Below are 144,179 nucleotides of genomic sequence, written 5' to 3'. Positions count from 1 at the left end.
CTACAAAACCAGTTGTATTTTTATACCAGAACAAAACCCATTTCTCATTTCAAAGCAGCAACAAGACCATTATGCAATCCACTATAATCTCTACATTGGATTATAGATATATCCTGTATGCTCATGTTGCTGCAACTACTCTTTAACCACTGGACGATTTACCATTTGATTAATTAGTGAAGAGGTTTATCATTGATATACGTTGATATTTGTGTGTGAATACTACTTTGTGTGCTTGAACTGTTTTTGTAAAACACAATTCTCTCTTGTAGAAGAGAGATTTCACTCTCAATGAGACTTTCTTAAATAAATAGAGCTTAACCAACCAACTAAATATGCTCACTGCACTGTCAAATAGTTTCACCAGTTAAGCTTTTCAGGTCTGAGTGACTTGATAAGGTGATTTTTGTTTGGGTCTGTGTGTCTCTCTCCACTTCAGCCTTGTACTCCATCTTTCCTGCATAACAGGACTGTTCCATGACCTCAGCAAAAGTGTGAAAACATCATGAGCCACGCTTTTTGTTTTCTTTATATTTTGTACAAGTCTCATCATGAGTGCTGGTCTAAGCAATAAAAACGGCAGGCTGGTAGCCTGTCCTTGAACTTTACCTCCCCATTACACCAGTTTCCTTACGGTCATATGCATTCCGTTCTTTCAACACTTTCATCAAGCCACACCCGACTGATCAAGCTATTAGTATTTCCTCCTTCCTCCCTTTTTTCTGTTTCTCCCTGCACCCCCGCCTCATCTGACTCCCTACCTCCTTCCCTCCTTTCTTTCTTCCTTCCTAACCATTCCCTCCTCCCTAACCTTCCAGTTCATCTCTCCTTTCCTCGGTCCTTCCCCTGCTCTCCCCTTCACTAGCTGATGCAGGAATGGCCATTTACAAAATAAGTAAGCAAACTAATAGTTTCATTTTGGAATGGCATAACCTAACTTCAGCCTGTTCTACATCTTTTTTTTTTTTTTTTTTTTGTCTCTATTTCTCATCTGATGCCAGTATGCAAAGTTCGCACCAAGGACCAGTGCCACCAGCGGGTCTGCTTTGTGTTCCTATCTTGTTCTCTACTAACATGCACAAAAAGGATGTACAGTACATATTACTTATGCAAGCATGTGAAATTTTTTTTTTTTTTTTTTTTTGCCATCGGCAAGGGTCAGTAATGCAAATGCGTCATTCAATGCAGGCTGTACTATTCTACAGAGCAACAGTTGGTTGCAGCCGCCAACACCACGAAATGCAGCAATGTACCTAGAAAGGTCATCGGTTTGGCTTTGCAAGTGTTTTATTTAAGAAAAACCATAATATTTTTCAGTCAAGGCTACAAGTAATGCATTTCGTTGAGGGGGGGGGATTGAATGTAAACATAGCTGTGAGAGAATCCACAGGGTACAGTTGATGCTGACACCCTAGATGAATTTATAGTTGTGCATTTAATGGGTTACGACATACAGTTACATAGGCCACACACAAAGCTAAACTGTAGGTTATGCTGTGGCTGACGTGCGCATCCTTAAAAAAAATTTAACACGTTGGTTGCTATGAAGATTCCATGTAGATTGTGATCGGTCAGTTGGGGGCTGCTTGTGTTTTCTCCTACATGTTTCTTATGCCAGTGGAGATTATAAAGACAACACTGAGAAGGTTTATAACAGGTACGGTAATTGTCTCCTCTCTGAAAACCATTGTACTCCTCATCACAGTGAATGAAAGGACATAAGCGGAGGGATTGCACGGCAGCAGTCCCCTGCTCAGTAATGAGACGAGGCAAAACAGATTTAACTCAAATATTATAATGAGAGAGTATAAATTTAGTAACTGTGGAAAATCTGCTTGAGCATCTTGTGTGGAAACTGGAAAGACAGGCTTGGAACAACTGAAATCTATCTTGTTTTTGTTATCTTCTCGAGTCCTTCCTCCTCCTTAGCTGAACGGTCATGGTACGAATTCCATTTAACTTTTTTTGATTCTCAAAAATGCTACTTCTACAAAGGCGATTTTTTTTCACCTCCAGTGTTTGCAGGGAATATATTCATTGCTGCGCCGTGGTGGAAGGACACTGTGTTTGAAGGATAGCTGCACGCACGTTTTGTTTCCAGAATGAGCCATACCAGAAACTCTGACTGTTGGTAAGCGTCCTCATACCACGGTGCACCAATGACCGTGCTAGGAAACATGTGAACGGGCTGAACGACAGTGTGATGTAACACTGAAATATTTGTAGAAAGGTCTTTTTGTGTTTAAACAATGGTTCCCACTACCAGGTTTTTGGTGTGAGACCCTCAGGATTAAAAGGACATTCTTTCTAGAGCTGCCATTTTTTTTCACCAACATTCAGTCATACCTAGAAAATTCCCGTGCAGAGAATGTCCCGTAAAATAATAATATCACTGAGACCATTTTAGGAATTTATTTGAGGAGTAAGCAATGCTATTAAGGGATAAAGGTAAGTTAAATGGCCACAGCTGATTCCTCTGTTAGCACCGACGTAACTGATCGTGAGAAATCCTGCTTTAATGTCAACAGAATCAGCTCTTCTAAATGAGCTTCAGTTGAATACTGCTCCTCTTTCACACCTAACTTGCTGGGTGAGGTTCAGACAATCTCCGGTGTGGACCATACACCGCACCTAGACTGCCTGAGTAGAAGGGTCTTGATCCAGTTTCAAGTGGACCTGGTGCGTTGTGTTTTGAAAGTGATTTTAGTGATTTAACCGCTATTAAATCTGTCCGTTGATCATGATGTTTATAAACCAGTCTCCATCTGATAATTACTGAATGGAGACTCAGATCAGTTGGTAACCATGGTAACAAATATGTGCATCTCCACATGATTTTTCCATATAGACTGAAAAATAAAAGGAGTTCAAACAGAGGTACATCTGTCCTGCTCTGGCTATTTTAGCAGTTTCCCAATAAAAAAGTGAGCGAAACGTAAAGTAGGAACCACACGGTAACAATCCAAGGGGAATGATGTCATTATTATTTAGGATTCAGGAGGTCCAGGAGGAGTCACGGCAAATAATGCTGATGGGTCATCCCCTCGAGCTCTTCGTGAAGTCAGAGAGGATAAATATACAGAAAATTACTTCACGACTTGCTGGAATTGGATATCCTCATGTGGGTTCCAGTAGCACTGATGATACAGGATGACAGCCACCGAAGTTGTCCAGCTGTTGCGCTACGTGTCGGTCCGGGTGATTCCACATTTACTTTTCTTGGTTCATTTGTAATAAGTCCACGTGAACACAAACTGCACCAGAACTAAAAGGCAACAATGAATCATTTTTTTTTTTTTTCCCCTTGAACTGAAATACAGTCTTACAAATCTTCTTCTGTAATGCAACAAACATTAGTTTAACCAGAAAGATGTTTTACACTAAACATCTTTCTTATAAGGTGGCTGAAAAATAAACAAACAGTTCATGAGATTTCACATGGAGTCCTCTCTCCCCTTGCTGTAAAGCTACACACACACACACACACACACACACACACACACACACACACACACACCCTCCATCTACTGTGAGAGCTTTTGTGTGCAGCTGCCTCTCTCTGACTGTTCCTCATCTATGTGGAGCTGAAGGCGACGCTCCAGGCCTCAGCCTCTATTTAATGGGACAGTGGGACAGAGAGCCGAGCTGCCTGGATGACTAAAGAGCTTTTACAGTTACAGTTAGATATACTGGTCCTGCCAGTGGCTGCCATCCACTGGGAAAGGGGAAACTTCCAAACATACTCACTGAGTGCTCCAAGGCAAGCTCAAACTGACTGAGTGCAGCATGCAACTCTCATGAATAATAGTGTAATTGTCCCTGGGTTTCCCTTTTGATTAAACTTCAAAGAAGCCGGTGGTTTATTTAGAAGGGTTTATTTGGACTTCGCTTTATTCTCCTGCTCCTTTTTATTTACATGCTTATTTCATAATCAGGTGTCTTAGGTGAGCATATACGGTACTATTTAGGATTAGAAAGGCTACTCAGAAATGCCCCTTTGTCAATTGTGCTATAAATGTTCTTAAAAATGAATTAAAAAAAGAAATGCAATTTTTGAAAATGTGTGGGTTATTTGCCTGGATGTCACCAAGTCAACACACAACAAATATCTAGCCAACTGAGTACAGTACATCTTTAAAAAGTAGAGGCGGTAGAGTAAACATGCAGGTATTGAACACAAACAGAAATATGTTGGAGAAACAGGGTATGGAATTATAATTAATGATCTAATATTAGTCATCATGATGACAGGAAATCTATTGGTAAAATTTTAGAAATATAGCAATCATAACATTATGATTATGTCCTAGAATAGAACTTTTTATGTGTAGTATGTCATACTACACCAAAAACAACTGATTGAATCACCTGGCCGCACCAAACGCTGTATGACTAACATGCCAATGTCCTTAAGTTATTTGGCGTGTTATCATTACAGATGTGTTGCTTTTAGCATGTCAGTTCGTGCTATGTTACTTCTCTACTGACTAACCCCCAACCCTAACCTAAGCAAAGCAAACTGCGAGTGCAACACATTTGCGGGAACTTCTGCAACAGAGCTGGAACGAACATTGTTCAGCTGCTGAATGAGTCAAAAATTTAAATTAAATGTAGGGCTTAAGATTCCATGATTATTTGTTCTATGCTGACACACTGAGACATTTCGCTGGAAATTTCAGTAACAACTGGAGAAATGGAGGCGTCCTAAAACTGTTGACTGCTAGTGTACGTATGGATAAAGGAGAGTGTCAGTCTTTCAGCGACATAAGAAACATGTTGATACGACAATTTATGCCTTTGCACTGTCAAAAAAATATTTGTAATGCTTTTCACTACTTATCTTTCCGGATTCCCACTTGTGGTGAATACTGACCAACGTGACAACTGCTCTCATCGTGTTTTGGTTATACAAACAGAAATTTTAAGTGTCCGTGGAGTCAAAGAGTTGGCTGCGGGCCGCTCGTGCGCCCCGTCACTTTTGCATAAAGTTATTTACACTTTGGAAAATCTGCACCATGACAGGTCGTGCTGCATCAGCCAACAGTTCCTGTTTACTCTGTAACCATGGATGTACAAAACAACTGGGATACTTTTGAAACAGAAAAAAAAAAAGAAAAAAAGTCTGAATTTGATGTTTGTGGGGCAAGAGAAGTTACAAAAACAGTCTTTTTTTTTTTTTTTTTTTTTATCCTCGACTTACTTCGTAACCGGTGGAAAGAGCAGGCTCTGCCATTCTTTCATGCTTTGTATACAGTATACACTGGAAACAGCAGACTACTCATCATGACTGGATTAACTGGTTTTGCAACGCAACATCCATTTTTTTTTTTTTTTTTTTTTTTGTTGAACGTTGCCAATTTCCCATAACACATTAGCAAATAATCAAATTACCAAAAACAAGCTGACACACAGTGAACCTGGGGATTTTTGGGGCCTCAGGGCACCAGGCAGCTGTCTGCTTTGATGGCTTGGTTGCGGCCTTGCTGTTCATTTTAATTAAATTGCCCAGGTAGCACATATGCCAAAAAGATTTCCTGCCAATATTGTTCTGGATTTAAACAAACAACTTTCCAGTCACTAGCTTGCCCGATTAATACTTCAGTTAACTTGGTAATACTATTATTTTGTCGCAGTAAGTGACATTTTTGGTCTTCAAATTGTTCACTGCACATTTTGAAAGGTTCTCTTTTACAACTATGATCACAGACACAAAGCAAAGTGTTCTAATTACTGCAGGATAATCATAAAACATTAACATTGTGCTCTGCCTCTCATCGCATCTGTGTGGCAGCATTATCCAGGCTGTCAGCCCAGAGATCTTGTCTGTCAGGAGTAGTTTGCACTGTCTCCCCGGGCTCCTGTTTCCATGCCAACCATCTGTTAGCTCATATCCCTCAGCTTGCACACTCACACTCCTCCTCTCTGGAAAAAAAAAATCACATTCGATCTGATGGAGATGTCGCTCTCGAGCGAGTCTCCGAGAGCTGCCAGGTTATATAGGCTATTTTGTGACGTTCGGTTCACAATGTCGTGTCCATAAATAACAGCTGACTTATTTGCTCCAGTCGGAAGCTGCTTATGTGGATAAAGCTGATTTTGGACGAGGCAAAAACTGAACGTCCAAATCAAGAAGCAATACATGTTGTTGTTATCATCATCAACAAAAACAATTCAGCCTTGTCAGGTATCCTTTCTTAAAAGGAAAATATCAGTGTTATCAGCGAGCGTGCTGCGTGGGAAATATATGATACAACTCATAGTGAGATATATAAACGTTCAATTTGACCACTGCTGTCATGCGAACGTCACAAGACTGTTCTCCTGTAAAAACAAAAAAGAAAAAAAAGACCCCATAGTTCGCCTGTACAAGCAACATATTGCGTGTTAGGCGACCTCTAGTGGCCGTAGTTATTATGTCGGGGGGTCGTGGGTTCTTTTATCCATGACCGTCCCACCTTAACCACGTGTTTTTTCTTTGTAACCACGACGAAGGCCCTCTAACCTTAAGGAAACAAAACAGCTTCCGTGCCTAAACCTAACCAAACTATTATTCCATAACCTTAACCACGTGTTGATTTATTGTTACCATGGAGGTGACGGTCTGATACACCTGCCGCTGGTACGCTCCTACGGATCCTATCCGAGGGTAGGGACAAGTGACCTATATGGCCGTTCAGGTCGGATTACCCGTTGAACATTACAGTTTGTGTACTTCCTTCTTAAGTGGTAACAGCACCTGCAGAGCCGCAACGCAACGACGTGTTGTACTTAGCCTGATGAACTCCGCCATCAGAATGTGATCAAACATGAGTCTCGCTTTATCGTTTTTTTTTCATTTTTTGAACGACCGCAATTTTTGCACATTGAGCACCTGGCAATGCAATAAGAGGATTAAAATAAACAGCTGCGGTCACCAAACCCAAGGTGTACCAAACGTAACCAAGCCTGCCGTCAGATTCAGGAAACAGCCGGCACGTTATGCATCTCATTGTAAATGCCAAACGCAGAGATGCAGCAGTGAAACTGAAGCCAAGCCAAAAACCTGTTTGAAGATGGAGCAAACCAGGAAGACAACACCGACTGAGAGTATTCTTGGCTTAAAGAGACCAATCACCAACGTTTAGAGCAGCTCAGTCAAAGCAAGTTCTCATTATCAGTATCTTGTCAGGAGTAAACACGATCATTTCCAACAAAAGCTTTAGCATGAATGGGTTTCAGCCTGAAGTGTCAGGGTCACAGGTGAAAGAGTTCAATCGAAAGTTCAAGCAGGAAGGCACATTTTTCGTGTACTGCATGTGCAAGCTCTGTTTATATTAAGCATGTGCTCATCAAATACCACTTCTTGTACCTGTGTATCAAAACAATCCACGGGTACAACATGTTTTTAGGCTTGTGCAACATTCTGAACTTTATATTGTCAACGCTAGTATACTTACATGCTCCTGATGGCGTGCTAACATGCCAATTATTGCACGATAAAGGAGGCGTGCTGGCATAGGAATGGTAATGTTACAGCTGAGCGTCTCACGTTTTCCTCACAGCTTAGATTTACCCAGCTTCATTTATTATGTAATTTTTATTTATCCGCTAGATCCACGGGTAGACCATTTACGTCAGCGGGGATGAGGGTTCATAGCCCACGTGGACTGCCCTGACCAAAACAGCCTAGTGCATCCATGGCGTGATAAAAGCATCCACCAAAGGGCATTCAGAGTGATTATAAATGCTCCTGTAAGAGAGCGAGGAAAAGCTTCCAGGAACACAGACGGGGAAAACATTAGACAACATTACCAGTTAACCGTCCATCAATACCAGGCTGGACATGACGTCTCTCTCACGTTCAATACTGCAACAACAGGAAGAAGGGCGCTGTGTTATCGCTGTTTCTCTGCCTCTACGGTGTGCACTGTACGCTCAAGTGTGCTCTCACTGTGTTAATCCAGCTCACTGTCTGTTTACTTTCTTTCTGTCCGTCAGCATCGTCATAGTATATTCTGTGTGTGTGTGTGTGTGTGTGTGTGTGTGGGTTCGCCTCGTGTTTTTCTCTCTCTCTTTGCTCTCTCTCGGTCTGATACATTAAAAACAAAAAAACGAGGGCTGATGCACTTCTCTCCTTTCAAACGCATCTGGCATTCTCTCTGCATCTGTGTTCATTTATCACTTATCGTCGCTTCCTGTATTTGTGTCCCACCTTCTATAAAGCAAATTATAAAATATGAACGAAAACAAGCTCCAAGCTGCCATCAATGAAGCTGGATCCCTAGAGATTTTTAAAGCTACTCTTCAAGCCGCATCATGAAATATTTTTATGATAACACTGGGTTCAAATTACTGTGTAATTTGCAAGGAGTCAGAGTACTATCACCCAACTCCGCAATTCCCCTCAGCCCTACAAAGCGTTTTAATTTCTTCCAGCTCACTGTTATGTTTTATTTTCTTTACGCCCCTCAACTTTACTGCTCTGTTTACTCTCACATCTCCGACGTGGTCTCCAGTGGCAGCAGACAGCCGCCCGCAGCTAAAAAAAACCAAAACAAACAAGCAAAAACCCCGCAATGCACTACACCTACCCAGCACCAAACGGCAGGCAGGGCTAGCAACTAGCCGGGGAACGTGGTGGAGCAGTCGGCAGCCAGAGAGGCAGATATTTCCTGCATGACTTGGCAGGGACCAAAACAAAGCTAAACGTGAGGGTAAATATTGGACTTAGATTCACCAGAAACTCAACTCCAAACACTACTAATAGTAGAATTGTTCTTATTAGAGCTAAAACACAGTCTCTACGGTGTAGGAAAAATTAAGACATAAAAACCTTGAGGGAGTGAGCTTGATCTAGTCCTCTCCTCCACATACTAGAAAACTACAGCTCATTTTACTCCCTGCCTCAGCATGAAGCCCTACCCCCCCATCTGTGTGTTAAAGTATCATGAATCAAGGTTTAAAAAACAATGTGACCAGGGCTATAAACATAAACGAGTCACAACACTTTACTAAAATTCCTGACGGAGGTGATTAAAATCAGTCTGAGCCTGAGTGAAGAAGTTTACTCTTTCGGTGTTTTTTGTAGACTGTAGACCCTAAACAGATCCAGTCCCAGTTCCTCAAACCTCATCTCAGCATGACTGATTTTTCTGTTTCTCTTCTGTGGCGTTCGCACAACATGTAAATACACTCAGTTGGCAGTTTATTAGGTACGGCTAGCTTAAACTAACACAGTCTAATACAACAGTGCTGCAATAAATCCTCCCTTCAGGACAGTTATAATGTTTAGTTTGTGTTGAAACAGTTTTAGAGATGTGTTGATTCAACTTTATGATCATTTTGGAGGCCTCAGTTTGTGGTGCCGTTGAATTGCATCGCGTTATACGGACAGGTGTTTCTATTATTTTTGTCCTCCCCCCGTTTATATTACACATTACTACCTATGCCCACCGATCTATCTGGAACTAACACTCCATTTTACCTCGTCCACTTGGGGCAACATTGACTTCAAACAACCAGGTCAACCAGATCGACTCAATCAACAAAAGGGACCTGCTTACTGCAGTGTCATGGCCTCTGGCTTGAAGGAGCTGATCTCCGATCAAACTGATACTCACTCGGCTGCAAATGGCCCCCGGAGCACACTGGGGGTCGAGATCTAATGAAGAAACTGGAACTGTACAGTGGCATGAAAAAGTCTGGGTACCCCTGGTCCAGATTTCTGGTACTGTGAATGGTTAAGTGAGCAAAAGGTGACCTCATTTCCGAAAGGCAAATCAAAAGCACGGAATTAAAAGCAGTAATGAAGGATTACAGTGCAGTGTGAAATATAAGAGCAAATACTCCCAAATTCTACTTCATAAGAAGTACTGGCAAACAGAAAAGGGTTTTAAATACACAGTTAAACTTGCAGTGGAGAAAGGTCGTCTCCCCCTTCTGGCAAAGAGAGTAATTATACAAATACCGTTAAATACAGAGAAATTTCCAGAGTTCCAAGACGACAACTCATTATGTAGGCAGAGTAAATGTAGTAGCTGGAGAGTGTGCGAAGAGCACTGCTGTTTAATGAGGGGAAAAACCACACCAATGGAAATCCGCGTTTGTCCTCGCCGTCGATCGCCGCAGCCTCCTCTGTCTCCGTCGCTGAAGTTGCCCCCCCCCCTTAGCGCCGGAGAGCGCACCGGTTGACGAGAAACGCGTCGCCACCGGTGCGCAGCGTGGGAATGTCGTCACAGACACCGGATTTAAAACTCCGGCGTACTGCGAAATCCAGAGAGAGTTACCTGGCGCTGACACGCTCAATCACCAACCCATTTGGAAAGGGCTCGATTGCAATGGACGTTCATTTACGTGTAAAAGTCCTGCATGCGGGCTTGAAGGAAGCAAGCTACGAACAGCAGTTGTTTATTTAGCAAGAGTCTCAAAAACCGTGGAGCAGCACGTAAGCATTGGACAGATGAGAGGTACATAGTGTTGCAGGGTCTGACATTGTGACACTGTGTTTGCCTTGAAACCAGAAACACTGGGATCTATTGTAACCGTGGTGAATCCAAGCTGATCGCAGTTGCAGGCCTCTGCAAAACCAGAAGATCCAAACCTTAAAAGAAAATGAGAGGGAAAAATTTGAAATACTGAAAGGGTTAACATACAGTGATGATTAAGTGCTAACAGCATTATCACATGCTCTCAATACTTTCCAACATGTCAACACAGTGGATAACAAAGTGTTGCTTCCACTTTTGAACTTCAAAGAGGTCAAGATACCCTGCTCCCACCCCTTCAGCAACTCATGACTGAAACTGGGTGGCTTTGGCAGGGACAGATGGGGTTTTTTTTTTTTTTTTTTTCAGGAAAAAATGGAATGAAATCAAAGAAAACAGCACCCCATTAAAAAGAAATGCAAGGCGGCTGATGAAATATAATCCTGCACAGTGATTTATAATGCTGTGACACAGAATTTTACAATTTATTGCAGCTACAACCATTTTATCTTCCATTGCAATTAGCATGGGGTAAACAATAGAGTTATGCCTTTTACTTTCCAAAGTAATCCATCAGGCGTGTGTACTCGCACTAATTTAACCGGCGAACTCAGCGCGTTATCGGAAGGCATCGCATTTTGTTGTGGCGCAATATGGACAAGGCTGAACTTTGTTCGGCCAGAAAGGAGCTTGCTGCCTTTTAACCCAGGGTGAACAAAGTGGTCCCATTGAAATTAGTGTGGGGGGGGAGCTGTTTTTTGATACACGTTGTAAGTCTGAACGTAGCCCAATGGTCAAGAAAGGGGAGAAGCCTGAGTAACGGAAGAAAGAGAAGGGGAGCAGTCAAGCAGAGTGACCCAACGGCCAGGAGGGGAATTGGAGCCACAATCAGGGATAAACACATTCCAGAGGACATGTGTCTATCCCTGAGAGAGAGAGAGAGAGAGAGAGAGGTAAAATGGGGAAGAGAGATTGAGAGAATATCCAGGTGGAAAGAAAACAACATGGGTGACAAGAAAAAAGCGAAGGCGGATTCCTTTTCACAAAAGAGAAAATGAAAGCGAAAAGGAGAGAGACAATAGGGATGCGAATGTTCTATCCATCAGAGAGACCCTGGATTAAGCTGTGGAGCTTTGAAAGAGAGAGGTGTGGTCTGAATCAGAGTGAGACTGTGGGTGCATTTGTTTGGAACGACAGGAAGAGAGAGAGAAAAATGTGCCAGAGAATGTGTTTTTCCCTAAACTAGAGGGAAGAAAAGATTTGAAGTCTGTTTCTAAGGAGAAAAAAATAAGCGACTTAGAGTGTTTAATGAGCGAATAGCAGAACTGAAGCTCAGCCGTCCGGATAATGCTTCGTTAAGGAGACGCTGATTGGCCTGCGGGCTAAATCCCCCACCAGCCACGCAGCAATAATGAGGTCTTTTGTTAAGTTACAAGTGACACAAGACAAATAGAGTGGACACATCTGCAAATAGGACAGAAATTAAGAAGAACGTTGTCATTAAATGACTTCCTTTCAAATCTTGGAGGGTTTTTGTTTCTTTCACTACAACTTGTAAAGACTTACGGGAAAAGTGTCCAAACTGAACATGGACACTTTCCACGGCTGCAGAACACCGGACACACAGGTGAAGAAGGTATGCCATGTTCTGGCTTGTGCACTTAGTAACCGCTGAAGCTGGAGTCAGAATGCAATTAGCTTAACAAGCGACGGACCGCCGGCCGTACAAGAAACGGTTACGGCACGCTCCCCATGAAAACCACAACTTGTCCTTTTTACATTTGTTTCTCTGTGGATTAAGCAAACAAGAAACAGCCCGATAAATACTAATAATTACAGACATTGGTAGGTGTATTTTTTTTTTTTTAACGTAGGAAAGGGCAGGGCTAGGTGTCTCCCCTTGCTTCCAGTCTTTATGCTAAGCTAATCACCTCCTGGCTCCAGCTAAACACTTCTGTGCAAATAAAATTGAGGAATTATGATGAATTTCATTTTTATTTTATTTTTTTAAGAAAAGAAACTTCGTACGCTAAGATCAGAACATTTTCATGATCTGAACACGTTGAGAAAAAAAAAACAAAAAACTAAAGAGTACCGAATCGCACCGGAAATCCCGAAATGCTGCCACATAGTGTCAGCGGCGGCACATTACCCTCACGTGCGTACTGGTAGGTCATAAGACAACACTTTCCATACATCGCCACTGGTGGTCAAAAAACTAAACGTGGTGCCTGAGTACATGAGCAAAAGCTGGCAATAATACGTCCAAATTACCATGAGGTTTCTCACGTTCTAAGTTTCTGGAGTGCAGGAGAAAGTTGAGGTTCCCATAGGAACCTTGGACAAAGTGAATGTCACTCACGGCCCTTTGCAGCCTTTCCTGCACCAGAGGTGATTTCCCCTCGCAGGATATTTGCTTCTGCGTGCTGCTGTAAGTGCTTTGTAATTCCTGCCTCGATACCAAGTTTCCTGACGGGATAATAAAGATGATAATTTAACTGTATTGAGCGGGACATGTCACACACCTCGAAAGATCATGATACATGCCCTCAGCACCTGTCAAGAAAATGAGGAGTGTCTTTATGCATGGACAGAGTAACGGACTCGGGGGAACGCAGCTCCCTCCCAGAATGCTCTGCAAAACGTAGCTCCTGCCATGGTAACGGATCGACTTTCTGTCTCATGCTCTGCAGCGATGATTATTTCCATGGCAACATTATCAAAAGTCGCATGGCAACATTGGTAATCGTGCCAGCCATATCTCAACAGTACTGCCTTTCCTAACCATTTATCATTTTCATTTTGTGCAGAGAGTGTGATGATAATACCAGGGGTTTAACATTATATGTCCCATGTGTTTTTCTCATATACAGTCTTTATTGTTATGGCAAAGGCCTATTTAACTGCGGGCTATAATGAAACTGTAATATAAAAGATTGATTGATCGCGTTTATTTGCATTTGAAGGTGAGCAGAAGAAACCGAATGACATTTGAAACTGAGGCTTTAATGAAGCCATATTTTTGCCTTTTACATTACTGCTTATATCGAAATTATACCCCCCAATGAAATATAAAGATGATGTGGCAACATTAAACAAAAGACCTCACGAGATACATTTACTGCAAATTCAACTCTGCTGTGCAGTGTCGAATTTAGATCATAAAACACAGCACAGCAGCGATATCATGACAGGACATCCTGCCCCCTTTTTTTTGTTTGATCAACCATAAAACAGTGTCTGGCATTGCTGACAACTGCACTTCTCTCCACACTTTCGGTTTAGTTTCCAACAGTTCGCTGTCCTCTACACCAGCTCACACGGCTGTGCCCTGACATTCTTTTTTACTGAATGCTGGAAGCACATTTTGGACTAGAAAAAGTTCATTTTCTCAAGGAGTAGAACTAAACAACTCAAAATTGTACATAGTGCTCCACAGACTGGCCATAACCAAAAATTCTATACGTATCTGGAACCAGCTGTCCTGAAACCCCCCCCCCCCCAAAAAAAACAGAAAATAAAACAAAAAAAACGTTGGGTAACATGTGTATAAGCAAACACATTGTTCCCCTTTCGTATAAGAGCTCTTAATTTGTGTTTTGAGATTTTGGACATATAATGCATTGATATCACAAAAAACAACTTTTAAATGTACATTACAAATGACGTGCTACATGTTTGGGTATTTTGCTATCATTGCTTAGTTCATGGAGGCTCACGCTGTCCAATTACAAACAGTGATAATTTAGACACTTCCATTTTTTTTTTTAATGTTTTTTTTTTTTGTCAGTTGTGACATTATATTCGGTAGCCACCGCAGCATATGAGCAAGGTCCATTTTCAGAACTCCGCTTCACGCAACAAGGACTGACGATCGGATGCCGAAGCACTACGCTGTCATTGTCGGGAAAGAGCCAATGTAAGGTGTAGAACTTCTTTGTAAATTGCTGGTATCAGGAATTCACTAAATAAAGGTGAAACCCATTCAGTGATGGAGGCATCACCAATCTCGAGCAAGCCTCCGCGAGTGTCGCTAAAATCAGTGGAAACTAATGGCTGTTTTTAAAATGGAGAAAATCAATATTTATTGTGCTTTCAAACATGGTTGACAGTTGTGTGAATCAGATATGATTTTTAGTTAAAGAGCTAAAATGTGCACAAACCGGTGGCGGGGTCCTTTAAATAATCCTGATGTCATGACCAGAGGTAGCTGTCTGAATGTTCAAAGCTGCATTAAACCACGCGTGAATGGAGACGGAGAAACAGGCTCACTAATGAGATTGTGTGCTAAGTTGTAGGGAGAGAGAGGTTTAGCTTCAAAGGGGATAAAGGCTCCAACCTTTTGAACAATGTCAAAAGGTTTTCCTAAGTGAAGGCCGGTGCATGAGCAGCACTGCAGCCTGGACTACGGCCCGGACTTTTTGTGGCGATTTGAACGTTACATCATGTAATTTGTAAAATTAGAAATCTGAAATTTATCTAAACCAATAACTAAGTCTTTATCTTAATCTTGGGTTAAGCCATCTGAGCTTGTAGCTTTAATATCATCACTTTAATGTCATCAGCTCTACTTTCATCTCCCCCCTCTGTTGTCATCTGACACATGTATGAAAGTGCAGAAATGGCCTCAGAAATGAACCCGCCCCCTTTGCCTGTGATGCCGGTATTTACTAGCAAGTGGTGCATTTATTTCGGTTTAATCCCCCTCCCTGGCCAGCCTGGGCAGTCAGATGACAGGCGCTAATCTCTGGGATGCCTGCCTGACTGACTGCCTGCTTACTAATGTGGGATTAAAGCCCAGCACGCCTCCGTCACGTAGCAAGCTCTCAACCCAACCAGTGGGGTGAGTGGAGATGATCACGCTGATGAACTGCAACAGCAGATGATGAGAAGTGTCATCTTTTTATTCCCACGTTCCTTCGCTCTTGGCCCTTTTACTGTACCTCAGAATTTACCAAAACAAAGGGGCGGTAGTGTTATTTTGAAGCTGCTACGCTCACCCTTCATTTGCTAATTCAAACAAGGCGCAACAAATTCCCGTAAGAAAATATCCCCGCGTCTGTGACCAACACCCATTTCGTCCATCCATCCATTAGCTATACCCCCTTCTCCTTGCGGGTCATGGGAGGGCTGGATCCTGTTGATGCTACAAGTGTACCTTTACAGTAAATAAACAAAACTCTTTCAACTCATATGTATGTTGTATCGTCACACTAGCGGAAACACACCCATTCCACGCATCGGGGTGGTGCTCGTGCAATTTTGGGAGAAGTGGACTGTTTTTGCCACGCGTAGTATCGCGTCCGTTGGCTGCGAGGCACCGTTTTGGACGCGGCTTGGATTCTTGCGAAAACCTCAGCAATGCTACGGTTATTCAACTGGCATCTCCAACGTCTAAACGTGTACGCACTGCGCTGTTGTGTTTGGCTGTAGCATGGTGTTGCAGCAGCAAGCTGTTTTTTGCATTCCCAGGTTTGTACTTTCATTGATAATTAAAGAATACGGTTCCTCCTCTGTATCCGTTAGAAGCTCGTGCTGCATGTAGAGCAGTTTGTCCTGGTGCAGTTTGATGTCCTTCTCTGCAACATCGCCAACAAGCTCTACCAGGTGATCCACTATCAGAATGCTTGAACGGCAAAACCGTGGTTATTATGTCACCGTCAAACAATGTAGGCACCCGACAACTGGAGAAGCGAGCAGCATGATTTCTTTTATAGTATGGATTTTTATTTGTACTTATTATTACTTATTCATGTACTTTGCATGCAAAATAGCTCTACAAAAAAAAGTTCTACCCGTGGCAACACTTCAAAAGTTGCCCCATTCCGCTAGAAAACCGCACACAAACATGAATCCTCCTTGTTCAAATTCAGAGTTTTGCTATATGAGGACACTGAGGACGTTAGACATTGCAACATTTGGGGGAAACTCCATCTCCTCCTCTCAAACCAAACTATCATGCTGCTTTACACTTTTCTTTCCCACAAACCTTATATTTCAATATGTCTCAATGTGACAGGAAATACTTGACACTGAGGAAGCAAGATGCTCTCTACGGGCAGCTTCATTGGGAGTTGAGCTCCTCTTCCTCTTTCTCACTCTGTTGCTTTCTGTATCGTCTTTCTGTTGTAATCTGCCTCTGTTTTTTCTCTGGAGATACACGCACTTGTTGTTGTTGTTTCTTTCTCCTCTCCTCCCTGTCTGTCCAACTCTTTTTTCTTTTTTTTTTTTTCTTTTTTTTAATTTAGCTAGGAGTCTTTCTGATTTGATTTTGTTTCCCAAATGACTTTACCACAGCGAGAAACAAAAGAACCATTGTGTCGGGGAAACAAAAAGTAAGCATACATTTGGTTTGATGTTCATAACTACAGTGTATATACATGTAGCAACTAAAATGTGACCAGATCCAGCTTTACGTGTATTTTCTAAAGGCAGAAAAAAGAATATATTTTGATGGTATCATCTGTAAAAAAATGACGGCAAACAAATGCAGATGACATTGAGATTGTTTGACATTCAACACAGCCTTGCATTTATTCTTCCTCGCTCTGCCTCTCTCAGGAAGTCTACCATCTAGATGTTTGTCACTTTTCCTGTCACGTGAGCTCTCGTCCAACGACACTTAACAACATCCTTGGTAACAAAACGACACCCCTCATGGTGTTGCAGCCTGTAATCTGCAGAGCGAGTTTTGTCTGGGCTGCAAGCTGGTGTTGGAGAGACTGAAAGAAAGAAAAGACAATAAATAAAGATCTTGTTTTCCAATTTTCTCGTGTGTGCACATCCAATATTATTTGAAAGATTAATGAGGGCTGTTTTTTTTTCTTTGTCTCTGATCATTAAATAGCATAGCTACTGGCTCACTATGTGCACTATGTGCATTTCCACCTGTATTTTAATGCTATTTTTTTAGATATAATCTGTTTTATGATTCCAAAACCCTTCAGAGCTCATGCATGTCCATGGTATTATTGTAAGGATAATACTCTGGAGTTTCATATTGCGGATTTTTCTTACTCCTACTCCTATCACAGTTAGGTTGGTGAGCTTTTAAACAGAAAAAGACAGACGCATTCTGTTTTTCTGACCTTCTACTTTCATATTTCAAATACAGTAAGACAGACATCTCATGGGCAACGAGACTGAAATTCCCACCGTCTGTCCTTCAACATGTTTATGTGCGTCCCAAACTTTGAGTTGATGGACATAAGTGACTCAGAATGGTTTATGAAAAACAGTCCCAGAATGTCTTCAAAAGCTCCCCAGAGGTTACCCCACACTGAAAACGTACCCAAATGTTATGTTGATCATTTAAAATATATGTATATTACATGTTAATTTCATCACACTATCGTTGAATTATGTCTCTAATGGGTCCTTCCAGAACTGATGGACAATTTAGGCGTCAACGCTTTTGAAAAAATGACACTTTACCATTTTCTGTTTATGTATTTAAGAAAAACAATCAATAATCTGATTGGTCCGGCTCAGGCATCGAATATCTGCTTTTTATGAAATGTTTTATTTTTTTGTCAGCTAACAGCCTGGCCTTTAAAATGAATGAGAATAGAATAGTTATGAACTGATCGATATTTGTGCCTTTTCTTCTTCAATGTTTCTACATCTTTCCCTCCACTTTTGTTTCTCTTTTTACTACGATACTACCTACGATCTCCTCCGTTCATCGGCATCCCACCTGGCACGGTAGCGCCTCTGCTTTTCAGCAGCCCCGATTGGTTTGCCAGAACTCTGTAGAAATCATCAATTAAAATTTTTTTACGATGTCTGTTTAAGGTACTGAAAATGATCTGAACATTATTTTACCGCAGTTTAGTTCATTTTTTTAGTTAATAGTCCCATCCAGGTCGTTGTTGCTAACTTAACAATAAAAGAAAAGGGAAAAAAAAGACAATTTATATTCTGGAAAACACGTTATAACATTTAAAACACGTAGATTATGCTAAAATATACATACACGTTTAATTTTACTGTGGACAATAAGTTGTCCTTCCTGAGTACCTGAAGGAGATGCAATCCTGTTACTCCAATTAACAGTAACAGGGTTTGCGAATCAATGGTAATGTTAGCCTCCTCTCAGGAACAGACGCTAGCTTGTTGAATGTAACGTTACTGCCAAGGTCAAGGCAGAACTCAGTTATGTGAGTAAGGAAAGGAAACTTTTGAAATGAATTTGTTTTATCCTCATGAGTAACGGGGTTGCGCTGGTTAGAGCGACACAATCGATCGAGGCTGAAAAGACTGGAAACATATGGAAAATAGACGAGAGGACTTCCCTTTGGTCTAACCATGGTGTTAGCAAATGGCTTGATGGTGTCTTTTCCTCCTTGCGATTCAACTCACTGTTTTTCTCCTCCCACGCCAGGCTTGATAGGTTTCAGGAGCAGGGTTGCGCACATGTCGTGGGACACGACTTCAGTGCATCATTACTATACACGTTGATGATTAATCACAATTTCTTTTTCTTTTTTTTTTGAACAATTACAAGAAACACATATCAACGAAATGCTACCAAAACTGTCGATTTCAAAACTTATTTGAACTGTTACGTTTGATATTCAATCTGGTCATCAAGAAGGTGGGACAAGAGAAAAATGCCATTTAAGGGGGTGTATGAGAACTGATAAGTCAGCCGGTGAGCCACCTTGAGCTCGATGATTAACTGACATAAAAAAAAAAAAAAAAACGTTACATCGAGTTTGGACTTTCTGAAAAACACGGTGCAAAATTCAGTTTCGTCATAGCTCAGTAACATGTCACCACCGAAGAACACACTGGGTGTCCTCCACAAAGTTCTCCTCTGTCACCCTCGTGTCTCTGGGAGGATTAGGATGATGACAGACTCTGAAATGAAGTTACATAAGCTCTAAAATAATATTTGCTTAGAGTAAACATAGAAGGTACAGCATTAGAGCTATTCATACATCTGATAAAAACTTGATACAGATCTCTTTTTGTATCATCTGCACAGTTGCGAATTGAAAAAAAATATTGTTTGATATAAACACACATATTTTTAATGTTTGATATACAGTCATTTGTTTAGTCAATACACACAATCACCCATTCAAGCATAGTGTCTATCAATATTCTGTCATAGTTATAATGGAAAAGTCCTTCCTTGTTTCTCCATCAGATTTTCTGGATGTTACACGTGAAGCCTCAACAACAACTCGTGGTTTATGGCTTGTGATATGCTGAAGTCCCCTATGTAATGATTTTTTTTACCCACCTAAATTTATCTAAACTAATTGAAAGGCTGATCACAGAAAAGACCATCCTTCGGCAGTTAAAGAAAAACAATAACACATTACAACTTGGATTTTAGTCTCGTATTGGCCAGTGGTTCAGTTATGGTAACGAATGACAAACTGACTGCTGAGATGTCAGATTGTGGCATCATCAAACAAGAGAGAGGTTCAACCGTTGAGCACCCGTAATGATGCTAACAATCCTTCATAGCACAGAGAGCTCGCCAGCGCGCACAATTACGGCAAGTGCAAGTCAGTCTGTAAACTGCGATGGATGTTTTCGACAAACAATTGCGGTTATCGCTTTTTTAACTTTTCACCTTTGTTTACAACCCCGACAATCATCTGCTCATGTTTCTTTCCCCGTCCGACCTACTTTTAGCAATGTAGCTGCGTCAGCATTGCTCTGGCCGGGACAATGTTCTTATCACTGATTATCAGCACTTTAAAAATAATAAAGCCCAAGTTGTAATTAACTGTGGGCCCTGGTCACTTCTGACTCCTCAGCTGCAACTTGCCATCAGACTTATGTCCAGCAACAATCAAATCTGTAACAGTATCCACATTTTAAATGGCTAGAATATAAATAGAGAAATTAAATTGATACATTTAATAGCATTATGTGTTATAATCTGTTTAAACCTTCAATTCATTGTTAAAAGCACAATAAATAAATCAAGCATAAAACTGTCCATTGTCACTTCAATCTGTCACCAAGAGGAATGTTGACTCCAGTTGCGGGTCTTTCTCCTCTGATTTTTTTTTTTTTTTTTTAAGTGTCTCCTCCGAAACAAACAAAAAACACGTTTGCCCGAACGTGACGGTATCTTGATTTGCATAAAAGCAAAGAGTAAACATTGCGCAGCCTCCACTGCACCATAGCAGTTTGCATCCAAGAAAGCGACCAGACAATCATCAACCGTAATTTGCATGCAAGCGCGTGTTTGGTCAAGCACTCACTGTACACCTGAAATCTGAGTGGCCACAGGTTAATGAGCGATGGCCCGAGGCTGCAGTCTACGGTGCAGAAAAAAAATGTACCCTCCTGTTGCAAACGCGACTCACAGGTGGCATCTGGGACAAGGGGCAGGGGACGCACGGACAATTTACAGTTAGTGAAATGATGTCATATTAACTCCAACGTTGAAGGGAATGGATTTCTCCCATTTCATTGTTAGCAATTAACAACTAGCTTGTGTCAGTGTTAGAAATCATGAATAAAAAAGTCAGTGATTATGCATATTCGTTGATATTGCCCGACTTGTACAAAGAGGAAAACATGCTTTGCATAAGGTGTTGCTATGGCTAAAGAATAAGAAACCTTCAACTGGTATGGACTAGTAATATCAAAAATTCCCCGAAATGTAGCTGTGCTCGGGGTGTTTACTGTATATTTTAATGTTATGTTTAATATTTATCATCAGAGCCTCCATACAGAACCAGATGTTTGCAGCAGAAAACATAGCAATAAAGAACGTTACAACCTTTTCTGTGCCACAATAAAATGCGAGGGCAAGGTTCAAGGTTACTGCGGAGCTTTATGACTAACGTAAGGTTTTAATTTAGTTACATTTTCATGCAGTATGCCTGCACAAAAAATAACTTTTGGACATATTGAGGCTGTCTTCACTGCTGTTTTTCAGCTGCGGTGGCTAGTCCAGGATGATCGTGAACATGTTCCCGTTAGAAAGTGCTGAACTTACCGACTTTCCTCTGCTAAGCTGCATGTGATAGTACTTTTCAGAAATGTTTGCCCTGCTGTCAAACAAGGAAGTAAAAAGGTGAATGGAAAGTTTCACAGACTAGACATGAACCAGAAAGGAGCCTGTAATCGAGATTTAGAGAACTTCTCCCGTGAGAGGACGTTACTGATTAAACTAAAATGGTTGTAAAACTTGCTTTAGTTTCCTTTTCACAAACGGTGCCCAACTCACCTGGGTCTCCCAGAAAGCTCTTCACAATGACTTGACATGACAAACCACGTCTTGTGCTAGAGAGAAAGTACTTAAGTAAATTTGTCATTGAATCTCTGTGGTCTGGGACTGAGGTTCAATCCTACATTCCTGTTATTACTTTAACGCAACAGATATCAGCCCCCCTGTTTACTGATGACTCCGCTTACAGTCGTGATGGAGCTGTATTAGGACTGCGTTGATTAACCGCTGGTGCAAACTGAACATTTTCTGCTCCTGCTGCTTCACCTTAAAAGCTTTCTACCGGTGAACCAGTGGGAGGCTTTCATCACGAACCAGCCATGCAAAATTCAGCGTATTTCTCACAGAGTTAGCAGCTTTTTAAAAATGTATCTACACAATACAATGCGGACATATTCGACGCTAGGTTCCCAGCGGCTCAGTTCTAAATATTAAAGGGATGAATTGTACCAGACGAACCAACCACGGTGAGCTGGTTGGATGAAGAACTGTGGACGACGGGCTCTACAGTGGTCTGTGCGAAACACAATGCCTCGGACATGTCGTCAAGGTTTACCCTTCTGTACTGTCCAGCGGAAAAGCTTGAATGGTCACAGTTGCTCGTAACTCTGCCTGGATTTGCCATGCTGTCGGAAGATGCCACACAGATAAACTTGCCTTGCCTTGGCAACAGCAACCCCCATCCTTATCAAGTAAGGGCATTTGCGCATCTCCTCCGCTCACTTACAATCCGCATTGTTTCATTTCATCACGGTGCGGGTACATAACACTACTGCTTCAGCGGGTCTCCTTTTCAGCACCCGAGGGAAAGGTCAACACGTGTAACTGCATCGCAGCACAACACTCAAATCAAGGAGTGCTACTTTATCATCCGGACCAGACCACTTCATTTGATAGGAAAGTAAGCAGGATGTTTGCTTCCCTGAACATCACACTGAGTCATTTGGATGATGCAAAGTTGCCTTTAGGAACAAGTGTGTGTGCGTGCTTGTCACACGTATTTGAGTGAAGCTATTTTTTTTTTTTTTCAGTGTGTAAAAGTCAGTGTGGGTATGTTTGTGCATTTGCAACAACAAATCTGGCCCCGTGTGCTTATATAACAGGCATAGAAACAATACCGAGGAATGGGAATTGCTCCACAGCCGCCTGCCAGTCTGTGTGTGTGTGTGTGTGTGTGTGTGTGTGTGTGTGTGTGTGTGTGTGTGTGTGTGTGTGTGTTAGCCTCACCATCTTCTGGCAGTTAAGTTAAAGCTCTTGAAAGCGATTTCTTAGCCAAAAAGTGAGTAGGAGCATTTGAGGCAAATTGGTGATATGTGATTTTGAGCTACACAAATAAGATCGACTCGACTTAACACAAAAAGCCCAAAGACAGAACGGCAATGATCCAATTACATGAACTGACACCCGTGGTTACCAGGGGTTACAGCAAGTGTTCAAATAAAACAGATCTCATTCAACCACTGGAAACTGTGAGCAGCCACTCTCTCAGAAATGCAACAGAAGAGGAGAAACTCATGTATTTGTTTACAGAATAGCCAAACAAACCTTTGAGAGGATGCTCCGTGGCTGCCAGAAATGAGCCGCTCCCATTCCAACCGGTGCGCCCATGTCCACTGGATGCATAAAACGAGCATGTCTGATTCCTTCTCTGCTCCACTACAGTATCTTTAAACACTGACGTGTAAAATTCAATTTTTAATGTATAAAAATTTCTATGTATATTGACAATTGCCAGAATTGTAAAATTTAATGATGTTCATTGGTTGTTGACTCTGCCTTTATACAAATAAAGCAAAACTCAAATTCAGGAAATATAGATGTGACCATGATGGATCAGACAGCTCGCTGTGGTAAAGGAATTAAAACCAGAACAGCACGGCCACAGGTGTTACATACACCATGGTAATGGTGGACTCCCTTGTGAAGTGGATTTTACTGAATCTGAATCTCAGTGATTATAACCTGAAGGTGCATTCAGAGAGAACACTACGTGAATCCTGAAGTTGTGTTTCTACAGTCCATTTTTATCAGCCACAAACACTCAATTCACTTGATAGTAAGCGTGTTTGCCTTAGCCATAGCTGTGTGTGTTTGTGAGTGCTTGTGTGCGTCTGTGTGTATGTTACAGCTCAGACTCATGCTGATTTCAAAACTTACCTGGAACCTCAGACGCGCACACATAAACACACATGGACACGGTGGCCCTATTTTAAAAGAGTGCCAAACAAGTGTCGTAGTGCATCCGAATCTGCATCCAAGCCTCTCCAAGGTTTTGAGATGAGTCCAAGTCAGTGTGACTCCTCGCTCTTTGCAAAAACTGCAACATTCCCAATTATTCCATTACTTACTATCATATAGAACATGTGAACTCACTGCAAAAAGGTGTCATTGTCCTCGGTGCCAAAGTGTAAACTGTCACATGATAAAAACCTAACACGTATCGGGTTCAGCTGTTGTTTTCGTTCGTCTGTTACCAGGTTGTTCAGTACTCGAATAGAAGATAATAGGGAAGAGGAGACAGGCTCAGGAAATCTGTTGAGACAGTTACTGAAGTAAACAGAAAGTGGGTGCAGGATGGACAGAGATGACTGCATACGGTACCTCAAAGGTGAGCACGCACACACACACACATGCATGAACGCAAGCATGGATGCCTGAGCACATGAACCACTTCATTTCATGGTGCATTCACTGGCAGCCGGAGGTTGGGTGCAAAAGAACCCCATGGGATTTTTTTTTTTCTGTTTCCGATGTGCAGATATTGGCTGAACACACCGAGGCTGACACAGAGAGTTGCTTAACATCATACTTTTGCAACAGGAGCAGCAGCATATTTGCTTTTTTATGCATCAGTTAGTCGGATAAGTCACACTTGTAAAAGTACAGAAGAAATTTAAAAAGGCAGCGTCTCTTGTGGTTTTATTGAAATATAACAAATCAAATTTTACTCGGAAGTGTCATACACTTACATCACATCAAAAATCTAAGACCTGAGACATTAAACTAAAATATGCACTGATTTGTCATGATGATGATATTTGGGGAGTAAAAATTCACTTGTTCTGAAAAGAATTTCTCTTTATAACACAATACATGTTTTATTGATGAAAGGCACAGGACAGATCTAATAAAAATGGCTTTACATAAAAAGACACCATGAAAGCCTCCAACACACCACAAAACTCTGTTGCCATTAGTTATCCTTTTATTCTTTTAGCCAGTTGCTGACTGGCCAGTTAACCTCATCTATTACAACTGATATGTTCATATCAGAGGTTGGTGTACAGTAGCAGCAGCTCCAACTTTCTGCATCAACAAAACCTCTTTCACAACTGCCTGGTTTCTGCGCAAGAAAATTCTGTTTAGCAACTGGCTAAAAGACCAGGACTGATGGGTAAACAACATAAAATTATACCTCAGGAATGTCTTTAAATAATTTTTAGTTGAAATATTTTTTGAATGTTGCAGCACTTGACCAGTAAAAACAAGTATTCAGTCACAGTATAAACCATTTCTGCATCTTTTTAAGAAACAGAGTACTCACATTAAGCTGACATGGTTTAGTATGTATTGAACATTGTTGTGGAGTTAGTTGCATTTGGGAATCAATAAAATCTCAACAATCAAATGGCGCTACTCATGCAATGAAAGGGTTTGTAGTTTTTTGTTGGGTTTTGTGTGTGTGTGTGTGTGTGTGTGTGTGTGTGTGTGAGAGACTACTTCAGAGGCTCTATCATCTGAACATCGGCTGTCTAAAGATTGATGAGCTCATGCTCACATTGTCTTTCTCAAACTAAGTGCACCACCAGACTCACCTGCAGCCAGGCGACAGCAACAAGAACATGTGGTCAAAGGTCACAGAGTTTCACCGAGATTCAAATCACAACACTTCTCTCTGCCGCAAACACATCACCATACTCGGTGGTTGTCATGTATTGTTACGGAATACAAGTTAAGCACTAGTTGCTACACATCACATCTCCCTTCGTTCGAGCAGAACATCAGAATATATAACCCATGCAAATATATTAAAGTAGATTAGATGAGATTAGATTAGATGAGATTAGATCTTCTTGATGTTGGGGGCCGGGTTGTTATCGCCGCACCATGCTGCCAGGTGCTGGACCACCCCCCTGTAGGTTGACTCGTCGTTGTCGCTGATCAGGCCAGTCACCATTGTGTCACCTGCAAACTTGATAATGGTATTGGAGCCGCGTACAGGTGTGTAGTCGTAGGTGAAGAGGAAGTGGAGAAGAGGGCTCAGCACACACCCCTGTGGGATGTCCGTGTTCAGGGTGAGGGTTGAGGAGGTGTGGTTGTCTAAACTAACAGATTGAGGTCTGTTGTTTAGAAAGATCAGACTGGAGTTGATGATGGTGTTGAATGCTGAAGTTGATCAACAGCAGTCTCACATAGGTGTTATTGTTGTCCAGGTGGGAAAGGGCAGAGTGCAGCGCTGTGGAGATGGCGTCCTCTGTACTCCCGTTCGAATTGCAGGGGGTCCAGTGTGGGTGGTAGGCAGGTTTTGAGATGAGCAAGGACCAGCCTCTCGAAGCATTTCATGATGGTGGGGGTGAGTGCAAGATGGCAGAAGTTGTTAAGGATTGCTGCAGTGCGGTGATTAGGCACTGGCATGATGGAGGTGGTTTTTAAGCACGCTGGGACAGGTGCTTGGGCCAGTGACAGGTTGTTGGTCAGGACCTCGGTCAGCTGTCCAGCACACACCCTGGGCACACATCCAGTGATGCCATCAGGGCCAGCAGCCTTACTTGCATTAGTCCTACTTAGTGCAGCACACACGTCAGTGGGGAAAAATTTGAGGGGCTGGTGGTCTGCAGGGAGCACAGCCTTGATGGCTGCCCCCGTCTTGTCCGTGTCAAAGCGTGCATATAAGCTGTTAAGATCTTTTTGAAAGGATGCATCACTGGTTGTTGGGGTGGTGTTGGTGGGTTTTTAAGCAACAAGCTCTGTAGGCCTCAGCCATGTTGGTGTAAGCAATGCCCAAGGGGGACAGGAGACATGTTGATGGAGTACAAAGTTTAGGTCGGATTGGTTGAGGTCAATTATAACAATAAAGGATGCTTCTAGACGTAAAGTTCTTTGTTTGTTAATGGCAGCATGCAGTTCTTTCATAGCAAGTTAAGCATTAGCATCCCGGTGGATATACACCAATCTGCCACAACATTAAAACCAGTTACTGATTTTAAGTGGTTACCCTAATTGGGCCTTTGTCAAAATCACAAAAAGATACAGAGCAGACAGAGAGGAAAAGAGCAATGAATGGAACAACGCTGTCATTCCTTACGTTGCGGGAGTATCTGAAAAACTCAGGTGGGTCTTTAACAAACACCGCAACCCTGTGCACTTCAAGGCCAGTAATACTCTGATGCAGAAGCTTGTCCGCCCTAAGGACAAAACACAACAGAAATAAGTGGAGCAATCTAGTGTACGCAGTTCAATGCAGCAAAGGAACACACAGACATGTACATTGGGGAAACAAAACCATCTGTCTGGGACTCCCCACCAGTCAGTTAGAACTAGAGAAGCCTTTCAGATGAGAGGTGAAATATCTTCAAGAACCTCAAACAAGTCCAGTTGCCTTCATATAACACTTAGGAATCCAGGTGTTACCATGTCTTTCACAGGGGAAGGAACAGGTGCTGGCATCACCAAGGTGGTGTCTGCTGGTTCACTAGTAGACGCTCAATGAAGTCTTCCTGATTTGTACTGTTTTGTACAGTTCTGGAAAACTGTCAACTCTGCTCTATAGCAGGTGTCATCTGTTTCTCCAAAATGTACTCTTTTTAGGTGTTTTGGGTCACAAAAGACCATGGCTAAAATTAGCTCACAGTAGCAAGCTGCAATGTATTGCCTACTCTGAAACTAACTGTCTCTGCCTCCTGTGGTTTAGGCAGGTCTCTCGCTCCAAGATCAAAATAATGATTTTTTTTCAACTGTCTTGATGTCTTGTCTTCATTTGTTCGTTCACTTTCCTTTACAGTTGAAGCTCTAACAGCTGAGCAGTTGCTGGCAATTTTGTTTTCAGTCATGGGCCCGTCAAAAGTTGGGCTGGAGACAATTTCACATGATCCAAAGGTGCATTCCTGTATTCAAAAAGACCACGACATGGGTCTTCTCTGCTCTCTTGTGCCTTCTTGAGCAGTTTTTTATGTAGTCTGGATTGCTCATTTGCTCATTTGCTTTGACTGTTGGATTGTGGGAATTCTGGGTTTAATATTGGGTGCTTAAATTCCCACTTTTCAGAGAATTGTCTGAAAAAATATCCAAAACAGTACATCTGTTGCTCTTTCTTTGCATTTGATGATCTGTAGATGGGCTTCCTGAATTTTCTGAAGCATTTCTTCTCTCAGGCTTTGAGGGACAAGAAGTGTGGCGTTCTTAAAAACAAGTCTATCTGACCAACTCAGTTCTTCTCTGAACGTCCAGTATTTCTTAATTTTTTGCCGGAACTTGGCTATCCTGCACTGACTACTCTGACTGAACCATTCCCATCACCAATTGCAGTTCACCGTCCTCTGCTGTTGCAGTTTTGAACTGACTCAGTTTTGATTCTGAGATTGGAAGGTGTGCTGACAGAAGATTAATTTTTAATTCCTGCTCTAGTGATACTGCTGAATTTTTCTGACCTATTTGTTTAAATCATTAAAAACTGAGCACTGGGGCATTGTTTACCAGTTTCTTCAAACATCAACAAAGCTGTATTGCTGCTATGCTTCCCAATGCTACACAACATCCCATTTCAAAAGATTTCTGATTGGTGCACTCCTATCAGACCTGTTTGGAATGAAGTTGGAGAGGTACTGCACCACGCCTAAGAACCTCATCAGTGCAATTTTGTCATGTGGTTGTGGCATGTCTATTAGTGCTCTGACCTTTTCTTGGTCTGGCTTCAGGTCCTCTGCACTAAGAATGTGTCTTGAGATTGATGTCAAGATTATTCTGTCAAAAAGCTGTCTCAGCCTTTTGTCATGTTGTTCCTTGTCTGCACCCCACACGAACATCATCCATAACATTCACAATTCCTTCCAAGTCCTCCAGTCTCTGGTGTCTCATCTTCTCCAGAAGATGAGACACCAAAGGGAAGCCATTTGAATCAGTACCTACGGAATGGTGTGTTAAGGTTAACTTAGAATTGTTCTCATCTAGGTGTATTTGCCAGAACCCATGGTTTGCATCCAGTAATGAAAAGAACTTTGTATTTGGCATATCTGCCAGAACTTCCTCTACTGTCCGCAAGGGTTAGGGTTCCCTTTTTATGGCTTTGTTTAGGTCTTGGGGGTCAATGCAGATTCTTATTTTTTTTTTTTTTTTTACCTTGTTTGGCTTTTGGTAAGTGACCATGCTGTTAACCCTGTCATTGTGTTCTGTCTGTTTTTATTCCCTAATAATATTGCCTAAAGGAAGCATATATAAGGTGAATAGAATTGGTCCAAGCACAGAACCTTGTGGAACTCCATGACTAAGTTTTGAGCATATGGACGATTTATCGTTAATATGTACACACTGAAATCAATCTGATAAATAGGTGTTAAACCAGCTTACAGTTGTTCCTTTAATGCCGATTAAATGTTGCAGACTCCGTAACAGGATTTGATGGTCAATGGTATCAAACGCAGCACTAAGATCTAACAGGACAAGAACAAGTACAGAGCAAGTCTTTTGTCTGATGCAATTAGAAGCTAATTTGCAACTTTCACCAGTACTGTCTCTGTGCTATGATGCACTCTAAATCCTGACTGAAAATCATCAAATAAGCTATTGTTATGTAGAAAGCCATGCAACTGGTTGGCGACAATTTTCTCAAGGATCTTAGAGAAAAGCTGAAGGTTAGATGTAGTTCTATAGTTGGCTAAAACACCTGGATCAAGAGGAGGCATTTTAAGACAGATTGACCATATCTAGCTAAGAGTTGCTAGCGAAAGGTACATTTTCCTTAAATAGCCTAGTTCTGATGGGGTCTAAGAGACAAGTTGATGGTTTAGATGGAGACATTGTTGAAGTTAGTAGGTGAACATTGAAGGGAGAGTCTAAAAATAAATTAAGTTTTACAGCTGTTTCTAAGATTTCTATGTTTGAAGATAAATCGGTGCCGGTTGAGGGCAGGAGGTGGTGAATTTTTTCTCTAATAGTTAGAATTTATCATTAAAGAAGGTCATGGAGTCATCATAACTGAGAGCTGTAAGAATCCAGGGGTCAAGAGAGCTATGACTCTCTGTCAGCCTGGCAACAGTGCTGAAAAGAAACCTAGGGTTGTTTTTATTTCCTTCTTTTAAAGATGAGTAATAAGCTGCTCTGGCATTACAGAGAGCCTTCCTATATGTTTAAGACTATCATGCCAGGCTAAGCTGGATTCTTTCAGCTTGGCACAATGCCATATCCCTTCAGGCTTTTGAATTGTTTTCTTTAATATGCAGGCTTGGGAGTTAAACCATGGAGCTAACCTGTTTTGTTTCATCATCTTCTTTTTTAGAGGAGCAATAGAGTTGAGTGTCATTCGCATTGAGCCTGCAGTACTATGAACAAGACGCCCAATTATGAATGGAATAAAGTTAGCATAGGAGTCCTCTTTTATATTTAGACAAGGCACTGAATGAAGTGCTGATGGCATTAATTCCTTAAATCTAGCTACAGCCCTATCAGAAAGAAATCTAGTAAAGACATTTTTGCCTAATGGTGTGTAGTCCTGTGACAGGAATTCAAATGTTACTAAATAATGGCCCGATAAAAGAGGATTCTGTGGAAAGACTACTAAATGTTCAATTTCAGTGCCATAAATCAGAACAGGGTCGAGGCTGTGGTTACAACAATAAGTGGGTTTATTTACACTCTGAGCGAAGCCAATTGAGTCTAATAATGAGATAAAGGCAGTGCTAAGGATATCATTATCAATGTCCAGAGGAATATTAAAATCACCTACTATGATTACTTTACCTGTACTAAGGACTGAACTTGATAAAAACTCTGAAATTTCAGATGAAAAATTCAGAGTACGGGCCAGGAGCGCAGTACACTATGACAAAGAGAATAGGATTTCATTTTTTCCCGGTTGGATATGAGAGACTAAGAACCAGGCTTTCAAATTAGTTTTTATTTTAGAGTTAGGTTAGGTTTTAGAGTTTAGGTTCAGAGTTGGTAAATAGGCTTGTGTCAAAAATGGCTGCAACTCCACCTTCTCAGCCGATGCCTCGAAGAATATGAGTATTAATATAACTGAGGGGGAGTGGATTAATTTAAGCTAACGTACTTATCATGACACATCCAGGTTTCAGTAAGACAAAATAAATCAATATGATGATCTGATATTCGAATGTTACTTTTAAACATTAGATCACTCCTATCTAAAGCTGTATGAGTCCTCATTTAATTCTCCTATTTTGCAGTACTTTTGCAGTGATTGTCTTGATTATTATATTTGTTTTTATGTACAACTTCTCTTCTGTTTATTTTTGAGTAAAATAAACAGAAGAGGAGCTGGTCGGGGGGCAGACAAAGTCTCTATGGGGGTTTGGGTGGGTGACTGCCCTAATGGAAGCGCAAAGAAGCGTGTTAGACTGCAACTCTTCCTCCTGGTCTCAACTCTGGGTTGTAATGATTTTGGTCTACTAATAAACTCAGTCAGATTTCTAGATATGAGAGCAGCTCCATCCAACGTGGGATGTTTGCTGACTCTCCTAATCAGACCAGGTCTTCCCCAGAAGGTCTGCCAATTATCTACAAAGCCCGCGCTGTTTGCTGGACACCACCTCAAAAGCTGGCAAATTGAATGATGACATGCGGCTATACATGTCATCACTGGTCAGATTAGGTGGGGGCCCAGAGAAAACTATGTATGTATGTACACATTGGCATAATCGATTGTCGTTACCACCGACATGAATAGCGTCTCACTATATTTACGTTTATCCTTAGCCAGCAGTTTTGAATACAATTCAACGTCACCTGCTCTGGCCCCAGGATTATATTTGACCATGGTCGCTAGTGACGCTAACTACGCTTTTCTAAAGATAGAGCTGCCAATAACCAGAGTCGGTTTCTCAGCGGGTGTGTTGCTGAGTGGGGAGTATCTGTTTGAAACATTAACCGGATGGTGGTGAACCATGGGCCTCTGCTTAGGGCTACGCTTCTTGTTACAGAAAGTCGTCCAGCTGCCCTGGCTCCCCAGCTGCTTGGGATCTGCCGAGGGAGGAGTAGGAGCTAAGCTGGGTTGGCTTGCACCAGCTACTGGGGGCTGGCTAACTACGGCAGCTAACGATTTTGTCTCCATGGTGCGGAGCAGTGCTTCCAGTTGTAACTAAACATAAGACACAACGAGCAAGACAGAGCATGAGAGTGAGAGGGGGAGAGAGAGGCCATTGCTAACTGCTAAGCTAAAGTAACTAGCAGATCTGAATAGCATGTAAACAACTATGAAGTATTGAGAAGGAGAGCGCTAAAAGTGCCTGAGAAGAACTAGTGTACGTTTAAAAATAAAAGTAAAGCAGGGATCTAGCCACTGTATAAAGAAAATAGCAAAATTAACTGGGATAGAGGTGCCAAATGGCACCGATTTGTGGCAGGAATAGGTCACCAACTCGGAGCCGGACTCCAGTAACGACGCATCCTTTAGAGTCACTTTTCAAAAGGTTGTGAGAGGTAACGCGTTGCAATCCCCTGTGGATACCACTCGCCACAAGGTATAGCTTGAACTTCTGAAACCAGGAACACCAGTTTTTTCTGCCAGGTTTCCTTTCAGGCACAAATTGTTTGTTGCTCCATTGCTTTAGTTGCTCCATTGTTTACTTCTGACACCATGTCTTGTATTGTTACCGCATAATGACGAGTGTTCGTTAACTCAAAAGGACAAACACACACTCGCGCTGTGTGTTTCAGCTTGACTGTTTACTTCAAAGAAAACCTCTTTTGGGCTGGCTGTGGTTGTCAGTCAACAGCTGGTGAAAGGTCAGGCCACTCTGTTGAAAAACCATGAAAGAACTGAGACATTGTGGGAGAATCAGGTGCAGGTGGTTCACAACAAAACAAGTTTTATGTGTTTTCCTACATCAGAGCACCTGGTGGAGTAAGGTTTACTCAGTGTTGGTCCAAACATTACATATTGAGCAAACCAGTTCACTGATAAATTTGCTGTACTACTAAATGTTGTTATATAAACTGTATATACAATGTTTTCCATTATTCTTAAATATGGAAATTATATGGCAAAATTAGCCCTCATTTATGTCAGAGCATGACCATCACAAAAATTTTACTAATATTTCGTGTTTGATACTGCTTATGTCTCTCTTGTTTGTAGATACAGGTTTTGAAGATAGCTGATCATAAACTGGTGTAAGAGTGACATAGTAGGTGAGGACACAACAAATGTCCCCATGTACACCTTCACTGATTTCATGACCAATGCTTGTTGTTTGCTTGTATGTTTAGCCAGAATTCCATCTTAAATCTGTAGCATTGCAAACACCGACCATCCTGGGTGTGACTGACCTCTTAGCAAATAAAAGCTCCTAACACTCATCAAGAGAGTTTGAATGTATGTGATGGTGGAACATTGATCCAAATTTAAACATGTGCGGTGTTGGATCCCTTCCAGTTCTCCCCCATTGTCCGCATCAACTGTATCCTGCCCCATACTTACTTTTCAACCTGAGCCTGAAGCTGGGGAGAGGGCAACAGCTGTGGAAAACATCCCGCGTGGTACCAGTGCCAAAGTCTCTGCACCCTAAGGGGGCTGGTGGCACTGGAATCGCACCTGATGAAGACCCTGGAGAGGATGGTCCTTGTCCATCTCTTCCCCCTGGGGAGTCCATCAATGGACCTGCTACAGTTCACCTATCAACCTGGCATTGGGGTGGATGACGCTGTCACCACAACTCAGCCAACTGCCGCCTGCAAAAGTTCTCTGACGACTCCACCATCATCGGCCTCATCACAGATGGGGACGATGGGGAGTACAGAGAACTGACCCAGGGCTTTGTGGATTGATGCCCAGCGGAACCCCCTCCAGATCAATGCGGGGGAAAAAAAGAGCTGGTGGCAGACTCCTACAGGTGCAACCACTCCACTATCCCAGTGAACTTCCAGGGAAAGGACATTTACACGGTGAAATCTAGCAAGTACTTGGGTGTTCACGTGAATAATAAACTGGACTGGTCTCATCCCCGATGGATGTCCCGTCCCATGCAGGACAATCTGACAGCACTGCGCAGCTCCCTCAGTGACAGGCTGCTTCGCCCAAGGTGTGTGAAGGAGAAATACCACAGGTCCTTCCTTCCTGCTGCTGTCAGACTTTACAATCAACACTGCTACCCATAGATCCAGCCCCAAATGACAAATCCACTCGTGCAATATCAATATTTCCTATATGCAATAATGTGACTTGAACTGTTGACTCTGTTTACTCACTTAATTTTACTTTAATTTACTTATTTTGTATTTATTTTACTTTCGTATTGATTTTACTTATTTAATTAATTACTTTACTGATGCCACTGCTATCGCGATATCCCCTTTGCTGCTGTAACACTGCAAATATCCCCGCTGTGGGATTAATAAAGCATTATCTTATCTTATCTAAACCACTTTATTCTGAGGTAAAAACCAAAACTGGTTAACAGAAATGGTGATAATAATCCCCCATGGAATGGAAGAACTCTCAACGCCTGAGACAATCTGTCTAACTGTTCATGTTTTACACTGTTGGCCTTTTTTTTTTCTTTTTTAAATAGCAATGTCACCACCTTCCAAAACTTGGTGACTACAATGTTGTTTTTGCTGATAAGAATAATGGCAAAAATGACAAAGTATGTTTTAATTAACTAGAATTATTCATTATCTACATGTTGTGATAAAGCATACAGCAATTATCCTTTTAGAAAAACTAAGTTTGGACATGTCTTGGTGGGAGAATTGTGCACTGTCACCGGATGGTGGCGGATCAAGAGGGCTATGGTTAACACTATGGTTAACGTTTGGTTTAGTCTAGGCACAAAAACGATGTGGTTGTTTCACAGGATATTCATACAGTATCATACAGCGTCATGTTTTTTTTTTTTCTGATATTGTATGTAAAAATAAAAAAAGATAAAATTCAAACAGGGTGTATTTTTCCAGCAAGTGAAACCATAACTAAAACTTTACCTTTATTTTAATTTAATTTATTTTTTAACGGGGACAATACAAATTGACCAGCATCACTGTAAATGTTCCAGTGTTAGCCAAAAGGCTCATTTTCAGATGTTAAATTAGACATTAAAACGACTATTAAAAGACAATATGCAAAATCCTAGCAGGAGGAAGCAGGGGGAATCTTGCAGCAGCTGAAAATAGAACATGCAGGAGCATGGCAAGCGAACATGCAGAGCAGGAAATGTACGATGCAAGTAGTCCATACAAAAAATGTTAAGCAGACAATCATTGTACAACACGACCACATACTGTATAATCACATTTTAGTGCGGAAGACAGAGGTTAAACCGGAAGCAGCACAATCTGACAAATAGACAGAAAGACAAGCAAATGAGGAGAGACAAGGTGAGCACTCAGTGAGTGTGTATGATGGAAGGTCTGGTTGTTTTTGAACCAACTTTTTAGATGATATGCAAAGGAACAGTAAGAGTCACTGTGTCATATATTTAAAGAAGGGCAGTTGCAAAATCTTGCAGCTCTCACTGTAAATGCTGCCTGACCAAAAGATATTTCACCTTTTTTGGAGAATTTTGAATGTGATAAATGGGACAGATGCTTTCACATCAATTCCATCTCAACCGTAATGTTTTGAAACATGATAAAATACATAACAATATAAAATCAAATCAAGTGCTCCGTCGATCTTTTTCTGGTACTCCATAATTGTGTTTAAAATTTATTCACAGACTGTGTAAGGTCAATGGTTACATCATCACATCGTGGATATTAAATGTCCCTGCCCACCGAGTGACTTAAATGTACTGCCATCCAATGACAGAGCCGGGTGCAGGAAGTTGCAGTGTATCATGTATTCGTCACATGATTTCCACAAACTACACTTCATTTCAGTAAAAACCACTTTCGTTACACTATGAGCCCGTTTCGTTTCTCTGTTTTTTCCTGCAGTCATGTTTGTTACATTTTCACGAGGCAGAAGAGAAAAAAAAAAAGAGACCATCTTTATCTTCACCCCGCTGCTTTGACCTGTGAGAGGCATCGTGCCAGTTTCCTAGTTAACTTTAGCAACACATGGACATTCCCCATTTGCTCTGAGTAGATAAAGCTCCATTGTGGGTGCACGTGGGTGTCGTGGCGCAGAGTCCATGTCGTGCCCCGTGGCATGAACTGGCAGTGGTAACAAACACTGACAGCAAAAAAACATTTATTTCAAAATCCTTATCGAGAATTTATCTTCCTAAAGTAATTCAATTTTGACAGAGAGAAACTTGCCTTTTCATTGGAATTACAGCTTCACTCATGATTTGAATATTCTTTTTATTTACAGTATTAGAGTGGATATATATTTCACATGTATTTTCATCTTCAGCAACAAATAAACAAATTTGATATCTTTTTAAACTGAATCTTGAATAGACCAAATGATTTTGTTTAACCGAATCCTGCCAAGTTGAATGGATATTTTTATCTTCACATCAGCTGAGACTGACAGGTAGTTACAGATGTACAAACTTACTTTTGGTCGTTCAAGTACTTTTTGAAATTCTTTTTTCGTGCATTTTAAAGAGTTAGACTCCTGTTTAATGTCTCTCAACTTCAGGCCTCTAAAAAGTATCCCTGGTTTTATTCAAGAATTGATATGCCTCACACCTCCAGGTCTGCTTCATCTCCTAATACTACTGTTTAGTTTGTTTTACACTGTATATTCCCTTGAAACTTTTTTTTTTTCTTCCTCAGTCTGGTACAGGTCCCGAAATCACAACACACACTACGCTGGTTACTCTCAGTCATTACATAAAGCCAGTGTAAATACAGTAGTAAGATAGTGTTTGAAAAACAGCGGAGGGGCGACATTCACTCCCCGTCCAGGGCTGCAGATAAGACGTGGAGATAAGAGGGGTTTTCGGACAGAGGTTAACGCTAGCTTTCAACACAGTGCCCCCGGAGACATAAATGGAAAGGACTGGTCACTCCATTTGTATCTATATCCATTTATTATCCATTATGGCCTCGGGGAAAATGCTTCTCAGGGCTGCCCAAACGTAAATAAGAAGAGAAATTTAGTGAAAGCCAAGAGGCGGGAAGGCGGAGCTGAATGAACCCTATGTTGCACCTGAAAAAGTGAACATACCCAAAATGTCCACACCCGTGACAGAGGTAGACCAGCTGAGCCGGGGTCTACTTGTGCACACAGAGATGGACAGCTGGCCGTTTGGGTAATCATTTTTATGCGCCTGATTGGTTATTTGAATCTAGTGTCAGATATGTAAAAGCGGCCTCTGTAATTGTGGCGCGCTCTTTTCCTCATCAGACGTTTTTACAACGTCTGTCTATGTATTCAAATCGGTCTCCTTCTCTCTTCCCCACAGGTTGCACTGAAAACGCTCAGCCAAAGCCAAAGGTGGAAGAGATTCACGCTTTTCAGCCAAAAGACGTTTGGGGGGGGGGGGGTTTACAGCCCGGTCGGCCCGGGTGCTCTTCGATGCACAGACTGTCGAGCTGAGCTCAGACTGCCTCACATTGTCACGTGTAGCGCCCTTAAGTCGCTATCGCCGTAGAGTTTCTCCAGACTTCTCACTCGCAGCCGCGAAAAAACACTGTGGCCATTCAAAGGACGCCCGAACAACAAGCCTCACTGTAGAGACCTCCTGCCGAAGTGACAGGGGGTAAAAACACCAACAGAGCAGGCCATTGAGTGTTTTCTTCGTGATAAAATAAACCAGGGTTATTCAAGCATGTGTCAGGAGACTGTGGGGGATACTGGATGAAAAAGAGCTTGAGTTTTTAGAGGGAGTCAGCTCGCTGCTGTTACTGTGCATGGGGAATCTCCCGGCGCGTGCACAGCAGCGCCTGCTCCCGGCCGCGCGCGTTGTGGGGTGACTGGAGGGGGGTATCCGGGAGCGCGCCTTTGATTCTGAGCGTGTGCCCGCGAGAGCCCGTTTAGATATCAACCAACTCGTGAAGTGGGTGGGGTGAACTGCCACTTTAATGCTCCTTAATGCGACGTTCACTTGCCGCTCGTAAAGTTGCACCTCTCAGTTTGAAAAACACTAGGAGCGGTTGTGGTTGGAGATTGACGATAACATGAGGCCCGGAGCAGAGCTACTTCGGGGAAGAATGATGAGGGGAAAAGCTGAAGAAGACACGTTTATATTTTAAGTCCTATAAATCCATTGGGTTTGGATAATTCACACAGATGGACTGATCATCTTGTTTAGTTCAACAAAAGAGTTCATCGTAGTGGTCTCATTTTTTCTGTTCCATTTCGTTGCCTTTTAACTTTTGTTTAAAATGTGAAAACGAAATAATACAACAAAAAAAAAAAAAAAACAGCTTATACAACAACAGCAGGTCCTATTGAAAAAGAAGACGAAAGCCTCACGCCTTCAAAAAGTTAGTTGCCCAGAAACTAGAAGAAAAATAAAAGTGAACACCGATGAATTCTGGGGTTCAGCCAGTGGATTTTTGAGGGACAGATCGCAACAGTCTGTGTCAACCCGCGGGGGCAGAGCCCTCGATCCGGAGCCGAAACACGGCAACAAAATATAGCCGCGCGCGAAATAATTCCGATGTTGTCGGCGGGCCCTGAAGGCGTCAGACGCACGGTTCTCCTGTTGCTTTGAGAGGAGGCAGGCCGGTGATTTTCCACTGCCGCTGATGTCTCCGGTCCCCCCGATTTAAGAGACAAATGTCAGAAAGAGAGGCTTATAAATAGGCTAAAATATAGGGTACCGACGCGTCCAGCCCTCAGTCGCTCCCACGGACACAGGAGGAAACGGACAAGACGACACGGACAAGGGACCGCGCTCAGAGGACATTAAAAGGACAAAATCCAATACAAAATAACATCAACAGAGCAGGTAACGGGGAAAAAAACGACACCCTCGTTGCACACCTATCAAGCAAGGCGGGGAGGGGGGTGCTGCGCTGCCCTTTGGGGATTTTTTTGGGTCAGAATCGTGATTTTAACGCCTTTATTTGTATGTTTGTGTTTGAATGAGATCAGCTTCTTTCCAAAGCCAGAACATCAATTAACAAGAGTTTATGTGCAATTTGTGGGAAGAGGGGGGGAGAAAAAAAATCCACTTTTTTCTGGCGTTTAGTTGCATTTTTCTGGGGGGGGGGGTTTGCTTGTGCCGCTGCTGGCGTGAATGCAGGGATGTGCTTCCTGGTGAAGCTTTTGTGAGGAAGCTGCGATGTGGATTTCGGACAAACGCCGTGCTCCCCTCCTGAGCGCGGATTCGTGCGCTCTCGGCACGAGGGGGGGGGGACACTGGTGGCGGACCTGTAATTCCTCGCTGCCTTCAAAATGCAGCACGAGCGGGGTCGAACCTGCGATATGTGCTTTTATTTGTCCTCGACGTGCTCGTCTGCCGGGGGCAGCTTGGCCGCTCTTCCCGTGTGGTGCGCGTGTCGGGAGCGGGCTGCTTTCCACATGTGTGCGTCAAACGCTTGAACGGGATCTTTAATGTTAGATTTTCTCCACATCTGTGATGGTCCGGTCTTGTTTAGGATGTGGAGCGGTCCACTTTGAAGACTTTCGGGTCTTCAGTGGCTATTTTCCTTTTCTTCCACATACACTCATCCAGCCTTTGTCTTTCTTTTCTTTTTCTTTTTTCTCTTTGCACATCTGTCCAGATCGGTAGGCTTTTCGAACGAACGGAACCGGTGCTCCCCCATTTTTGCCCAGTTTTTACTGACTTTATTTCATTTGATACGGTTCTCGAGCTCTGCCCCAGAAAAGGGAAGTGAGGCGCTCGTAGCGGTGGGGAGGCGGGGATGCTCGTCAGGCTCACGTTTGCACATCGTGCACTGCCTCTGCTAACCACGAGCCCTCTCTCTCTCTCTCTCTCTGGTTCTGCTGCTATATATCCCTGCCTCCCTCTCTCTCCCTTTCTCATAGTCTCTCTACCTTTGTCTCGCTTCCTCTTTCCCCCCTCTCTTTAATTTGGTCTATTTTTTTTCTGGGCAACAGCCTCGCTGATTTACCACTTGTTGTGACAGTGCAGATGAGATTTTGGTCTCATTTTTTTTTTTTGTAGAGCTAACGTTTCAATATGCACAAAATGACTGCGGTTATGTGCACTTTGCGCGGCGAGCAGGCGACAAATGGACCATGTGTCGTTGACTCTTTATGGAAAGCCAATATAGCGAGTTTCCAGCATCTAGTAAACCTGTACTTCAAATGTCCAACGCATGTGGAACTGCATCATTTTTTTTCTGGAACACGTCTCTGCATGCGGTTTCTCTACCGCTACGGTCTTATCTTTTATAATGGTTGATGTACTGGGTTTTCATTGATGGGTCTTTTTAGTGTCCTTAGATTCAAACGTGGCTCCCACATGCCTTGTAATGACTAAAAGAAAAGAAAAAACCCCCCAAAAAAGGTTTAGCGAGAGCTGCAAACTGTCTTGGTTGGACTGCGATAGCAGGTAGCTGGTTACATTTCTGGATCCCATTCAGCACTGGAAAATCACCCAGGGTTGTCAACGCTCTGAGTCTAACAAACATCTACAGGAATTTTTTTTTTTTTTTTTTTTGTGGTGAAGGGTATTACCAAAAAATATGCAGTCTATACTTTCAACGCTTCGAACGGCCGATTCTGAATTTTAGTTCTTCCATATAAAGTCGTTTCTACCATTCAGATTTAAAATCAGTGAAAGTTAAACCTGAGTAGATTGAATGAGCTGTTTTTAAAAAAAAAAAAATGGATTCAGAGTTGACGCCGTGCTCTCCAGCCCCAACCCTACGTAGTTTTGAGGATGACCATCTTGCAGCACATATGCAACAAGGTTTGACCAATATATGGGTTTTGAAGGGTGAACGCACGAAATGCATCTCTTCCTGTGTGCCAGTCGGTGTTTCAAGGGAAACGGTTTCAGCCTCAGATTTTCAGTTTTCATGGACCGGATAGATTTAATACCCGAACCCTAACTCTTGTGTTGCACCAAGTCGACGTTTAATTTATTGAAAATGTGCTGGAATTTTGTAGTTTATGAGCACTGAACCGGCACTGAAAGCCGCTACAGGCTTGTTTGCTGTTAAATAATTTATTAAGTCAGTGCCCTGAGGTTGGTGGAATGTGTGTGTGTGTGTGTGTGTGTGTGTGTGAGTGAGTGTTGGTGGAATCTCAGCCGCAGGCATGGCAGCACTCCCAGAGTAGCTTCTCCAGATGAAAACTCAGAGAGCGAGCCTACAGTGACACCGTTGAGAAAAAAAGAAAAACGGCACCCAGTTACGCTGCAGCGGCTGCAGCCAAACTTTAATCACCATGTGTCCTTAACTTCAGCTGTGGCAGGTCCTTCGCTGCTACTGTACATACTAACCAAGCATGAACCACTGACCCACGTACACACACACACACACACACACACACACACACCCTTCATCTAGTACACGCTAGTAAAACAGCGTCTTCAGTGTCATTACAACTGCCACTTGTATTATTGTGTTGTAGTTGGAACGGCTTGTAGTCGTGGCTGCCATCTTTTGAAATGTTGAATTTGACTTGGCAGCTGATGGGGAAAGTAACAAGTAAGTTGATTTACAGCTGGCACCCATGGCATCGGTTAGGCATAATTTTCTTGAGAGACTTCAGTTATTTTTGTCGCCCTGATACCAAGTGCACATCTTCATACGCTGTCGGGGTGATGGGAGTCGATCATTCCGATCCAGGGTCAACGCCCCCTTGAGGCTGTTGGAGCTGTTTACCAAGGATAGGTTGGATTTTCCCAACCCTTGCATCAAAAATGGATCATCAGAACAATCAGAAATGGGAGGGGGTGGCAAGCATAAGCAACTGTTAAATGAAAGACTTCATGGAAAGTTTGTTCATCTGCAGTTTAATGACAACTGGGCAAACTCGGCTGCTGATGAGGGTCACGTAATATAGCCCGAAAATTTCCAGAACAAGCCAATGGGTTGGACCTTTGGTTGAGATGCGGCTGCTGGATCCGTTAACCAGCAGACTTTGGACGTACCGGTTTTTTTTTTCTTTTTAGAAAAAACACTATCAAAAATTCATGAATCTTCAAAGCAACCAGAAGAAGGAAGTAGCAACTTTCAAATGAGACATTTTAATGAAAACATCTATAATTCCATGTCAAGTGAGCAAACTCAGTCTGCTGATGACGACTGTACGAAACAGCCGAAAAGCTGCAGAACAAGCAGGTGGATGGACCTCGGGGTGAGACTGTTTTGTCGGCTGCCAACTTCAAGAATTAACTGTCAAACTCAGCTGCAAGTCAACATGGATGAGAAATATCCCAGAGGTGCCCAGAATCACGGAGTTTGAACATCTACAGCTTCATGATAACTGAGCAAATTCAGTCTGCCAGAGCAAACAAGTGGGTGGCCCTTGGGCGGGGGTTGTTTTATCAGAACTATTTCTACTTTGTTTAGACTAAAAAAATTCCAATTATACTAAATGAGTATGATTAATTTCATTCCTCTGGTATTTAGGAGCCAGTTATGCCGCAACAAATGCCAGTTTTTGGCCAATAAGTCAGTGAGGAGGCTCTGTAGCTCCGTTCCAGGGGGCAGGGATCGTGTCACGAAATAAACTCCAGTGAAACACATGGGAGATGTTCACGCTGTGTAATATTGATAAAAAATATGCAGGCCCAAAAATAAGTTACTGTGTGACGAATTTTTGTCTGAGTATCACAGCTTGCAAATTATACCAATGTCATGCACTCGTAGCAAAATACAGAAAAATCCGGGTGAAACTAGCTGCCGTCTTCACCGGGGATCGTCGCTGTTTTCCACGCCGCCACCAGATGGCAGCATGTGAGAGTGTAGGATATATCATGAAAATTTGTGCTCACAGTATCATTGACTTTCATAATCTGCATGGTAAAAGGCTAGAACGCCCCACCGGCTGCGTCCCTGCTTCGGAACAGTCAAACTAAAAGCGCCGTGTAGCAGCAGAAATTGACCAGAAATTCTGATTTTGCATGGCTCTCAATCGATGCTATTTAATTTTGCATGTATTGCAGTTTACGTGCCATCTGTTCACCAAATTAGAGCGTTTCCTCTTTGTTTCTTAAGAAGCTCGTGACTCGGACTTACTGGCAGCTGAGAATTCTCTGATTTGGTCATCTGATTCTACACTGTTCATGTGAATTTTCCAAGTTAACTACTTACCTCCCATAAAGTGTATGTGATATGGCATGAACGCAGGGCTAAATTGATGAAAGCTGGCGTATTCACGTAGCAAGTGCGAAATTGATGATAAGCGTAGCAGCGTATCAGGGATCTCTGTCGGGGGGGGAAACCTCTTCCGAACAACCAAAATGAGCCTGGGTTTTTGTAAAATCTCGATCTTAGAGTGATACTGATGCTACACATGCTAATGAGTTGGTTGCAGGTAATTTCGTGAAAACAGGCTTAGTCATATTCCGGACAGTCTGTGTACAGATCTTAGTGAGCCCCAGAGATGAGGGATAATGTGATGGATGTTGGGACTATGTGTAAAGAGGACTTCAGTCCATTGACCTGATGTAGCCTGTTGTACTAGAATGCAAAAAACAAAAACTTACCAAGAATCAACCGCGACTGTTGACTCTAGTCAGATAAGACTGGAAGGAATGCACCTTTCTGTTTCTCTTTAACCATTCAGGTTTGCTGTTATCTCTGTTGCACTGTTGTATCTCTTGTCTCTCACATGCCCTCTCATTCTGTTGTGATACTCTTTGGTACACTTGAGGTTTCTGCTAGTCATTCTGTGCTGTCTCTGACCTTGCTTTGCTTTATCTGTTGCATGTATTTTTGTCTTTATGTAAGTGAAACTCTTTCTTTCTTTCCGGCTCCCGCGTTCTCTCACTTTCCGTGACACGTTTAATTTTCAGTAACTACTGTCTATATCTGTATGTCCCCCCTTTTTCATTTTGTCTCTACTTTACTTCCCTCACCCTTTCACTTTCTTTCCAAGTTAACCTTTAACAGCTCTCTCTTTCGACCTCTTTTACTCTCTCCCTGTTTCACCACCCCCTTAACTCTACTTGTCTCCCTCTATTTACCTCTCTTCATTTTCCATGTCTTTTCTCTCTTTCTCACACAATTATACGCACAATAACTTCTGTCTTTTTCTGCCTGTTTTTCTAAAATGAATGTAAAGGCAAAGGTGTCGAAAGGGTTTGACGATAAAATGAGGCTTAGGCAGTGGGTAGGACGAAAAGGAAGATGCAAAGGGAGGAAGGAAGATGTAAATGAACGAGAAGAGGAGATAGAGAAAAGGAAGCACCACTTCTTTTTGTTTCTGTGTTTCCCCGCATACCTTTATGGCTGGTTTGGAAGATTCCCGTGAAATTACTCAGGAGATAAAATATCCAATCAGACCTTCAGTCAGCTGCAAAATGATCATATCTGTCATTCTTAAGACTAGAATCCAACGATTCCAGACTTTGATAGCCCATTTGCAACAATGAAACAGGTACCACTGACATGTGATTAAAACAAAATAAAAGGAGGAGAGGGAAAGAAGGAGGTTAGAGAAGGACGGGTGGAGGATGAGGAGAAGGAGTGAAACAAATATGAAGCAGAGAAGGTGGAAGATGAGGAGGGGGGAGAAGAGTAGATTTAATAGGCGGTCAGCCCAGTGGAAATGTAGATGGTCTTAAAATAGGAGAGTGTGTTATGTAAGTGGTTAGGGAGTGAAGTAAGTGTGTGTGTGTGTGTGTGTGTGTATGTGGTGCTGGCTGCTTTCTGAAGTCACTGTATGCAAGTCCAGAATCTGCGTCCAGTGATCACATACACCCTCACACACACACACACACACAGCACCAGACAATGAGTCTCTATGTTTTACACCGAGCTTTTGGCCAGAGCTTTAAATCGTCCCACATTTCATTGCGGTTCCCACGGCCGGTCCCGCTCTCTGGAGGTTGTTTTTTAGGCAATTGTGCAACAACATTTCCTGCTAATAAATCTCCGCTGTCATCTAAGAATTTGACAGTAATTCTAATGACTTTCACTGCCTTCATAACTTACAGAAGACAGATCTCTTCACTTGAAACTGGAATCTGCAAATTCCTCATCTGATAGTCAAACCTCAGAACAGTACAGTGACATCTTCTTTGAGTTTTCTCAAGGTGGTGCTCTTTCCTTTGGCCGATCAGCCGCGGCAGGTACCGCTCATTATGCTCAACACTCCAATCCGTCCATTTTCCACCGCTTATCCGGGTCTGGGCTGTGGTGGTAGCAAACTAAGCAAGGAACTCCGTATGTCCCTCTCCCTAACCGCACCATCCAGCTCTGTTTAGGGAATCCTGAAGCCATCAACAGGCAGATGTGATGAGCAATCCCTCCAGCGAGTTCTGGTTCCGCTCAGGGGTTCCCACACAGCTGGACATGTCTGGAGCACATCCATAGAGATGTGTTCCCTTTTCGTTTATGCACACAACACAGAACTTGATGGTGCGAGGTCCACTAGTTTGCACAAGACTCAGTTGAACCCAACAGAATCGTCCTATGTATTGACAGCAGTAGGTATTCTGGCCTTGCAGGTTGGCACCGTTTTCTACACGGTGTAGGTGTTTCAAATTCAAGGCCTGCCATGAATATTTTTCAGCAATGTAAAATAAGTCTTTGCTGATACAAGAAACATAGTAGCCCTATGTCTAACTTGCTATATTGCAAACAAGACATTACAGTATGCAATATATATATATACACACACATCATCATAAGGATTACCCTTTAGCACCCATGATGGCATTACAAGTACTGAGAGGGACGGAGGTTCTGCGTGTGTTACTCAGAAGAACTTCAGTAGCATTTTCCAAAAGAATCTCTAATACAGAACACAACACTTCCCATACAACAGAGGATTTGAATCCTGCGAAGCACTACCAGAGACTAATTAGTAACACAAGTGTAAAAGCCTTTGTGCATCCGATAAAGGTCGAAGGAGGATGCAGAGACATAAAGGAGCAAAACAAGCATCTATTTTTATTAAATGGCACAGATTGCTTCCTTAATAACGGATATTAATATGCATCAGCATTGATTGAGGATCTTTTCATTGATCTTCTACAGTGTATCTTGTTAACTTAGTCTTTATCATTAACTTTCATCCTCCTTATCTCTGTCTCCCTTTTCTTCTTCTTCTTGTTCAGCACAGTCACTGTTAAATTTTGTAGACGGCAGATTATCGGGAGTTATTTCCAATCCTATGGCAAGGAGGAGCTCAATGCGAAGTTACGGCTCTAGGCCGAAGGGATAAACCCATTAAAATGCAAACTATTGTTTAGTGTTCTGGCATTTCCAGCTTTATTTGATGCTGTCCTTGTAGCAATAGAGAAACTTGAGATGAGAGAGTTTATGGTCACGTCGTATTGTGCCCCGTGTAACCAAGCCCGTGAAAGCCCCATTTGATACATCTTACCTATAATTTTAGTGGTAGCTGTCACGCAGATGTAGCATTACCAAAACCTTCCACGGAGTGCCACAAGGCTCAGTTGCGGTGCTTTCCGTGTGTGTGTGTTAGCCCCTCCCCACGTACAGGGAGCGGAGCGAAGGAGGGACAGTTTGACAACTCGTTACGTTACGTGCAATAAAAGGTTTCCAACAAGTGTTATAAGTGCCTCTGAAACCAAAGATGGACAGTGGAAGACCCCGAACGTCTAAAAGTCAGGCCAAAATATAAGCGGTTTTTAAACACGCACAATCTGGCGACAGTGGCGAGGATGCTAGCAGCTGTGCTGCTGATGGCAGGCAAGCTATTCCTGGCCAGAGCACCAGCAGCTCGCCTGCTGTTAGGTAGAGGAGGAATAACAGTTATTAATCACAAAATGTTCAATTTTCATCTGTACGGAGCCACACAATGAAAAAAAAAAAAAAAAAGAGAGAGAGAGAGCGAGAAGCTGATAGCCAAATAACTATACCCTCCGAAGCAGTCAACCAAGGGGAAACAGTGATATTACTTCCAGTACAGAAGTGCACTATCATTCATGGCCTTTATTATCTACCGATCTTAACAGTTTGTCACAGACATAATGGAGTCCACTGTCTCTCACAGCAGGAAATACTTACACACGCACTCTTACATGCATACACACAATCAAAGCAAGTGCATTCAGTTTCCTCTTAATTTTATTAATTAACTGTGTAGGAACTTAGTCATGCAGAACAATGTGTGTATGTCTGTTCTTGTGAAATCAATAACTTGTTTGAGGGAGCCTTAGACACAGAATGAGATAGATGGCAGATATACCACACACACACACACACACGCACGCACACACACATTCACAAATGTATACCTACCTTATCTGTATTGCAATGCCTCCTCCCCGTTTTTCTTTGTGCAGATCCGTTAAAAGCACATTTTAGTTGAAATATTTTCTCACTTAAAAAAGCAGGTAACACCAGTAATGTAATTCGTCTCTTTGTCTTTTCATTATTTTTTTTTTGTCGTGTTTTTTTTTTGGGGGGGGGTTTACTCTAATGGTCAGGTAAATGTAACTCCTGTGTAAAGAAATGAATGTGCATCTGTCAGCAGCAACAGAAGAAAACTCTAGGGGGTTTATCCAAAATGTAGTCTTGTCTTCGGTCCTGCCCTGTGTAAATATCTTGCAGAAAGCCAGATAGAGAGTGAATGAATGAGTGCGACAAAGAGAGAGAAGTCAAGGGCACAGCAGCCTGGCAGAGGGAAAGAGATAAAGACATGACATTTTCCACAGTGACAGACATCTGCTGACTTCTAACTATGTCTGTCTCTCCTCTCATGGCCATTGCTGTGTGGAAATTTACAGCTCTTGTTGTGTCATTGTGGCCCCGGTTGCTTTTTTGCTGCTTAGACGTCCGACCAATCACAGAGTCACATCTAAAGATTTTAATGAGGAAGGGAGGGAGAAAGAAGAGGAGGGTTAGCATAGAGTTGAGGTTTTCCTGCCCCGTCTCTCTATTTGAATTTTCTCTCACACATATACAAATACAAGACTGAAGAGCCCTGACTTAAAGCATTAACTGAACATTCGATGAAGCTCCCATTTAGAGCGGGTGCATTAAAAAAAAAAAGAAAGTAATTTTAGCTCACCTTTCCACTACTTAAACACTGAGCCTACTGAGTGATGCTGAATGACTTGATAATGTATTTTGGTTGGCCTGAGGAAGTGATCAGAACAGTCATTTGGAGAAGGGGCAGCACTTATCATAGCAGCAATTCACATTAAACTGCAAAATCGAAGGGTTAATGCATGGAGGAATGGATTAGCATGTTTTGTACTTTCCTCTTTGCTAATAAAGAGAATATTTGAGAAGAGCTTTGTTAGACAAAAGTCCAACCAAGTAAACTTTTCTTGAACATAACCTGCAAAGTCAGAAGTAACATTTTAAGCTTGGACAAACAGTTTTCATGAATAAGGGAAGCCTCATTTATCCAAGATTCCAAGCCACAAGACACAGCTTGAACCCAGAATCCTCCGGGTTAGATTGCAATTAATGATTTATAGGAAAGGGCAGGATGTAGCATGTTATGAAATAATCCAACAAGATATTGTTATTGAAAACTATCTTAAATCCATTCAGAATCCAGGCAATAAAAGTACAGTTAAATAGTGTGCTGAGGGAATAAGTTATCCTTGAACTGTAGGAGCAGACCTCCGACAAAGGTTTGGAAGATATAGAGAGGTATTAATATTGATTTTTAAACAACCCCATTGGTCCAAATGCAGCAGAAAACAAACTCTTTTTAGGTTCTTGGAAGTTTGGTGGAAAGTCAAGATTGTTTTTTAATTGCTCTAAGACTATACGGCACATATTGCATATGAACACTTAATTTCTAAAATGTCCTTCCTGATTTCTATCTAACTAAAGCACATTTAGACCATTCGGCCACAACATATAACCGCTAACTGGTTTTAATGTTGTGGCTGATCGGTGTATAACAGTTTGGAATACCACCTGGATGTTCCTCTATTCTTTCAGCACATCTTTTAAAGGTTTCAGTCCCAGTTGATTTCTGTTGATTAACCTGGACCGAGAAACTGCTGGCTCCAGCCAAAAATCTGGAGCTGGGCAATCTTGGGTTGTGGCAGCAGAACTGCTCAAGGTTTATGTGAAACGCTGAAACACGCACAAAAAAAACAAAACAAAACTTTTCAGACTAATTCTGACTGGATCGATTCTCTATCCCCTTTTTTCTACAGAATGGCTCAGAAAGAGAAACTTCAGTGCCTGAAGGATTTCCATAAGGACACTCTGAAGCCATCTCCCGGTAAGAGCCCTGGTACCCGGCCTGAAGACGAGGCAGAGGGCAAACACCCCCAGCGGGAGAAATGGGCCAGCAAGTTGGACTTTGTTCTGTCTGTGGCTGGCGGCTTTGTAGGTTTAGGGAATGTCTGGCGTTTCCCATACCTCTGCTATAAGAATGGTGGAGGTAAGGCTCAAAAATACTACATTGTTTATTTACATAGGGAAAATTTGCTTATCAAGCAAGCTCTGTTTTTTTCCTGTTGTTCTGATTTGAATTCATGCTAATCATTTTTCCCTCCTGTCTTTTTTCTGGACCCCCCCCCCATTCTTCATCTTTCATTTCTTCCCTCCATGTTGCCTTCAACTGTTCCTGAATGCCATCTTTCCTCTCTGTTTATCTTTTCTGGTGTCGTTCCCTTGTTCCTTCCCTCCATCCAGGTGCATTTCTCATCCCTTACTTCATTTTCCTGTTTGGCGGTGGTCTGCCGGTCTTCTTCTTGGAGGTCGCCCTGGGTCAGTTCACCTCCGAGGGTGGCATCACCTGCTGGGAGAAGCTCTGCCCCATCTTTACTGGTAAGTAACCCCTCACAAAACTATCTGCGCTGAACAGATGACCTTAGGGGAAGCTTTACATTTTGGCTAATCATAATGTCAGTCATAACATGAATGGTTGTATAGACATCTGACAATACTTGGAGCTTTGTAGTGATTCACAGCCGAGTGTTTGGCTGTCCGGACAACAACTTTACTGTTTTGGTTCGCTCTCACCGCTCTCATAGCATCGTTTACGGCCACAGCATGCAGCTGTTTTCAGAGAAAAGCCACTGTCCACTACCTGCTCAGAACCAAATACCAACACACACGACCAGCTGGAGAACATAGGGGATCATTTGGCCACTAAAGAGTCATATATTTGCCTCAGAAATTGGTGGAGACCAAAAACAGAGCTAAAAGAGAGGGAATATTGGACTTAGCTCTTGCCAGAAACACATATATATATATATATATATATATATATATATATATATATATATAATATTACATTTTTATTCTTTGTGCCGGATAAAAAACATTCTTGTGGGCAGGGTTTGTGTACCTGTGCATGCATGTAATAGTTATTTCATCTAAAGCCTGCTTACATGATACACATTATATAACAAATTACTATAAGTAGATATGGAAATTACACCTTTACAGTTCACACGTCAGTGCAAATACAACAGTGGATTGAACCAGTTGTCGTCTGCTGTTGTCAGCTCCAAGGGTATCTCTGACCATAGCTCCGCCCTCTGCCTGCCCTTGCGCTATCTTACTGATTTGAATGGTGAGCACAGAGCTCAGTGTCGCCAGCCCTTGCTACTCTAACTAAAGGGTTTAAATTTTTCCAGACCTCTGCTGTTTTTCACAGAGGAATGGCTGTGCAACATAAGGCTGAGTCACACCGGACTCACCTCCAATCAGACTGCTGAGACTTTACCCTGCAACCGTTACCAGGCAACCGGGCCTGCACTGGTACACCAACACACCGTGGCCTCTATTCTGACTTAACCTTTTCTAGCTTTCACCTCCTCTCCTGTGAAAACCTTCTGTCTTTTAGGAATGCACATTCAGAGTTCTCAGATGTCTTCCCTGATATTACTTCTGTTATCCGATTGAGACATATTTTTTGTCCTACTCATCCCCACTCCCCTGTCTTCAGTCTAATCTCCACTCTGTCCCCTGTTCCTCCACTCCCTCCATCAGTATTTTCTTCCCTTCCTTCCTTCCTTCTCGTCCCTCCTAAGCTTCACCACTTCTCTTTCTCGATTTCCATCAACCGTTCTTCTCACCTCCCCCTCTCCTCCTGTTCGCCACCAGCTGAATAAGGTTAATGTATTCATCACCGTCGATTCAGTTCTGAGTGGGTGTTTTTTTATTTTATTTTTTTTCGGTGTCAACTTGTCTCTAATTCTACCTCGCGTTTATAACGCTTAGTCCAGTATCTTCGTTGTTGTGTCATTATCTTGATCTAATTATTTACTTGTGCTGCTGTTCCAACTTTCAAACATACACACGTTCCTTCTTCCTTTCAGACGAATTATCCCCCCGCCGTCTGACACACAGACATACACACGAGACAGTGTACAGAGTGTCCTGAATCACACGTTGCTACGGCAACAGTGCTGCAACACATCAGAGAGACGGCGAGAGAGAGAGAGGGAGAGAGAGAGAAAAGACACAGAAGGTAGAAGAAAGAGAGCTCCTTCTATCTTTTTATTTACATTGTCAAAAATGTGTAGATTTTTCAGGCTAAAATAGCATTATGGATTTGAACTGAACTGAGAGAGAGAGAGCGCAGAGAAAGCGATCATGTGACTACCCTGGCTTCAGACGTCTGAATCGCTGCCCGCATCTCTGATTTTTCAGGGATTTGAAAATGGTCTCATGTTGCGCTTATTGAAAAAACAACCGAGCCAATCGGAGCTGAGCGGGCGGGGTTGAGAGAGGGAACCAATCCATTTCCAAAAGAGAAAAAAAAAAAAGCAGGACAGCAGGGGTCGATGAGATCAGTGAAGCTGTACAGGTTGTTCTAAGACGACCAACGGTAACAACAGCTCTTAAATTTTTTTTTTTTTTGTCTTTTTTTGACTGATGCTATCTGCTCCTAACAACCGCCACAGCTAAGTGCTTCCGTGCAGACTGAAATCGATGTAGACAGCACCGATACCGTAAGTCAGTCATTGCTGATTGGCCGGGGCAACATAACCCCGTCCCCGAACTGAAAATGGGCTAACACACCACGAGCACCATGTCGGACTGAATGATGAAGAGAGGTAAAGTCCACGTGATTAGCCTAATCTCCTAAAGCTAGGTCGTCTTGTCCCAAAATGGAAACGGCCATTCATCAAAAAACTGTTTGTGTAGCTCCTTTACGCTGCAGTCCACACTGAAATCGGAGAAGATAGTCCTCATCCTTGAATCCTTTTTCTTTTGTAAGAGTGAAATATAAAATACCGACAACAAATAATGTAAATTCCAGAAATTTTTTCTAGCATGTCCAAGTGTGTTTTCAAGTGGAGCTAATTCTTCAGTCTGTTATCAGTCACATAGTCCTGTCCGGCTCTTGAAGCAGCCGGGATGATGTTTTCCAGCTGCTATCACTTTCAATCATTATGACATTCTGTGACACCGCTAAGCCTCAGCTGCTTGACAGATGTTTCGGTCTGTTTTCTGCAATAAAAATATTGAAACGCTTTCAAGTTGTAATCAGATGTCAGGAATTTATTTCCCCCCTGGCGACAGAACGTCTTACATGAACCTCCTGAGTTCAGAAAACTCCTTTAGGTTAAACTGGGTTCTCTTGGTGCGGTGTAACGCGGGGATCAGTACTCGTTCAACCTGAACAGAATTTTTGCTTTTGTGAATACGTAAAGCATTGCACAACTCCCACTTTTTCAAGCAAAATTTATTAGAGGAAAATATCGTCTAATATTCGGATAAGCACAGTGATTGCAGTGAGGGACAGAGAGAGAATGGCGCAATGGGCGTATGGATTTATTCCCCGACAGTTGACACAAACCACCAAGTGCCGAGTGCTTTTCGCATGTGGGAATGTTGGGTCCGTGTGAAGAGTGTGGTCCGGACCTGCTCTGTACGAAAAGTGCCCTGAGAGATCATCATCTGCCATGAGCTGGCGCTATAGGAATAAAATTGGCTTGACTTGACTTGAGTCCGTCCAACTTGGCTCGACCTGTCATCGCATCCAAATCGCATTTATAACCTGCTAAAAAGCTACAGGGTGTGTCCTCGTCATGGCTTAATTGGGCTTCTTAAATTTGATCAAAATGTAGCACGACGATCAGTTCTTGTTGTAAGTTTTCCATTTAAGTTCAGTGAGATTTAGATCAATGACATTTATTGGCAGATATAAATCATTGTCTCTAAAAAGGCCAATAGCAGCTAATGATATCACCCTGACACAGAATATTACAGATGCTCCTTTCTTCATTCAATCCTCCAAATAGACTTTACTTTTCAAAGGATTTCACCACACGTGAAGTGAAAAAAAAAAAAAAAAAAAATCAATTTTCACGTTTGTCATGCGTGTTTGAAAGGATCAATTGCAAAAGTAAACAGACTGAGCGAGGTCAGCCAAGGTCAGCAGATGAGCGCAAGAAATTACATCATGGAGGGGAATGCATCTGTTTGTTTGATCAGCACTGTTCCATGTGATCCAAGCAAGTGCTTGTGTGTGTGTGTGTGTGTGTGTGTGTGTGTGTGTGTGTGTGTGTGTGTGTGTGTGTGTGTAAGTGAGTTTAGAGATGTAGATGCCTGGCAGATGCTAATTAGCAGAGTGATTAAAAGGACATGATGTGATGGTGAAGTAGTTCACACATTCATGTACCTACTCATATACAGACACACACACACACACACACACACACACACACACACACACACACACACACACACAGATGGCCAATGACGTTGAAGGACATTAATTTGGATGAATGGCCTCTGTCGGCTGTGTGTACTGACTGATAGCACACACACACACACACACACACACTCGCAAGCTCTTCTAATACACTTATGAGGACCTTCAGCGACCACAATCATTACTTAACCTTTAACATAAAACCTAATCCACGTTCCAATCCTGACCCAAATCCTAACTCCTACACCTGTTCTTATTTTGTTGGATTTTCTTATCTTTGTAACCTTGTATGGTAGAAACATAAGAACACACGAACGAACACACACACACACACACACACACACACACACACACACACACAAACACACATAGCCTTGATCTTGTGTTTACCACCAGCTCCATCTCAAGGCCGGTATTGACGCAGCTGATCACTCTCCTAAACGTGTCAAACAAAATTTAAGTGCAGGGCAACACAAGTGAAGGTTAAAAAACATTAAAACTCGATTGCTGTAGACCTTGAACAGAAAAATGTACCGGGGGTATTCGTGAACGGAGGCTAATGTGAATGTCAGTAGTGACCAGAATTTTTTAACGATGAAGCAGCAGTCATTTGGATTTACAGCCGGATCGTAGTGTGAATCAAATAGTGTTTTACCGTGCAAATGAGGCGCACAAAAGTGTTTCCTGAACAAAACAGAAAAAGAGAAATCACCCGAAAAACAGGAAGTGTCGCTTTTAACAGTGAAATATATCTGTGCAAAGTCAGGATGTGAAGGTTGGTTGGTAGAAAGCATTTATCTTTTGTCTTTGATGTCCCAGATTCGATTCACACATCCTGTCTTGGAGGAGATACGTTTTTACTTTTCTTGTCCAGCTTCTTAAACCTCTTTTTATTGCTGCACCATTAAAGCAATAGGAGGTATTCCAAATGTCTTTTACATCACTGTATACACACATCACATCAGTGACACATCAGACGCTGCAGTGACTTTCATAAGTCGAAAACTGCAGATCTTTTGAGGGAAGTTGATAAAAGTCATTGATTGGTCACATGGCAAAGGTCACAAAGTTGAAAACCCAAGATGATGCTTATTTTTATTTAAAAATTGTTACACATTATTTTAAAGAGGATTCAGTTTCGGTCGTAGAATTGTAAACAACTAGAATTATTTACTTTTAACGAATATGTCTTAGTATTCTAAAGTTTGATCGCATTATGACCTTCAGTGGCTTCTGGCCATTTCCTTTGACTGTTGACGTCTTGGTGTATCATCAGCTTGACCTTTTTCCTGTCTCCAGGTATTGGTTATGCCTCCATTGTGATCGTTTCCCTGCTGAATATCTACTACATCGTCATCCTGGCCTGGGGCCTCTACTACCTGTTCCAGGTAAGTAACTCTGAGGGCAATAAAAGAAGTCCCCAGTCTTTAATTTGTTCTTCTGTCACTTCTGTCACGCGTGACTTATATTGTAGAAACACAAAGATATTTATCAGGGCAACGTGACTTCCAATTCGCGCGCGTGTGTGTGTCTGTGTGTGTGCGCATCAGGACAAAAATTTTGATCTGGCATTTATCCAGTCTACGGAAGAATGCCATTTCAACATTGCGTAAATATAACATAACTGTGAATTGTGAAACTAGAACAATTTAGGACAGTTCAAGAACAACCATAGTTTTTTTTGTTTTTTTTTTTTTTTTACAGTTACAAAATCGGAAGCAAAGGACAGCAACAGCCTAGTGAGAGGCTTTGTTGTTAGAATAAATGTTCCTATTAATGTCCCATGCTAACAATAGAATCTGTCCGTCATCTGTTTTACAGCTTTCTCGATGTCTTTGAAAACTGGTTTAAGGCTGATCCAATAACTTACAAAGCCCTTTGATGGCGCCCCTTAAACCCAAACAGGTGCCTTATGAGGCCTGACAGACTACACTGAGGAAGGCTAAAATTTTTTGGTACAAAAGGACAGAAGGTCTTGAATCCTCATGGTAGACTCGGCTGCTAATTTGGTACAAAAATAATAAAATGTATTAGTTGCTTGTAGAGAGTTTCAAGCATCTTGGTTCTTTCATGACAGCCGTCCTTAGTCAGTGATTTTGAACACTGATTAAGCAGTTGACTGGAGCTGTGAGGACAAAGCTAAGTACTGTAATGTAAATTCAGCTTGTTTTGCATTTCAGTGTTTTCAGCCGGAGCTGCCCTGGGCCAAGTGCAAACAGCCCTGGAACACCGATCGCTGCATCGAGGACACCTACCGCAAGAACAAAACCCTTTGGCTGGCTGCCAACGCCTCCAACTTCACCTCCCCCGTCACCGAGTTCTGGGAGTGAGTTACATAATCGCACACACTTTCTACGTCGATTTACATGTGAAAAGTTCGGTTCGGTAAAGGTACGACTTTGATAAATGTTCTGCAATTAAGATGGAAGGCAGACACTAAAGAACTTGTTTGATATATGGGCCTCATTTCACTTTGATTTGATTGGCTCATTTTGGAGGGTCTAGACATATTTGCAAAGCAGGCGAATACCAAAGACCGCAGGGTTTTTGGGTTAAATATTCTCAAATATTTAGTGGGCCGGGTTGGTTGGTGATCCCCGTCAAAGACAACTTCTTAAACCGTCTTTGGCCCTGTACATACCTGGCACTATCACAAGTGGACAGCTCTAAGTACGTCAATTCACACCTGGCATTAGAAAATGTCTCCACGTGCGTCTCGAGTGACCACTTGTGATCGGATCGCACCTCCCTGCTCTATGTGCGAATAAACACGTACATCGGTTCCGTTTGCTAAGACCAGCAATAAATTTCCCATGCCTGGTCTGCCGGAACCTGAAGAAGAAGAAGAAGAAGAAGAAGAAGAAATCAAAACAATACAGACTGGGTCTGTTCCCTGGGGTGTTCCAGGCAAACAAAATCGCCCAAAATATTTGACACATTCCTATCTCTTTGGGCGTCGTGGACATAGCAGCTTACGCGATTTATACGACTTGTATTTGTTTGCGAATGATTCATTTTAAATTGTCTCAAGCTCTTTCGTCACAATGTCATGAAGTGCTCTGACTGAGTTGCACAGATAAACACATATGCTTAAGGAGCTCGTTCCTTTTATTTTACAGACATAATGTGCTGGGTATCACCAGTGGTATAGAGAATATCGGTCCTGTTAAATGGGACCTGGCTCTGTGTTTACTGCTCGTCTGGGTCATCTGCTTCTTCTGCATCTGGAAGGGAGTCAAGTCCACTGGCAAGGTAAATCTATTTACTGTCTGTTATACTGTAAACTCTCCAGTTATTACTGGTTGTGTGTTGTACTGTTGTTCCAGAAGAAGATTTGCTCCTCTTGAACTTGCTGAACTTAAAAAGTACAAGTACCGACTTGTCAACGAAACCATGACAGAGTTACGCTCATATAATTTTTTTTCCTTTTTTTTTTTTTTTCTGTGTGGTCTCACCGAGAGAACAATAAAGTGCTGTGTCCAAGCTGAGTGCAGGAAAATGCAATTTCTAAATCCACATTTAGGAGTCATTGCTACATTTTTATTTATTTATTTGGGTAAGAATTTTTTTTATGTGGGCAGTGGCTCACAGAAGAGATGCGATTGTTAGGGGAACATCTGGTTCCACTGCACTATGTGGACCGTCCATTTGTGCTTCCCAACATTATTTCCTCAAAGCAATATATCACCTGATAAGTGTCTACGACTTCTAGACCATTAGCAAGGGTTTGATGATGTATGATGTGAGCTATACAGTAGCTCGCTAACTTAGCCTAAAGAGGTTTATTAAGCTTCCTATGAAAAAGAAAATGTTTAGAAACAGTGGGCCCATGTAGAAACTGGGAAATGTGACTATGTTTCTTAGTTTGCTGAAAAATATTTTTTGTTGAACATAAACCAATGACGTATCTTTTTATTGTTCTTAGTTTGTGCATTCTTGTATGCACAAATTTCGAACTTGTCGTGACTGTCACAACATAATCTCTGTAAAGCCAGCGATACATTTGGGGAGTAAGTTGACTAAAGGGAAAACTCTAACTTGACTTAAAGACAAGCAAAGAGGAAACTTGTCAAAATGTAAATACAAATAAAAATGGACAGAACTGCTTTCATGATTTAAAAGCAAGTTAATATTTACGTCGTTGAAACAAGAGGGCTAACTAGTTAAGTAGTTAATTAGCTTACCAAGGCAACTAATGCCAGATTTTAAGTTTGAAAGTAAGCTAGGCCAACTAGCTTATCTGAACAATAATTAGCTATTAGCAAGTGTTCTAGTAAGTAGGTCTGACCAATATACTTTAGAGGTCAATACGGATATGTTTTAGATTTGAAAAAAATGATATGATTAAATGTAGGCCGAGATTGTCTTCAAACATAAATACGTAACACAACAAACAGCTTCGATAAGGAACCTAAAAATACGGCTAAAGAATTACAGCCAAGATGTATGCTGAGCAGGAAATTTCGAAATTGAAATCGAAATTGGCTTTACTGCGTTGTGGATGCAAATGAATGAAAACGACAGCGACAGTGTATTAAATTTCAGCCTCTTCAATAGTCAAGGCAGATGTCCCGTAGTCTTGCTTTTTTATTGTTAGGATTTAATTCTAAGCATCTAAATTTCAAAGAGATTGGCTGATGATTTGAGGATCACAATTCTGTAATACAGTATTCATACGTCTCTGTTTAACTGCAACATTCAAGAAACAAAAATCTATGGAGGGGAATTTCTGCACTGGCTACCTTTTTGTACAATATTACAGGATGGATATAGCTTTGGCTAGATACGTAAAGGGAACATTTCCGACCTTGTTCAGTTTCTGCTACAGCAACAACATAAACAATTCACCATGAGACCAGAGGCAGCTCAGTCAATCCCGGACTACTCTGTTTATAGCCTCGACACTCTTTATTGATTGCTCCGGCCTGATTTATGCTTTCTGGCTGCTTCATGTTGTAACTCTGGTAATAAAGACTCCTACAAGGCCAAGTGTGGTCACCACTTTCCAAATAACAGGTACTGATATACTGTTATTGATTTAAGGGACAGCCTGTGGTCCGTTCTTGTCATAATCCACTTAACACATCTATCAAGCATAATTCTCTGTAATGACAATAAAGATATCAGCTAATTGGCCAAATAACCAATTAACATCCTTGTCATTGGTAAGGCGGACCATTTTTTTATACTCAAGCTTAAGATTAACAGACTTCCCTAGTAGAACAATACAAACTACAGAATGTAAGGTGTTTCCATAATGTCTGACCTTGCTTCTCCACATTTGTTATTTCCCTCAGGTGGTCTACATCACAGCCACGTTCCCATTTGTCATGCTCATCGTGCTGTTGATTCGTGGTGTGACACTGCCAGGTGCTGCTGAGGGTATCAAGTTCTACCTGTACCCTGACCTCGCTCGCCTGAAGGACCCAGAGGTAGGTGCCCCTGTGCTGCCTGAGCGAGAGAGCCCCATCACTGGGCTCCAGTTGTAGCCATTCCTAAACCCCCATAGTCTAGCCAAACATCACTTTACATTGCCGCTCCCTGTTGGAAACTCAAATGTCTGTTTGGCCGCTTATAAAATATCTATCTATCGATAGAATACAAAAAAAAAATGCCACTTTGAGAGACAGTACATTCAGTAATTTCAGGTATAGTTTAGTCACAACACTGCACCGGGTCTTTTACATTTTGCCCCCTTTACATTTTGAAGGTACACGAAGTTATATAGTCCCATATTCCGCAAGGCATTCTTGAAAGATAAGATTGGGCATGTAAAAAAACCTTAGGTCTGCTCAGACTTAATTTTAGTGGTGGTGCGATTGCAGATACGAGTGGCTATGAACAGACACATATTTTCCCTTGAGGGCGTGAAGAAGCACCACATTTGAGCCTAACCCAAGGCTTATGATTCTAATTCCTTAGCTTATGGTGATAGGAAGTAGAAAAGAGGAGTTTGTTATCTTAAAAAGAAGTGGAGTTCCTGGTAAGTTTTAAGATCAGTCAGACACTGAGCTGTCATGCAAATACAGCAGGCACACTTGGCTCATTTTAACTAGCTACAGCTAGCAACCGTACAGTAGGTTCATTGAGTGTTTGGGACAAATGAACACAGAGCCAAGAATGCAAGGCAAAAATTAATTTTGTTTTCAATCTGAACCACCCTTTAAACAGTTTACTGTATCTGGTGCTTTCCAAACCAAACTTTTAGTGACATATCTTTAGCTAAATTCTGATAAACTACTGCAGCTGCTTCCCTAGTTCATCTTGGCTTTACCCAGGACTTGAATTCCCCCCAGCTTGTCTACACATTACTCACTTCCCCTCATCAGCAGGCCTCAGCCTTTCTGTCACCACTCTCTCCCCCTACTTCGCAGGTGTGGATTGACGCCGGCACCCAGATCTTCTTCTCTTATGCCATCTGTTTGGGTGCCATGACGTCCCTGGGGAGCTACAACAAGTACAAATACAACTGCTACAGGTGAGGTGTCAGTTTCAGTTAGGGGGTTAGCTGTGGGGGAGAGAGGGGGGTGAAGGGATCCTTGTGTGTTCATTAACAAATCCTCCTCATGACATATGTGTGACATAGGGACTGTTTGCTGCTGGGAGCCCTCAACAGTGGTACCAGTTTTGTGTCTGGCTTCGCAATATTTTCCGTCCTGGGCTTCATGGCACAAGAGCAAGGGGTGGACATTGCTGATGTGGCAGAGTCAGGTACGAGGGTTCTGTAAAGGCGGCAGTGATGGTGGGCGCTGCTTCCTGGTTAACAAATTAAACAACAGTAAATATAAAGAAAAACAGCAACGAAACCCAAAAGAGAATTAGCCAATACGTTTAATTTTGAATTGAATTGTAATTTGGAACCAAACGGATTCCCTGATTAATTACAAATGACGGCATCGGAATATGGAAGTTTCCGCAATCAAACACTCCTTGACAAATCAGAATGTGAGAAACTATGGACATGTTTGGTCGGTCTGTTAGCGCATCACCCAAATAAAGCAAGCTGGATGGATTAGTGCCGAGCAAGAGATGTTGGAAATGTCACTTTGTTTTTCGAAGGGCAAAAGTTAGAGACATTAGAGTCAAAAAAAAAAAAGCTAGAATGTACACTTAGAAGTACAGTAGCTGTGTGACGATATACAGTGCGTCTTGTGCCAGTGTGCTAGCTTAGAACATGCGATCAGAGTTTTAGTTTTAAGATGTTTCCTTCTCTACACAAGCCAAAGTGACATGACCATTGTTGTGACCTATTTGAGTGGCATATTGGCATATGGTGTTATTAGTTGTTTTTACCAGGTTTTTTTTTTTTTTTTTTTTTCAATTCTAGTACGTAGAACTGTATCTTTTTGTAATGTCTGTTAGTGTCCTCAGCCATCAAATATACTTAATCTCAAAAATCCATGGAAAACATGAACTACTCAACGTTTTACCAAAGGAAGAGAAGTCTGTCCCTCAGTCCTGTTTGTATTTATATTGTATTATAAAACATTTGTATTTATTGCCACACGGAGACTGAGGTGTTGTGGAAAAGCTTTAAAGCACCTGTAAGTGCCATCATCTTTTCCATGGACTTATAGTATATTTACAGTTTACAGTATTGCTGGAGCCTTATGACAGTGCAACTTTGTTTTCTGTGAGGAAAAATTGTTAGTCCAGTTTACTCTGGACTATGCATGGTTTTCCAATAGAATCACACAAGAAATGATTTATGCTCATTTGTCAAATCCCAAGGCAGATAAAAGATGACTGTTGACTGAATCTCTAAAAGTACAAGTTACACTCCAAGTGTAAACATGCCAACAGAGACAGCTGATTTTCTAGAACTACCTTTGGAGCTCGTTTGGAAAGTTGGATTCTCCTCTTTTTCTGTGATATGTTATACATACTTCCGTTACTTGCTTAAAACATAAGGCATCTTGTTGGACATCAGATGAGAAACAAACTTGAAACTTGTAATTTATGCTAATAACAGAACAAAGATGTTGTCAGCGTCAAGTGCTTTTGTGAAAACCCAGGCTTCATCTAATGTCCCAAGATCAGCCAGTCTGACAAAAGCAAATTTAGCTTAGCGCAGTGTGCTAACTTCAAACACTGTCAATGCTGCCAGCCCAGTCGATACAAATATTGGACAGTTCTGTCTCCAGCGCCAAATTAACGGCGGGGTTTGCAGAATTGTCCAATATCAATGTTATGTTTGGCGAGTGGGTTGAGGCTCCACAGGCAGTCAAAGAATAGCGGTGGAGATCAGTGGTATGTTAGGTGGAACTAGACAGAGCCTGGCACTCCTGGATAGTCCTTGGCACATGGGCAACATGGAACTCGGTTACTAATAAAGTCGTAATTTTCCAGCCTGAGAAAATGTGTCCATGTGCTGTGAGTCAGAGAACAGGGCAGATCAAGTAGAAAGAATTCGGCAGAAATACAGTAAGCATTCATACTCAGGCTAGGTCATCAGGCTTTGACAGGTCAAAGCCCCGCCAGGCAAGCGAGTTATCAAAGGTTTAGGGACCTCACAAGTAAGTCTGCCTTAACTGCGACTGCTTGATTCTGACGTATCTGACAGAGGAATGAATGTTATCTGCATGAGAGAAAATGCTGACTGAATGCACACACAGGATACAGCGTGGTTTTCACAGTGCAATGTAAGCACCCACGCAACGGCATTCTGTTGACTCAAGAATGTACGAAAAAAGAAATAGCTATATGACATTTGAAGTTTAAGATATTGTAGTTTTTGTTTAGTACAGTCAAGTAATCACACCGTTGGATGTGGATCCCAATTCATGAGTTACAATACAATAGGTCTCTGCCCGCATTTCCCCTCTCAGGGAATGGAAGTTGGCACTATTTTTGGAGTCAACGTGGTGTTTGGTTGGATGCCCTGTCATAATTCTCAACAAAAACAGAACATATTTACATATCTTGCTAACAGCTGCAATGCTGTTTTGCTGTTACGGCTGCTTTCTTGTTTTCTTGACTTCTGTGTTACAGTTCACAATGTAGCATCAATGCCAAATTAGACCTCCAAAAAAAAAAAAAAAAAAAAAAAGGCTGTGCTTTTTATTTTACATCAGTTTGTAACTGCTGCCCTGTTGTAAAAGTCACTTTGCATTCCTCAAAGAAAGGATCATGCTTAATTGAGCCAGACATGCAAAGTGGCTTGAGTGAAGTAGGTGTTGCCGTACTTGAATTATTTGAGAAACCGAGATGCACTTGGGTCACTTTTTCCAGCAGTCGATTGTCTCCACGTTGAAGACACGCGGCTGCCCGGAAAAGTGAGTCGAGCATATCTCAATCTGGTTAAATATTTCATACAATTGCTGCATTTTTTCTGAAGTGGTCTACAGTCTTTTTTGGTAACATAAAGCCACACAACACATACACCTACACTAGTTAGAATCCACTACGTGCTGTACACACATCCATTTCTATGCTCCACGATTTCTCTTATGACCTACTTTATCAGAGAAGCAGTCACAAGAAAATGACATGACTTACTATATTCAAAATGTTCTTTATTATTGTTATGTTTTTCTTGTTATCGTTTGGTTTTCCTTTATTATGATGTTCTAAGTTTTCCTCGTTATGTGTTATTATAAATGGTGTGAAATGGTGTAATGTGTCAAGTGCATAAAGTCAGTAATGTCATAAGTAATGTGTTACAGAGGAGGTAACGGGTAAGTAAAGATGTGTCAGATCAGACGTACTTAGTACATGACAACACCTTTCTTCATACAAATAAATAACACCGCGCACACACACACACACACACACACACACACTCACACAAACAAACATCTATTTGAAGTATCGTAGCTTGATATGAATTCATATCTGGTTCTGCGTCTCGATTTTGTTTGGGGCCTTTTCTTCCCACAGGGATGCAGATCAGATGAGCTTATCATATGATACTAATGTTGCCTCTCCCCACACCCCTCTTTCTTCTCTCACCCCCCCTCCCCATTCCTCTGCAGGTCCAGGCCTGGCGTTCATTGCCTACCCCAAGGCTGTAACCATGATGCCTTTTCCTACACTCTGGGCAATTCTCTTCTTCATTATGCTGCTGCTGCTTGGCCTCGACAGTCAGGTGAGCAGACACACAAGCTGTCACACACGGACAGCTGTTAGAGCGGCGGGAGGTTAGACGGGGTGAAAGTGGTGATAACGCGCTTGAAACACCCGCAACTGTCGACTGTTACTGAGGGTGCCCACTAGCACAGCACTTAACTAATCCTTGGTCATTAGTAGAGGTACGAATGTGTGTGAAGAAGCCTGTGCTCAAACTCTAAGGGTGTTTAAAAAGCCTCTTGTACCATAGTTTGGCTTTTTAAGCAAACAAAATGCAGCTGATCGAAGCTGATGATCCTTTTTTTAGCAATAAACCAAAGGCCTATTGATTTGAAGAAACCAACATGTCTGCAAATTTGCGGATGTAGGTTTCCTCAACTGTGATGCTGAATCAAAGCAGCACTTGAAAACCTATCATTTAGTAAGGTGGTATATCTAATATGTGATATTAGCCGACAAAAGGAAACTTAGAGATGTCTCCATGTGCAGAAAAGAAACAACGAAATTAAAAAAAACAAACTAATTTATATATTTCTGCTTCGTTAAAACATTCGAACACAGTTGACAGAAGCCATTGAGCTACACACTGTTAAAAAAGCTGAGGAGATTTTATACAATAATACTAAAATTTTATACGTTGCGCCTTATCGGCACAAGTCTACCCGTGATCCAGGACTACGGTCTACACGCGCACTCGTTAAAATGGGTGCTGACCCTCACGTGCCTGCGTGTGAAAGGAAAAAAGCACACAGATCCTGAAAATGGGGATGTGTGCGCAGTCGACCTTCCCAGGATAAATGATTTTCCTTAAAGCTCCTTCAGCCAAATGCACACATCAGTGGCTCCAACCAACAGCAAGAGAAGTTAGACTTCAATGCCTAGAAGTTCTGTAACATGACAGCGGTAAAACATGCACGCGTTTAACAACACACTAGGTTCCTGATGCTTTTTCCTACCGCCACGAGAATCTAAATTTTTGTGTCTGTGTCCCCCCCGCAGTTTGTGGAGGTGGAAGGGCAGATCACATCACTGGTGGATCTGTATCCGTCCTTCCTACGGAAGGGTTACCGCAGAGAGGTCTTCATCGCTATCATCTGCTGCATCAGCTACCTGCTTGGACTCACCATGGTCACCAAGGTAACGACGCCGTGAAAAGCGACCAGAAAAAAACTGAAACATGAAGGAAACAGCCCCTGTAATCATGAGCAGAGCGCACGTAGGAACCGCGCAAATAACGGCTTTGGTGCTACGAACCACTGTGAACCACAAAAAAACCAGTATTAGTACGTTTTCACGGTTGAGGAAATGCCAACATTCGGAACGACTGCCCGTCAGAATTACAGTATTCATCCAGCGTAGATGCGTACAGAATGTACTGATAATCATACGGATGTACTGTGGCTGAAGACCTCATTTAAGGCCCCGGCCCACAGCTCCATGTACCAGAAACAACAGTATTCAGTCAGCTATTAGTGTTGGTCCCTGGGGAGATGACAGGGGGCTATTTATACTGTCAACTCATGAGAACTTCCCTTCTCTCCTCCAGTATTAATAGATGCAGTAGACCCGACTTAGCTTTTCCAAGTCCCCCTCTCTTCTTCCTCCTCCTTCTCTCCTATTTCATGTTTTTCCCATCATTTCTAACTCCTTTCCTTCCCGTCTTCTTCTCCGAACTCTTTTTATTTCGCATACCTTCCTCCTGATGATTCTCTCTTCTTACACCTTCTTTGTCAGACAGCCCGAATAATACGGACACATCATTGTGACTTATCGTCCTGCCAAAACCTGCCCTGTATCAACTGACCCTTTTCACTGGTGTGGCTCAGCAGGGCATCTGTTTTATTAGTTACAGCTGAGCTTTTCGTGATGCGACAGGTCATAAGCACAGCAAAGTCTGCTGTAGGAAAGCTCTACTGGGGCTTCCCAAAGTTTGGGATCTGGACCGGTGCTCGGTCCATTCAGGTTCTCGCCAAAATTGGATCAGCGACTCCGCATTTGAGTTGACCCTGATTTCATGGTCAGGCTTCTGTAAAGAAGCCTCCGTAGAGACACAGAGACGTCCAACGTTTTGTCCCACCTGTCGCGTCTGTGGTTAGGCCCTGTGGAAAGCCGCACCAACGCTATTTTTGTGTTGTTTTCTATGCCCTCCTAATCTTCTCTTTAAGACTTATAACAGCCTTAAGGTTTGAAGAGCTGGATACGGGACAAATATGAATAGACAAATGACAGCTTGAACCATTAAGCCCAAACGAAATGACTGCAATTAGCACACAGTGTCACGGCTCACGATCGTTGCTCTGGATTTCTGAAAGTCGAGTGTTGTTCTTTGTTTGGACGTGGTTAATGCCACTGCTCTCGTCTGCCCAGCTCCTCTATTTATGTCAAACAAAACATAACGTATCTAATTTGCCCTGCGCTACAGGCTTTTCTTCCCAGCTAGAACCTACTTTAAGACAGGAGGCACTTGTAGGTTGTATCATTTATGATTTAAAAAAAAAAAAAAGCAAATGAGACCTTTAATCAATGTTTATTTAGCTACTGGTGGTGAAAAGCGTTCTTGTTCGTCCAGTGTCTCCAACATCCCTACCTGATCTCACACGCACCCTTCTCCTTCTGTCTCCGAGACGATTACAATCACCCTTTTCTTCATCCATCCTCATCCTCCCAGCCTCTATTTCTGTTCTCACGCAACATTTCAACCTTCTCGCTGTCATTCTATTTTCTGCCCCGCCTCCCCGCCTCGCTCCCTCTTTCTCTCCCTCCGTCGTTCCCATGACAACATCTTTTTATGGCTGCGGTGGCCTGGTTCAAGTTTAGGATTCCCATGATTGTTTCCCGGTTTTCACGCCGGACACGCACACGTGAGCGCACAGAGGCAGTAGCTCTCTCACGTGTGGTCATTCGGTCACGTTCAGTCGTAATATATCGTTGTCTCCACACTATATTTTTGAATGATCATATGATCTGTAAAGAATTACATGTGCAATTAGTAGTCCAGTAAGTATTCCCGTAGCTCAGTGCATTGAGGAAGGCAGAACCACCTTCCTGTACTGCAGTGAAAGGTCCAAGAAAACAGATCCTGCACAGGTTTTTCTGTTTAAAGTGTGATTAAAAAGGAAAAACAGTGATTTTTATACCCGTCTGTCTGTCTTTCCATTTGTCTCTCTCTGCAGGGTGGCATGTATGTTTTCCAGCTGTTTGATTACTATGCAGCTAGCGGTGTGTGCCTTCTGTGGGTGGCATTCTTTGAATGTATAGCTGTTGCCTGGGTATATGGTGAGTACCATTCCTTCAAAAACTACTATGCACTTGAAGTATCCTCGATGACTTACTACCTGAGTTTAGTGCGCAGGAACTTACCGCTTCCAATGTGCTGTCTTGTAACGTCTCGCGCAGCGACGTCACAAGACAATGTGACCGTTGTTTGTCCACTGTCTCAAAGAGCATTTACTGTAGGATAAATGGCCAAGATAGTTAACTGTATCCCAGCAAAGGCGGTTTAGAATCGAATCGAGCTCAATCAGACCAGAAAAGCCTCGACATATGGCAGTTTTGCATGTGTGTTGGAAATCGTGTCCATTTGTGCATAATAGTACGTCACAGAACATGGGATAGTGTTGATTTATTGTGGCCCTGCAAAAAATACATACACGAATTTTACGAATTTTACACTGAAACTGCTGAAGAAAAAGAAAAAGTACATCAAAGACTTGGAAAATCATCCAGGCACAGGGCGTCCTAGATTGTGATAAATCTGAATTAATCATAACTACCTGTGCCTTCATTAAATTGAATTTCTGCACTTGTATTCTCTCTGTTAAATTGGGGGCTAAATTAGTGCACTGAAATGTCCTTCCTTGCGTCTGCAGTTTTAATTTTGAATTCTGTGTCCTCTTCATTGTGTCTTCTCTATGCCCTCATGGCCTGTGTGTTCGAAAGGTGCCTCACAAATAATCCCGCCTTGCGCGTTAACCGCCGTAAAGTAACTAGTCCTCCTGCGTTTCTGCTACGGACTGAGCTTTTCTTTGCAGAAGATAATCCAAAAATATTGTACTTTCTTCACAGGCGTTGATAATTTCTACGATGCACTCGAGGACATGATTGGCTATAGACCAAATCCTTGGATGAAATGGAGCTGGACTGTTATCACTCCTTTACTGTGCATGGTAAGGGCTTTCTTTTACTGCACATACCCACCCAACCATGACCATCTGTTAACTTTGGTCTGCAGGTGATGACTGATGAGTTTGACTTCTCCTTCCTTCTTCTGCTTCCTGAAACTTGTTCTAGTGTCAACACGACCTTTCATCTTTGCTTTATTGCTTTTCACACATTTTCCTTAAAGGGAAACGTCACCATTTTGAAGTGGTGTGTTTACTTAAAAAAACCTTGAAACTTAAATAACTGCTATACTAAAATGTTTATTTTTTTTTTTTTTAAACTTAAAACATGTGAAAACAAAATGTGATTTCCAACAAGTATATCTGATGTCAATTAAATTTAGATTCATGATGAAGCCAAATGACCAGACCACAAAAGGTTTCAGAATGTGAAACTATTCTTTTACAGGCTGAGGGGAACATTGCATTCACACATTTCCTCCTCTTCCTCCCCAGGGCTGCTTTATTTTCTCCTTGGTCAAATACAAGCCATTGACGTACAACAAGGTCTACAAGTATCCTGACTGGGCTGTTGGAATAGGTTGGACTCTGGCCTTGGCCTCCATGATCTGCATCCCCATGGTGGTTGTCATCAAGATCATTCAGTCCGATGGGCCGCTCATTGAGGTGGGTTGTGTAGCCGTATGTTAGTTGGCTATGTGGCTGTCAGATCGTTTAGTTATGTTTTTAAAGCTGGTTCAGGTCAGAGATTAAATTTATGCTCACTGACTGATTTATGCTAAAGAAAATACAAACCATCTTTTAAATCACCTCTTCAGATGCAGATTTTGTACATTTTGCTTATATATAGTTGTTTTAGTCCAGTTTTTAAGATTACATCTTGGTCTAACCCGCTTTTATTTCTCTTGTCATGTTCTCTATCCCATCTCCGCCGTCTTTAATTGTCTTCCCACTGCAATGTTGCTTTTTCGGTTCCTCTCTTTCCTTTAACTTCTCTCAACCAATACTCCTGTCACTTGCCACCTCTCTTTCCTTTCCCTCTTCCCTCTCATCTCCCCTCTCCTTCTCTCCGCTGTTCCCACCTCTCCCTCAACCCTCACACTTCTCCAATCCTTTCGTTCTTCCTCTCCTACTTTCTCCATCCCTCCTTCCTTCCTTCCTGCAGAGGATTAAGGCGGTGGCAGCCCCAGTTCGTGGCGGGGCCAGCTCCCGTCCTGCAGACCACCGTGGCCCCAAGGAGCTCTCCTACCCGCTGGACCCCAATGGGAACAAGGGCCTGCTGATGAAGGCCCCCACCCACACCATCGTAGAAACCATGATGTAAAGGAATGAGGTGGAGGCTCTCCATGAGATCGCTCTCCTCTCCACTCCTGTCCTCTGAAATGCTTCTGAAGCTAGCTAGCTTTCTGTCTATCTGTCTATCTGTCTGTCTGGTGGACTGATAAGGGTTTTAAGGAAAAAAAAAAATTTCCCGTTTCAAATCTTCTAGGAGTACTTTGGAAGTAGTTTGCTGTTGGTGGTTTTCTTGAGGGTAGCGATCACATTTCAAATCTATTTCTGAAATACTCACAAGCTGTTTTTTGGTTTTTATATATTTTTTTATTTTTAATATTCATGTGACTACACATGTCCCACTATTGTCTTGTTTAAAGGCAGACTGGCAAATTAGCACCAGCCTCTGGCCATATGCTGGTAGATTTCTGTTTGTTCCACCAGCTACGTTTGCCGAAGAAAAGCTGTTGTTCTAAAAAAGGAAGAAAGTGGTTATTGAGTATGGGAATCAAACAGGCTTTTGTAGCCACAATATGAAAAAGGTGTCCTACGCTGATGATAGACCACCAAAAAATTGATTTTATGGGCTGTTCTTTGCTTGTGATACTATGAACAGGGTGCACTTATCTGAGGGCATGTGCCATAGGGTTCATATTTGGCTTATTCTGTTCCACTGTGTTCAGTTGAGACCCAGTTGAGATGAGGCAGAAGGTCGAAGCACTACAGGTACAGCATTATTAACTAAAAAAAAAAACACGTTTTTTTACCCCTTCAGTAATCAGAAATTCTGAAGAGCGTCTCGATGTTGTTTCAGCTGCAATAGGCCAGATTTTTATTGAGAATTATGACCAAACTGTCCGACCTAAATCTCAAAATGAGGTCGTCACAAGGAAAGTGTCCCCAATCCAACAAATATTACATCCTGTAGACTGATTTATTTAAGTCTGGTATCAAAAATGGATACTACCAAAAAAACTTGACAAATCAAAACTTAAGAGCAAAAATCCAAAGCTGCAGCCACCAAAGTTAAATTCTTTCCCTTCGCCGCCTCTTTTTTTTCCCTCCCTATAATCACAGACCAGCTGGATTGGTAACCATGAGCAATGCTGAAAATTTGCCACTACTTTGGGCTGTTAATACACTAAATTGCCTGGTGCAGCTAAAAAAAAAAAAAAAAAAACTGCAAAAAGAGAAATCAGAATCAAATACACAGCCATCATAGCCAACGGCCCTTATCAAACCAGGTTCCTGGTTCTTAAATGCACCTTAGCACAAATATCCCCATCTTCCATAGCCATAAACTATGGGTCAAAGAGAAAATTAGCACTGAGACTGTGTCGGGGAAACCCGCTCCTGCACAAAGAGAGAGGTATCTGAAAGGATTTGAAGTGTGGAGGTTGAACCCTTGAGTTTGTTGTCTGTGGTGTACTGTACAGTAGTAGCTAATCAGTCTATCTATATCTATCTATCTCTCTATCTATCTTTCTCTGTCCTAGACCAGTTTACAGTACATTAGTGACTGCACTAGGCACTCTTGGCTTACAATTTTGGATTGGATTTGTTTTATTTTCTACAGAGGAAGTTACATTATTATTAGTTTTTCCTCTGTCAGTGTTTAGATTTTTTTTATTAAGACTATAATGTTATTGGTATTTACTATTGATGATAATTGCTGTACTTTTACATAGAAGAAGGAGAACTTCTTTCATCTGGTGAAAATACTAAGCTGTTATACAAATCATACATTTACAGTGGCAGCCATTGTAGTATAGTCCTCATCATGCATTTCTCCAGTGTTGGTCCAGCCAACGACTCCATCTTCAGTATCACACAAAACGAAGAGTGAAACTGATTTTTCCCATAATATTTTCATATATTTTATTGTGCGTGTGTGTGTGTGGGGGGGGTGTGGTTCAAACATTTAACGAGCAGTTCAATGTACAGTAAAGAAAAATGGGAATTCTACAATGGCTCCATCTGTAAGTTTGTAGGTGTTGGGGGTTTATAGCTTTTCCTCCTCTGTAAATACCAGGTGACAGTATTTAATTTGGATGAATTCAGCCAGACAGGGCGCTGTGGCCAATGGTTAAACATCATGTCACCAGCTCAGTGACTCAAGGCAACCATTGGTTGGATGACACTCCCAACAGATCAGCCAGTGTCAGACTGTCCACTCGTCTCAGTGTCAAACTCCTTTCCAGACACTGTGAAATGTGGCAGCTGGCTGCAGAGAAATCGTAGCCAGTGACTGACAGAGTTTGGTCAGGTTTTTCCCTGGTCGCCGTGTTGCATCCACCTTACCCAAAATGAGAGCTGGAGAGGTTCAATTCACACAGGGAACCCTGGGCACTTCGGAAAAGCAATTAAACGGTCAAAAAAAAGAATCATTGACAGCGCAGGTTTTAGAATAGCAGCTCAAATTTCCTGCACATTAGTGGGAATTGGGTAACCCGCTACATCCAAACTCTGTTGATCATTGGTATGGTGAGAACATGTGCCCTGTGATACGTTGACACTCTCTGTTTCTTCAATTCTGGCTGATTTTGTTTTTTTTTTTTTTTTTACAAATACGAAAATAAATCTATATTACATTCTTCACAATAACAAGGGGCCATAATATTGACGATGTGAACCATTAACAACTAAAAGCAGACTATGTGAGAGGTATTACAAATACAACTGTTGCATTCATTTTAATATGTCTGTGTAATAAGGGGTTTCCCATGTGTATGTGTCACCAGCGACCATCCACTCAGGACCTTTTCTGTAGTGCTTTTATCTACTGTATAGCTGCATGAACCCAGCGTCCAAAAATTTTGACTTCAAACTGTGGTTGTCAAAGAGCTGAGATTTAATGGTAGCAGTCAAGATTCATGTTTTCGTCAAGCTTGATCGGCCATTAGATCAGTTCTTTGCCACGCAAAATTGAAAATCACACCCTAACTGCCTGTTTTATCCACAGTCAAAGGCAAAAATACAGTGAAAGTGAGTCAGAGTGAGTTTTTACTGCACCTTATTTGTATAATTTGGACTTCATATCAAATAATGGGGGCAAAAAAAAATAAAACAACACTGCCATCTTTTTATTCAGGGTTCTCATTGGCCTCCTTAGTAAAAATATCTAAATACTGTCAAAACACTTAAGGTTTTACCTTTAAGTGCATCTGTTCTCCAAAAAGCAGACATATTAAAATAGACATTAAAACATTAAGAAACCATTCGTGCACATCAGATATACAGTTATACAGTACACACACATTGCAGGAATTTGACCAACAACGTCACATCAGAAGTGATCGTGTGACCAGGGCTTCATTTCGTGTTTCATCTTAGCTTTGATCATTTTTTTGTCAGTTTATTTCATTTCTTCATATAGAATAATGTAGTTCATATCATTAAAAGGGATTTGTGAAGCCAAATCCACAGCACACATCTATTTTCATACAGTAACAAACTTTTCCTATGTAAGTCGTCTTTGTACAGCTAAGCTCCCATTGCAGACCTCCCATTTTAATACAAATACAAAGCTTCATTTTATTCTTAAACTTTTGTACAGATCTGGTTCTCAATTCCCCTGAAGGATCTTAGCACTGAGGTTAAAAAAAAAACCAAAAAAAACCCAAAAAAAAAACTTTGATTGCATTAATGGCGACAGGAAAGATCTATCAACAGCATCAGAAACTTAAATAATTTATACAAAATTATTTACGGCATTTTGAAAAAACTTGCACAGAGCACCTATGAATAGTTAAAGAATCTGTCTTACCTTTTAATTACATCTATGAAATTTCCAAATTTTCGGGTTACACAGATCGATGGCTTAACACTGTGGAGACTTCAAGAAATAGGTACCAGTCACAGACCCAAAAATAGGGCAGAATCATGTAAATAAAGCTAAACTTGTCCCATACTCGCACAGCTAAAAGAAAACCTCCCCCTAGTGCTGAGATCCTTCTTTTGGGTGGGGAAACGTGGACCAGAAATAATAGCTAATGCAGTCATTTATCGGTTTATTCCGCCTCTCTGTGTATATTTACAGTATGTACCAGTCCCTCTGCCTTTTTACACTCCCCGTCAGTTAGCCTGTGTAAACCTTCTGTTAACCTAAGCTAACCGATTTTTCTCAGAGATAATGAATTTGCAAGAGAATCGAAGCATTAGCGATGCACAAGTTTTTACCGCCGAATGCTGAAATGTGAAAGTCACCTGCGGGTGAATGTAAAAGTTTCTGAAGATTTATTTTTTAGGTTGAAAAAAAAAAAAAAAAAATTAGTTTCTTTTTATTTTCATTGATCTTGTTTTATTGAATTGAGCAGTTTCTTGTTTGATTGTGTGTCTGTCACATTTGCCTTTTGTATTCCAAATACAGTGTATTTGAACTTCTGTCATTGGAGTAACATGTCGACTATCAATCGAAAACAAACAAAAAAAAAAAGAAAAAAAGCTATGATTTGTTACGTGCAATACTTTGTAGAATGCTTTTATTTTTCAAGCTGTTTTTCCAAAAGGTGGTAATAACCTTTGATGTAAGACGATAGCCTGTGAATTCTTGAGGAAGAAAATTTGAATCTTCAGGGTCCATTGAAATTAAAGCCCTCCACAAAATGCTCTGCAGTGTGGAACTAAACCAAACTAAACCACTATTCCATCAAAGATCGCGTGGTTTGAAATGCACTGAGAATAAAAGGATTATTAAATTTTGTCACATCAAACTGAATTTCTTAGCAAAATGCAATTTTTTTTTTTTTTTTTTTGTGACAGACTACGTAGTGAGTTTGTTTGGGGTCTGAAACTCAGTAACACTGCCACTAAGCCCACCGTCTTTCTACCTGCCTCCTATCTCAATACTGCTGTTTTGCTAAAAAAAAATCAGGCAGCTGTCCAAAAGCACGCCGCCACCAAAGTTCACCCTTCTAATCTACAGCACATCAGCAAGATCTGCTGGATCTCACCCGTACCTTGGAAGGCTTGTCTTTCTAGTTTGTTTGTGATGGAACAAATACCTTGGAGTGAGTTTGGCTGCTATTGGAAGCCTGTCCCTAGGCAACCAAAGCAGGAAATCCACAAAAAAACAAAAACAAACAAAAACAGATTGCGCTATATCAAATGTGGGCCTTGTATGCAAATTTTACATTCTGCCTATTCAGACATTTCTACTGAAATCTGTCTCCATTCCAACGAACCCTGAAACGTCGGGGCTTTATCAAAGGAAACTGAAAAATCTAAGTACATCTGCACAGGGACAGAGAGCCTGATTTTTAAATTCCATGTTGCCTACATTATGTTCATTACTTGTATGAAAACACCACCACTTCCCCAGGACTCAGAATCCGGTTGTCTGTTTCTGTGATATAGATGCAACGTTAAACCATACAGATGTGACCTTTGTGACCTACCTAGAGGCGACACAACATCTGTCCTATCACTGAAGTCACTCTTTGGTGCGGTTGCAAAGGTAGACAAACGGGGCTCCATTTCCCGACAACATCCCTGATGCAAAGATCATCCGATCAAAGATCGGAACCATAGTTACGGTGAATCCTAATTAGATATTTGGCATTTTTAGCTTCGATTCAAGGTTTGACGTGTGAGGACAAGATTCAAACAATGAAACAAAAGGCTGTAAAAACATGTTTGCTCCTTTTACTTGCTTAAATGACAGCGATCTCCGCACAAAGGCCTCTGGGAAATGGAGTCCTGCTCATCGTCCCCGTCCTCTCTGTCGTCAGACTCATTCTGAGCATGGTCTCCAATGACAACGCCTCTGTCTTTCCTGCATTATACCGAATACCAGCCCTTCCTTTTTGAGAATGTACATGGGAAAATGTTTTTTTAATTCTTGGTGAAGAAAAAAACATTTTTAAAAGAATTTGAAAGGTTTGATTTTTTATTTCTATGGCCAACCTGTAAGCTAGAAAAAAAACGAAAAAAAAAATATGTGTTTGAACAGGTTTTACAAAGGTGTAAAACTTTTTTTATTTCTTAATAAAAAATTTGTCTTCAGAAAAGGAGGTCTGAGTTTTTTTTTTGTCTGGATGATTGTTCAGTACCTTCACACGCATACACACACACAGATCATTCCATACAACTCTAATTTCCCAACTCGTGGGACTTGCACTTAAATCCCCTCGACAACATCATTAACTCTAATCCTACAAAGCCTATAATACAAGATTGAAGGTATGTCAGGCCAATGCAGGGGGCTGCATTCCAGCACATCCACTGCTGAAAACTGCTCTATGACCATTACAATAACAGGACAACTGTAACCTCTCCGTAATTAAGATAAATGCCGTCTGGCAATTGACTATATTACTGTTGCTGTGTGTTATCATAACTCAAAAGTCTTGAAAGCCTTAGAAGCTAGAAGTGTTGGCTGGTTCAGAGTCGGGACTAAAACTGAGTGTATTGCTATTCCGAGTAAGCGACAATCTGGAACTGCAGGTCAGCGATGTCTAAAACCGGCCAGTAACTATATGATGACAAACTGTAATTGAATACTGCTGAAACAACAGTTACTTACATGAAACTTACAACCAAATTAACCCTCAGAAGCTGAAACGACATCTTTTCTCTCGTGTCAGACATCGAGACCTCTTTTGACCTGCTAATCCCAAAATCGGCGCTTTACTGGAGTTTTGTCCCCACGCGTGTAAACGTCGTCGGACGAGGATTAGAACCACTTTTCAACACATGCTCTGGACCGCATTACAGTACCGGAGCTGCTTCTGTGGTTGCTGCACTGGTGAAAGACTCGGTTCACTTTTGGACAGGTTGCCCGAAACAGTACTGCGATATGTTAGTTTTACCATCGTACTGAAGATGACACTTTAACGTCGCTCTTGATGGTTTCTTTCCAACATCTCTCTCTCTGTCCAGTGCACCAAGCATTTTGTCTTTTTCAGAAAGTGTGAACTATACCACTGACAATGTTCTTGTCCTTGCACCTAGAGAACAGTTGATATACTTTTATACGCCATGGTATGTTTGGTGGATCTCTCTCTGTCTCTCTCTCTCTCTCCTTTTTTTTGATGTGGACCTGTTGCTGTTGTGTGTCTAACTGGCTGCAGGTGAGCTATGATGGTTGGTTGGTTTGAATGATTGCCCATGTGCTTCCTGGTCGGTGATTGGTTCCTTCATGGCATGGTCTGAGGATAACAGGCCAACTGCCAGCAGCCTTGCCTTCTTCAGTAGGTCCACACCTTTTTTCAGTATATCCAAGTTGTATTTGCTATTAAACAATTAGGTGCCAAAACCTTTTCAGTGCTGGGAACTATTGGGGGGGGGGTAATTTTTCTCTACCCTTTGAAGAATGTATTTCTCTAAAGGCTTGTGTTGGCTCATTTGGGAAGTGCAAGCCACAGAGACTGAGCTAAAGCAATCCCGTCTATGCTTACCTAAGTGAACAGAAATACACCCAAACAGAAATCACTTACCTAAGCTCCTAACTCCTGAAAACAAGAGGAAAAACAGCACAAACAAACCCCAAACCCCTCTGTAATTAAGCAGCATGATCTGAAATAATGTCAGTAAGCAGCTCTTTGAAACTGCTGGAAGCCGCTTCAGTTTATGGAATATTTTGACCCAAACATCCGTTTCACAACAGGGAAGTAAAGGTTCAGACACGCTGGTGATTAATAGAAGCTGGGTACTCAACACAGCTAATTTTCCCAGACTGTAATTTTCCCTCAATATCTGCAGTTACATGAACTATTTTTTTTTTTTTTTGGTTAAATCAAATCAACTGATGATTCCCATGAAAGTATTTACACGACTAACACTAAATACTAATTTAAAATGTGCTGTTTATGCTTCACAGTAAGTAATCAGAGAAGACAGAAAGCCCTTTCAGACCTAGTAGGAATCCAGCTGTAAATCCTTGTTCATTACTTTCTCTTGATTTAGAATTCTGACCAGAACAGTAGTATACAAATACAACCATGATTATTGTGCTTACAGTTCCCATGTGACCCAACAACAGCCCCTTGGATTTAGCAGGAGCACAGAGGATGTTGATGGTTTGAACCTGCTGGTGAATAATATGAATATTGCTGTTGTGTTGCTGCGGTCTGAGCTTTAAATAACTGGCACTCCAGAAAAAGAAACGGACTGCTGACATTTCCATTCTCCGCCTGCCAGCTCCGAGAATAGACTTAGCTGCTGAGAATTTTTTTTCGTTCCATCTCATCTTGGAGACAGTTTTTTGGCGTTCACACAGAGCAAAAGGAAAAACAAATCTGTGTTTTTGTGATAAGTGTTTCCTGGTACTTTTTGACTTTTGTTCTAGTCAATAAAAAGGCAGGAAATGAAAGGGGAGAGCAAGAAGGATGATGTGAAAATCAAATGTGGCCAGTTTGGATCCCAGGATGTTTTGGTTACTTGGTGCGGGCCTCAGGGACACTGTGTATGCACGTTTTTCCATTTGTTTTGCAGCTTTTCTCCCCGTTTACTCCCATCGGGCATGTCCAACTCCCACTACACTGTAGACCAGTCACTGCTAACTACTGCTGTCCTCTGGGAGGCTGCAGACATTCACCTGGGTATCATGCATGGGAGGTTTGCACTTTGCCATCCCAATTCCACCCCACAACGTACAGGTACCCCAACCAACCGGTAGGATTCACTGGTCGTATTTGTACCACCTGAGCCGAAGACTGTTTCCAGCTCGCAGTTGCACCTCTTCTGTGACAGTGGTTCATTATTTTTATGCCGTGGAGCAACAGAAATTGGTCAAATTTGGTTTATCTTGTATGGGCCAATAAACTGTCTTCATTATTTTAGTTAGTTCTCGGTATATTAATCTTGTCTGGCAGTCTGGGCTGTTGAGATCCCCATGGGACGATACAGTGCCGTGGACCATGGACTCTGGATTCCCTCCTTGATGAAGGAGATGGGAGAGCCACCGTTGGAAACTTATCATCCCTCTACCCTGAGGAAGAAGCTGAGCCTTTCTTCAGCTTCCTTACTTGATGACACCATTGCGTTAGGATCCGGAAACTATAAAGGTCAGTTAAAGATGGTGGAAAGAAACGTATATTTCCTTCTGTAATGTTGCAGAGCACAAGTATAACACGCAAATACTCAAGTATAAAGTAAGAGTACCTCAAAGCTGTTCTTCTGTTTTTCCCTTTTGGGTTGGTACAGAAACACACAATGGCTTGTGCTGGCCTGTTGCTTAGTGACACAACTCTAATCCTCCTTTACCTTTTTTGCCCACTGTGTCGTCTCCGTATTGACTCAGTCATTCAGTACGTGCTTCGTTCTGACTGCCAAGAATAAAAAGAAAATCTGCAGCTGTTGGCGGAAGTCAGTCGTTACGTGTGTTTGTCCAAGTCTTTGAGGGGTTCCATCTAGTCCTCGGGTCTGTACCGACCTTTAGTCGTTTTCCAACATTGCTGTTGGAAGTGGAAAATCATGAAAAAGACCTGAGATATAGTCCTGATACAGAATTTCTTGTTTTACAGTTGGCTTGTTTGTGTGAATGTCAGAAATACTAGGTGGGCGTGTGCATACTTCTGTGTGTGTGTGTGTGTGTGTGTGTGTGTGTGTGTGTGTGTGTGTGTGAGAGAGAGTTCATGCGTGTAAATGAGCATATCGCGAGCACTGGGTGTTAAAGTACTTTCCCATGTGTTTTTGCTGTGCGTGTGTGCTGGACCTGTTATGTAACAGTAAACTCTTGGGGGTAATAAAGTCAGCAGAAGCAGAGTGTACAATACAGTATACACACAAAATGAACCACGTTATTTAGAAAGCTGGAAGGAGAAAACTCACGTGTAAAACGCAATTTACACACAGGCAGGAAAATACAAAGAGGCCCCATTCAGACACACCCAAATATAAAAGTCTTAAATAAGATACACATACTACAGCACTGTACGTGTAATTATGGATATGCTGCTCCTCACACCAACACACCTCCCTCCGTGCACACAGCTTTTCCACCCAAATATTCAGGAACCAGAACACTGGAACTATAAAGTTCAACAACAGATCCTTGAGAATGTTTGCAAGTGGGAAAACCATTAATATTATATGAAGTGTAGGTGTAAGTGGCAGAGACATTTAAAAGGTTTCAAAACTTATGGTCTCATACCCTGGCACTTTGTGCCCCTCTAAGAACTATTTCCATTGCAGGGACATTTTGCTGTACTATGAGAGGGAACAAAAATTTAAAGCAGGCTCCTAAAGCAGTCTTTTTTACAAGTTCCTGTAATCTCGATGGAAAACTACTGCATATAGTGTGCATGCAAGAAAAGATGCAATTTAAACAGTATATCCTGCCCTTACTTAATCGGTTGCGCACGTGAACGTGCAGTAGTGGCACAGATTCAAAAAGTATTTGGGTTGCATTAAAGTTTGGAAAGACGCACCACAATAACGACAGACCCCCAATGTAAAAGTAGACATTTTTATTTTTCTCATTTTTGATCTTTTCTCATGTTCTTCTCGAAAAGAGAAGTATAGCAGTACACTTTGTTTCATAGAAAATGAAAAAAACAAAACGACAACGACGACAAAGTTATACATTTTATTTTCCCTTTTATAATTTTTGTTTTGTATTTTCTTCCTATATTTCGGAAGAGTAATATTGTCATAGAAAAATACTATATTACATAGAATAGAACTTTACACAATCTGAAAAAAATACACAATATCAACGCATACATTATTAGTGGCCCAATCCGGAATCGTAATATGGTTTGATGCCACTTGTCAACACATCTTTTAAAATGATTTAAGGATAAAACAAAGTCAGAAAAACAATTACAAATGTAACAGGCCTTTACGCCAAAAGTTCTCGTGTGATTATCAGAAATGTGAAGCAAAGATCGGAGAAACTCTGACACATCAGTTTACAGTAATGGCAACAGACTGGTAAGGTCAGTGTGGTTAGCTAGTTAACTGTAGTCATCTGGAGAATAAGTTAGTTAAATGATTGGTGAGCTGGTCACAGAATTCATTTATATGGGAAATTTGCTAATGTTTAACAAACCATCTAATGTGGCAATAAGTAAGCTAATAATTAGCCGACCAGACGCAATGAAAAGCAAGTTAACTGCGCTTTTTCTGAGCAGTAAGTTAATGGCTAGCTGACCCCATACTGTGGTTAGCTGACTGCGGTTTTATGGGCCTTAGGCTAGTTGCTAAATTAAAAAATACTAGAGTAATGATTGGCCAGTTAATTACAACCATTATTTCTTTTAATAAGCTAAAGTTAGCAAACCAGGTACTACGGCTCAAAATGTAACTGTAGTTTTCTGGGCAGAAAGCAATGATTAGCCCACTGACCGGCACAGTCAGTTGGCTAACTGTGTCTTGGTTGTGAATTAAGCTATTAGTCTGCTGACACGACACTCTAGTTAGTCAGTTAACCGTTATCTGGGAAGTAGGCTAATACTGAGCTAACCGTAATCAAATGGTACCTTTAGTTTTCTGGGTGGTAGGCTGGCATGTTCGCCTACTAACTAACTAACTAGTGAACTGCAGTTAATTGACCAGAAGCTGTGGTTTTTCTAGCAAACACGCAAAGTTTTATCAAATCATCTGACTGTCACACACAGAAGCAATGTTTAAATTTGAAGCCACTTTACACCGTCGGCTTTTGCAACTGCTAGGTAGCAACTGAGATCAACAAATACGGCCTCTGCAGGGTTTAAAAAAAACAAAACAAAAAAACCTGAAAGCCTCCGTATCTCAAACAGAACAAACAGAAAGATGTGACTTGACAAAAAAACAGTAAGCGATGGTCTTTTTTCCCAGTTTGCCTCCAAATAAGAGCAATGAATGAATGACTGGCTTACAGTGCACAACAACAATTCATGCAGTAGAAACCCCGACACGTGCTCCATCCCCAACAGGAACGTGTTATAGAAACACACAGTAATGACCTGCTGTCACGTAGAGAGAAGAGGAATGCAACTCAGTCCCTTTCTCAGGCCTGGTTTTCCTTAGTGGTCGGGAGATTTGAATGAGCACCCTCTTGGTCACAAACTGGGTTCTTTTTTTCTTTTTTTTTAAGCTTTAGGTCAAGGTGAACCGTAAAAAACACAATATATTTTGTGAGAATGTGTGTTTTGAAGGGGGCGGGCGGGAATGTCAGGGATGTGAAAGCGCCTTAATGCAGCCGATGATGTAATAAATGCCAGATTATGTAATAACTTGTTAAACGTAACGACATGTGTTGACGGGCTCGGGGTAATGACAGTCTGTCTGACTGACTGACTGACTGACACTGCATTTCTCCCCCCAAATTCAGTTCATCCGTAACTCGATCATTTTTGCAATAATATCAGTTTAAAGTATCGGCCCCGCACTTCCGCAGTAATTGAATGTTTTTTCACGTTTACACTTTCAACCACTTGGCTGTAAATATTAAAATTTGTTACATTTATTACATTAAACACCTGGGATGATTTTTATTTTCTGAGACACTTCACTTATCCGTGGGACTTTTGATACGGTTCCGGATTGGGCTTTAAACTGACCTTTGACCCAGAAATGCATAGGGAGTATGGATGACCACACATACGTATGTAGGTACGTACGTACGAACGTACATACATACATACATAAAAACCAACAGAACAGTTTGGAAGGCTTTTATTAGCAATTTCTCTTTTTTTTGTTGCTTTACAAAACACTTCCTTTTTTTTTTTTTTTTTGGCCACTTGATATTTGCGTAAAAAAACACTCAGACAAGTTTGTTCTGTTGTACATGAAAATACTTACAGTGCATGGTATTCAACAGTGTGCTTCTTTTTTTGTAGTAAGTGCTTGGAGAGAGACGTTAGTCCCCCCTTTTTTTTTTTTTTTTTTTTTTTTTTGGTTATTTATGAAAAAGTTGTCTTTCTCCGGCTTGCTCACAAAAACTGAGTTATACTGTTTTCATTCTCATCAGGGTTTCAGAAGGGAAGGTGAACAGCCCTGAAAAATATCACCACTGTACAATGAAATGTACACCACCTAACTCTCTCTGTCACACACACACACACACACACACACACACACACACACACACACACACACACACACAAACAGTCATGCTCAAAAGCTCAGTCATGCTCATACATGCTCAAAAGGGGGGCAAAAAAAACAAACAGACGCCAATAGATACGTACATGTAGTACACACGTACTCTATATAGTACGCACAGAAACCTCTACACACATAGATGCACACATAATGATACGGTGGAGTCACATACATGCATGCTCCCTCATTCACACACACACACACACACACACACACAGAACAACACACTAACACACGCGGGTGTTCTCACAGGGTGCAGCTGGATTCTAACTGTATTATGTAACAAGAAACAAAGTGAGAGAGAGAGAGTGAGAGAACAGAGGTTGTGATTGTTGCTGTCAGTTTCCCAGTCCCACAGAGGACAAAGGCTTTTCTGTCCTCTCTTTAACACACACATTCTCACATGTATTATTCCTGTGTGTTGCATGAGCCGTCCTTTCTGTCACACATTTTTGCACACTCGCACCATAATATTTGTTCTCTCCATTGTCACACAGGAACGTACACATAAAAAATGTCACCTTCCGACCCGTATTCAATATTTCAACGTTTGTCGCACATACGCTTAACTCTGCCAGCTGTAGTGGGAAAGGAGTGGCGGCCAGTCACACTTCTGTTAATCCACAGATAATTGGGGCGATGAGAGTTTTTGGAAGGAATAAGAGAAAATCATGAAAAAAAAAAAAAAGGGAGTGGAAAGAATCTCTGCTGTTACCAAACAGACCAAAATAGGAGGAGAGGAGAGGTAGGAGAGCGGAGGGTAGTCAGAAAAGGACCAGTCTGTTTGATTTATCGGGATCTATTGGCAGAAATGGAATATAATAGTCATGAATTCGTTTTCATTAGTGTATAATCACCTGAAACTAAGAATCGTTGTTTTCGTCAGCTTAGAATGAGCCCTTCCTATCTACATAGGGAGGGGGTCCTCTTCCACGGAGCCCACCACGTTCAGTATCCCTGAACGGACAAACCAAACACTGGCTCCAGAGGAGGCCTTTCGCGTTTTTTACGTCGCGTGAAGGCCACCGTAGGTTCTCCTACGTGCTTGGAAAGGGAGGGGTGAGGGGAGGGGTATTCGGCTGGTTGCAATCTGCAGCCTCACTGCTAGATGCCACTAAATCCTACGCACCGGTCCTTTTAAATGACAGGTTCAGATTTCTCTAGGTTTGTCTTACTACAATACCCACGTGCTATAGAGTTGCAAAGTGGAAGGAGCTATTTGGTCCACCTTACATTGTCTCCATAGACGTGGGTGGGCATGAAATTCTCCTGGTTGGATTGTCCATGCAAAGGATTAGCAAATGTGTTGAAAAACATGAGTTTCTTTCGATTAAAAAGTCAAAAGGTACAATCCTGTCCACATAAAAAAAAAAAAGTTTAAAAAAAAAATACATGAGGTGAAAAGATGACTATGACTCCCAAAGTGCATTTCGTTAGAAAATGTCCCATAGTGGAGATTATAATTCTGTTCTCAACTGCAATGACCAAGCATTTTGAATTTAATACAGCTTTAACTGGCTCCTCTTTCTGGCTTTGCCTCCAAAGCAACAGCAGCCAAGGCTCATGGGTATTGTAGTATAAGAACCATCTGCCATGCCAACCTGACGGACAAAAATATGATTTTCTCAGACATGATTGAAAGAGATGGGCATAACATACACCTTTTTAGGAGATTTTTCAGGATAGTGCCATGATTACAAGTTAAGTAACATTGAGGATATCATTGAAAGAAAATCTGAAATTGGAATACAGAATGTTTAGTGTACATTTATTTCTATCTTTGTGGGTGTGTTAGAAAGGGTACAATAATACATTCAGTTACCCACTCAACTTGGCTAGCTGTATGCATACTGGTCCTCTTCCGTAAGATTTTTTTTTGTGTGTGTGTGTGACTTGCTCCTAGTGTGAACAGCCTGGTACTTCGGATCAGAAGCCTGACAAAGTCAATCTTAATGTTTGCAGATGATACCATTAACTTTGTTCAGGACTTCTGTGCTGCTAAAGGGCCAGTCTTCCCTACAAAGCCAAACAGCAGTGCCACTAAGTGTTCTTGGTTGAGCCGTAGACATCATTTGAGGGTGCTGTGTATAGCATTTTTAAACATCAGTTGAAAAATTAGTTGTCATAGCTTGTTATGAGACTGTGGTTGGAAATGATTGGTACCATCTGTTCCACAAACGTTGCGCTGTTATTGCTTGGAGAACTTTTTTTTTTCTTTCTTCTCTCCAATTCAGACTTGATTGCCCATGATCCTTGTTGCTTCCTTGTTGCAAAGAATTTGCTACTTGTTATTGACTTTGCCTGTTGTTCACAATGCTGCAAGCACAGGTGGGACAAGGCGCCTATCTTTGTATCTAGTCATAGTCATAAGGTACACTCAATACCAATAATGGTAAACTTGCTTAGTTATGCTTGTAAACTGTACAACTGTGCTTATTTAAGCAGAAATATGTGGTGTAACCCTAAATTATATTAGCAGTGTAAACCATTAATACTAAATCGCATCTTTCAGAAAATTCTGAAAATCTAAATTGTCTGATAGCGTTGCTGCCGCTAAGTAATGTAACTTTCGCTAAGAGACTATCTTTGCTATTACCTGTGGCTCTTTAGTTTTGTTGAGTCAGCACTGATCCTAAGTGTTGACAGGTGAATGTTGGTGTGTGCCAGTGGGTATTACAAATGGACCTTTTATAACATGTTTCTTTGTTTACTGTAAAGATTAACTGTGCCGGATATACATGTTCCCAGCAGCTTTTCATTTCCTCTATCCGCTGTTTTCACCAGAGACTCACAAGCTTTAGTTTTGTTTTTGAGGAACACTACTTTATTCCTGTTTTGTGTCATAAAGCAAATATGCTCTAGACCTGACCCTGTAGCTCACAGTGTAATTTCCAGTTTTTCAAGCTGCTAGACAGACTACTTGACCTTGTTTGTTTACAGTGACTGTACTAATTTCTAAAAAAAATAATTGGGTACTGAATTTCCCCCAAATTGCTACACACAGCACCTTTTCAATGGCATAAATAGGTGTTTATTTGCGATCACGTTGAACCTCAACCCCAGTCATAATATCTATTTAAAATACAAATATAGTAGCTACTGCTCTTTGACTTTGTATGCCAGCAGTGAGCTGAGGTGAGATGAGCCCAGTGCTCTCAGACAACTGTAGTGACAGATTGGGTGAGGAGAAACAAAAAACAAAACCAAATAGGGTCAAAAAAACATCTCTCAATGTTGAAGGAAAATGTTCTTCTATTTGCAACACAGTTTTCTGCGAGGCATCTCCAAGAACACAGCTGCCCAGTTGTGCTGCAGCAAAAGTTGCCTTTTGTTAGTAACTTCCATTTAAGGTGCCATTTTTCATTAGGAGAGGAAAGCAATCCCTTCCCTTCAGTGATTCCTTTGAACGGAAATGTTTGGCAGTTGTGATGACATCATTGTCTTGACCATGTAAGGATGGCACAAATTGGGTTTTTTTTTTAATTTTCTTTTTTTTTTTTAATATCCCCGTGCTGACCTTATGATGTGCAGTGGTATCTAATATAGAAGTACGGCTTCGTGCGACAGCTGGAAAAAGAGCTAAAGTTGACCTTTCCGGAAAATTACTCTTGGGAATTGCATTGGAGCAGCAGTATTTGAGCAGACTCTTAGCAGCAATATGGACTTCTACAATGGCTACATCTGTATAGACCACAGTCAGACACAATATAAAAAACAATTCCTTTATAAACAGTTGGTTAGATCTTCTGTCGAGTCTCATTAACCTTAAAACAAATAAAATCTGAAAACTGAGCAAGGCAATTTTCTCTTTATCAATTCAGTTTCACTTGAAATTTCCTAAAATCGCAACCAATGTTGTGTAATAAGGCAGATCCCACTGGAAATTTCTATAAACCTGTAGCCTGGCATTAATAACAGCTGGAATGACCTCACTCAAATTTCAGGTTTTTTTTTTTTCATTTGTTTTAAGTAAAAACAAGATTTGAAGAGTCAGAATCAGTTAGAATGGCTGGTTAAAGTGCCAAGTTAGTGGTTGTTTATGTTGGACCAACACGGAGGACTCCAAGCCAGTCGTCAGGAGAGCCTCTGGTGGTTTTTCTGCACTCTGGCAGTGCTTCCGTAGAGAAATATGCTGTGTGACAGCAGTTCAAGCCAGTGTGAATGGGAGGCGGCGACTGTGTGAGCATGCAAATGTTTGTGTGTGTGTGTGTGTGTGTGTGTGTGTTCCTGCAGGAGTCTTTGTGTTGGAGTAGAATTATTGCAAGCCGGTGGTGTGTTGTGTGTCTGTTTGTGTGTTTGTTTGTTTGTTTATTTGTGTTTGTGTGTGTGTGTGTGTGTCTGTGCCTTTCAGTCAGTTCCAGTAGATATAAGTTTATATTTCAACACCAGTTATAGTATGTCTCCTGCCTGAGTGTGACAGAGTGATCGCATGTGTGTGTATGTCTAGAGATTCATGTGTCTTTGTGTGTGTGTGTGTGTGTATGTGTGTGTCTGTTACAGGTCTAGTGGGTGGTCCAAAGTGTTGTTATTGTCCTCTGGGTCGTCATTGGCCAGTGGGTTGCGGCTGATGACCAGCTCCAGTCTGTCTCCAGCCTCTGTGATGAGGGGCACTGCCAGGCAGCAGTCGAAGTCCCTCGTCCTCACGTGGTTCACCTGGAACGAGGACGGAGAGACGCAGACAATGGATGCTCTGGTAAATGGTTCTGCTGCTGGTTCATTACTGTAGCTAGCTCATAAAGACAGAAACCAGCTGTTGTCTCAGGTTAAAAGATAGTTCCCGATTACAACTTGGGTCTTGTTTTGTCGTTTCTGCCTTCCATCCTATAACAACACTGACTATTATATCAACATAGCAGAATTGCTGAATTTTACATCCATAATAGGTGAACCATGTAATTTTGGGCCTTTTTTTTTCTTTTTTCCCAAGAAAGTACTCCAATTCCAAGTTGTTAAAGAAATGTAAAAGATGTAAATAGGATCTTCATATTTGGTGTTTGGTGCTAAAGCAGTTGCTGTGAGCGAATATCTGAAGTCTCAGACCCACAGATGTCACCCTGCTGATGCTCTGCCAAGCTTTTACTGGAGCCGTCTCCACTTCCTCTTTGTTTTGGGACTTCTAGCCATCAATCTGATCTTCCGCAAATGAAACAGCATTTGGATAGATTGTGGCCCCGATATGGACGTCAACACTGTCAAACATTTATTCTATCCTTTTATCATTACCTGCAGGATCCTGTCATAGGGTTTGAGCCCGGCTCGGTCAGCTGGCCCGTCAGGTCTGATCATGTTGACGTAAACTCCCTTCTCCAAGAAACCGTCTGACACGCTGAAACCAAAGTCGTCGCTCTCTGGGTCCTTTATCACTGTTACCTTTTTTAAAGAAGGAAAACAAAAGGAAATTAGGTTGGTTTGGTGAAATTGAATCTTTTAACTAAGTTTAGTTCGATACATTTTTAAACACGAATGAAAAACAAAGGCTGTTTGAGAGATAGGACTAATGCAATTTTCTATCTTTAAAAAAAGACCAAAAAAACAAAAAAAACCCCATGTGCTCTAAAAAATGGTGGGCACAAGTTGACTTCAAGGGCCCTGAACAAAACAAGCTTGAGGTAACTGACTGATAGTGTCACGTCACATGGCCTAATGTTTTCTGTTAAAAGGTTCACTTGAACAGGGCACGAGGACAACAGCTGATGGCCAGTTGATCACGTAAATGGAAATAAATAGTAGTCTGTGCTCCTAATAGATAAAACATCAAAGAGAGTCAAACGAGCCAACCATCCTCATGTCAAAGTCAATCTGATTAAACGGTCTCATCATATCCTCAGAGTAGGAATGTCCTCAAATCTAATGTAAGACATGTGTGTGTGTGTGTGTGTGTGTGTGTGTGTGTGTGTGTCTTTGTCAGTCTGCCTCAGCCCTCGGGCCAAACAGACACACAGACCTGAAGCTCTTTATACAGCCATGACACACAATGGGAGCAGAGGAGAGAGAGATCGAGACAGTGATGTAACCTGCTCGGTACATTTTCACAGAGCCCCACTCTCACACCCTGCACGCTGCCATTGGCTGGGGGCTACACACCCACTGCCCAAAGGTTGCAGCCCAGAAACGTCCCAAACACAAAGGGGTAAGAGGAAAATACAGGCGGAGGGCGGGGTTCTCTGCAGATAGATACACTGCCGAGCACCTCCAGTGGGTTGTGAGGGATGATTGAGAGGGGTTGCTTTTGTATGAGTCTAAACATTGTCTCTGAGGAAGATGCCTGGACGGTATACCTTTTTAAGACCCACAGACGCCCTGAAAATCAATGGTCAGGTTTCTGTATTGTTTTCATCTCAGCTGAAACAGGGTGCAGAGAATGGCATTAGATGACTTTAAGAAGAATTAAACCTTTGTGTTACGATGCACTAGTTTGTAGGACATGCTGCACAGAATTGACCCACGCTGCATGCTTTACTGAAGCATGATTACACGCAGGACAGGCCACTCCTCCAAAACGGCCGCCATTCCACACACTGTCATTGAGGGATAAATGCAAAATGGATGTTTTTACAATTGGTAATGAGGGCCAGATGTTCTGCTAAGAGCTACAGAGGGGTCCAAGCTGGGAAAGTGGTCTCAGACTTTTGGACCCCACTGTATGGATGAACAAAAAGCTGAAGAGGCAGTATACGATACATGAATTTTGTATGATCTTTTAATGAGACACCATTTAAAGGCTGTAACATTTTGGCTGATTTCACTTTCATGTTTTTTCTCCCCTTGGAAAACAAGTGTATTAGTCATTCTGGGCCTGGGCTGGACAAGTTTGAGCAGACCCTCGTATGAAGTCATGATTATAAATCCAGAGGACGGTGAAGACATGTAGCCGCCAGCATAACAGTTGCCCAAGGGGGTTGGAGCGCTACACTATACATTAGAGCATCGGTGTACACTGTACGCCACGCCTAACGTAATTAATGCTTTTCCTGCTACGACGTTTCCTAAGTAAGAATGTCTACTCTGAAAAAAGAATATCTAGTTGGAAACGGATTAGACACCCAGCAAAAAATGACTTATTTCCCTCAATGGACCTTTTTTTTTTTTTTTGTCTCAACAGTTTGGCAACAAGGACCATTAAATCTTCAGAGAGCTGGAAGTGCGTGCTCATGGCCATGACAGTGACTTCCTAAAAGCCTTGTCCTCACTATAAGGTTGCCAGGCAGGGCAGATGGATTTGTCAAGAACATTACGTAACTCCCCCTCAAAACATTTAACATTTCTGTTTGTATTGGGATTAAAAAAACTACATTAAATATGGTGATTAGTAAGTTTAGTAAATTAGTAAATTAGTAAACCCTCACTTTAACTTATCCTAGCAACATTTAATCCAAGATCAGAAACTTCATCATAACAGAGTCGTCAGACAGAGGTTTGAACTCACTTTGTGCAGTTCCAGAGGCGTCGGGGAAAGAATCCCCTGCATCTCCTCTTTGATTCGACGAGACTCCCACGTCCTCTCTGACACTCTCAAGGAGGCCTTGGGTTTGGGCTCGTGGTGCAGGAGAGGGGATTGGTTATCTTGGTGGAGGTTGGCCTCCTGGTTGAAATGGGCCTCCTGGTGCAGGTGGGTGTCTGGGTGGAATTAAAGGGTTGGTTAGTAACAGTAATTTAGTAGTTTAGTTTAGTAATTAATATTAGTGTTTTCTCCCCTTTGTCAGTCTGATAGTAGGAGCTTGGAGAAACAACCCCCCCTTGGTTCTTTCACATCTGCCACTGACCTTGATGGAGTTGCGTCTCTTCGTGCAGGTGGGCCTCTTCATGCAGATGGGCCCCCTGGTGGAGGTGTGTGCCCTGGTGGAGCAGATTTCCCTGGTGCAGGAGAGAATTTCTCCGCAACGGGCTCATCCTGCTGTGGCCCAATATGGGCTCAGCTGGAGGCTTGCTGACACCGTCAACCCCCAGACTGATGGCTGTGCCTGTCATGATGGATGCCTGCACAAGCAAATTTGGCTGTGGTGGTTAGGTCGAGGTTAAAAATGCTAATTTGTGAGTATCACTGATGGCATAAAGCTAGTGTGGCCTACATCAGGGTCCTAGAGTGTGTGATGAGGAAAGCTAATGGTAATGGTTCACAAATGTTCAGTGGCTGAGGACGATGTTTTAATGATATTGATACTGTGATATCACGATTGTGTACATTAAACTAGATTCATAGTTGTGCACTAAGGAGTTACAGCGTAGCTACAGAATCTATGGTAATGTTATTGCAGCCAAGTGTGTAGGCGCCGCGGTCTGCCATCCAGTAATGCGACGAGGGAAAACACATAAGATATATATCTGCGCATGCCGAGCCCACCGTCACTCTATATCACAAAGTAAACAAACAATGTAGACGCAGTTACTCTGGGGATAGAATTAAAGGATGATGCATCCCTCTAGTGTTGGTGGAAAGGTTACCAACAGGTGAATGCAGATATTGAACTACAAATCAAAACCTATGGCAGGAACGCCGTTAGCGCCTTGCATCAAGTACAAATCCACTTTAGTAAGCCTGTGTATGCAGCCGGTGGAGGCTATGAACTGTGTCCATGTTTGACGGTAATGCCAACATGCCATTGTAAGTTGCGGTAACTTTGGGGTTCAACCATTTTGACAAGGATGCTCATGCTAATGACTGCATAAATTAGAGTGAATGCTAACATGCCAACTGACCTCTATCTCTCTGAGTAGCTCTGATTGGCCGCAGGTCTCCAGATCCTCAAGCGCCTGACACCAGAAACTGTCATCCGGATCCAACAGAATACCGTCTGGTTGTTGGCCAATGAATCTGTCACGCACACAAAAACAAACACAATTAAAATGAAGATGCTATAGAAACAGGTTATCTCACCCGTTTCTCACCACTGGATACTAAAACGACATTTTAAACGAAAACAAACAGGCTATTCATGTTCAGACAAAAACTTTTTGGGCTTAATCTTGGTAGATCTGCCTCTTGCTAATGACTTGTGTGTTACTGTGATTTTTCGCTATACTGTGAAACTTTTCTGTACCATATCACAGTTACCTGGGAAATTAAGAGTCATTGTAATGTGAATAAATGTGCACTGTGGAACTGAGTCTCCATAATCAAGGCATGTATTAGCAAGGGGGTAACGTCATCAACAAAGCCAAAGCTGTAAACACAGAGCGATGCCGGTGTAGGACAAGGCTATTCGTTCTGCTTAAATCCAACATGAGTAATCTTTTAACACTGAATGTCCTTGACTGACGAGATTAATTCACTTTCATTGTGCAGATGATTCCCCCCGCCCCCCCCCCCCCCCCTTTCTCTCCACCCCTAGCAGTGTTATATAACCCCAGTGAATGTTACTATCCTCACAAGGCTTAACCTCCTGACTCATGACTATACACACACAGATACTCCAGATCCTCTGTCACTCTCGCTGACGAGACGCGTTAGCCTCCGCACTGAAATTTCCGCTCCGCTGCAAACTCTGCAACACGAACCAGAAGATCAAACACAACCCTCTGTTGTAAAGCTAAAATACTTGCTTGTAGAAAAAAAGACACAAGAGTCATGGACATATAAAGCTAGTGCTGAAACATTTAGTCAACTGTTGGTGGCAGATGATCATTTAAGGCATTCATCGAGCAAAAATGCCAAATACCTGTCAAGTGACAGCAAGAGTGACAGAAAATTAACTGACCACAATTTTGGTGAATCATTTAATTTTATTTAACAAGTATATCTGCAGAACATTCGCCAGTTTCGGAAAAAGTGTATGTTTTTTTTCTGATTTATATCATTGTAAATTGAATATCTTTTAGTTTCGTACTGTCGGTCTAACAAAACAAACAATCTGAAGACGTCACCTTGGGATCTGCACTTGTGCTGACCATTTTTTACCATTTTTCAAGCATTTCATAGACTAAACAATAAACTGATTAATAAAAGAGACAAATGAAAGATTAATTGATTCCGAAATAGATCTTAGTTTCACTGTCTCTTTAAGTATATACAGTGGACATTGTGAGTATTTGGAAAGTAACACATTTACATTCTTTCGGCTCTGTACGCCTCCATTTCAAATCAAAATTGAAACAACGACCGACATTGATGAGTTGATTTTTAGCTTTAACTATGTTTTAAAATTTTCACATCCGCACGAGGTGAACGGCCCTAAATATCTAAAATTGTACAGCATGCATCAAAAAAGGTCAGCCAAGATACATAGGATACACGATTGGTGGTTAAAAACATAAAACTAAGTTAGTCCTACCCTGGTGGTTTGTCCCAGTCATCCTCACTGAACCCTCCGTCGCTGAAGGGGTAGTTCTTCCGGTGCCCAGGAGGAGGTGTGGTGCTGCGCTGCTGCTTGGCACTACGCCACTCATGAGGGTGGAGGGCGATACCAGCCGCTTGATTGCTGAATGTACCTGCGGATGGAGATAGGTGCTCAGTTACAGATGGCTGCTGTACATGGAGGTAATCATTTCATAAAACCAAACGCTCTGGTCAATCATTCAGTAGCTCACAAACGTTAACCAGGGATTTTCAACTGAAGTTCGACTGACGAAATACAAGATTCGTTTTTTTTCCCATGTTGTGTAAATGTTACTCTGAATATGTTTTGTAGTCTATGTTAATCCACATCTTACCCTGGCTGCCATATCCAGCATCCAGCCCCGAGCCATCCCATGACTCCATGGCAGAGTCCACGTAAGTAAGCTCGGAAAGCTTATTGGTCTGTTGGCTGTCCGTCAAATCGTCGTCCTCGGGGTCACTGAGCTCATTCTCCGTCGTGTCTTCTACCTCTGCTGCTTTCCTCTCCTCTACATCTTGGAGAGAAGAGGTTGGCATTTTCTTTGTCCAATAAATTCATCATCAATAAGCCTATTTTCAGACGAGGTTGGCTGTCTCTTGATTGCTAACTTGTTAAATACAAAGATTGTGAATCATCACGGGAGGCCACATTAGATAGATTATTCATAAAGGCAACACAAAAGAGTTGAGGATTAGCGAAAATGGGACGGAATGACTCACAATTTCTCAATGGATAACTTTTAAGTCATAAAGAGACACTAGCAGGTTAAAAAGTGTCTATGTTGTGCACCAGAAGCCTAAGTCCAATAACAGAGTTCAGGTCAGCAGCTTGGTAATCTTTACTAAACGTAAAGAACCAAGACGACGCGAAATAAATAAATATATAAATAAATGAATATCTGAATTTTGTCACATCAAAACAATATCGATCGAGCCAGCTGTTGTGCTAAGAAATGTGTAATGCAATTGCACAGTTACGGTGAAAAGTCTTCATACTTACTGTCGAGCTGTTTTTTTATCTTGAGGGTGACCGTCTCTCCAGCCATCTGCAGCAGGTGGATGGCTTCACTCAGCGGCTTGCCTTTGAGGCTGACGCTGTTGATAGCCAGGATCCGATCACCTACATGAATAGCCCCTGTCCTGGACACACATTTACACGTACGGATGGATAAGAGAAGACATGCAGGTACACAGAGTATCGCACACTTCAGTATTATTCACGCCCACGAAAAGAGTGCTATGAGACGCGTTTGTGTGTTTAGATATGATTACTCCGAAACCACGGTTTGTATCACCTCCAAAGGGACACTATGACGTCAATAGTACATTCCTCTCCAGCAATGTTTTTTTCCTGTGTTTGCAAATAATTTTTTTCTTTTTATAGTTTTGCAAAATGACCCTTTAAAGTTCCAGAAAAGCCTGATTTTCTCAAAAAAAATGTTTTCGATATTGAAACAAGACCTCAATCTTTCCCTAACCCGCAAACTGGTGGCATACTAATGTAAATTGCCCGTCACAGGAGTTGATAGAAACTTAATGCTGAAACATTGAGGCTTCAGATACTGTCATTGCTTTAAAATCAGATTTGGATTGAGAAAATGTAAAGTAGTTTATGTTTAACTAAAACTCACGCACGACTAGTTTATGGGCACAACAAGGTGACCGGCGATTTTCTGCTATTGAACTCAGGCAAAACTGAAGTTATTGTACCTTGCCCCAGTCACCTCAGAAACACATTATCTCGTGATATAGTTACTCTAGATGGCATTGCCCTGGCCTCCATCACCCCTGTGAGGAATCTTTGGTCAGGATAGGTTCTTCAACTCCCACACGAAAAAAAACAACAAGAACTTCAAGGACTACCTTTTTTTAACCTATGTAACATTGCAAAAGTCAGGCACTTACTTTCTCAAAACGATGCAGAACAAGACCAGGTAAAAACCTAGTTCATGGGTGGACCGCCCTTTATCAGTTTGCTTCTCTCCTACTCCCTGTGCTCACACATAAAGTAATTTAACAGGGCCGAATTCCCAGTAAAGCTGCTCTTGTTTACATTATTTTTGCTTCTGTTGTTTTCACTGCCGAGCCATTTCCAAACTGCTGCTCTGCACCGCTGAAGTCCCGATCCCTCGCGTTCGCGGGGAAGTACCGGTGACTCCTCTATGGCAAGTCGCTAAGGTTTGTCCAAGAAGCCGCTAGATTTGTCACAAGGCACTTTTGTGAAGAGAACTTGCTAAGGGGGTGTGAAAAGTTGATAATCTAGCAACAAAGGTGCTAAATTGGCAACACTGACTGTAAAGCCCCCCCCGATGACACAGTAGAAACGGTTTGCGCCACCTCATTTTGAAAGCGCAACGACCAATGGGGAAACTCAGCACTAGGGCACATGGCGTTCGGCTGGCCAATGGTGTACCTGTGTTACGCACTCAGTCAGTCAGTCAGTCCATGCTGTTGTTATTTCTAGGCTGGATTATTCCTTATTATCAGGCTGCCCCAACAAATCTAAAGTTGATCCAGAATGCTGCAGCGAGTACTGACAGGAACTAGGAGAAGAGATCATATTTCTCCCGTCTTAGCATCACTGCATTGGCTGCCTGTAAAATCCAGAGTAGAATTTAAAACTTCTTCCTCGCCTACAGAGCCCTTAATGGTCAGGCACACCACATCTTAAAGAGCTCATAGTACCCTATTACCCCGCTAGAACACTGCATTCCCAGAACTCAGGCTTGCTTGTGGTACCCAGAATCCTCAAAAGTAGAATGGGAGGCAGATCCTTCGGTTATCAGGATCCTCTACCGTGGAACCATCTCTACGTGTTAGAGTAGGCTTCAAACCTTCCCTTTTGATAAAGCTTACAGTTAGGGCCGACTCAGGAGTGTCCTGAACCATCCCCTAGTTATGCTGCTATAGGCCTAGACTGCCGGTGGAATTCCCATCATGCACCAAGCTCCTCTCTCCTCCTCTTCCTCTCCATCTGTACACATTCATATCCCATTAATGCTTGATACCAGCTTGACTTCTTCTCACTCCTGTAGTTTTGTGCTTTCTCGTCTCTCTCTCCTCCTTTCGCTTTCTGCAGGTATTTTTGCCTCTCTTAGTCCTATTATTAATTTTTTAAATACTATCATAGTTATTGTTATCAATATTCCTATTATAGATCTTTATGTGGAATCTTCATTGTGCTATGTTCTTTCCGCCTGCACCCCCCCCCACTCTCTCTTTCTCGTTCAACCTTGGTTCTGTTCAAGGTTTCTACCTGTTAAAAGGGAGTTTCTCATTACATTTCATTACATGCCTGCTCATGTGGGAATGTTTAGTGGCTGTAAATAATATTATAAAGAGTACGGTCTAGACCTGCTATATATGAAAGGTGCCTCGAGATAACTTTTAATATGATTTGGTGCTATATAAATAAAACTGACCCGACCTGACTTTGGAATGAATAACACTGGCTCCCTTTAATCCCTTTATCACTGGCCGCTATATTAAACCTGGCATAACATGTAAAACAGTCTTTATCAAAGGCAAACTTTATCTCGTGGCCTACTTTGATAAGGGGCATCATTCATTTGGAGCTCTTATCTCACACACACGATCATATCACATGTAAGCGCTTTAAAGTTTTATGCACGAGTGAAGTGTGTGTTTTTGAGAGGGCAGGTTTTTCTGGATTGGATATCTGTAGTTTCTGTTTGCCGTAGCTGTTTTAACGAGACTAAAACACTCAACGAAGCTCAAAGAAAAACTGGGCCAGCGTGAATATTTTCCGCCAGCCAAGCCGATGTTGACATCATCTGTACTCCTGCACTTTGTTCTGTGTCAAGCTGAGCCAAATTTATTTATAGAGTGCTTTTAGCCAACAGCTCTGAGGCAATGTGTTTTATCGACAACAGTTTAGAACAGGAAATAGAACAATTACATCACAAAGTCCAAGAAATGGGGTCACAGTGTGTGTGTGTGTGTGTGTGTGTCTGTATGGAAGCGTAGCAGCGAGCAGTAGGCTGCCTCCCTGGGTGTGTTTTGCTGAAATAACACGAGCCGGTAATAAAAAAGGGACATTTTATTGTAAAATAAGTGTCCACTGGTGAACTGGTCGTAAGCTGAATGTGATTCAGGAAAACCGTTGTGTCATCCTCCGCTCAGCCTCGTTCCCGTCTCTCCACCGCATCGCGTTTCTCATTATCTCACCTGACATCCACTCCATGTCACACGAAACCCGCTGCACATTCAGCTACTAGCGGGGTACCCGTCTAACTGCTGCCCGCGGCTTCTTCTATCATTTCCCCTAATAAGGACTAATTAAGACAACATACAGTGAGTAGGTTCCTTCATTTGTCTCAGCTATACACTGATCAGCCACAACATTAAAACCGGTTACTGGTCTTAATGTTTTGGCTTATCAGTGTATACATATATACATAAACTTCCACAGAAGTAAGGAAAAGACCCGCTTCCCAAAAAAATTGACCTGAGGATCTTAAGGAATCACACATGTCCACTGGTGAATTATACGTTTTATGCCGACAATAGACAATAATACAAAAAACTTTTTGTCATGTCTTAAAGTGAAGTAAGTGGTTCTGGTGAAAGACTGTTGATATTTGAACTCAAAACCAAAACAAGTACACCCCTCCCTTCAGTGCTGCTTCAGATGCTCCACCCCCAAAGTTCAGTTGGCGTTCATTGCCAAGGCAACGACAAAATGGCGGAATCCGGAGTGGCGTGGAAGTAGATACTCTTTCTCACAGCTGAAGCAGAACAAACCTTATAAAATAAAACGAGATGCACACAAACACAGCATCCAAAACACAATCGAGTAGAAACTAGCGAGAGTTGGTTTAGATTGTTTTTACAGAACTACAGTGACAGAAGAGCTGACCCTAGCTTTGTAGCTAAGCTAACAGGGAAGGAAACGTTACCTAGCATAGCATTTCAAATTATGCATCCAGCAAATGTGACACCGGAACCTGCTTGCTAACTAACCAGTTGGCATTAGCGGTCACAGACATTAGCAAAAGGGACAAAACAATACTGACCTATTGGCTCTGTAGAATATAACAAAACTCATGTTTTAAACAACTCTCCAGCAGAAACAGAACAACCTCCGCATCCGTCCTTATGACTGTCAACTCTCGGAGGTCTCTCCCCGATAATCGGACTGGCCACCAGGACTCCCGGGGCAAATTACAGTGGGCCACCACACTGGTGGGCCGGTGGACCGTCAAAACATCCATAAAGTTTCTACCAGACCTCTCCATGTGCCTGTAATTCTGGTTGTTGGCCGGTCCCAGTGGATAACTCCTGGGCTGAATTTCTTTACCAGCCCGACCGTGCAGTCTCAACCGTTGGAAAGCCGCACCGATGTTGACGTGGCTCTTCGCCCTTGCCTGATCATAATACTGGTACCATCCGTTATCATGTGCCAGATTTACCGTGTCTCGCTCCCACTGCTCGACACCGGATTTTTTTTTTTTTTTTTTTAGCACACACTCCTCCTCCATGAGGAGACATTCACTGATTTTGACAAAAGGTGTATTGGAATAGAATCGCTTACTCCACCTTTAAATGTTTTAGAAAAATGTACATAGTAGAAGGAGGTTTGTGCGATGGGGCAAAGTGTTCCTATTTGCTGCCAGGTGAAAGGGTGTAAATTAGCCACATGAGCTTACCTGCCCCACAGAGAAAATAGCCACAGTGGAACGGCAGGTTCATGTTGTATCATGTTATGTAGGATGACGTGAAGCCCCACGTTGGTTCATCGCCAGTGCCGATGGCTTACGGATTGGGTTTCTGGAGGGAAATCATTCTTATACTCGATGCTTTGAATGCTGATGGGGCACGATTACGAAAAGGCACACACAGTATTTTGGTGATTTCAAACGGCTGAAACTTATTAGAATGTCAGAATACGTTTTACATCGTGTAGGATAACTCGAGTTTTCACACGTAAACCAGGAGGTGTGCTCATATCTAAAACATATAAAAGTACAGTGACTCCAAGAAGCACACTGAAAGCCTGGAAATGCAATGTCTGCGTCCTTTTTTGGAGTAACTTACATGCTGTACACATAAAATACAACTTAAAAATGCTCTAAAAATATCAGAGGATGTTGTGCAATTGACCAGCTGTTTCTGTTAATGATGTCCTGCAGAGTGTTTCTGTAAATGTTTTATTTACCAATGATGAGTTAAAGAGAAGTTTAAAAATAACAAATCTGATTTGAAGAACAGATTGTTTCATTTTTTTTTTTCATGCAGCTGGTGACAGCATCCTAGAGCTAAAGTATGTAACTTTTTTCAATCTTTTTGGTAAAGATGCTCCAAAACATATCTTAATGTGGACAGGTGCTACCAAAGGCTTCTGTGACCCTAACTAATTAAACAGGTTTCTGAGCGAGCTTCAACCCTCTAACCGATCAGAGAAGGCCAAAGTCAGGGGTGGGGGCTCACGGCTGTCAATCAATACGTGAACGCGCCGCCGGTCGACTACTCCTCTCGGCATCGAGGCTTCCGGCTAGTATTAGCCCTTTAGGAGACGTAGCTATGGCTGAGCCCGCAGGCTAGCAATCTCCCGATTCCTGCATTGGCTGAGACAGCGAACACAACGAGGATGCAGGTGAAGGGCTGGGCGGAGCCTAACGGAGCAGGGACAGGTGGGGGTGCGAGGAGCAAAGTGAGTCGGTTTTTAGTCTCATGCTAGCACGCGTATTGTAGTAGCACTTTTGGTAGTCCTCGTCCTTGGTATTATTCTGCACTGTATTTGTTTGCTGTGCTGATACTGGAGTGAAATATGTGAAAACTGAGCACTCCAAAAATCTTCAGCTGGAGAGCTTTTTCTAAGTCTTCAAAGCTCAAACTGGCAACCTAGATTTCCAAGAAAAGACTGTGTGTGTGTGTGTGTGTGTGTACCTCTCGGCCAGGCCTCTCTTGGTTAGGCCAGATATAGTGATGGGGTCAAAAGGCTCCTCGGTGCCTGATATGGTGATACCCAGAGGGCCTCCATACCGCTTCAGCTCCACTGTGTAGATGATGCTGCCTGACGTCTCCTGCTCATCTGGTACACACACACACACACACACACACACACACACACACACACACACACGTTATTCAACTGTTTCAGTTCCAAGGAATAAATGATACTCCCTTTGCTTATCTGATATGCACACACACACACATACATACACATACACACACACACACACACACACACACACATACACTTCATTCCCAGAAGTTTGTTAAAACTCTTCTCAAGTCAACACTGGTGGGAAAGACAAACCAGTTTCCATGGTAACCAAGGAGAAGACTGCCTCGTCATCATATAGCAATAACACAGAATCTCTGTGTGTGTGTGTGTGTGTGTGTGTGTGTGTGTGTGTGTGTGTGTGTGCCCACATGTCTAGGGGATGTGACTGTGATTATACCCTCTAAATCATAATCTAGCACGATTACACAATCCCTCCCCTACATCACATCAAAACACGCAGCGGGACAGACTGACAACTCTTTGCAACAACTCGGACGCATTCATTTCACTCGTCGAGTCACACAAATCCCAGATTGCGGCTATAAGACTGGTAACGTGACTAAGTGGCCATGCAGAATGTTCCTTAGCTGGATTAGGACTCAGGAATTCAAGGCTGCCACAAGTTGCTCATGATACACACATTAGACCAATATAGCAGCAGGATACAATTGTCCTCCACACTTTCTTAATATATTCTATACATTGGTTTTTATGTTTTGTTACTTTTATTATTGTTTCACACGGGATTTTTCTTTCCCCATAGTTTTTTCCCCACAGGGATCAGTGAAGATGCCTCTTGCAGATGAAGACCATTTTACAGCCGCAGCACAGCTCCCTGAGTTGTGGACAACACCACCACCCAGTGGCCGAAGACTGTCATTGCACCTCCGTTTAAACTGACGCCTGCTGAGGTGATGATTATTTGAATGAAACAAGCAGAAAGTCTTTTTTTTGCGATGTAACGATCCATCCCTTCAGATTTATATTATCACATCCACTGATCCAACAAACACAAAACCCACTCTGCCCTGTGCATACGCACACGTGTACCTGAGTTGTCCTCATCTTTGCGGATCTTTAGCTTGACCAGTTCCTCGCACTGCTGGAGGATCTGCTCCGCGTCGTCTCTGCTGCAGTTCTCCAGTCTGATGTTGTCGATGGCCAACAGCTTGTCACCGGGCTCCAATGTTCCTGTTCTGAGGGTGAGAGGGAAAGAGAGGGGGAGAAAGAGACACAGGGGTAGAAACGGATAAAATCGGCTCCGTCTGTGGTAACACTTGTACCTACACATAATGTATGACATGCTACTAACTACACTGTAGAGATGGACTTCAGTAAATACATTAGAACGGACGTTCAGACCCACGGAGGAATATAAAAGAATAGACTCTGCAAGATACCTGTGGGCCATGCTGCCCTTCTTGATATCAGAAATGATGAGGGGCTCGCCTGATTTCTTACTGGCTGTGGAGGGAGATGAAATCACGCTAAGCAGCAGCAACAACATCAACAAACACGAAGTAAAACGTTGCTCTCAAATGCAAATGTCACTACTACTAATAATAACAACAACAAAACAAAACGATAATTGTGAGAGTAACACGACATCAGCAACAACGATTAATCCTACATCGATAACAATACGTTTAGTGCGAGATCAACAAGGGTTTTGTCTGTTGTGACATAATGGAGCGAAGGAGGGTAAATGTATAATAAGTCATTTCTTAAATAAAAAATTCATAAATGTTACTCCACTAATCGCAAGTGAAATAGTCTTCAACAGACACTGGGACTGAGGGAGGCCTAAAAATGTAATTGTGACTTGGAAATGTCTTATCAGGAGGAAAACTGTCCAAGATGGCAGGTGGATTTATGGCAGATCAGCCGATGTCTCCTGCTCTATGAGAGCCTTCTCAAAGTCAGCAGTGGGCACCTTGATTCACAAGGTGGCACCACCGCACCATCCTCTGGGCGCCGCCAAAGTGCAGCCTGTTATTCACGGCGCCGTCCGGTAAGGTAAGTCTGAAAACTCGGATCAGCACTTTTCCAGCGGCGTCGGTGTCGTTTTGACGAGCGCAGCAGCTGTCCGTGCATCAGCGCCGTCAGAGACGATGCATTCATTTCAGACGATTAACAACAGGGCCACCCGTCGTCACCGCTGCAGAGTCGGAGAGGGGAAAATTTAATAATGAAATCCAGAGTCTCGGGGCGAGTCGAAAAGTGAGGACGCTCAGGTGTAAGAGGATTGGTGACAGTTTTAGACAAACCAGAGAGTGTTAAAGCCTTCACACTATCTGGGGACTCTGGCGAGCAAACGTTCTGCTCGTAAAAGTGCTTCTCGGTCTTTGTAATACTTGCAGATGTATTTAAGTCTTTAATCCAAATATATTAAAATGTGCCAGGTTCAACAGTCTGCCCGTGACTGGCGTAACGCTGCTCAAAATAACACAGTTATTTTGGCTCCCTACGTTATACACACATTCCAGACTAACAATGATTAAACACCGAATGTAGGTCGTTCCCACTTTAGTGAGAGTGTGTTAATCACTGTGTGGACGGCGGCACCAGAGATTTACACTGAAGTGTGTAACGAATGGATATATCAATAATCGTAATTAAGTCCCTGACTGGCAGAGTAACCCTATAGAGCGGATGCTGTATGTTTACGATACATTAAGGTTTTTTCTGCCTGAAGCGTGTACATGACAGTTTTCTGGTAATGAACTTCTTAAACATCTTATAAAAACGTTACCTGCGCCACAGTTGTGCTGTGGACCCCTGATCATTACACTATGCTTTTTTTTTTCCCCTCATTCCTAAACCACAGGTGCTTATATGCCTCTATACCGGCCTCCACACGTTCAGGAAGGTTTTCGAAAAGGTTGTGGAACCTGGACGCAGGGATTTGTTCCCATTTAGCCGCGAAAGAAGCATCAGTGAGGTCCAACACTGATGCTGGGTGATAAGGGCCCGGCTCATAGTCCGCCTTTCAGTTCATCCCCAAGGCGTCTGATGGAGCGGTGCTCAGTGATCTGTGCGATACATCGAACCGGGAACTTCATCGTGGACCTGTCTTTGTGCAAATGGGCAACTTCATTCTGAAACAGGAGAGGGATTTTTCCACCAAGTTGGAAGCGCGCCGCTGTCCGAACTATATCATGCTGTAAGCATTAAGATTTGCCTTAACTGGAACGGAGTGGCCTAGACCAAAGGATCACAAATGAACCCCACCATGGCTGTCCACATGCTACTAGCCATATGCTGTAAGCTTGAGATGAATGAAAAACAGACTGAGAGTGTGTGGCCTGGTATCTACGCCATTTTGTAAACACTGTTGATGTTTACAGCCCTGCTTCCCTGCAGGGTCGGTGTATGCCTGTGTGAGCGCTTTTGAAGAGGTCCAGGGAGGTCTCTGGCATTTAAACATTCTGCCAGCAGCCCCTTCAAAACAAAAAGTGGATCATGTGAACAATGTTTGGTGTGTGTGTGTGTGTGTGTGTTGCTACCACTGATGGTGAGCCCCAGCTCCACTCCTCTCTTCTTCGGCAGTTTGACGTGGAAGGTGCCGCTACTGGGCACCACCGACTCTGTAACAGAAAACACGCAGACGGCGTTAAACACGTGCGGGAGTATAACAGTGATATAAAAAGCAACAAGCAACTCCTTTCGTCCCGCTTTACGTTTGTAATTGCAAGGCATTTATTTCCTGCTCTCATCTCCTCTGCATTGCTCCTCTCCGGGGCAAACAGCGACTTCATCCTCACTGTTTGTCTGCACGAGTCGTCATATTAATTCCCCCAGTGAACAGGCATAAACATGACAGCTGCAAGTGAGAGAGCGGAGCAACCACTTCAGACTTTTTATTTGGAACAAGCCCTCACTTCAGATCCTTTCAAACTTACCGAGAGGCTCCGGCCGGTCGCTCACACTGCAAACATGATGATCAACAGGTTAATTTATTTCCCACCGAAAAAACCGAGCGAGACAGACTCGGCTAATCTGAATAACAATGCTTAAGTTGTGTATGAACGTTTTGTGCCATCAGCGGTTATTTCTGTCAGACTTCATTGTCTATCAAAGTGATTTATTTTCATGAACAGTGTTGTGCCTGAGTGCTACAGAAAGTGGGGAAATTCCATTCGGAGCTGGCAAAAACACATTCTGAACGACTTCAGGAGTAAAAGGCTGAGACATTGCACTTGGTGACTTGCTGCATCCACTTCTGGGGTTATTGGTAGGGTATGAAATCTTTCTAATTTCTCTCAGTTTATAGGAAAAAATGCTAATTTCGTAATTACTTTCCGGCTATATTAACCTATTAAATGATGCAACATTATGAAAGGCAATATCAAGAGAGGAAAAAGACGTGATCTGTAACTGCAGAGAGCTACATAGCACAAATCAAGTCAAATCAAACCGTCTCTGGATGTTTTTTGTTTTGTAAATTACATACCTATCGATTGAGGAGCCTCCTTTGAGTCAAGCTTTCTCACTCTTAACGTAACTTTAATAAAACAAAATCAGATCCAGTCGAGTTTTCTTTTAGAATGATCATCCAGACGTTAAAAAGTAAAAGTAATGGCAAACAGCAGACCGCTCCTTCCTACAGATCCCATCCATTAATTAAATGAAATGTTAGGAATCACCATAGCAACACAATACCCTATCAAGCTGGACGGATTAAACCTTTAGCTGCGCGTGAGTTCAGAAACCTATTTCAGACGTGACTTTTCTTCCTCTTAGCACCGAAGACGACAACACGCTGCTTTGAACCGGAGAGCACAAGTGTGGTTGTTACTGCTTCATGGCGCCAAAGGCGTGTTGACGGGGCCATACCCTGCAGCGGAGAGAGCTGCGTTCATTCTGTCCCCCCTCCCCCGTAACTGACACGAGTGCTCAGCAGCTGACTTTGACCTGCTCATCCAGCCTGTGCAAACGCATCCATTTTTCGCATTCTCCAGCAAAACTGCCAGATTCCTCCTGGCAAAAGGTTTTAGACCCTCACAGATGAGCAAAGAATTGCAATGACCCTAACAGGTGTCTAACACCCGGTGATGTTGCATCAGTGTGGGTCTGACAAGGTTCACAAAGTCCTGTGGCTGACCTGAGCTATAACAAAGTTACCCCACCACAACGGAGAGCAGCAAGCCAGCCGATTGGAGTAGAGACGCAATGAGGAGGTGATATGTCACGATGTTCCGTTGTGCGAGACGGAAATCCGTTAACAAACCTGCTACATCGAACTCTATCTCCAGCGTGACCTTATTGGTCAGAGCCGCATCTCGGAGGAGCTGATTGGCCTCCTCCAGCGTTCCGTCCTCCGTGGGGATTCCGTTGATGGACAGGAGGCGGTCTCCGACCTGGAGCAGGCCACACCTACGGCGAGAGGTTACCATGGTGACGTCAGAAAGGTTGGACACAACAGATATTTTGAATTTTTTCTTTCAAAATATAACTCTACGTTGAAGTTTTAGTGCTTGGAGGCTTGAACCCCAAGACTCGTTCGACCGTCACCTTTCAAAAAAAACTACGCCTCCCAGGACATTTTACAGTACCACTGCAGCACCTCGCATCTTCTACATCATTTTAACTGTTTTCTCCAGTATCCATATCCACCTACACTGCCTTTAAATATCATCCTTGCACATTTTTAATCGTAATCTCTGCTGACTAAAACAAAAAAAACACCTGTGCTGATGATGAATAGGCAGCAATGCTGTTGGGCTTGTGGGAAATGTCCCTTACACTGCAGAGAGATATTTTTGTTACAATTGCTAATGTGATTTTGAAAGTGTTTTCTTACATGCGGAACCGTATCCTAAAGTCCTGGTTAGGCAGAGTATGAGGTTTTGTTAGACCAAACCTTCTGGCTATGCTGTGATTGTGTTTTTTCCAATCTGGGTTCGTCCATGTTCTTTGGCACCTACTAAAAAACACCCAAGGCGTTTTCAAGGGGGGTGATATCCCTAGAGGTATCCCTCTATTAAATAGGCCATGGGAAAAAGTACAGGTTTAGTCAAAACTGGGACCGTCAGGGTTTCTGAGGCCATTATAGAAGGGTTCAACGAGAAACCCTTTGAGGTTCACCAGTTTTTTTCCCCCCAGTCTCCATGACTCATAAAGGGTCTTTAAAGCAGAATGAGACAAAGGTTTCCAAAAACACCAAGGACACCAACACCAGCTTCCGTGTCGAGCGTATACGCACGCACCCAAAATCATGTTAGCGCACCCTGTCGCAGCAGCCTATATCCTGAAATGAAACATGCTTGTGTAGCTTTTTTTCTGTGCCTGTTTAGATATGATTACGCCCAGGGTCAAAATGCTCCCAAGGGGGAGAGAAAAACGCAGGCATTTAGGTGTACTAATTGTAAATAATGCCCTACCAGGGATGTTTTTTTGTTTTCCTTTAATTCATTTTACATAGACAGATCACACCAGGAGGAGAAGAAGGAGAGTCCCTGCTGTGTTACACATCACTACTGTATTATTTATAGCTGCTGTGGCTTTCAATGCTGCTGTTTGGGTATTAAAGACTTCAGTTTCGAAAACATCCACCATTTAGAAACCCACAAACCTGGCTCATAGATCAGCGCCGGAGTGCGAGTAAAGCACATTCGCGCCGGCTATTAAAGCCACGAATCATGTAAATAAGGTTCCCTGGAAAAAAATATTTATGACGGCGATATTCCAGCTTTTGGGATATTGGCCTGTGAATTCAAAGAGTGGATACTGTGGATATTTTTCTGTAATATCAGGGCACAACTGGTGCCAGGTATCAAACCCACAACCCCTCAGCTGCTGCCTAACCTGTGAAACCAAATCAAGACTCATCACACACATAACCAACTGTATACTGTCTGTTCAACAAGGTTTTTCTTTTCAAAGCTACACACTGAGTGCTGGTGTTAGCTCACATTGTTCAGCCCTCCAATAACTTAATAACTTATTGTATATTGAGTCCGATTCGAACTCAAACAGAAAGCAGAGCAAAGATTAGGCCTGTAGCCAGAAACAGTAACGCCACGACAATGAATGCACAGAAATGAATTAATACGAAAATCTCGTGTGTCAAAATGTATTTGTTTTAGTTTACGCAGAACAGGTCCAGATCAATCATGGTTCACTACTATGTTTCCATCCTCTTGTTCTTTTTGTGTTTCCCTAATCATGCAAACTATTAATGGCCGCTTTCATGCATTACATTTGTTTGTCTGGCAGATGTTTCTGGCCAAAGCGATTAAAATCTGACGAAATGTTGGGAAATAGGCAGAGAGAGAGAGCTACAAACTGGCCTTAAAGCCCCAAATTCCTCCACCTGGAAACGGGTCTACCACTGAACAGCAATATTGAGTGTAGTCAGCTCTGTAATACAGTGGATAATGTGGATATGTGACTCCAACAGCAGTCTGCCTTACAAGGGCAGTAACACGTTTTTTGTATGTTTTAAGGGTCAGAAGCCACGGCTGTGGTCTAGAACTGCTGCACTGAACTGAATCTAGCGCCGCGTTACTAAATGCTGCTAAACGATTAGCGTGGGTGTCCCCTGCTACACCAAGGAGACCTCTGACGGGAGAAAATGAAGATGAAGTGATTTGTCTTACTTCAACTTGGCCTCACGTCCTTGCAGTCACTGCCCTCTTCATTTGCAGGGCAGTGAGGATTTTCATTTGTCTGACTGCGACACACATACACACTCACACGCACGCACGCACACACACGCATTTGATGTATCATCCATTAAGCCATGAGTGGGTGACCGGTATTAATAGACATCTTCATTATGATCTACTGAGAATGTTTCTTTCAGGAGTTAATGTCTTTCTTCACTTCTCTCCTCTGTTTCTATGCCTCCTTTTTCCATTCTTTCTTTTTTATACAATCTAAAGGCTGTATCATTCCTTCATTCCTCTCATCCTTTCATTCCTTCATTCCTCTCATCCTTTCACCCCTATTCATTCCTTTGCTCTTTATCCCTCCTCCTCTTATTTGCCTTCCATCCAGCTCTATCTTGCCGGTTTATATTAGATATGGCTCTTGGTGTGTTTGTTTTCATAGTCCAGCCTTAATCTTCACTTTGTGCAATGCTACATTTAACTAGCAACCTGCTCAAATCTGTATATAATGCATCGGTTTAATTACTGGTTATGTTTTACTGCCTTGGTGATGCGGAGAAGGTTGTGTCTCATCTGAAGGCCCGACAAAGTGCAGGGTTCATGCATGGGCTTAATCCGGATGAGGATGTGGCTGGGCGTGTAGCAAAGGTGCAGCATCCTGTCTCCGTTGTCCCAATTTACAACGCTGCTCCTTCAGCCCAGCATCCCAGAGTGACCGCAAATGAGCGTAAGGCTACGGCGGCAGTTCCTGCTCCGTCACCAATCTCGCTTAAAAGAAAAATCCGCTACTTTAGCTGCGCCTCGCTGGGAATAACACTGTGGACTTTGTGAAGTTTTACCCAGAGCTGGTTCTTAATTGTTAATGCCTTCTTGTAAATTCTGCATTAAAAGTGTCACTTGTTCCAACAGCTGTTTTATAGTGAAAGTGGAACCCGAGTATTGTGTGAAATGGCCCCCACCTTACTTGCAGATGCCTTCTCCTGGTTTTTTTATGATGTACACAGCAACAACTGGCAGTCAGAATGAAAACAATCTGAAGTGGCTCAGCGCTGGTTTCGTAGTGGTTCAGTCCACGCTGCTCGGGGGCAAATGGGCCAAATGAAACAAGCTACTACTATAGCGAGGAATAATGAGGTTTACATGTTTTGAATATTTTACTGAGATTTGATGGACAAAAGTTAACCAGACTTCTTGTTTTTTTCTTATTATTTTCAGAACCTTTGCCTGTTTGTTCGTTCATCCATAGCGGCTATTGCTGCTGAGTCTACCTGTACAGTTCCTCCTTCCTCCTCTTGTGGTTATTTCAAATGGCCGACATTTCCTACGAATAAACAGCCAATGCAACTTTAACTTTCAAAGCTAAATGTTTCGATTACATATTGCAGATTATTTATTTAACACCAGTCATGAATATCAATTTGTGTTTTCTAAGTAGTGCTCCAATATACTGTGCACATTTAAAATGATAATAAATAACATTTGTAGAGAAACTTCCACTAGCACTAATGAAGGATAATAACAGGCTAAATCCTAAAAGGCGGATGAACTCGCTGGACACCGCTGCACAAGACTTACGGTTTTAGAGATGGTAAGTTGTGGCTAAGTATAATTGAGGTTGGTGTCAGTAAAGGGGGGACATTTGGATTCACCCTGTTATGCAGAGAGGAAGGTACTTATCGATTCCTCCAACGTGTGCGGACGGGAAGCTAGCTAATTAGTGTTGTTAGCGTGGGTGTTAATGGAGAGGGGAGTGTGGCCTCCGGGTGCAGAAGCACACCCAGCACTTAGAGAAGCTGTTAATACGACATGAACATCAATCAGTAGACAGACACACACACACACACACACACACACACACACACACACACACACACACACACACACACACACACACACAGACACAGACACAACTGAGAAGTCATACAAAGAGACTTAAATGAAGTTGTGAATTTAAGTGCAACGAAAGATGCAAACAGAGGATTGGAAAACCCCAAGTACGCTCATGTATATACAGTAAATGCTTAGGAATGTACATACACCCACGCACAAAACGGAGCCAGGCAGAGCTGTTAACACACCATCAGTCTCACACACACTCTCACACACAAACACTGACATTCAAATACACACAGGAAAGCCGAGCAAAGCTGCTAATGTAGCATCGAAGTTGGCATATGTAAAACAACATAAACATGTCGTGTGCAGTTTTTCTCTGGCTACCAATGTGCAAAGGTGTCTGTGTGTGACTGAGTGAGTGTGTGTGTGTGTGTGTGTGTGTGTGTGTGTGTGTGTGTGTGTGTGTGTGTGTGTGTGTGTGTGCGCTCACCTCTCTGCAGAGCTGTCCGGCTCTATGAATCGTATGAGCGGAGGTGCAGACAGTGTTTCGGTGGCAAATATTCCTCCCTGGAGCTGGACACCAAAGCCGTTGAGGGGGTCGCCTGTTAGGACGACCTCGCTGGTCTCTACGTGAACGACCTGACCACCCGGACCCACCGAACTGGACGCCAGGGACACTAAACACACACAGACACACGTGCGAGATTGATCTTTCGATTATTCCTATCACTTCAGAAAACTTATTTCGCCGTACAGACAGACGCGCATGGATACTGTATATGGAGCTTACGGGAGCTTTTGTGCTCTTTCTTTCTCTGCCGCCGTTTGAGCAGTGAGTTACGTGGACTCATGGGAACTGTAGGCCTGGGCAAGGTGCTGGAACTCTGGCTGCTGGGGCCCGACGTGGTCGTAGAGCCGGGAGAGAAACTGGCAGATACCAGAGCTGCAAAAAAAAAAAAAAAAAGAGAGAGAGAGTAAAAAAGATGATGTCCGTTGCTCCCATACTGCAATGCATGGGCAAGAAGATAGTGATTGAAGAATTAATTAAACCTGAGAGGAGACGGAAAATGAAAATGGGTTAGAGATAAATGAGTTAGTGTTAAAGAGAGAACAGCCGGGACATGAAGAGCAAAGAGCGTAGAACAAACACAAACAGGTGCAACGAAGCTTAAATGTCTGTTTCTCATCAGGCGACGTCTATACCTGACACTGTAAGAAATGAGTTGTACTTCCTCAGCTTACTCTATCAAACTTTTTTTTAATAATATTGACCATTAGCACCGCATTTGCTCAGAAGTCATTAGGAATGTGTTTCTACCACTATAAAAAAGTCCTGGATAAAGTGGCCGGGAGGATGCATCTGAATATTTGGCACAAGAAAACTACGTGTCTCTAGATGAGAAGCCATTTACATACAAAATGCCCAAAGGTTTCCATCTCATTCGTTATGCTTTCAGACATCCTGCTTCAAGATTCACAGTGAGACCGAGCTGAGAAAAAGTAACGAATTACAGACAGAACGGATGAACGGGAAGATAAAGAACGAGAGAGTTTGTGTCGCTGCGGTGTCTGCGTGTGTTCTTACACTTGCAGTAGTCGAGGCTGTTGATGGTGTTGTTATTTGAGGCGGTCCACGACTTGTTGAGGGTGGAGCTTGTGTTGCAGAGGGTGGAGTTTGGAGGGTGACAGTAGTTTACACAGGGGTCCCAGGAGTGGGGGTGGTCCGACTTCTGAACCTTCACTGGAACACACACACGCACACAGATGATTCGTTACTTGTGAGAACACAGGGCTGACTTACTCCGTCGGGGCTGACGCCGGCCTTAACCTCAGCCGCCGCGTGCTCAACGCTAAACATTACGCCAACCCTAAACCCCATCATAACGCTAACCTTAGACAAACACCAGCTCTCACTCTATTGCCAGGTGTCGAAGCAGTGCGCTGTTCGTTGCCGGTCAGTGTGGGGACTGTGAGGCAGCTGTCAGCTGGTAGACTTCTGGTTCACATGGATGGCAGATGCCCACAGTATAGATGATTGACTTGTGTACATATAGTAAGTGACCCTGCTGATGAATAATTATCAGTATGTAAGGTAAGGCAGTGATCACACTGGAGGCCAATTTAGCACTTTAGTGGGCCTTTTCGTATTAATTCTAATGCATCTGAAGTGCTATACCTAATACGAGCGTGCGGTGTCCTCTTGTTTCCATCCACCTCATGTTTATGTATTAACTCATACACTGGTTCGTGAATGAAACTATGCCTCCGTCGCCGCGTTGTTGCCGCATGTCAGCCCCACAGATCTCTGTGCTCTTTGGTTTCCCATAGCACAGGCCTTGAAGGGTTCTCTACACTTGGCTGTAGCAGCGTTTGCTCGGACGCCCGCCACTCTCTTTATCAGGGATGTGAGGTAACACGTAGCACCTACTGTGTACCGCAGGCAGAAAGATATGCTGTGTTCAAACTGTCGTGCGTTTCTTTTAAGCTTGCTTGTGTGTTTCACCCAAGCGAATTTCACCACTGAGTTAACTGTGGCACAAAGCACGAGTAGAGCTGGTATAGTTACCTGTAGTTTAGCATAACTTGCCTAATGATTTAGAAAACTGGTTAAAACCATTGACCACAACTCAGTTTGAATTGACCTGTAATAGAGATATAAGAAACCCCTGCAAAGCCAATCGGATTTTTCTAAAAACACCAATTATATGGGAATCTGTTACCCATTAGCATATTTTATGGAGTTTGTTCCACTTTGTTCCACTGTCACTTAATTAGACCTACGACACAGTGGCTACGAAATGCAAGCCTGAATAAAAAACGCAGAAATGCCGGTGGACCGTGCCGTCTGAAACATTTCCTCAGATGTTAGGCAGAACCTCATCTGGGGAAACTCCCAGCATCAGCACACAGTCAAGGCTAAAGCCTCACGACCTACACGGCTTCATGTGTAATTCCTCCCCACACACACACACACACACTTATCTCAGCTCTGAAGTTGATCCTAAGCTGCCCTGCGCTTCCGCATCTACCCAGCGGCGCTTTCGTTTCCGCAACGTGCGAGCGGTCCTCTCTAAACCGATCCGTTGGCGGGAGGTCTGAGGGAGCAGAGGTGCTGGGCAGCCTCAGAGCCAGACCTGAGAAATGTGAAAACATTTTGCCGCCCGATCCTCCCCGAGTAAAAATAAAAGTCATTAAGTCCAGCGAAACACACCGGAGAGACGGATCTGCTGACAGGAAATGGCTGCAGCAAGACAGATGGATGCACACGGGCAGGACACACACACACACACACACACACAAGACATTAAGCATACTCACCTGTGCTCACTCACACATCTCTCATACTGTACAGGAGAGAAGATACATAAAGCAAATAGTGTGTGTACACGCGCTTCTATCCAGACTCACCAACAATGATCTATGCTGCAATAACACTCACTGAAACAAAATCAAAGTCACACACACACACATTGCAAACTGCAAAACCTTTAATCAGAGTGTCTATTAATAAAGCGGTGGCAAGCAGGCCGCAAGGTCTGCTGCAAGGCCATCGGTATCCTAATGAGCTGTGATCACTTCCTAACACACGTACACACAAATACACACACAGAGGCGGCTTGATTAGAAGAAGGAAAGAACGAATTAGGCTTCATAGAGACAGATGATGGAGACACGAGTTGAGCTGGCGACCTTTCCAGTGTGTGTGTGTGTGTCTGGTGCTCACCTGTGTGACTTCAAGGACTTTCTTAAAATGAAATTCATTTAGTTTTTTTTCCCCCCTTCAAACTAGAAATAGAACAGCACGGAAGAGTGGGAGAGAAAAAGGGAAGAGGAGAACAGGGAAAAAAAAAAAAAGAAAACAAAGGGAGACAGGATGAGAAGGGAGGGATATTTTGGGGCGGAGATGCGTACTTATCAGAGAGGAGAAAGGACGACAGCAGCGGCGAGGAGAGCGGTAGAGGAGAGGAGAAGAAATTAGGGGAAAAGAGGAATGGAAAACGTCAGGACAGAGGAGGAGGTAGCAGGCTATAAACAGCTTCTGAAAGTGGTGAGGGAGGTGTAATTACTTTAATTAAATACCTTCCCGCCTTTATGCTCCCTGTCACTCTATTTGTCTGTTTCTGTTTTTCAACTTTCCCTCTTCCTGTCCTTTTCATGCTGAGACGAAACTCCCACACAAATTCTATAGAAATTAGCCTAAAGTAGAAGTCTTAGTCTAATTAAAGGCTAGAATTTCTAGTATCTAGTCTCGGTCTTTCAAAACCTTTCTCTAATCCCGGCTTCCTCATCCCCTGTCGAGTCTTTAATCAGGTCAAAGAAAGATGCATCGATAATAAAAACAAACAGATTTTTCCCACCAACCAGGGCAAAAAAAAAAAAAAGAAAAGCGGTTGCGTGTGTGTGTGATTGCGAGCAAAAGAAAGGAAATGAATGTACGTTTGTGTGACTTAAGTTATCACAACACTGGCGGCTTTATCACAGGCTTCTACGTGTGTGAACCTGTGTACAGGCTGCATACAGGCATGTGTTCCTGGGTGTGTACGCGGTGCCACCGTATGAGTGCGCGGTGTGTGTACACTTGTCTTATTTAAACCCCTCAGCGGTGAGGCATTAACCTGGGATAATAAAGCAGCAGCTGCAATCAGCGTTTCCCCCCCCGTAAATCCACTGGCACTAATTCTCCCGCAGATGAAAAGCCGCTGCTTGGCTACGGGTGAAGAAACACTCCTTCAACTAATTAAGCGCAAAGTTGCTGTCGCAGCCAAAATATTCCTCAAATGGCGTTCCCTGAGATAAGACAGCGGGTATAATGACATTGTGATGAGTGGGATTTTTTGCCAACTGAGATGCTAAATGTGCGAGGGATGACTTAATTGGGGCAGAAATCCTAACAATATCTTGGTGACAATTTTTCCTTGGCCCTAATTTGGTGTCATGTTTAATCAAATCGACTGCTGAGGAAGGGGTGACGACATGAAGATTCGATGTGACTTAAAGTATATACGTTACCGTATTACCTCAACTGCCTCGGCCGTTTGGCCTCCTCTAATCTTAGCATTTGTTATGCTGAATACGGGTCGACCGATATGGTTTTTCTTTTCATGGGCCGATTCCGATACCGATTATTAGTAATCAAGGAGACCGATATTTGGAACCGATGGGGATTTGCAGCAAAAATGAAAATTGCGGCGCCAAAATTAAGACAAAACACAAATTTCAACATAAAACTGCTGCTACTCTAAGTCTACGGACACCCGCTGTGATATTGAGGTGTTTCTATTATTTTGTCCACCCCACTTATGCCTATGGAGGTAGGCTGAATAACAGAAACCCCTCTCTGCATCATTCAATACAGCTCAACAGCAGCACACACTACATCCTCCAAAATGATCACACGCTTGATTCAACAACCCTCCTCATCTGTTTTAATAAAAACTGAACGTTACGACCTTCATGAATGGAGGATTTGTCGTAGGACTGTTGTATTAGACTGAATTAGTTTTAGCTAGGTGTACCTAACAAACTGCCAACTGAGTGTGTGTTTGTAATTATCGGCTGTATGGGCAGGCTGCAAAGTGCCTGACTGGAATTTATTGTTTGCCTTTGCTGCGGTTTTTCACCGGGGGAGAAATACCAATTCAAATACCCCTGGTAGCACAAAGATGTTCTTTAATTTAATAGTTTTACCATTATTATCACCATATGACATTTTTTACCTCCCCTTCACCCTTTTAAAAATGTAACGCGGTAACATTACTCTGTCTTACTTTTTGCTTTTAACTGAGTACATCTTCACACGAGCAATGTTTCTTCTACTTGGGTAAGTTTTCTTTTAAGTAACAGTAGCGAGTGGCCATTCACGTGCCGGCGTGACGTCATAGGCTAAAGCCTGTCCAATCAGATGGCGCTGCGGGCGGGACATTTCTCAAGGCCGCAGAGAGGGGCGGCTGCATCAGAGCAAGTTTTTTAATTAAATCTATTTTATCGTCAATCAGATACAAAAAAAAAAAAAACAAAACGATCCCATAAATCGGAAAGATGCTGACCATCGGATCCGATAATCGGTCGACCCCTAATGCTGACGACAGCAAACACTGCCAGCTCTGGTCAGCGTCCAGCAAGAATTTACCTTTTCCAACTTGCTCAGCAGCAATGTAATGCATAAACAATATGAAATCTCTTCTCCCTCCCTCAGGAATATAATTGTAAAGTACAGTACAGGTCTTCACGGGTCCAAAAAGGTTGGACCGGATCTGAATCCGACCCGTGGAAACCCCCCCCCGCATCCAACTTGCACGAATTGATACTTAAAAAAAAGAAGGGACCCGATTTAACGGGGGACCCCTGCAGCGTCAGACCCCATTCGAATCCACCCTAGAATAACTAGACCTGATCCAGAATGTGGTTGACCTGAGCGGACCCTAACGGAGAGAGTTTCCAGAGCGAACAGCAACCCTGGCAGCAAATGACCTATCATTTAACAAGCTGTCACTGTCAAGAAGGGTAATAACAATAATGTCCTAAGAATAAATGTGAAGTCATAGAAACTAATTCCAAAAATGTATTATTTATAGGCTTCAAAGACTAATTTATAGTCTTATTTTCAACTCCTGCACTGGCAATAAAACATAATCTAATCCAGTTCCTCAGAACCGAGTGAACTCGTGAGGACCTCTACATTACAAGTATCATGTAGTTAGGATGGGTTAATGACCACATACACTGCGTAATAATAAAGCCACAGAAAATTCACTAAAACCCAAAGCCAGTTTATTCAATTTGATCTACTCTGGACAGCATTTGTAAAAGCTCAGATTTGATTTAGGGAGTATCAATTATCAGCGTACTGTGGATAGAAGCAACCAACTGACTCGGCTGGCCGATGGCCTCTGAGTCGTCCAGCTGGGGAGAAAATTCTGTTTTCTGAAACAAAGGTGACATTAAAACATGGAAAGACTTGATCAGAGTTGCGGCAGGAGAGCAGCTGTGAAGTGACTGCAGGACTGATTCAGGGCTACTTTAGTCAGAAATCGGTCGTGAACCCTTTGGTGAGCGCAACACAACGTGTGACTTCCGGGGCAAAATTCACTAGTGGACGCTGCACATACTGTAGCAGTTTATTTCCCCTGCCCGCTGCTGAGTTTGTGCAGCGGCTGTTAGCCAGCATTAACACACGCACACACACACACACACACACACACACACACACGTATTCACTACAAAGCTGTGTCATCACATACCTGACACAACACCATCATACAGTTTTAACAGCTCTCGAGTAGGACAACACAATTCGTGAAAAAGTGAAAACAACAGCCTGAATTTTGACCTAAACACACACCATCGGGCTGACAACAGTGCCTGCTGCACACACTTATGTCCAGAGTGATTGAATTACTGTGTTTTGTTTTGTTTTTTCATTAATACCGTGATAAATCTTTGTTTTCTCAGTTCATTTAATCACGTGTCTTCATTTCAGCTCTGGATTGCATTGCCCTGCTTACTGTCAAACACCTGGCACCCACAAGTAGACACGGAAGTCTCCTCTACGCAAGGAAATAAGTCCATAATGACACCTCGCTTTCAAGTTCCCTGCTGTCAGAGCCAGGTATTTTTAATTAAGGGGCAGCTGTTAGCTGCGCCACGTTTGGTTTGACAGCTGTGATGCTTTACCTCGAAGAATCAGGAAGTAAAAAAGGCGCAGTTGTGCACCACCTTGCACCTCGAGACAACTGGGAATGTCAGCTACATTCTTCACCACGATGTCTGAGGCAAAAACGAACTTCTACGCTCAAATAAATCAAAAGAAAAGACCTCAATTTGATTTTAACAAAAAAAACAAAAACCCACAGATGCTGGATTTACCACACACCCAGTTTATGTTCATGACGACAGTACATGTGAAAGAAGCCTGAAGTCCTGGTGATGGCATTAACATTCCACGTGTAAAACGCAACGCAAAAAAGACCATTTTCTGGTCCTTCTCTACAAAGCCCATATCCAGAGATTAGGTGTGCTGCATAATGTTATTTGCAAGGTAAGTTAGGCTACTCAGACATGCCATTAATTTGCACGTGAGTGGTATTACACATGTTCTTAGGACAGTTTTTAAGGAGAGCGGTTTTATGCAATTTAAAATAATTTTTGGGTCTGTGCGTTCACATAATGTCAACGCTCTAGGGATGCGGGAGCCATTTTAATGGCCCGTTCAAAGCCCCAGCGATGTCAAAACCTTCAAAAAGCTGGAATTTGTGCCGTCTGTGCGTTCAGATTTAAATTTCTGACTCTGAGAGGATGGTGTGTGAGTTGTCACCCAAATTGGGTTCAAAAGGCAATAATGTAATGCAAACTCGGCTTAAAGTCCCCTGTTCCATCCTTTCCATGTACACGACGGTAAAGAATTAAACTACACCCACCTGTGTCGTGCTGTTTCCCAGTTAGCCTCGTTTGATGGGAGGGGAGTATTTCCAGTTTGACCAGTTCTGTTGTGCTCGCTAGTAGCTGTGTTGCCTCCAGGACTGTACAGTGTTCTGTCGACGTCCCGTCAATGGACAGCAGGTGATCCCCTCCGTGCAACGCTCCACATCTGGCAGAGCGTAGAGACGGTAACAAAAAAAACAGCTGTTTTGTCTTGTTTTTGTTCTGTTTGAAAGCAACGTGTAGGCTACAGGAGTTAGCCCGACTGGCTCGGATCAGCATGCTCGGGAGCGGGCGAGCGCGCCGGGGATGTGGGAACGAATAGTGACAGAACTCGGACCTCCACGGTCAACCTGTCCAGCTGACTGAGGTTACTGCTGTGCTCGTTTCAGCCCTGGCATAAAAGTTCAAGCGCTTCATGCATATTTCAGAGCCAGACTCAGGTACGGGGCGATACCCTGTCCCCCGCTGTCTGCGCTCGTTACAGGGCTGGACACAGCCTGTGTGTGTGTGTGTGTGTGTTTGTGTGTGTGTGTGTCAGAGACAGGATATTACACAATGACACAATTAAGTTAAAGGTCCTTCAACCAAAAAACTGAACGTACACATTCACGACATGCAATCAGTCTAGCAAATAACCTTGATTATTGTGCTTCCTATAATTATGTTCTGACAAAACAATGGAAAAGTCATGCAGATGGCTGTATTATTATTAATGCACTAACCCAGTTAGTTTCATTGTATTATATTCATTCTATGTGTTGTAGTTACTTTACAAAAAGAAGCATTGTCCTATACGGCCTTATATTTCTCCAGTGTTTAATCGCGGTTTTAGGAGAAAATTATAATTACATTCTGTCACCAATGAAAAAAAGCAGCCCTTCTTCTCAGGCTGTGCAGGACCAACAGGCTTCACCAATCAGAGGTTTAGGCCAGCCTTCATGTAGTCTGAGAGGCAAAACCCGGGGCGAAGAACTGTCCGCGAGGCACTCGCTGCTTATTTAAACCTTACAGCTATGACCGCATGGAAATAATCAGCACTTCTTTCGTCTCAAGTTAAACAGAGGTTAGAGGGTCACTCAAGGTCAAAGTGCAAGTGTGCATGTGTGCAAATATGTTGAGTGTGTGTGTGTGTGTGTGTGTGTGTGTGTGTGTGTGTGTGTGTGTGTGTGTGTACCTGTCCACCACGCTGCCAGCTTTGACCCGGTCGATGACAATGACCTGCTTGTTTCGATGATTGGCCGACGTCAGCGTGATACCCAGTGTTGCTCCCGGCGACTTCGCGATTTCCACTAATAGTGGACCGGAAGCGTTTGTTACTGTGTCTGATTAGGAAAAAAGTGATTTCAATTGTTATCCTCTTTCTCTTTACTGTCGGCTGATGCTCCTCTGCAGGTGAGCTGACAACAATGGAACAGCAGAGAACCTTTCAATCTGTGTATCACTGTGTATCACCAACATTAAGCCGCCTAGCAGATGAGCTCGAGGCAAAAAATGCCCCTTGAATGTATAAACCTCCCGATGTGATGACCAGCGATTTCTTTGTAATGCATTCTGGGGGAGTTAAATTGATCAGTTTTACCTAGAAAAAAGGCAGAGCTCAGCCTGAGGGGGCAGAAAATGCCAACACATCAACAAAAAGAATCAATTTTTTAATTTCAGTGGCGTTTTAGAAAAAAGTCTGGAAACTTTTGCCCCACAGTTTAATTAATGTCCGAGTCAGGTTTTTGCCTGCGTGAGGTCTCTCACCCATGATAGTGACGTCGTACTCTATCTGGAACAGGGCTTCCTGACCGCACTGAGCCAACACGATGAGGGCGTCGCTGTGGTTGGCGTTGTGCAGTGGCACGCCGTCCACACTGAGCAGACGATCACCGGGACGCAGCGTGCCCTCTCTGGAAACACACACACACACACATACAAAAAGACAATGATGATGATGTTCAACAGAGTGATTATAGAAGAAGATTCAGAAACACACTCCGTCCAGAGACTAACGACTGGAACCGTATTTCTCTTTTACCTCCCGCTTCCTCTCCCCCATTCCTCCCCTTACACCTTCTCCTCCTCACTCCTCGATTCGTTCTCTTCTCTCAGAACCCCTTAGTCTACCGTTCCTTCCTACCTTCAGTCCCTCCAGTTCAAGTTCAAATGAGCCCGATGTGCACGACTGGGCGATGGCCGTTGCTGCGAAAGCAAGTACTGCATAGGACACAATATGCTGTGCAAGACACTGTGTTAAACCAGTGAGAGTGAAAAATCATGACAAACGAATGACAAACCCACTGAAAGAAACTCTCTTTTCAACCGTACCCTTCCTAACTCATTCTCCCTTCTTCAAATCCTGCTTTTGCTTTTACTGTTGCTCTCGTTTCTTCGTCTTACTCATTTCCTTTGTGTCTTTCAAGCCTCTCTCGCCTTCTACCTCTTACTCCCAACTGCCGCCTGTCGTTATGAACCCCTCTTCCTCTTCTCTCTCCCCTCATCTGCCTGATACTTACAGTGTCATCTCTCCCCTGAGTTCAAAAGGAGGACGAACGCAGTGGCAAGGGCCCCTCATGATGAGGGCTGACGCTGCTGCGCTTGCCAGCAGTCAAAATATTGAGATGGAACTTTGTCATGTGATTTAGCGTCATTTAAATTAGGGTAATTTTCCTTGCTTGACAAAAACACATTTAAGGACTGGATACTTGACATTTTAGAGGCACTCAGTGGTATTTTTCAGGGCAAGTATTTATTTCCCCCAAAAAGTGGAAATGCAGCGTTTTGAATGTTTCATGCAGAGGGCTGCATTAGCCGATAGATGCTTTGTGCCTGATGCCGGAGTGCGAGTAGTGCAGAGCTGTCATCGCACCAGCCAGAAGTTGTAAAGTATGACGCTAATAGCCCTGAGGCTTTCTAACAACATGATGCAAGCTAAGCTGATAGCAAAAGGCTTTATTACGGCAGGAATTAGGTTGCACGGTGGAAGCATCTTAAGAAGGAAGTTCCACGGGAAATATCTGGGGTCACATACGAGTCTGATTAAAAGTTTGATTCAAACAAAACTGACACAAAAAGGTTTCGCCCTTGGAACCACCTGGGAAACAGGTGGGCAGAGCGAAGGTGACTCAAAAGCCGACTTTGGTCACTTTTCTGAATCCTGGTGCAAAATGGCGGCTCTGCATACAGTACAGGCTGTTGTACTCAAACTCTGAGGGGCCGACATCAAAATCTCACGTTTGCTGTCGTTCACATTTGACCAGTTTCCAGACAAATAAGAAAAGGATTGTATAAAAAAAATGTGTGTAGTTTTAAAGAGGGACACAACCCAGAGCTATTGTTTGAAGAGTTAGGGTAGTTTAGTGTGGATTTTTCCCTCTAAAGAAAACTCTAATTTCAAGTTGTTGGGCAAAATAAACGGTCTTAAGGACATCACTGACATTTAGCCTGCTTTAAAGGCCCGAGGCGCTCTCTGTTTCTGTCTCTCCTTCTGTTCAAGTAACGATGCAGCGAAAAGCACTTTCATTTTGGTCCTGCAAAAAAAAAAACACCACGGCTCTCTCTCTTCAAATTTAATTCCCACTGGGTAATGCTAAAAATGTAGGCCCTCCTGGGACCGCGTGGTGCCGTGGATTAAGTTTTTCTCCAACTGGCATTTGAATGGGATATGAAGCAGCATGGATATCTCATTCGCTTCCCCTGGACTGACCCACATTCTCAGGATGATTTTCTTTAGAATGGTGTTGGATGAGCTTCAGGGTGAAATAACTCAGTAGTAAGATAGAATTTAATCTTGCTCTTGTCCCAGTCTGTCAATCTGCACGTGAACCTGTGGAGGTTTATTCAATCTGCGTATGAACGTTTGGCTGTATTTTGTATAAAAATCTATTTTACGTGTGCTCTTTTACTGTATACTAATAGAGCTATAGGTTAATATAAAGGTTGGGCAACTAATAAGGCCATAGGTGATGTTAAATCACTAGTTTTGGTCGATCTGGAATAAATTTGCACTAAAACATATAATGCATCACGGTGAAACAGCCTAAAGATGGTGTCAACGATTTTTTTTCACATTGTTGCTACTAGAATTTAAAAATAGCATCTCACAGTTCTTAAGTCTGGCATCAACTGATTGAAGCTGCTAAGTGATCAGAGAAGCGGGTTATGCTTTATTCTTGCAATCTTTTCCTGTCTCGGCTGGAGTAACGTTTTAGAAACAACAGAGTCAAGCCGCCGTCAAAAATGGCACTTTTAAGCAGCGAGCTTGTTGAGATGTTAACACAGATGGGGGGAAATTAAAGCAGTGAAACCCATCGGCATGAAGTGGCTTCGAAAGGCATTTTTTCCACCACCGACCTCCACAACAGCTTCAGTGCTCCTTGTCGTTGATTCTCCAAATCTGCTGAGCCCCACTGAAGGGACGAGCACTATTCTTTCAAAAGCTGTTCCCCTATTTGGTGTTTTGTTGGCGGTGGGCAGCACTTTTTCACACAACACTCCAAAATCTATCACAGGTATTTTGTTGGATTAGCGTCCTGTTTTCTCCACTCATCCATTCGGGTTTTTCCTTTAATTTGTCACCGGTCTATGTTTTATGCTGTTGGTGGAAGTTTAACTCTTAAATTAAAAAAAAAAAAAAACAGTTTTCTGTTTGGTTTCATTACTGTGGTACTTTTATTGGCATTGCTCAGAGAAAACTTAGTGTGAGCTTAAATGCCAAGCAAACAGGAAAATTACCTACTCTGCTAATTCCCTGGTGTCAGGTAAAGAATTCTCACAACTACAAATGTCTGCAACATATCCAGAGTCGATTCCCTAACGGGGATCGGTTGGTTAACTGATCAGTGTTAACTGATACGTTGAATTGCTCCAAAGTTTCGGTGAAAGCCATTTCGGGTGACTTTGCTTTGGGTTAAAGTTAGATTAAAATATTTTGGCTGAGTTGGTGTCCAATGACTTTTGGAGAAGGTACGTTCAGTGCGAATTGGAGTTTCTACGAGATCAGCCTCAATCTAAGGCTGGATAATAATCCAATGTTGTAAAATTATCAACACTGAATTACTGACAATCTTTTGCCGACCTAAACTTTATCTTTGATGGCTACGCTACTGGCTAACAGAAAATAGTGTCAGTAGTCTTTTTTTAATGCACCCAGTAAGAATACAAACATTTCAAGTAACGAGATGACAGTCTTTTATTTTCATGGCGCATTATTTATTGCGTTTTTATGGCACCACTTGTTTTCTAAACTGAGCGAAGGCCTTTTAGTTGACGTTGGGTTGCCATTAGCTAAAAAAAAAATAAAAAGTGTATTGTAACTTCTTCAGGATTCACGTGTTCGCTTTGAGTCTCCTCTCGACCGAAAGATGCCCACTACCTGGGATCCTCCCTAAATCAAAAGTTTTCTTACAGAAAAAGAGGTTAAAACATTCTTTATCTGAAGGTTTGTGTTAAAATTTTCATTGCATTAGAGTTACCTTAGCTCCCCCCGTGTTTCTGTGTAGGAGAGTTATTGTGTATAAGCCCTCCCCGTGTGTAGTCATATAAATGAAGCCTCACTGAAGCCTTAGCAAAAATATTTCCCAACTGCAGAAAACATAACCACGGCCGTTGTCCCGTTGTTCATCACAATGCTCAGAACTGAGAATTGGCATGGAAGCCACTGATATCCAGCCAGATGTTACACCATCCAAACAGCCCGAAGTCCAAGTCCAGAAGTCCAGAATTTTTAATTGGTTACACGATCATTAATTAGCACCGACACATCGCAAATGGGCAAACATGAAAAGGAAATGATCATACTCTGATTCATTAAAACATTTGTCATCAAGTCTGAGTTTCTGTGGATTTTGTTTTTCTCTCTGTCTGTTACATTTCGTTCTTGGACACACCTTTTATGGAGCTTATTCCAGACAAACTGGAAATGTAAAGGCCATTGTTTCCTTTGCAGGAGGGTATTTTTTCTCAGGATGATTTAAACTAGTGTGAATTTGTAACAACTATTGCTCTGGATCTACCGAAGGTAGACTCACTGTTGAATTACACCATTTGAACAGTGTAAAACCTGACATTTATATGAAAATGTCGTGGATTATTACTTAAACATGAGGGCTGAGACAGACACACGATGACAACATCGAAGGGATATGAGGTGGTTCGTGCCTCTGCAGCTATGAGTAGCACAGAACTGTCAACATACCAGTGACGGTCACAGTGAAAGACATTGTTATCCCTGGGGTTTATTCTAAAAAAGGCACAGACAAGTCTCCCAGACTCCTGACTAGAACTGTGCCGCTGTTGGTTTTAACTCGAGGGAGACCGGCGTTCATCTGGCTTTTATTATTTTTCCTAGATATCACTTAACCCCATAAACGTGGATGTATGTCGCTGACTGACTGACTGACTGACTTAATTAGCTCTGACATTACACCATTGGCTGGCCGGCCTAGTGTTGAAGTTTGCTCTGTCAAAATGGAGTGGCGCAAGTAGTCTCCATTACGTCACCGGGCGGCGTTTACGGGCAGGGTTGCCAACTTAGCGCCAGTATCTCTAGATTTACCGACTTTTCAAACCCCTTTGGCAACTTTTCTTCACAAAAGCGCCTGGCCACAAATCTCTCAGCTTTCTGGACGAAGCTTAGCGACTTCCCGTGGCAGAGAGTCGCCAGTGTTGCCCCGTGAGCGCGAGTTCGGGCCTTCCCTCCGCAGGCACACCTCTCTATGCGTCTCATTGAACTGACGGCAAGGCATCTGACATAGATGTGAACAAGCTCCTAACTTCCTCTTGGAGTGATCATGTTACAGGTAAATACAGCTGAAATCACAGCACAGCCGTTGTCTTCATTTATATATTTTGATATTTCATTTTCTTATGTGTGAGGTGATTTTGTCAGATGACGATCGGGTTAGAACATCAGGATTTTCAGCAGTGCGGAGCAGCGGCCTGGAAATGGCTTGGAAGTGATTCTCTGGTGACGTGCAGTATTAATGGGCCGCGTTTCAGTCTCTATTTCATCCTTGTTTTGTCGTCTGACAACAGAAACAGAGAAACATGCAGACTAGAACAGCTTTATTGGGAGTGCGGCCGTATTAAATGACGGTATATGTGAGCACAGAGAGTAGCAAACAGATGAAGGCTGGTCCAGCCATGAGCTTTGTTTTGACCTGGTCTTGTTTGGAATACATTGCCCTTTTCAACCTAAAATAAACCCTATATCTGGCTCTGACTGTATAAGTGTTTTCATATTTGCTCGGATATTTTTCAGTGTAACTGTCTCTGTTTGTATGCGTGTGGCCTTGTGTGAGTCTGTGCATTTATGTGCATGTACAGTGTGTGTGTGTGTGTATACACACTATGTTGCTGTCTGTGCAGCATCTGTGAGCTTATGTTTGCCTGAGTGTGCAGTCTGAGCTACCTGTCTGCAGGGCCTCCTGGCCTGACGTAGGTGACCACCAGGGGGCGTGATCTGTGCCAGTCCTCCTGTGTACCACCTGTAAGAGGAGCAGGGCAGAGTTGATCACGCTAAACTCTGGGGCCTCACACGTCTAGAACCCCTCACATCCTCCATCTTGAAATGTCAAAAACTCAAAAAACATGCTTCAAAAAGGTAATCCATCGAACCTAGAAGATGACCAGCGGTAACAAAACACGGATGTTGACTAGGTTCATGATTTGTTTTAATCATAAAGGAAACGTTACCCATAACCTTAACTAAGTAGTTGAACCTAACCAAACCTTAACCATAGGATGTGGCAGATAAAAAGAAAACGCTCCTCTGATTCATTTAGGCTCAAAGTATTGTCTTAAAGTATGAGGCCTTGTTCTGTAAAAACACATCAGTGACAAAAATTAACGCAACTGGCAGTCGCTGTAACGGGCTACTGATTTCAACACGATTCAAGACCCCGACAAGTTGACTTTCACACTCAACGGTGAAAAGATCTGAAACCGATGGCTGCCGGGAATGCTGGGAATCGATCTGGATTTACACGGCATGCTTCAGAAACGGTCAGCGGAAACATAAAGTCTATCCAGTTTCTAGTTAATGGAATGAAACCTCTCAATCACCACAGCCTTCCTGTTAACCATAAGTCACTCAGTGTGCCCTGTTAGACGAGTGACAGCAGAAAAAGAGAGACCGCAATTTCATATTCCTCCTCGATCTTCTTCCTTCTCTTACGGATTCATTTGACCTTTTTTTCAGTCCCAACACAAAGAAATGATGCCATGTCTCTATTTTTAAAAGGACAGGCAACAGCGATACTGCAGCAGTCTCTCTACGTAGTGTCAATCACAACAATTCACGTAGTCCTCTACAGTAATTGGTTCATTTTACTAATGGTTACCTCTCATGACGAAACCAAAGCTGTTCCCCTCTTTGTGCAAACAGATGTCGATTGTCTTCGATATGACCCCTGAGGTGCTGTCTGGTGCTTTGAGATGGGGGAGAAGGTGGAGAGAGGGAGAGAGAGAGGAGAGAGAGAGAGAGAGAGAGAGAGAGAGAGAGAGAATTTATTACCGTTAGTGAACGAGAGAGAAAAGTAATTTATGCTCTAGCTGTCGCTGGAGCTTTTTTCTAGAATACTTTGTTTCTGTTGCAGATAAAAATCAAGTAGAACTGAGGGGTTTATTCACATTCATTGAATGTTTGATCACCCCAATGGAGCATATAGATTAGATACAGACAAATGAAAATGTATAAATTAGGAATTATAAAGTTTATAAAGTTTATACTGTGAATTTCACCTGGATCCCAATATGTATACAGTGAGGGTTTTAATTAGGAACATTTATAGTCTCTTATTCTTCTTACTGCAGCCAATAAAACTTAAATGTGAATTATACTATATTATATATACATACATACACGTGTGTGTGCGTGTGTGTGTGTGCGTGCGTAGGGGAGTGGTTGGTGCTTAAGTCAGACAATGAGCTCATGGAGTTCAGACTACTATGTACTCTCGGTATTACCAAGCGTTCCCGCCGAGAGCACAGCGTTAAAAAGATAGGGGATCCATTAACGAGGGTGTGTTGATGCAGCAGTTGCTGGGGATACAGTGAAATAGTCAGGTTTGAGTAATAGATCCCTGAGTTTAAAGGCTTTGCACATGAGAAAACACCGTGCGGCGCTTTATGACACTACGACAGAGAATATTTGGAAAGTTACAACTGTTTTATCCTTGCCATCGCCAGGGAAAAAAAAGGAGAATTTAAGAGTGACAGGATGGCGTCGCATTGCGTTTGGCAACCCTGTGTCTTTCTGCTGCAGCCTTATGCATCAGGATCTTGGCTGCAACAACAGTAGTGTCACTGAAATGAGGGAGAGGGGCTGCGTTTCTTTCCGCCCAGAATCCTAGGAATGTGGAGGTCTGGGCGGGGGAAGTCTGACTTTCATGCAGGAAACCGCAGTACTGATTATGAAGTGCAATCTCCATCTGTCTCCATCCTTAACTAAGTGTTTAGTGGGCCAGAACCACCATCTTTCTCTAGCCTTAACCGTCCCATAGACACCATGCACGTGAAAAATGTCAAAATAAATGTCTTTGAACGAACTCCGATATCAGCCCTCTTGTCTGCCAGTGGGGTTGCGTTTTTCACACAGGGCTGGTCACAGCCATACCAGGAAAATATTGCTTCATGGCCCCTAAAAACCATCGAAAAGTGTATGTTGTCCGGCTAATATGCACCTGTGGGGGGCAGTTCATACTCCACCTCCAGCAGAACTCTCTCGCCTACGTTCTTCAATAAGCTGATGATCTCCTCGTGCCGCAGCTTGGTCAGATTGATGCCATTCACTGACTTGATGTAGTCACCGACATTTAGCTGGTCACTCCTGCAACAAGGAGAGCGATTAAGGCACGTCAAAGCTTGCAGAACGGAGACGGGGTTTGATCACAACTCTATTATAACAATCGGATGTACATTGCTAGGAAAATGTGGCAGTTGTACTTTAAGACCAATTTATTTTTTTCCCTCCTGATTGTATCGTGAAATTCTTCTTACTTTCTATCTTTTCTTACACTGAAAATCAAGAAAGTCTGAACGCATTTATTCTTCTTTGGTGGTGCCTGTGTTTCACCCACCTGGCCGCCAGTCCTCCGGGCCGTAGGTTCGATACCCGTGGTTTCCCATCCTTGTCGGTTCCTCCTGAGATGGTGAGGCCAAGTGTGCTGCCTTCTTTCTTCACCAGCTCCACCATGGTTACCCCCCGCAGAGCTTCTAAGCAAAAACACACACACACACACACATAAAGACAGATACGCGCGCACAAAACAGGCAAAGAGAAGGACGTAGCCACGTAAACACACACACACACACACACACACACACACAAAGACAGACAAAGACAGATACACACACACACTCAAACACGCAAAATACAGCAGAGAGATAAGTGGTTAGTGGCTGCCCTCTGTCCATTCTGATTCACGGATTAACGTGAAGCCGAGATACAACAAAAGATAAACTGAAAGACATTTGCCGCTGTGTGTCCTTGAGTGAGACACTGATCCCCTTTTCGGCTCAATATGAGAGAATCAGTTGAAATGACTGAAACGTAAACGTGAAGGTCAGATAAGATAGGCATCAGTTAATGAGCATTAAAAAAAAAAAAAAAAGCCTCATTGTTTTCTTGCAGACATGACACTTGAAAAGTTCCCCGCAGTGAAGAAAAGGTCTTGGAAGGTTAAAATGCAGCAGGGGTAACAGCAAATATGTACAACAGTCGCAGAACTCTTCAGAGTAAATTATGCTAATTAAATCACATTTTCTAGGACAGAAAACTCTATTAAAAAGGCAGAAATAATAATGTATTTTGCACATATTTAGACTTTCTATATTTTGCTGTAGAGATCGTTTTGACTTTGAGATTCTTCTATCGTGATTCACTTGTGAAAACCAACACGACATAATAAAGTTCAATCGGGGCGGAGAACCCCTTCATAGGCGTTTCATGTAGACTGTGTGACACTGAAGCGCGACAGAAAAGCCATTGTGTTAACATTAGAATATTTAGCTTAGCTAATGCTACAATTTTGAAAGGAAATTGAATAAGTTAACTCAGCCTGAAATCAAACCAGCCACCGGATTTCAGAAGGATATAATCAGTACCAGGGAAGGCTGTAAGTCCCGTTTGTTGATTAAACATGAACGCTCTGATCGACCTATATTGCCAAATAAGTAAAATCAAGATTAAATGTGTCTGCTCCGTACCGACGAGTTTGGCAATGATGATGGCCCCATCTGCAATTCATACACTATTGGGACTGTGTGGGCACTGAACACCTGTTTTATTGTCATTATCGTTATCAGTATCGGAGAATCGTATTTCTGGGCTTTGGTTTGTTGATGACGGCGCCACGCACAGGGGATTCTCCAGCGCACGCTTTACCGTCATTCAGTGGGCAGCTCATGACTAGACAAGGAATTTCGATCCACCTCTTCTAAGATGGGGACTGAAGTGCGGCTGTACATGCTGTTTTTTTCCAGGCGGAAGGAAATGCGAGACTCCACCGATCCAACTCTCCCGTAACACTGTCGGACTCACGACGGACAGCTTGAAAAAAAACTAAAAGGATCAGGATTGAGGAAGCAGAACCGTAGATATTTTCTTTTTTTTTTTTTCATTCCACACGCTCCTCTTCCTTGCCTACGTTACCCACAATGCCACTGGAATGTCGACAGCTCTCAGAGATTGGGGCTTGTCGTGACAGCAGCGGATCATTGGGGCTTGAGCCTCTAGCCTCGGTCAGAGTTGAGGAGCGGGCTACAGAGGTCTGGTAGAGCTCACTTCTTTCTAGCTCCACACCCCCAGATTTCTTTCTTTCTTTCTTTCTTTTCCCCATTTTCAGATTCGTAGTCTCCGGCCACAGTCTCCAGACTTCCCATAGCTCCCTCTGGAGACACCAGAGGCTCCATACAGCTTTCTGTCACGTATATAGCAGTGCTACTCCGCAGAGATTTGTCATGTGCGACAACACCGGAGTTCCTCCCTTCAGGAGTCTCATCGGGTGTTTCGCGTTGCACACGCACCGACCGGCCCCAACAGTAAAACCGGCTACCGCTTTTGATGTTGCGGTTGAACGGTGCACACGCAGGTGTCTTGTTACCGTCACCGGTGACTCGTATCTAATCACGCGTCTCTGTGTAAAGTGTCAAAAATGTCACTTTGGACATTCGAAATGAAATCTAGACTCTGCGGCAATCTGTCGAATAAAAATACATATCTGACAAATATCAACTAAACAGCCTTTAAAAACCCATTATTATAATAAAATGCGTATAACAAAATGCTTCAGGAAACCAAGACTACTGACATACTTTGAGGCAGTCTTTAACTTGTGTAAAACTACAACCCCTCCACTGAACCCACTGATGGGAATTCTCTGTGGACTGTGATAACAACGCTCCAGGAACGCTGGACCACTCTGACTGTTTCTACTGGAGGACAAAAAAAACTATTGTACAGTGCTACAACATATTCCCTAAACACTCAATTAAACTACTGTATAAACAAAGGCAACACAATATTCGGGGGGAAAAAAAAGACATGTAACCTCTTTTCTAACAGCTATTCTCGGCCTGAGTCAAGGCAGGATGAGGTAAACAACTTAATGGGTTGACTTGGGAAAGATGCGAGTCCGGTTCACCCGCGTCCTCCCTACTGCTTTGAGAATAGAGTTCATGACAAAAGTTCACGAAGAAGGGGCTAGTTTCTCCACGACTGTGTGCACGGCCATCTGATACTGCTTCTACAAAACATGTTCGGGTCGCGTCCAAATCGTCGCCCAGCTTTCGAACGAGGCAGCGGACACCTAACGGCTAGCCATAATAAAACAAGGGCATGAAGGAAAAAGGAACCGTGTTCTTCTCTTTTCTACAGTGATCATATGACAGCAGACCGATGCAGACATTTTAGAGTAAGAGAGTTCATTTCTCTTCCAAACAAACGATGTCCCCAGGAGGAGAAGAGAATCCGTCATGGGTGAGAGGGGTTTGGGCCTATCAAAACCTAAACCTATAAATTACAGTAAGTTTAAGGAAAAAATTTCATACTTTGGAAAACGCGCTTAATCGCTTCCTTGCCTTGGGGGCAAATGAGAAGATTGATACCGCTTGCGTGTTTGTACTTTAAGTTACGAAGCTACGGCCAGCAGCTGGCTAACTCAGGACCGGTGGCCAGGCGTTCAGCGGAGACTCCGGGAAGTTACCGGTCCTGGCCAAGAAATAATTTGGCACAAGACAAAACCTTCACAACAGCAAATTCTCTAAGTCAGCTGGTCGTAGCTTATTTATATATTTACTGTACAGCCGTGAGAATGGTCCAAATTTCCTTCCACTCTTCCACCAAGAAAGCCTTTTTAAAAACCTAAGTTAAAACTGCAAAGTGAAGGAACACACAATCCAGTGAATCACAGTTACCTAAAAAGAAGTGCCGGCCAAAAACGAAAGACAGAATTCTGTCTATTACTATTATACAGCACTAAAAACTATGTTGTGAATTCGATACGAATCCAGTTTACACTGATACGTAGTGCCTCCAAAAAACCAGCAACACTCAGTCACACTGCACCTTCTCCTGCCTACTCGCCTTTCATATGTTACTAAAACTATCTGCCATGCCTATACGCTGGTAACTGGTCTTTCTTTACAAGAGGTTGCCCTTGAGGGCGTAGGCCTTGCTGTAGCGGTGTGCGCTGGCTGCTGTCGGGCAGTGGGCTCGGCGCTTGTTAGCCTGTGGATATTACTGCTGATTCCTGCCGCCTGTGGAGTTCGGACAGTTCGGTCGGGCAGGGCCGACGGCGGGGCTGCCTAAAATGCATGTCATGAAGGTGGGAAGAAACCGGAGTGCACTTCGGTTTATTTCAGAGGTAAGATTTGACCATTTGGATCGCGGTAAAGAACGAAGTCACTCATGTCTACAGAAGGTTAAAGATCAGACTCCGGTGTTAGGGAGTGAAAAATGTTAACGTGCTCCTCATAAATACACATGAGAAATACAATATAACATTATAGCAAATATTTCATCAGTATGTGGGCCGAATATGATATTAACTCGCACAGTACAAAGCAAATTTAAGAATTTCTGGTTCGTGAATAGGTTTAGTTTTTTAGTCCGAAGTAGCCGAGAGAAACTTGGGCAAAATGAGCACACTGGGCTGCACTGACAGATCTGTCTCTCCATTGTCTTTATTTGGTTCATCACATTTTACACATACACACACACACACACACACACACACACACACACACACACACACACACACACGCACACACACACACACACACACACAGGTAACAGGGACAATTAGGTGAGTACTGCAGATAACTAGGTATAGGTAGGCTGTCATTCAGTCTCTGTATCTTCCATGCACACTCCAGCACACCCTCGCACACACGCACACACACACACACTCAAACGCACAAACACACACACACACACACACACACACACACACACACACACACACACACACACACACACACACACACACACACTCAAACGCACACACACACACACACACACACACAGCACACACAGACACACACACACACACACACACGCACACGCACACACAGACACACACACACACACACACACACACACACACACACACACACACACGAGATGAAGCTTGGGTGTGATAGATGGCTAGATTAGGTAAATCCCTCAGGCAACACTCAGGATCAGTGGGGTGCTTCACATCACAGTTATCTCTGGTGGGGATTACAACACACACATACACATTGACACACACACACACACACACACACACACACGCACGCACGCACATTATCTGCAGAGAGGTCGTTCATTAATTAATCCTTGTACTGTTCATATTTGCATAAAACCGCCAAAGCTTTTACAAATGTACTTTGATGCCGTGAACATCATCTGAGCTGAATCCATCACAAAATGAGTTTTTCCTCCAGAGATGCAGAAGTGACCGTGTTGGGATTCAACACATTTTATCTACTACTTTATTTTTACGCTCAGGCAATGAAGCCATGAAAAGATTGTTACTCTACACTACACAGAAAGACACTGATGATATGATTTGCATTATGTAAGCAGAGACCTATTTTACAAGTAATGACGCCCCCGCATATGGAAAAAATATCTCTGTCTCTCTCTCTCTCACACACACACACACACACACACACACACACACACACACACACACACACACACACAGAGAGGATGGAGGGGTTTGGTCAAGGTGATAAAATATGAAAGTTCAGTCACTGCTGTGGGAATATTGTCTCATTGCTATTTAAAATGGTTGCAGAATAAAGCAAAGACAACCAAAACAATAACTCCCCTGCAGAAATCCGTTTTCGAGCAATAAACTCCGTTTCGCAGCGGTTCCCAAAACGGCGGCTGCGTACAAGCGGCCGATGAGAATGAACGCAGGAAGCTCGCTGCAACGTAACGCGGCTCGTTTGACGACTTTTTCATCCCGCAGAGCTCATTCCAAGCCCGACAACGACACACGGCACAGCCGACAGGATGGTTTGGGTCACTATCCCGGAGGTGTGCGGAATGATATGTCACCTGCTTAATGTGATGCGGGGGTCTGACATCATGCAGGAGGGGTCATTTAAACATTTTAATTAACACCAAGTAAAACTGGCAAGAGAAAGGTATAGTTGTCCTCAAAAGGAGCACATGGGAGAGACAACTGAAAAACCGAAATCCTTTTAGGGCTTCAGTTTTAATTTGCACCCACTGCTACAGCATCGGGTCGCCGTTAAAGACCAATAAAACTCCCAAGAAGATTGTTTTTTAGGGAAGGAGAAGGAACGGGGGTTTCCTTGTGAAAACAAATGACAAGAATCTATGGTGAATGTGTGGGTTTTTATGATCGATGTCTATCATGGCAGAAAATAATAGAATAGTAATAGAACGGTGGATGGGTTTGAACTCCAGGACATTTCGGGACCAAACACGTCTGTTGACAGACAGCCTGCGACCTTGTTGTTTTCGGGCTGCCTCGGCGGCCCCCGGGTCACTCTGCCTCCTGCACACAAAGTACGTCAGAATCTGACGCTGAACTGAGGAGGAAAATTACCCAGGTCGACAGGGTAAATCTGTTTTTTTGCAAATGTCTCAAACTAATTAAGCAAATAGCTGTTGTTGCCCAATTCTGCTGTAGGCATTTGAGAGAAATTACACCAAGAGATCATTATGAGACTTCAGAGTGGTGGTGATGATGATGATGATAGATGGATAGATGGATAAATAGAAGTGGGATATACCTGGTATACTGTGTCTTCTTGAGGCCATGGTTTGTTCTGGTCCAGAGATATCCTTTGTTTTTCCGTATGGCCCATCATCTAGAGAGAACAGAGGCAGAGAATAAAACTTTAAAGGTAAATTTCTTGTCCTTTTTTTGGTTCAAACATCTATTTATCAATATTTTGACAGTGACAAAACAAAAAAAACAACAGTATATATGACCTTGCATATCAAAAACCAGAGGTTTTTTGGGTGTTAAGCACAAGATAGAAAGAGTTGGAGGAAAGATTAATTAAAGCTATTGATATGAGTTGAAGATTAATGGTGTTCATCACCTGACAGCTCATCAGAGACGAGCAACGGGTGTTTGGCTGGGAACTTTGGAGGGGCAGGGGTTGGGAATATAGCATGCACTTCATTTACAGCGTGATAGGACTGTTTTGACCCAACACACAGCAACTTCGACTGGAATCTGCTCAACGCGGACGCATTTACATGCACACTTGTTAGTGTTGTTAGCGAGCGGAGACACAGTGTTCTACTTAACGCAAAAAACAATCCACGTCATTGGAAATGTGAGCTTTTGTCCTGCTACCAAAGCACTGATGCAAAAATGTGCATCTGCCAACAGTCGCTCATCGCTGAATGCATTTCATCTCCCTCTCAACCCATGAATCACATTTTCCTCCTCTGCGCACGCCCCGTCTTGTTGGAACAAGAAACTATTCTCCACAGTCCCCCCGCACATCGGTGCCGATGAACACGATACGTGTTATTAACGGTCTGTTTATTTGTCGGATCTGAATGTCTCGCACGAGTCTGATGAAAGCTGACCCGAGTCTGACAAGGCAAGAGAAAAGCCTGAAATTAAACATCTATCGTTTGTTTATTCTACAATTATCTTTTCTTTAACGTCCAACGTGTCCCTGAGTTCCCTGCCCCAGTGAACGGATGCAGCCCCGGCAGGCCTCCCCTGCGTCAGAGAGCTGCAAAATGCTCTGAAAATGCTCTTACAGGGGCGTTTCCCTCTTGACAAGGGAAGAATTTGTAGGAATTGCACATAAATTCTATTTGAATACCTAGAAAAACCTCCCTCATACATAATCTACTTAACACTATCACGAGTGCAATTGGCCCCACCTTGTATATATACCGTTATAAATCGATTACATGTAAGGGGAGATTTTGCAGGTACAGTCAGTGTAACTGCCTCTCGGTGGTTTGATGCAGTGATAAGGTCATTTGTAAAGTGCTGGAGAAGTTAGTCTCCTCCCCGGTTGAAACAGAAGCCATCATTGTTATATGTCACGGGGGGGAACAGATGTCCCGCCGTATAGTCTCTGGCAGACACTTTGTGGCAGAGACGTGTGAGGATTTTAATGTTTGATGAGACAGAAATTCAGTTCTGTTCAGGTGTGTTCTCCACAGGTGTCCGAAACTGCACTTTTAAACTGATGAATAGACTGAAAAAATGCTGCAGTCTGGAGACCAGCAAGAAGTCGTCACTTTTCAAACTCCAACACTAAATCACCAGCCAGCTAACCAATCAATCAACCAGCAAATCACCTATACCTACACCTATACCTATAAATTGCTTCTAATATCCACTGGACATTAAAATAACACAATGATTTTCCATTAAAAAAAAACAAAAAACAAAAAATGAATCATTCCCAACCATAGCAGGTGCTCCACGTGTAACACGCTAGCTTTGTTTCTTTATCAACATGTCCACAGGTATTATTTTCCTTTCCTGCAGCTGGTGCAAGTTGGCATGTTTTGGGAAATTGTAGAAAAGGGTTTGTTCGACACAACGTCACGGACGTGAATCACTTGAAACTAAGCTGAGAAAATGTAATCCTGCGGCAGGGCCGCAGTTTCAGTTGTGTAGCCGCGGATCTCTAGTTCTAGTCCAACAATGCTGCCTATCGGCAAGAAAGGTAATGGCAGCTCCTTGCCTGTGGGTGGTGCCGATGTGCGCTACCTACGGGCGAGGAAGGTGACGGCCTCTGGTATTCTGACATGTGAGCCGGTCCGGCACACAATGTGTGGCTGCAGTTGGTCGGTTGATGTCCTTTATAGTTGCAGGGTGAACTCTGCTCTGAGTGCGTCTTTCTGCTTTTTTTTTTTTTTTTTTTTTTTGGAGAAGGGCAGATGGAGGCAACAAAGGAGTGTGGGATGCAGAGATCGAAAGAAATCAGTAGAGGAAAAAAAGAAAAAAAAGAAAAAAGGAAATTACCTCTGGCTCACAAAGATTTCGACTGGATTTGCAGTTGCTGCAGTAAAATTTTATTTCTTTCTTCGGCTGTGGGGGGCGATATTGATATATACTATCCCCTCGTGTATATTTAAACTTAAAACTAGTCTGAAACAGACTTTGGGTGGAGAATCACTGTTCTAAACTTTGAATCACTATCGCCAAATTCCGAATATTTTTCAGAATACGTGTCTTACAGTTCATCATTTTAGTTCCCACGGAGTCACAATATTTTCTTTCTTGAGCACTTTGAGATTTCAATGTACATATTTCAAGGTCTCATCAATGATATATAAAGGATAATAAGTATTTTGCTAACCCGCACTCTTAAACTCAGTGTTACAGCAGCTGTGACAGTGGAGACGAGGCCGTTGCTGCTGCAGCTCTGAGGAGAGAGGATGTGTCCTACTTTACAACCCCTGCTCCATCAGAGGGGTGGGATACGTTTAACAATTCATAAGCCAGTTCTCAACTACTTTCATACCCTACTCCAGAAGTGTCATTAAGTTGCATTATAATGAGGGACAATTACACCACAGCTTAAACATAAACGTCTCTGCTAAACTTGCAGGATAAATATATATTTCTAAAGCTTTTCAGCACCCAAAGCATCATTTTTAACCAGCTTACTATCATCAACAGAGCCAAGAAATTGGAAAGGCTTTTAATATTCCGAGTGTCCTGAAAAATCCTTTATCTCATAAGTTGTGCTTTTAATTCTCCTTTAAATTACATTCGCACTCTGTTCAACGCTCTGTTCTCTGTTGCCTTCAAGTCTCAATTTCACTGTAGCTAAAAATTGCAGTAGTTAGTTTGTTCTCTAGCTATTGACTCAAACTCCTGTATGTAGGAGATATTTCAGGATATTGTCACCGAGCCTAACTAGTGGCGTTAATTTTATATACTTCAAATTAAATACAAATCAGGGCCTCGGTGGTCAGCGGTTTCCCCTTGCAGCGTATTCACTTGCTTTTTCATGGAAGCCGCATGGGTTTCCTCCCACAGTCCAAAGACATGTAGGTTAATTGAATGTGAGAGTGCATTTGTGTGTTTGTGTTTATTTCTGTTTGAACTGTGTTGGACTGGGATAGGTGTAGCCTTCCTTCAATTTGATCAATTCATCAATTTTTGAAAAATGGATAAATCCATTACTGACAAGGTTTTGGTGAAAGGTCTACAATTTTTTGGGGTGAATTTCTGCTATTATTTCATGTTTTGTTTGGAGCTTCTCTGTCAGCTCTGCTTTATTCATAAATTATATCATCATATCATCTTTCTTCTCACGTTCCATGAACTTAATGGCCACTGGGGGCTGGCCTTGACATATCGTTGTGATCCTCTCATTGTGTGTTTTATAATGCACCACTCACCATGAAGCGTTTTATCTTTCCCCATGTAAATAAAACGGTTTCATGAGGTAGCCTTGCTGTTTCAGAACTGAGGTCACTGCCACATACTGAACTTTGTCATCTCTGTTACAAAGAACTCCTGAGTTGTATCTTAAATAATAACTGAACAGCAAGTTGAAAAGCAGTGTTTCCTGGCCCTCTCTGGTTAAAAATTTCAGGCCTATTTCACCTCTGACCACAACCAGCATCGCTGATGGGTGTGGTTGGGTTTGGTCAGAAGTGCGTGTCCATAACCACACCCAACAGCGATGTCACGCCGTCATGGAGTGCACCTGTATATCAGTGCAGCAAGGTGAGATGTTAAACCACTGGGGGTCAGGAAAGACAGGATTTTAAGAGGGTGTTAATTTTTAAAGCTGCATTAATTGATTTGACCACTTGGTGGCAGTGGAACAAGTCACAAAAACAGCATTCACATATTGTACGTATAAAGTTGTCATGGCGGAACACTAATAATCATTTGCAGCCATGTTTTGAAAACAAGCCCAATATTCACCTATTTTTGTAGCTCTGTTTTTGGTCTCCACCAACTCCTGAGGGAAAAATATGGCTCTCTCGCATCTAAATGCTCCAAAATGTTCACCAGCTAGTCCCTAACTGTGTCTGCCTGCTGTTTGGTGATAGGCAGTTGGTGTTAACTGAGTTCATCGGACCTTCTCTGTAAACGATGTTCATGAGAGCGGTAAAAATGAACCAAAACAGTAAAGTTGTGCGCCGGAAAAGCAACACAAGGAGCTGAAAGATGCAAAAATGCTCCTTGAGTGACATTTTTTTTCACTTCAAACATAGTGACTTGATCCATTGTTGATAAAAAATTGGATAAAATTCTGCTCAGTTATTTACTAGTTTGTTAGCTAGCTCACTAGCAACAAAGTCAAATTGGCTGAGAACCTGATGTTCATGTTAACATGTGCATATTCTTATGCATTAAAATCCAGTTCCTACATCTATCATGCCAAACCACAAACTTTCCAACCCACTTGCTAGAAAGACCTTAGATCTTTTTTCTTTCTGCAGTCCTTTGACTGTGTTTGGTGGCAACATTCATAAGCGTTCACTGTCAACTTTTTTCACTCGGTTATTGTGAAAATACCTGCACCTGGCGTCTAAAGCAGACTTGAATATATACTAAAAAAAAACCTTTCGAGACCGACACACGTGTTTGACATCAGACACACATCTGGGATGCTGCATTAGATGCAAATACCTTCTATTATACTTTCCGTATTCTTTATCAGCCTTTTGAAGTATTTCTTCACATGAAGGCAATGTACGTGCATGAAACACTTTGCATCTTCCAACTATTTCAGTATGTAAAGTATATTTATACCATAGAACGAGTAGTTTCCTGCCCTCCAACAACCGTTAATATATTAAATGTTTTCCGTCTAGCGAATTCCATACATGACACATTTTCCTGCCCTCGGATGACTTTGAAATATGCAGCACTCTCCCACTGGTAATGCTTAGGAATCAGTTCTCTTCCCAGCAGTGACAGTGGAAAGGAGGCCATTGTTGTTGTGTCTCTCAGTTAAGCGATCTTCACAGAGGTGTAATAAGTTTAATAATTCATAAGTTGTGGATTCAATTTTGCTTTAAACCGCTTTCATAAGTTATCTGGCTGACTGCCTTCTTGCTGTAGGGCTGTCACAAACATAATGGACCCAGAGGCTGCTTATGAACACACACACACACACACACACACACACACACACACACACACACACACACACACACACACACACACACACACACCAACACAAGCACATGCACACAAACTAACGTGCACAAGCCTCTAGCAGCAGAGTGTGATGCATATGCAAACGGATATAGGCAAAACATGTACATCTGCATATGCACAGGCATGCAAAGACACTAAAAATATCTACAATAGTCTACAAATACAAGTCCTATACTCACAAATTCACAAACAGTTACTTTCACATTCACAGTGAGACATAAACAACACTTTAGGCTTCTTGGCCATCTCTGTCTCTCTGACTGGATGTAAGACAAACTGTCCTAGTCACAACTTCCCCCCCCTGGCGATATGACTTCCCAGCTCTAGTCCTCCAAACCCACAAATCACTCCTGAGTTTTGGCGGCAGAGGAATCAGCACACGGCAAACATATTTGTCACAAGAGGCATGTGGGAGAATAACACATGGTCTGTTAGCACTAATAGTCTTTTTGAACGGAAATACACATCAGCTTCATTCTGACACATTTTCTTTTGAAGGCCTCTTTTCCGCTGCCTCTTCTCTCCGGCTCTGATAAATAGTGAATAATTTGAATGTGATTAGGCTAATGACTGCTGGCGTTGTCAGCTTACTGAACAGGTTAAGTTATAGACGAGGCGTCAGGCCAGATTTTCCTCCTGCAGAAGACGCGCTGGCATGATGCTTTCCGTGTGAACATCTTTTCAAGCAGAAATGGTAAAGACTTAAATGTGTGCTGGGCAGGTTTTTGACAGAGTAAAGGATGGATGACATTGTAAAAATCTAAGTCATTTCAGTACATTTTTCAAAGGTCAGATTCATCACAGCAGTGACAGCAATCGTATCATTGCTGTAACTGAGTGAGTAAATGTAATGAATGTGAATGAACCTCAAAAAACAGTAACAATAAAAGGTTTTCAAACTCTAATTTCATGTCTAAAAAATTATATAAATAACGATAACATCTATTTACTGCTTCTTTATTTTGAAAAATGCAACCTATTATCTTTTTCTTACTATTTTGACATTATTTCTGCCAACTAAACTATTTGGGGCCATTTCAAATAATATACATACATTTTTGTCCATAAGAAAACTGCCATCGACTGTCTAAAATACAAGCTACTGTAACATTTCTCATAAAAAAAACAGAAAAGCCCAGGATGTGAGATTCGTAATGGGGTCCTTATAAGGTTAGTACTCACTCACTGTTGCCTGAATGAGTGAATGAAATAGTGAGTGACCAAAATAGTGACTATTCAGCCTACAGCTCTGTGCAGCTCAATGCAGAACGAAAACTGAACAAGACGCTGTTTTCTGTGCCGTTCAAAGTGCAGAGTAGACTCAGCCTGTCCACCCCCTTGGAAACAGTTTGCCTTCTCCACTTCAAGTACATTAATAAATAAATGGATGGTTTTTAATGTGCTGGTTAAGAGCATTTTTTTTTTTTTTTTTCAGTAAGCTGGATGAAGAAAACAGAAACAGAAACAAACAAACAGAGGTTTGGCAAATGCTGAATGGTAAACGGTTTTCTCAAGACTTGGATCATCAGTGGATCAGTTCAGGCTCAGGTCTGTCTTTTTCTCTCTTTTTTTTTTTTTTTTCCCAAGTAGCTTGGTCCATCTCAGGTTCATTTAAGACGGTTCAATATTCAGACAGGTGAAGACCAGTAGCAGGCGATGACCGGTTTACTTGCTACCGAGAAGAAAACACACACCCATAATAATTCCTCTCTGTTGGAAAAGGAGCCAACAGCCCAGTGCAACAATTCAGCTGGCACCAAAACTGTATCGTCTGACACACACACAATCACACACATACCTGTAGAGGTTGAAGTACAACCTACAGGTGCAGTATTCTCTGCTGTTTCGCAGGGTTGTTGGATAAAAATTCCACCCGTCAGATATCCATCCAGCTTTATTCAGAAACACACCTGCCAGGCCTGTGTGTGTGTGTGTGTGTTTTTTCTGTCTGTGTGTGCATGCATGCATGAGGGAATACTAACAGACACTTTTTTCAAGTATCTTGCAGGATTCCCTATAGAATACACCAAACCTTTACACAAACATGCACATACACGAAAACAAACATCCATCCGTCCATTTTCTGCCGTTGGGTCGTGGTAGCAGCAGGTTAAGCAAGGTAGTCCAGATGTCCCTCTCCCCAAGCGGTGTTTTCCAGTTCCTCCTGGGGGACCACGAGGCGTTCGCAGGCCAGATGAGATATGTAGTCTGTCCAGCTTGTTCTGGGTCTACCACTGAGCCTCCTACCAGTCGGATGATCCTGGAAAACCTCCAATGGGAGGTGCCCAGGAAGCATCCTGAAGCCCAAACCACCTCAGCTGGCTCCTCCTGAGGGAGCAGCGGCTCTACCCCGAGCTCCCTCCGGATGTTCCAGCTCCCTATCCTAATCTATAAGGGTGATTCCAGCCACCCTACGGAGGAAACTCCTTTAGGTCCACTTGTATTCTTGCCTGACCACGGGTGAGGGTTGGAATGTAGATCGACTGGTGAATCGAAAGCTTTGCCTTTTGGCTCAGGTCCTTCCTCACCGCTGCGGTCCGATATCGTGCCCGCATTACCGATGACAATACATCAATCCACCTGTGGATCTCGCAGTCCATCCTACCCACTCGTTGTGTGCAAGAATCAGCGAGGTGATGCTCACATACCCAAGCCAGAACCCCCCCACCACCACCACCGCCTCACTCATCCCCCCCTCCTCTTGGTGACTTGAATATCAAATGCTGATTCTTGTCACACACAATCAAGATGTGAATTAGTGTGAAAACACCTGGAAAAGTAGTGTCAGTACGACAATTAAAAAAAAAAAACTGACAGGACAGTGCTAGAGGTTTTGTGCAAAACAACATCAAACACCTCACTGAGGCAATGTTTAGCTCATCTGACTGCAGAGTTAAGAAGAAAGCAAAACAACTCCGCCACAAATGCATGTCACAATATGGAAGAGCAAACAAACTGAGTCAGAACTCAAGAACAAAGTGTGAAAGAGGCCATTTATGTCAAATTTGAGAATCACCAAGCAGGGAAGGGGGGCAGTTACACCACATGTCTGCCCCTTACAATACAAAGTACAACGTTGCTTGCACTGCATTTCTCCAACAAAGTCGGCAGCCCGGTATGCTGGGGCAGGACAACACCATAAGACCTGGCGTCACATTCACCTTAACCTTAGTGCCCTCTGAACAGGTGACCTAGAACAAACTCACAAAAAATTTGAGGTTAATTCCAAATCTAATTTCATTTTAATTAAGACTAGGACTTTTCAGTTTGCCACTGCCATGTACATTTTTTTAATATGTATTTATATCTTGCACTTCACTGTAGGTGTACTATTGTCTGATCTGCTTTAAACTGTTTTATCTTATTTTCATCTTCTGTATTATTTTACTGTTTTTAAATCTTTTTTTCATGTCTTTTTATAATTGTATTTTGAGAATGCCCTGTGTTTCTTTTATATGTTGTCTTAATGCCTTTTATGTTTTAGGTAAAGCACTTTGACTTGCCCTGTTGTTGAAAGCTGCCCTGCCCAACCTCGCCTACCTTTTCTTTAGGCTAGCATCTAAATACATTGCCAAACAGCCCGTCACAGTATGACTTTTCTCTTGCTGCATATTTCCGTTGTTCGTGTTTTGATTTCCCTTAAAGGAATACCCCGATAATTTTGGGAAATATGCTTTGCTATTCCAATTGACAGTGAAATCTCTGCGCTTTCGCCACCAATGCAACTCTGTGACGCTAGCTAAGTTAGCACAGCCGATGGGAGCCGAACAGCTAGCCTGTCTCCGTGAGTGGTGCCTTCTCGCAACTTCAAAGCCGTTCTATTAACACGTTGTACATTGTGGATCTCACACATGTAGAAAGTGAAGCCACACACTAAACATCGGCGGTCAAACAGAGTAACACACCGCTGCACTACAGAAGCCCTGTCGAAGGTGGTGGTGATTCTTGGATATACTCATGGCTAACTAGCTAGCAACACACGACTAACAACATACAACATGTAAACAAGGCATTTCTGGAACTTTGTGAAGGTGTATGCCTTTAGTGGTTGAGGTTGTCTGTTTCCACATACTTTTAGCCCTTGTGCTATGCTAAGCTAAGTAACTTACTGGAATTATTTCCTAAACACACAGAATGGCTGAATGTCGATGCTCTCATATTAGTCCTGACAAGTACATTTTCCAAAAAGTTGGAGTATTCCTTTAAAGTATGTGTTTTCATGCTTACATCTGTGTTGTCCTGACAGACTAGCTCACATTTTACCCAGAAACCCGTCCTCTTTAGCTTCCACTGAGTCTGGTAACACACACACACACACACACACACACACACACACACACACACACACACACACACACACACACACACACACACACAGTGGCAACACTGACATACATATGCATCAAGTTATTTCACATTTTGCCTCAAGGTCACCGGAAACCTATTAGATGGAGAATGGGCCAGACAGAGAGAGAGAGAGAGAGAGAGAGAGAGAGAGAGAGAGAGAGAGAGAGAGAGCCGAGGTAGTTCACAACAATAAATGCATACAAAACAAAACAAAACAAAAAAAACAAAACACACAAATCTACTGTGTCAGCATGCTCTGACAGATACTCGGGGCGATGTCACATAATTACACAAACACATTCAAACACACAATGTGTTTCTCTTTATCTTCATCTCCCTTTCACAAACACGCACAAACACACACTTGTATAGCTTTGCCAGAGGGCCCTGCTGTGCTAGTTGCAGCCATGATGACCTTACATTATCCAAGACTGTGGACTCTTCTAGGAGTGACACACACGCATCAAAAACACACATTTCACGCCATTATTTTTGGATACACACACATGTGCATTCTAATTGTAAATGCTGTACATGTAGCTTACACACACACACACACACACACACACACACACACACACACACACACGCTACAAGCTTGAAGTGTATTTTATATTCACAGCACATGCGTGTATCATATGGACACACACAACAGCACACAACACTCACCCACAGGCGCACATACAAACACCCGCACCCCTGTATGTGACAGGGATGTGGGTGTGTGGGTGGACTTGCGTTATGATCAAAGTTTCACCTCACCGTGTTGGATATGAAACACAAACACACACGCACTCACACACACACACTCAAACACACAGCAGACACTGTAGCAAGAGTAAGGCAGTGCCACTCTAGATTAGCATTGTGTGTGTGTGTGTGTGCGCGTGTTTACGTTATGGGAACCTGAAGTCGGATGAGCTGTGTGCAGTGGCTGCAATAAAGTCACTGTAGCAGTACTACACTCGTCAAAGTAAAAGGTGCATAAAATGTAGTTTATCTTGGATCCCTTGAGCAGTGGTGCCGCAGAGAACAAGATGGGCAATGGGGCCTTAGAGTTCTGC

The 144,179-nt window shown here is 42.5% G+C and overlaps 2 protein-coding genes across 2 annotated transcripts; one reads left to right on the top strand and one right to left on the bottom strand.

The window, feature by feature from the left end:
- Positions 1–38,444: 38,444 nt before the first annotated feature.
- On the top strand, positions 38,445–70,096 carry LOC120807403 (sodium- and chloride-dependent taurine transporter-like). The gene is made up of 15 exons (XM_040159406.1): positions 38,445–38,687; positions 48,978–49,207; positions 49,462–49,596; positions 54,740–54,828; positions 55,621–55,766; positions 56,560–56,692; positions 58,738–58,872; positions 59,815–59,918; positions 60,027–60,151; positions 63,415–63,527; positions 64,508–64,645; positions 66,682–66,784; positions 67,574–67,674; positions 68,125–68,295; positions 68,795–70,096. Exons 2-15 carry the CDS (start codon positions 48,979–48,981, stop codon positions 68,951–68,953), a joined length of 1,881 nt encoding a protein of 626 aa, XP_040015340.1. The 5' UTR covers positions 38,445–38,687; position 48,978; the 3' UTR covers positions 68,954–70,096.
- A 15,460-nt stretch (positions 70,097–85,556) lies between these two features.
- grip2b (glutamate receptor interacting protein 2b) lies at positions 85,557–133,455 on the bottom strand. The gene is made up of 26 exons (XM_040116406.1): positions 133,382–133,455; positions 127,207–127,342; positions 126,811–126,956; positions 125,470–125,556; positions 124,539–124,614; positions 118,892–119,037; positions 118,320–118,467; positions 117,142–117,311; positions 110,310–110,465; positions 109,515–109,667; positions 109,215–109,401; positions 104,506–104,651; positions 102,782–102,862; positions 102,326–102,331; positions 100,676–100,739; positions 100,326–100,471; positions 99,155–99,299; positions 93,246–93,385; positions 92,581–92,754; positions 92,202–92,358; positions 90,631–90,745; positions 89,868–89,910; positions 89,643–89,650; positions 89,360–89,554; positions 87,157–87,303; positions 85,557–86,586 (listed from the first exon to the last, which is right to left on the bottom strand). Exons 1-26 carry the CDS (start codon positions 133,407–133,409, stop codon positions 86,428–86,430), a joined length of 3,159 nt encoding a protein of 1,052 aa, XP_039972340.1. The 5' UTR covers positions 133,410–133,455; the 3' UTR covers positions 85,557–86,427.
- Positions 133,456–144,179: the final 10,724 nt, after the last annotated feature.

Source organism: Xiphias gladius, chromosome 21, assembly GCF_016859285.1.
Source record: "Xiphias gladius isolate SHS-SW01 ecotype Sanya breed wild chromosome 21, ASM1685928v1, whole genome shotgun sequence".
NCBI lineage: Eukaryota > Metazoa > Chordata > Actinopteri > Istiophoriformes > Xiphiidae > Xiphias > Xiphias gladius.
The sequence above is the reverse complement of the archived record's forward strand: the minus strand, read 5'-3'. Positions and strand labels throughout refer to the sequence as shown.

What these genes read in the sequence shown, in the direction of transcription:
- grip2b (XM_040116406.1), bottom strand. Translation starts at nt 133,409, where the DNA reads ATGGCCTCAAGAAGACACAGTATACCAG. An exon ending in GCTGGCAGCGTGGTGGACAG is followed by an intron (nt 117,312 to 118,319) that starts GTACACACACAC and finishes ACGCTCTGCCAG; the next exon opens with ATGTGGAGCGTTGCACGGAG. An exon ending in CAAAGATGAGGACAACTCAG is followed by an intron (nt 99,300 to 100,325) that starts GTACACGTGTGC and finishes TGTGTGTACCAG; the next exon opens with ATGAGCAGGAGACGTCAGGC.
- LOC120807403 (XM_040159406.1), top strand. Translation starts at nt 48,979, where the DNA reads ATGGCTCAGAAAGAGAAACTTCAGTGCCTGAAGGATTTCCATAAGGAC. An exon ending in CCCGTCACCGAGTTCTGGGA is followed by an intron (nt 55,767 to 56,559) that starts GTGAGTTACATA and finishes TTTATTTTACAG; the next exon opens with ACATAATGTGCTGGGTATCA. An exon ending in TCACTCCTTTACTGTGCATG is followed by an intron (nt 67,675 to 68,124) that starts GTAAGGGCTTTC and finishes CTTCCTCCCCAG; the next exon opens with GGCTGCTTTATTTTCTCCTT.